This window comes from Odocoileus virginianus, chromosome 5 (assembly GCF_023699985.2).
Source record: "Odocoileus virginianus isolate 20LAN1187 ecotype Illinois chromosome 5, Ovbor_1.2, whole genome shotgun sequence".
NCBI classification, from domain to species: Eukaryota; Metazoa; Chordata; class Mammalia; order Artiodactyla; family Cervidae; genus Odocoileus; species Odocoileus virginianus.
In genome coordinates, this window is record NC_069678.1 from 16946222 (window position 1) to 17085278 (window position 139057).

General features: G+C 51.3%; 6 protein-coding genes, 1 long non-coding RNA gene and 1 other non-coding gene across 11 annotated transcripts in view; 2 read left to right on the forward strand and 6 right to left on the reverse strand.

Annotated features, from left to right (window-relative positions):
* The window catches only part of SLAMF8 (SLAM family member 8), a 9625-nt gene extending 8419 nt beyond the window's left edge, over positions 1 to 1206 (forward strand). For both annotated transcript variants that reach the window (XM_020904481.2, XM_070467594.1), the window contains one exon: positions 510 to 1206. In XM_020904481.2, coding sequence (XP_020760140.1) covers positions 510 to 574 — 65 coding nt within the window. In that variant the 3' untranslated portion in view covers positions 575 to 1206. The remainder of the gene's footprint in view (positions 1 to 509) is intronic.
* A 14932-nt stretch (positions 1207 to 16138) lies between these two features.
* LOC139035384 (U1 spliceosomal RNA) lies at positions 16139 to 16302 on the reverse strand. Its single transcript, XR_011488046.1, has one exon. It is a non-coding gene; the product is annotated as a U1 spliceosomal RNA (small nuclear RNA).
* Positions 16303 to 18040: 1738 nt separating this feature from the next.
* Positions 18041 to 25631, reverse strand: VSIG8 (V-set and immunoglobulin domain containing 8). The gene is made up of 7 exons (XM_070467595.1): positions 25450 to 25631; positions 21710 to 21885; positions 20972 to 21173; positions 20627 to 20848; positions 19777 to 19902; positions 19242 to 19449; positions 18041 to 18323 (listed from the first exon to the last, which is right to left on the reverse strand). Exons 1-7 carry the CDS (start codon positions 25496 to 25498, stop codon positions 18041 to 18043), a joined length of 1266 nt encoding a protein of 421 aa, XP_070323696.1. The 5' UTR covers positions 25499 to 25631.
* Positions 18264 to 22397, forward strand: LOC110144545 (uncharacterized). The gene is made up of 2 exons (XR_011487717.1): positions 18264 to 18347; positions 19860 to 22397. It is a non-coding gene; the product is annotated as an uncharacterized lncRNA (long non-coding RNA).
* An 11522-nt stretch (positions 25632 to 37153) lies between the features above and the next one.
* On the reverse strand, positions 37154 to 65004 carry CFAP45 (cilia and flagella associated protein 45). Of its 2 annotated transcripts, none has more exons than XM_070467596.1 (12): positions 64932 to 65004; positions 59158 to 59283; positions 56183 to 56319; positions 53820 to 53964; positions 53334 to 53504; positions 51986 to 52164; positions 49781 to 49910; positions 45358 to 45504; positions 42784 to 42897; positions 41988 to 42181; positions 37731 to 37955; positions 37154 to 37353 (listed from the first exon to the last, which is right to left on the reverse strand). In XM_070467596.1, the coding sequence occupies exons 1-12, from the start codon at positions 64932 to 64934 to the stop codon at positions 37275 to 37277; spliced, it is 1650 nt and encodes a 549-aa protein (XP_070323697.1). In that variant the 5' UTR covers positions 64935 to 65004; the 3' UTR covers positions 37154 to 37274. The 2 variants fall into 2 exon arrangements, with proteins under 2 accessions (XP_070323697.1, XP_020760148.2); XM_020904489.2 differs by having other exon boundaries at positions 64920 to 65004.
* Positions 65005 to 80845: 15841 nt separating this feature from the next.
* TAGLN2 (transgelin 2) lies at positions 80846 to 88577 on the reverse strand. The gene is made up of 5 exons (XM_020904487.2): positions 88469 to 88577; positions 82968 to 83178; positions 82360 to 82534; positions 81949 to 82051; positions 80846 to 81649 (listed from the first exon to the last, which is right to left on the reverse strand). Exons 2-5 carry the CDS (start codon positions 83145 to 83147, stop codon positions 81508 to 81510), a joined length of 600 nt encoding a protein of 199 aa, XP_020760146.1. The 5' UTR covers positions 83148 to 83178; positions 88469 to 88577; the 3' UTR covers positions 80846 to 81507.
* Positions 88578 to 90001: 1424 nt separating this feature from the next.
* On the reverse strand, positions 90002 to 109391 carry IGSF9 (immunoglobulin superfamily member 9). 2 transcript variants are annotated; one of them, XM_020904482.2, is made up of 21 exons: positions 109325 to 109391; positions 107132 to 107381; positions 106699 to 106887; positions 100726 to 100878; positions 99875 to 100029; positions 99529 to 99646; positions 97900 to 98041; positions 97647 to 97792; positions 97415 to 97557; positions 95390 to 95530; positions 94803 to 94919; positions 94428 to 94578; positions 94112 to 94235; positions 93691 to 93866; positions 93019 to 93269; positions 92716 to 92800; positions 92454 to 92630; positions 92211 to 92253; positions 91044 to 91904; positions 90663 to 90790; positions 90002 to 90475 (listed from the first exon to the last, which is right to left on the reverse strand). In XM_020904482.2, exons 2-21 carry the CDS (start codon positions 107187 to 107189, stop codon positions 90294 to 90296), a joined length of 3540 nt encoding a protein of 1179 aa, XP_020760141.2. In that variant the 5' UTR covers positions 107190 to 107381; positions 109325 to 109391; the 3' UTR covers positions 90002 to 90293. The 2 variants fall into 2 exon arrangements, with proteins under 2 accessions (XP_020760141.2, XP_020760144.2); XM_020904485.2 differs by lacking the exons at positions 106699 to 106887; positions 107132 to 107381; positions 109325 to 109391 and adding an exon at positions 104762 to 105025.
* A 5900-nt stretch (positions 109392 to 115291) lies between these two features.
* On the reverse strand, positions 115292 to 117617 carry SLAMF9 (SLAM family member 9). The gene is made up of 3 exons (XM_020904486.2): positions 117283 to 117617; positions 116038 to 116313; positions 115292 to 115683 (listed from the first exon to the last, which is right to left on the reverse strand). The coding sequence occupies exons 1-3, from the start codon at positions 117542 to 117544 to the stop codon at positions 115478 to 115480; spliced, it is 744 nt and encodes a 247-aa protein (XP_020760145.2). The 5' UTR covers positions 117545 to 117617; the 3' UTR covers positions 115292 to 115477.
* Positions 117618 to 139057: the final 21440 nt, after the last annotated feature.

A 139057-nucleotide genomic window follows, 5' to 3' on the forward strand; every position in this document is an offset into this window, starting at 1 on the left:
TCCCTTCCAGCCCCAGGCAATCACTAATCTCCTTTCTGTCTCTAGACTGTCTATTCAGGACAGTTCATGTAAATGGAATCATAAACTGTGTGGTCCCCTGTGACTGATCTCTTTCACTTAATCTGATGCTTTCGAGGCTCAGAAAAGAGCGGCTTTGTCCACCAAGAAGGGGCAGAGAGAACTCGACTGTCTGAGAAGTGGAAAGGCTGCATTCGGGGCGTCTGGAAGCCAGCCTGGCTCGGTCGTGTGGCTTCTGCCAGTCATTTAACTGGGTCTGTCCCAGCTGTAAGGTTCTCTGCCTTCTACAGCTACATGTGAGCCGCAGTTGCAGAGGAAGACTAGACGTTAGGAAGACCTTCCTGTCCTTGAAGCATCTCCTTTTCCAGGGTCTTAGAAAACCAGGAGAGATATCCCTTTGCCCGAGATGATCTTGGACCAGGACAGTTAGGATTCAAGGGCCTTGGGTACAAACACTGGAGGAGTTACCTTCTTTCTGATCTCCTTGCCAGGGAAGAAGAAAAAGGATGTCTGTGCTGATGAAGTGGATCAAGAGACAGAGAGCCCCCTCGTGTAGGGTCTGCGTGAGCAATGCCTGGATCGCGAGCCCTGCCTAGCCACATGATGGTCTGGAATGTAGCTGGTGCCTGGAAACCACCCTGGACCTTGGGCCTCCCGTGAGACTCCCAGGAGTGGCCTGGGCAGTTGGCACAACCTTCCGCACCCTCCCCCTTCTCTCTCTCCTGGTACATGTTCTGGCCCTACTCTGAGCAACATGAGCCTAGCAGGACATCTCTTCAAGAGCACCAGAAGTTCTCCAGGATCCATAGATTGATTATCCATAGCACTCACTACCCCTCCACTGTTCATAAAGTATTGTTATGGATTTGTTCCCTTTAAAATACATGTGGAAATCCTAAACCCCACCCCCAATATTTCAGAATATGACTGTGTTTAGAGATAGGGCCTTTAGAAAGATAATGAAGGTTAAAAGAGCTCACTGAGATGAGCCTAAGCTGATATGACTGGAGTCCTTACAAGAAGAGGGAGAGACGCCCGGGAAGCATGCACACACAGAAAACCATGGAAGGACAGAGAAGGAAGCCCTCTGAAAGCCAAGGAGAGAGGCCTCGGGAGAAACCAAGGTGCTAACACCTTGGTCTTGGACTTCCAATCTCCAAGAATGAGAAAATAAATTTCTGTAAGTCACCCGTTCTGTGGTATCTTGTTGTGGCAGCCCTAGAAGATTAATACAACTATTAACCAGCCAGCATCAAAGGATTACCTCCAGCCTGGGTCTCAGCCTCTAAAAGACATTAGAAAAATCACCCACTTCCAGTCCCAACCCCAGCCCCTGTTATCTGAGACCCTGATGGTTCCCCCGAGCCAGGGAATTATCATAAGAAAAGGTCTAGAACCTGATGGAGAGAAATAGGGATCAAGGGTTTCTCTTTTTGGCCTTGAAGGACTTGCAGGTCATCCAAATTCATGGTCCTCATAGGTAATTTACAGTTCTAGATGATCAAGGAATGGTTGACATCTCTTGCTTGGGATGGGTGACATTTTGCAGGTAACATAGTTTTAATTGACATCTTCACCCTCAAGGCTGACTGTCATGCCTCCTGCAGGAGCTGGGGTGGGGAGGACGGGTTGAGATTCTCTCCTCACTGTCTAGCACAGTGATCAGAAAAAGAGGGATTAAATTTGCCCCAGCCATGGGACTTCCCTGGTAGATTAGTGGTTAGGGCTCCATGCTTACACTGTAGGAGGCATGTGTTCAATCCCTGGTTGGGGAACTGGGATCTCGTAGGCTGTGCACAGTCAAAAAATAAAAAATTGCCCAGCCAACAGGAAGTTCCTGCACAACTTTAAGAAAAGCAGCTCAACTCAGAATGAGTGTCTCTGTTTGACACTAAGAGAGGGAGGATCCAGGAAAAGCTAAGCAGAAGGGAAACTATGGAGGGAAAGTGTTCTGAGGCATCCTCGTATCTGTCATGTTCATCTTCAGATGCAAGCGCAGACGATCCACCCAAGTTCAAGGGACTCACCACTCAATGGAAAGATGTTCAAGGTCACTTCGAAAGGAGTGCATGTGGAATGGAAGGTATTAGTGCTGCCATCTTTGCAAAACACAGCCTGCCACTGAGCAGTTCTATCCAGAAAAGCTCTGGAGTACTGTCACTGGAAAAAACAAAAAAAAAGAATTGAAGAGCTAAACTTACACTTCTTGTTCAGTCTCCAAGTCAGTTCTGACTCTTTGAGACCCCAGCTCACCAGGTTTCTCTGTCCCTCACCATCTCCTGGAGTTTGCCCAAGTTCATGTCCCATGAATTGGTAATACTATCCAACCATCTCATCCTCTGTCACCCTCTTCTCCTTCAGTCTTCCATCTTTCCCAGCATCAGGGTCTTTTCCAGTTCGCACCAGGTTGCCAAAGTATTAAAGCTTCAGCTTCAGCGTCAGTCCTTCCAAACAGTATTCAGGGTTGAGTTTTTTAAGATTGACTGGTTTGATCTCCTTGCTTGCCAAGGCATACTCAAGAGTCTTCTGCAGCAGCACAGTTTGAAAGCATCAGTTCTTCTGTGCTCAGCCTTCTTTATAGTCCAACTCTCACAACTGTACATGACACTTAGGAATTAGTAAATGATAAGATTCAGAGTTACTTCCTCCCAGGTGTAACAGGACTTTTTTATGGGACCTCACTCAAGTCTTGATAATAGAGGAAGGAAGCATTGAAGAAACAGGGGTAGATTTTGAAGTATTTTCCCAGGGATGCTTCAATCCCTCCTCTCAGGATGTCAGCTCTGTGCAAGGAGCTTCCCTCTTCTCCCCAGTTCCTGGGTAGTCACTTCACCTTGGACAAATGCTCAGCTCAACTGGACTCTAGAGTCACATGACCACTCCTCCACTCGACTGGTCCTGGAATTTCCCTGTCTGTTGGCTCTGCTCAGAGGTCCTCTGCTGCTCAACAGCTTCACCTAGACCTCATGCTTCTCCTGCATCCACTTCTCCTTCATCACCTTCCTCCAAGTCCACATGAACGGTGCATATGGCCACAGCAGCTAATACTGCTCCCACCAGCCCCCCAGGGGCATTCCCCTTGCCTGGTCACTGAGTCATGCAAAACTGGCTTTGGTCTCTACAACTGATGTGAAAGAGAAAGCCCAGGGTCTAGCAATGAACCACGGAGGCTGTATGGGGAAAACACACGCACACCACTCGCCTTCTCTCTTGCCAGATCAGAGCAGCTCTGGATGAGGTGGAGCTCACAGTTCTCCCTTCACACAGTAACCCTTGGTGACTTAACCTAGGTGGTGGTTTTGTAGAGTGGTACACCAGAGCCTTTGAACAAATCCATGCTGCTCTAATCAATGGAGGTTCCCATCCCCGGTGACTCACTTGCCCACCAGTGGACTAATTAACCAGCTACTGAAAACCTCAAAGCACTTCTGTGAGAAGAGTGTTTGTGTTGATCAGAGTTGGGGTTGATGTCACATAAGAACAAATATTGAGGACACAGCATGTGCTGGGTACACTTCAAGGCACTGGGGAATCAGTAGTGAATAAAGCAATGTCTTTCCTTCATGGAGTTTATATTCTAGATAATACAAGTAAGCACATTCACATGTGGACAGGCTTTGCTAAGAAATTAAGACAGTAGATGGCAGAGTAGATGACGAGAATGGTGTGCTGGGGAGAAGGGGACCTCAGAGAACAAATGGGCTGATGCATGAACAGAAGTCCAAATGTAGTGGGGTAAGCCACGAAGTGGCTGGGTAAGGAACATTCCAGAAAGCAGAAGATACAAAGGCCCTGAAGTGGGATCATGATTGGGGTTTACGAAGAGCAGAGCAGAGGCCAGGGCAGCTGGGTCAACAAAAGGGTGAGGCGAAGGGAAAGGGAGGGCCAGGGTGATGGTGCAGGGCCACAGCACTTGGGATTTTGTGGTCTTCAGAACATCCTGTCCCTGGGGTTAGGAAGCTGGAGGGCCCTCTTCTGTTTGAAGGTCAGAGTCCTCCCAGAATGATTTTGGCATCGTCATCTCTAGTAGGCTCATGGGCAAAGCAGAATCCTCTCCAAATCTGCATTTGTTTTTCCTTGTTCTCCTTGTATTTCCCGTGATCAAGAGCCTTTGCACCTGTCCTTCTGTGTAAATACAAGAACCACTAAGGAAAGGAGTCATGTGCCACAAAGTCAGAGAGAATGAGTGTGGGGAGCAGAATGGCAAAAGGGAAGGGCCAGAGACATATTCTCACCAGTGGAGATATGAGCACCCAATGCCTCATTTAAAGAGCAACAACCAAAAAAAAAAAAAAAATTGGGGAGAAGGAAGGAGAGAGGGGCAAGATAAAGGTAGAGAATTAAGAAGTACAAACTACTGTGTATAAAATAAATAAGCTACAAGGATATACCATACAGCATAGGAAAGTATAGTCATTATTTTAGAATAACTTTAAATGCAGTATAACCTATAAAATATTGAGTTGCAGTCTTATACACTTGAAATATATTATAAATCAAATATACTTCAATTTTAAAAATTGATCAATAAAACCAACCACTGCAAAAGTTAACACCATCTCTGGCAAATCTTTCTTCTGTGTTTATCAAGAAGTAGCGTGTGTTCAGTTCATCAGCACTTGGCTACTTACTGGTCTTTGGGGGAAGCACCATATCCGGTCAGATATGACTCCATGGGCCCCTGCATCTGTTCTGCAGGCAGCTTGAAGGAGGGCCTCTAAAACACATAATATAGCCCTGGATTCAGGAAGTTTTAGTGGGCTGTGCACTTGTCAGCGTGGGTCCCATTGGCCAGGAGGCTGAGCACATGGGTAAGGAGTGGAGATACCCCACTGCACCACTAACCCGGGTCTAGTTCTGGGAGCCACACCTGCAGGGCGACACTGGAAAACTCATGTCCACAGTAGAATAACCAGAATGGTGAAAGGTCTAGAAAACTCATCATATCAGACATGATTAAAGAAACTGGTCATGTTTAGCAAGAACAGAAAACTCAGAAGGCCAATATGTGAAGAGCTCTCACAGAAGCCTGGCTGTGTAAGTGAACACATGGAACATGTCTCTGCGAGGCAGATATTGACTCATATGGATAATAGGATCTTAAACCTGGAAGGAAACTTTGTGGTTACTCAGTTCAAGTTTTTCATTTCTCAGGTGGAAAACCAAGACCCAAAGAGACTGTTACTCTCTAGAGTCACATAACTAGTAGATGACAGAGTCAGAGTTAGCTTTAGGTTATCTAAATCAGCCGAGCCACTTACCTGCACCATACTCTGAGGGAAGAACTTAATAACAAATGGAGAAATCCAAACATGAAACGATCTGTTCCAATGAACATGCTGAAGCAGAAACCATCTCAGAGTAATATTATAGACCAGAGACTTTTCAGATGAGGTGGGAAGTTGCATTAGATTGGGAATGACAAATACGTGGTACACATATCCAGATTTCTGCCTTCCATGACTATGTCAAATCCAGAGAATTAATTATGACACGCTTTTCCCACTGAGTCTTTATGCAACACTCATGTAACTCTGATCAATCAATTGAAGCTGGAAGCCAAGATGCCATTCCTGCCCTAGACAAACCATAGGATCCTCCCAACAACATTAAGTTCCTCCCAGTCTTAAGAATAAATTCTAAGTTAATGAATGAATAAACAGTGGGGAAAATGTATGATGAAAGGATTCCACCAAGGTGTCAAAAACAAGCCATGCTTCCTATAAAGAATATTTACTCGAACTTGTCTGCTTCTGCCATTTTGCTAAGTATGTGCTCAGGAAATGCATCAGAACTGAAAAAGAGAGATAGGTCAGAAGTAGTAATGCCATAGGCAGGAAAGCACAAAACAACAGGATATCAGCCGAATACGTGAATGTAATACATGTAGCATTTAAAAAGTCACATTCTTCAAAATATTTAAGAATAATGGGATGCTATCTTCAGATGCAAGCAGCAGAAACCAACTCTGGTTCTAACTAAGGCAGGAAAAAGAATTTATTAGAAACTTGTGGGTAGCTCAGTGTCATAGTCAGTTTAAGCTGCTATAAAAGAATACGACAGTCTAGGTGGCTTATAAACACCAGAAACTGATTTATGTTTCTGGAGGCGGGGAAGGCCAAGATCAAGATACCAGCAGATTGAGTGTCTGGTGAGACCCAGACTGCCTGGGTCAGAGACAGCTGTCTTCTTGCTGTGTCCTCACATGGCAGAAGGGGTGAGGGCTCTCTCTGGGGTCTCCTTTTAGGGGCACTAATTCTATTCCTGAATGTCAACCCACTTCAGTATTTCTGCCTGGAAAATTCCATGGACAGAGAAGCCTGGTGGGCTACAGTCCATGGTGTCCCAAAGAGTTGAACATGACTGACCACACACGCACAGTTCTGTTCCTGAGGGTTCCATCCTCAGCACCTAATCACCTCCCAAAGTTCTCACCTCCAAATACCATCACACTAGGGATTAGGTTTCAGCCTATAAATTTGGGGGAATATAAACGTTTAGTCTATAGCACTCAGAGAACTAAAGAAAATCCTGGCCAACCTGGCCTTGGAAAGGATGAAGCCAGGAGGCCCTGGAGAGTGTAGGCCTCAGCACCACCTCCTTAGGAGCTATCATGGAATAAATCTGTCCTGTTTTCTGTTCCCGTGTTACTCGCTGAAGATTAAAACTCCCAACAAAAGAGTGAGCTGGCCTTGGTTCTTGGGCAAAGGGCCGTTCTTCCTATGCTTCCAAGTTCTGATATGAAGCCCCCAAAGTCCAAGATTTCTAGCCTTCCAGGCCATTTTGAAGGTATAGGTAGGTGTCAAAGGAAGAAGATAGGACATGTTTTATGTAACTATTTGTTAGCCTTATGTATCATTACAAAAGTTAACAGTGGGCCTGAATATGGGGATCCCTCTCATTGGACTTTTTTTTTTCTATTTATTTATTCACTTACTTATTTGCTGTGCCAGATCTTAGTTGCAGCATGCAGGCTCTAGTTCCCTGACCAGGGATTGAATCCAGGCCCCCTACATTGGAAGCTCACAGTCTAAGCCACTGGACCACAATCATTTTTTCCTGTTGTGATTCCCATCCAGTTCCTGAACTGAGACCCTCCGCCTGCCATCCCATGATGAAGAGCAAGCCCCAGCTCACACTGCAGCACAGAATCAAACTGTTCTGGAATCATGTGAAGGAACAACAGCCCCTAATTTCCTGCAGGACTGAGCCATGTGTCTCTAGCTCATCACTCAGCACCTCTCTTGTGGGCAGCTACCACGCAAGAGATGCTGGGAATACAGCTGTGAGTAGGACAGACAGAGAGTACTGCATCCAGGAAGCTTGCCATCTAATTGAGAGAGAGAGACATGAAACAAACACACACAAATATTTAATTAAAACTGTGCTGAGCTCTAGAGCAGAAAAGAACTGAACATTGTGAGCAAGAATAATGCAGGAGAAGAATAGAGCTGGTAAGGGGCAACCCCCAGGGCCCTGTCTGAGGAGGGACATTCCCTCTGAGACCAGCCTGGACAGTAGTTAGTGATGCAAAGTAGGGGGGTCCTCCACGCAGAGGATAAGAGAGCTGGAAACCCTTCTAGAAAGACCTTGGCATATACGAACGCTTGAAGGATGGAGAGTAATGAGCAAGGGGGACTCTGGGAGAAGACAGCAGAGATCAGAGCACGCAGGGTCTGGTAGGACATGGTACTATTTAAAATTTAATTCTTAAAGTAAAAGGAGGCCACTGAAGAGTTTTAAGAAGGGAAATGACATAATCAGACTTACATTAACCAGACTCACATTTTTAAAAATTCCCTCTGGGGGCCCTGTGAAGAACGGATTGCAGGGACGAGGGGAGTGGTTTGGGGGGAGGAGGGTGAATGCGGGAAGATGAAGTTAGTGCAGGGATCCTGGCAAGATGCGATGACAGCTTGGAATTGAGGTGCACAAGCGCAGGGGGTTGGGTAGAGAAGTGGATGGACTAGAGAAATATCTAGGAGCTAGAGCAGACAAAGTGTGTGAAAAGTGTTAATAGTTCAGTCGTGTCCAACTCTGTGTGACCCCATGGACTATAGCTCACTAGGCTCCTCTGTCCATGGGATCTCCCAGCCAAGAATACTGGAGTGGGTAGCCATTCCCTTCTCCAGGGGATCTTCCCGACCCAGGGATTAAACCTGGGTTGCCCACAGTGCAGGCAGATTCTTTTCTGTCTGAGCCACCACAAGATTTTGGGATATGTGAGGGGTACCTGGGGCGGGGGGGAAGGAATGTCTGACCTGAGGAACAAGGCAGGCAGAGGGGCCACTTACCCAAACCGGAAATATGGAAAGAAGGGCAAGTTTAGGGGGAAGTTAACTGTCCCTTGGGCATCCCTGGTGGCTGAGAGGGTAAAGCGCCTGCCTGCAATGCAAGAGACCTGGGTTCGATCCCTGGGTCGAGAAGATCCCCTGGAGAAGGAAATGGCAACCCACTCCAGTATTCTTGCCTGGAGAATCCCATGGGCGGAGGAGCCTGGTAGGCTACAGTCCATGGGGTCGCAAAGAGTCGGACACAACTGAGCGACTTCACTTTCACTTTCTTAGCTTAATTATCCCTTAATTATCAGGGAATAGGACTTTAAAAGGAACAAGACATTTGGAGGCTGAACAATGTATTGTGTGAAATCATGTGAAAATAAAATGCTCAAATGTAGGTAATTTCAAACAATGCAACCTTATAATTTAAATGTAAATTGATTTAAGGAAGAGAAGCCGTTGATCCCTCTTCCCTGGCTCCACTCCCTCTCAGGACAGCCGTTTCATGCCTGTAACTGGTAAATTTCTCCATTCAGATCCAGAATTACATTCTAGACCCCAACACAAACCTGAGGTTGTAGGGACGGTAGGACATCTCAGCAGACGGGGCCTCCCACAGGGCGCTGGGCACAAACTGCCCCGGCTGATCCTGTCCTGGTTTGCTTCTCTGCCACCTGGCCTGAGTCCTGCCTACTCACACCAGAAAGCCCTGAAACATTCGAGACTCGAGGCTGATAATGATGAAGGTGAGCTGGAGATGCCTCACTGGCTGTGAGGGGCCACCCTGGACCCCAACACTCTCTGAAGGCAGCCCACACTACAGCATTCAGAGTCCCACCTAGATTGTCCCAGGGGAGCCCCGATGAGGTCTCAGGAGGGCCTTTCCAAGCAGAGCCAGTGTCTGGTCAGAAAAGAGCAGCTCATCACTCACTCCACAGGAGTCATTGCCAGACACCATGTTTGTCCTGCAGAGATCAGTCTCACCAACCAGCTCAGGGCATCCTTTCGTGGGGGCGGTGGAGGGCGGGGCACAGGAAAGGGGACTTGGAGAGGAGCCCCCTCAGATCAGGCTGGCTGGGGAAAGGAGAGCTTCCCAGGACGGAGACCAGTGCCTGCCAGCAGGGGGCTCTCAGCCCCAGAGTTGGAACAGGGTCAACTCAGAGACCATTTTGGGTACCTAGTGCTCTGAACCCGGAATGATCCTTATCTTTCCGAAGGGCCAGTGGGTACCTAGGCAAAAGGAGACCAAGAGTCGGGGGCAGCGTGAGTCAGGGCCTTGGGGTCGGGATGCCCTTAGGCCGGGAGAGGAGGGTACTAGTGATCTGCTGTGCGCCATCCCTTGGAGCTGTGGCCATCTGGCCATCACTGGCCGCAGTAAAAATCCTTCCCCTGACACACAGTCTCCTCTGAGACTGTCGGAGCACCCAGTTTGAGGGACACATAAACATCTAACCACCAAGTTGCCTCTCTTTCTCGGGAGACCAACATGGCTTTAATGCTGCCATCAGAGCACAGCCTCGTTCCTGGAGAACTGGGTCCGCCAGGTCCTTTATGCTAAAGCTAAGAAGAAGGTCAGGGAAGTCTGGGAAGATGGAGAGGAAGCTGGAGTGTGGACAGATGAGGCTTCGTGGTCATTTTCAGCAGAAGACATAAGGCCCTCAGTTTGGAGCGCGGAGAAGGACAAACCCCTTACTGGGGAGCATAGCCGCTGACACACAGCCCCCCGCCCCTGCCCCCAGCCCCACCCTGGGAGTCCTTAAGATGGAGATGACTCAGCAATTGGCAGCCCCAGCCCACACCCTCCATTCCAGACAGGCCCAGGCTTTACCTGTCCCTGAATCCGACAAGCTCGTGCACTCTGATCATTTGTGCAGGTTCTTCCCGTACCTCCCAGACTAGAACAAATCCCTTTATCCACCTTGTTCTCCAATTGAAGTTTTGAAGTCCAGCCCTAGGCACTCCTTCTCTAAGAAACCTTCCTTCAACGGATCTCAGAGCATCACCCCTCCCAGCTTTGCATGAAAGTGAATCAATAATCATGTGCATCACTCTTCAATTTTTCCAAATGGATTCATGATCTCCCTAGGGAGGCTGGGAGATCCTGGAAGGGTTTAATGCCCTGGTCCTACCACAGTAAGCTGTAATGCAGTAAGTGGTTAATGCAGAAGCTGGGGACGTACAGGTGGACAAGTGACCATGCTTCAGACATGCCCTCAGCAAGGAAGCCAAAAGTGTCCAGTTGGAAGATTCTACATCACCCTGGTTTCTCCACTGAGAATAAGTGCAAGTGAAAAAGCGGGGAAGCAGGGGGATGCATGGAGTCACTATCACTGTAACCCAGGCAAGAGATGATGGTGGCTGGGAGCCGGCAGATACCAGTGGTGGACAAGAGGCTGGTCAGTGCCGGATCCACTCTGAAGGGAGACAGTTCCTAACAGATTGGATGTGTTGGGGGGACAGGTGAGGGTAAGAAAGGTTTTAAGGAAAGACATAGTGGCTGTCAACTGCAGTGGGCAAGATGCTGGGGGAAGTGGATCAGGGGCAGGGTTTGGGGCATGCTGAGTTTGAGATGTCTGTTACATATCTAAGTAGGTAGGGGAGTGTGCAGTGTGGGAGGGAGGCCTGGCCTGGGTGGATAAATTTGGCGTTTGTATGCATATCGATTTTATTTATATATTTGGGGTATACTATTTTTTATTTACATTGTTTTTCAAACAATGACCTTAAGTATATACTGGCCATACATTCAGATTTGATATAAAGATAAATGGACAGGCAGTTCTCAAGGTACAATGTATTCAACAATTAGAGACAATCTAGGGGGTGGTATAACTATAAATAACTCTACACACTCAGGTGCACAAGTATAGGGCCAAGCTATGCAATTGAAGGAAAGACCCCAGCCATTCAGGACTGAACAGAGGTCATTGGGCATACCCATTTTAGATGGATGGATAGATAGAAAGGTAGGGGCCAACTGGGAGATGATTCCCACCCTCCTTCCTCACTTTCTCTAACTGACTGATACATTCCTAGAAAGGCTAGTGGGTATTGAAAGGAAGGAATCTTATTTCCCCACAGGAACAATGCTATCATTGCAGATCAGGCTCCTGCCCAAGAATCTGTTGCTCAATTTTTTAATTGCAGGTATCTATTTCCACAAGTCCTTAATAAACTGAACGGGAAGCCTGCACACTATACAGGAAAGAGCTTCCTAAAGCCTTAATAAACTGAACGGGAAGCCTGCACACTATACAGGAAAGAGCTTCCCAAAGCCTGTTAGTCCAAGGAACAGGGGCACCTTGACCTGTTCGACAGAGCCATGCCTGATGTCCACTTGCCCTGGTTCAGGGAGGCCTGCAGCATCAGTGGGAGATTTCCCAGGTCCTGCCTGACTCTGCTTATTGGCTTCCAGGCCCTTTTAGGGAGGACAGTTTTCACATGCACTTTGGAGAAGGATCTGGGGGGGATATTTGTAGCTTTCTCCATCACGTGCCCCTGAAGTCATCGGGGGCACTGGCTATTGTCACCCCAAGTTGGGGGAGGAGCTGATTGTCTGATTGTCATCCATCACACTAAGTTCAAGGCAGGTCAGCTCATGGAGAGATTCTGAACTCTTGAAAGGAGTAGATGTTGAGAAAAGAGGTGACAAAACCCTGCCCTCAGTAGAAGCCTAGTCTGGCGGATATGAGAGGATGACAGGACATTCCCAGGACAGGCCAGAGATGGCAAAGTCAGCACCACTTCCCTTTATCTGGGAGACTGCAGTCATAGAACAGGACACAGTTAGGCCACCTTTCTGAAGAACTGATGCAGGATGAGAAAGAGGATGTGAGAAGAGGAGAGGGTTACAGGCAAGGAAAACAGCCTCTACCAAGGGACTGAGTCCAGGTGGGGGTTGGGACCTAGCCGGGGTTGGGAGCTGAATCCGAGCATTGCAAGGGGAGCCACTTGCAAGTTCAGGCAAGTCCCAGCAGGGAGGGCAGGCACCCCATGGCTGCAAGAGGCATCCAGGCAGAAGGTGGGCGGTGGGGAGGGGTGCCCTGACCAGGAGGTGTCTGTGGGGCCTAACAGGCAGCAGGTGGGGCCTGGAGTGCACTGAAGGGGCTCAGTTTCAAGATGGAGCTGCTTCTCCCAAAAATGTTGAAGAAAATCTCCGTGCCCTCTGCTGGGAGGGTCCCTCCTCAGCTTTGGGAAAGATGTGTGAATACTCTGCTGGAGGGGCCATCAGATCAGTCCTCCATGGGGAGCCACAGTCTGCACTAGGCCCAGGGAGGCAGTCGACACGGCCTGATTCCCAGGAGCCGCGAGCAGGCAGACATGAAAGGTCATAGGAAGCACACCCTGGTCCTGGGAGGTGGCCCTGATGATCCTGGCAGCTCATCCTCAGGCCTGGCTCGGGCCCTGCTGAGCTTGTGTTTCAGGTGCTTCCTGTTATTATTAGTATCACTATTACTCAGGAGGATTGCCGTAAATATTAAATATACGCACATGCATTCCAGGATTCAGAGGCAGGGCGTGGCTCTCCTGCTTTACTACTTGTCGGTCCCTGGGCTGCTCACCTAATCCCCTAGATGGTGAGCATCTCCAGATTCAATCCCAAGGCTTCATTCTCCTCCCTTATTCCCCGTCCACGTGGACCTCCCACTACCTCAGCCTCCAACCTCGACCTCTGTGTGGTTAAATTCCTGCCTCCAGGTCTGCCCTCCTCTGAAATTACATATTGAGGACTAGGGGCTTGGGATCAACCATTTGCAGAGCCCCTACTATGTTGTGACTCTTTGTGACCCCATGGACTATACAGTCCATGGAATTCTCCAGGCCAGAATACTGGAGTGGGTAGCCTTTCCCTTCTCCAGGGGATCTTCCCAACCCAGGGTTTGAACCCAGGTCTCCCTCATTGTGGGAGACTATGAGCTGAGCCACAAGGGAAGCCCAAGAATACTGGAGTAGGTAGCCTATCCCTTCTCCAGTGGATCTTCCTGACCCAGGAATCAAACCAGGATCTCCTGCACTGCAGGCAGATTTTTTACCAACTGAGCTATGAGGGAAGCCCTTACTATGTACCAGGCTCTGTTAAAACCATGTCACACAAAATAGCCTCTTACTATTCCATTTTACAGATGAAGAAACTGAGGCTTTAGGAACTTATTAATAATGAGGAACCCAGAGCTGACTCTAAAACTAGGGCTTTTTCTCATGTTGTTGTTTAGCTGCTTAGTTGTGTCCAACTCTTTGCAACCGCATAGACTACAGCACATCAGTTTTCACCAACTTCCGGGGTTTGCTCAAACTCATATCCATTGAGTCAGTGATGCCATTCAACCATTTTATCCTCTGTTGTCCTCTTCTCCTCCTGCCCTTGATCTTTCCCAACATCAAGGTTTTTTCCAATGAGTCAGCTCTTTGCATCAGGTGGCCAAGGTATTGGAGTTTCAACTTCAGCATCAGTCCTTCCAGTGAATATTTAGGGTAGATTTCCTTCAAACATTTGATCTCCCTGCTGTCCAAGGGACTCTCAAGAGTCTTCTCCAACACCACATATGTGGGCATGACTAAATCATAAATATTTACTACAAGTTTTCTTCCTCCTTCCTTTCTTTCTTTTCTCCCCAAGCTAGCCAATATGGGTCTACCATCACCTCAAACTCAGTTGCTATAAAAATAAGTTCAACAGTTTCACCTTCATCCTCCTCTGCTAAGCGTCCTGCCTTTGTCAAGGGCTTTGGTGTCCTCCCTAACAGTGTTCCATCCTGCTGTCCTTCTAAAATATACCTGGAATAAAATAAGTAAAATAAATCCAGGAAGCCTGCTGAGGCTGCAATGGCCACAGATGGGTGGCAGAAGGCTGTTTTGTCCGCTCCCTGCTGGCAGGCACAGTGATCCGGCCCATGTTCTTCTAGATCCTCCAAAACCACCACCATCTCCTCGCCTGCACCGTTCCAAGTCTCTCAACGCTCTTTCCCTTTCAGCGTGTTCTTCTAATATAACTGCAAGAAACTGGATGGAATCCATTTGGTTTCCACACAGCAGGAATAAATGAAATGAGTCCTGCAGGTGGACTGGATGGATGAAGAGCATGAATTCCAGAGCCTCACCTGAGGCTCCCTTGGGAAGCAGAGGGGGCAGGACTAAACCTCCAAAAGAATGCTGCCTAGGCTGTGATTGAGTAATTAGGTCTCCAAACTCCTTTGCTTCCAGGGAAGCAGGGGAAACAATTAATCCCTCCATAGAGTCACACAGTGTGACTGGGCCTCGAGTAATTGAGATGCAATGGGGCAGCAAGCATAGTTATTCTACCAAAAGCATAGAAGAAAAGTCCTGGGACTTCACACAGTTACGTTTTGGGGACTTAAGAGAGGATGACTAGAGAATGACTTCCTAAAACCTGAATCAGAGGATCAGAGAGGCAACTGAGTCAGGAAGGACTCAGAATGTCCCGTGAGTAGATTTCTCAGGGTTGGATGTTCTAGGAGAGCCAGTCACGGAAGATATGTGGATGCTAAGTTATGTTGTTGATGGTTACCAAGGACATATAAACTATGTGAATAATTTCTCATTGACTAGAGAAACTAGAATTCAGTTTTGGCAAGGCTGGGATGCCAAAAGGCAGAACTAGGAAGTGGGATGAGGACAACTGACTTGGTGCTGTGTGTGTCTCTGGAAAAAAAGAGAAAACTCGAGACTGCACTTAAGATTCCCTCTCTTGAAGCAACATTTGTGTACACAGCCTTCTGCCTGCTTGCAGACACGGTCTGCCTAAGTTTTGCGAGTCAGTTGTTAAATGCAACCACTATTAAAAATAAAAGTATAAAAATTTACAATTAAATGAATTCTACTGAGACACAGGAAATAAGCATTCAAAATTCATCCTTTCCCAATTAGTTTACTGCAGTTCATGACTGTCTTAATTCTTGAGGTTATTTACTTCTGCAGAGATGGTGTGATAGTGTACTTTTCTCCTGATTCCACTGCAAGGACATCACATCGACAGCCTGAAGTCAGCCATGGTGGGAAAATTTACATCAGGGCAATAGCAAATGATACACATTAGGGCCTTTTGGCCCCCTACATGCTCAACTTCGCTCCCAAAACCACTCATAAACATTTACCACCATAAATGTTCTCCAATACTGACAAGGTTTCAAGCAGGAGAAATGAAAAAACCCAAGGTGTCCCTGAAGCAAAACCTTCAGAGCAGAAACTCCCATCCTTTCTCACTCAGAGGTGATGAGTGCAGTGATCATTTATTTAGGGATTTAGGAACTTCCTGGGCTTCCCTGTTGAGTCACCCTGCCGAAAGTTGTTTCCAAAGTCTCTCTAAAATCTCTTACTGCTTCTTAATGAGCTTTTCTTGCCAGCACCTTGTTGTTCTCACCCTTCAAAGGGAGGCTAAGTCTGAGATGGCTCCCTGGTTCCTGGAATGGGGACGGTGATGTCATTCAACACAACCTGCACAGCTGGCTGCCTCGTACCCCACTTCCTTGTAGGGAGCTGAGCTGGAGGGTCTCAGACTGGGAGAGCCCTCCCCAAGTCACCCTATTCAATCCCAAGCCTTAGGGTGAACATGTGCCAGGCGCAGCATCCTACTGAAGTTCTCTTTATGAACAAATCATCCTATAGGTGCTGTTAAATGTCTCCAAATAAGCGAGGGAGGGATGATTCCTGCAGTTCTCTGCTCCCCTCACTCAGTCCCCTTACTCCCTCCCACTGCGTCCCATCCATCCTCAAGAATCCCCACCTCCCCCCAACCCCACCCTCCACCCCCCACCCCCACTCTAAGACATCTCTCCCTGGCTCCCTCTGTTCCACCATCATCTCTCCTTTCTTTTGTTTTTCTTCAGGAGAAAGTGTGAATGCAGTCGCCCCACTAGCACAAATTATGCAATCGAGTTTCCCACATTTGAGTAAATCACAGGGGCACAACATCCAGAGTGCAATGGATGAGCCTTGCCCTGGGAAAACCACCTTCGTGATCATGGTGTCTCCCCTGCCAGGTAAGTATCATCTCTCCTTTCTCTTCCCAAACTCTATCAAGGCAGAACCAGAGATGCCATCACCCTTTTGCAAGTACCCAAGCCAACAAGAAGGGCTTCCTAGTTAGATACAACCAAGCAAGGTTTCAGGGCTTCCTCTATCAACAAACTCTGAGGTCCATCCATTCCCCACACTTCACATGGCCACAGGGTAGAAACAGAAAAACTTCAGGAGCCCAGCTTCTCCTTAAGAGAAAAAGAGGCAAAAAAAAAAAAAAGAAAGAAAGAAAAGGAACTGCTATGCTCTCAAGAGGCAGGCGGCTGGACAGAAGCAGGTAGAGCAGAGTGACCTTGGAGTACTATGCTCCTCAGAAGAGCCTCCACCCCTAAACCAGGCACAGGTTCAGTTGTGTTCCTGCTGCAGTCATCCAGTATGGAATACAGCCACTTGGTCCATTAGGGGCAGCTGAATTGAGACTGTGATGCTTAGGGCTCACTAAGAGTAGCACTTGGCCCAAGGGATAAAAACGATGTGGGGACCCAATTTGAGTTCAACAGGAAAAAGATATCTCTGACAGGCAGAGGCCAAATGGACTGATTTGGGAGGTGCCACTGCAGGTATGCAAGAAGAGGTTGGAATATCTTTTGTCAGGAATGTAGAAGAAGGAATTCAAATGTCAGGGAAAGAGCACGATGTCTGAGAGTCAAACACACCTGGACCAAAACCTGTTATTACCTGCGATCTTGGTTAAGACACTGAATACCTCTGAGCCTCAGTTGCTTCATCTATATAATGGGATATTACACCTCACAGGACGAAATATCAGAAAGCACCCGGCATTCAGAGGGTGCCCAATAAATGTCAATCCCCTTTCCATTAAAAAGGGGGCTAGGTTAGATGAATTTCGTTTTTCTACCCCAGAGTAGGACTCTGAAACCTTTCCTAGTTGTTAAGAAGGATGGTATACATCTGGGAGAGATCAGGGAGTCAGGACTTGGTAGGTGAGAGGAGAAGGGAGAAAGATGCTGCGAGTGGTCAGGGAATACTCAGAGAGGTCATGCCTGACAGTTCCTTGTTTCCTCTTTTGATTTCTGGAATAAAAGAGAAAAGCGGGATTCTGGACTGAAAATTGAGCCTGAAGAGTCTCAGTTTCTCCATCTGCCTAGGGAAAGGTAGGAATAGACAGCCCCTTCCAGCTCTGGCTCCCGATCAAGGAGGGTAAGGGGGAAACGTTGAGGAGATGATGCTGGACAACGGGAAGCAACGACCGCTCCCCTACCCCTGAGCACGGCCCACCACCCTGACCCCATGCCCAAACCTCCGTGGAACCACAGCCACCTCAGTCTCGAATCTTACATTTTCTTTATTGTGCTAACACTGCCGCCTCGGAGCTCAGATCTCACACTCACAATTCAGTCCAGATCCCCACCCACCCAGCCCCCGGCGCTCTCTGCCTTGGCTGGGGACACCGGCCTCCGGCCTCGTGCGCTCTCGGGCACTTCCTCCTCTCTCCGTCTCCACGAGCCTGGGGCTCCGAGGATGAGGAGAGGCCCCGGATGGCCTTTCTCTGCCTTCTCCCGCCCTCTCCCACGTTTCGAGGAGGAGGCTCAGCCGCTCGACTCAGTTCCCGAGGGAAACGTCCTCAGCCCCCAGCCGCCGCGCGGCCCGGAGCAGCCGAGGTCGGCGCCGGCCCGAGCGCGTCCCCAGCTGCGAGCAGAGAGCCCCGCGCCCCTCTCCCAGCCGGGGCGCAGCCCAGCGCCGCGCGCTCACACCAGGAGGCCGTCCTTGCTCTGCAGCGGCCCCTCGGCGGCGCTGCTGGCGGGCTCGGCGCTCTTGACCTGGACGTAGACCGGGGACGGGCCCGCTTCGCAGGCGGCGGCCGCGGGGGCGGGGCGGGGCGCCAGGGCCACGCCCTCCGGGCCGCCGCAGGGCGGAGGCGCGTACTTGCGGCGCAGGGAGCGGCTGACGTTCTGCGTCGGGTACCCCAGGAGGTGGGTGACGCGGCTGCCGCGCCCGCTGGCCTTGCACCCGGGCGCCACGGCGTCCTCTCTGTGGAAAACAACAGGCGGGCGGGTGAGCGGGCTCCTCCGCGGCGCGGCGTGGGCACGGCCTGGACAGAGCCGGGGGCTCTTGGCAGTCTCTTCGTCTCCCGCGCCTCCCTCCGCCTCCCCTCGCCTCTCAGCCTCTGCCTCGACCTACTCTCCTCTCTGCCCCTTCCTGGACCCGCGGCTCCGCAGCGCTCCCGGAGCCACCGTCCCCATCCTCCTGCGGACGGGGCTGGTCCGCACGTGTCCGGACAGCCCACGGCAGGGCAGGCCGCCCCCTCTAGGCGCCCTCCTGTCCCCTTCTGAGGTTTTCGCAGAACCACCGGCTCTGATAGAAAGGGAACCTTGGAGATCCAGAAGGAGCTGCTTTCCCTGACCTTCTTTCCTTCCTTAACCCTGACCTTGCCTTCTCTCTCCTTCTCTTCTCGCCTCTCCTCTCTTAATCTTCTCCATCTTTCTCTCCATCCCCAGGGCATTGCAATCATTAGCACTACTAGGCTTGTTCTGTTTTTATTTCTCGTTTGTTCCTAATATAAGTTATTAGCACTATTCTAAATATTAATGAACTCTTCTTAAGTAAGCATGTCCAAGAATTCTCACCGGCGCGATACAAGGGAAAAGTGAAAAAATAAATACAGGCCCTGCCCTCCAGGAGCTTACAGTCTAGACAAGACAAGAGAGGCGCAAAGACGCGAGGGGGGTGGAGGGCGGGAGAGCAGAAGAGAAGACTGGCAGGGGGAGGGGAAAGAGAAAAGCCATGCGATGAGGGGCCGGTTGACATGCTTGTGGTCCCAGCACTCCGTGGCGATGGTAGGCAGGGTGGGGGTGGGGGTCCCAGCCGGCCGGTGGCAGGCAGGGGTGAGAGGGAGCAGGGCGCCGGTCCCCTGCCGCGCAGCAGCATGCAGCATGCATCAGGTTTTACCTGATCTCATTAGACAAGTCGCCGCAGGCCCCTCCGCCGACCCCGCCGCCGACCCCGCCGCCGTAGCCGAAGGGACCGCGGGAGCCGCCGCCGACCCCGGCGCCCCCGCAGCAGCAGCAGATGAGCCCCCAGATGCCCACCAAGAGGCAGCCCAGCGCGAGCAAAGAGCCCAGCACTGCGCCGATGATGATTCCTATGCGCCGGGTGTCTGGGGAGAAAAGTGGAGACTAGTCAGGCTTTCTGCAGCCTGGCAGGTGCTTGGCTAACCCGGAGTGGCAAGCACAGGGCTTCTGTGTGAAAAAGAATAGGGGACCCAGGAGGTCTTAGGGCCCTTGGACACACAGTGAGGAATATATGGGGAGAGGCAAGTTAACTCCTCGTATTTGCATGTTTCTCCCAGGGCTCTCGGGCTGACCTTGGCAGAGCTATATGCACTGATGAGACCCATAAGGCTGAGCCTGCTGAGACTCCAAAATAACAGCCCAGGTTCCTCCCGTCCAAACCTCCCGGCCAAGGGGCCGTTGCCTGCACCCACCTGAGACCTTCACCTCCACCACACACACGCTGTAGCCCACGTGGTTGGCCACTGTGCACTGATACAGCCCATCATCCTTGTAGGAGATGTCCTTCAACACTAGGTCACCGTTGTTCAGGCCTGAAACTGAAGGAGCATCAGAGGGCAATGGTGAGGCCAAGGGCCTGGTCTTTGAGAGCTTCATCCCAGCCTAGACCACTACAGGATGGCTCATGGGAGGAGGGTGTGTGTACACACCCAAGTCCACCCCGCTGTGTCCAGGTGAGTCACCTTCCCCTGCTGAAAGAGAGGCAAGGAAGGCCCCTTTCCCAGCAACAGGAAAGAGACCTTGATTTCACTCTATGACCTTAGGGAAGTATGCCCCCTCCCTGAGCCTCGGTCTCCTCATTTGTACAGTGAGGACCGGGTTAGACCAGAGGAATTCTAAGCTTCCTTCCAGCTCTTATCATCTTTGATTGTGAGTACCAATCAGTATCTCTCTGTGCCGGCAGCTTTACACACCTCATCCCATTTAATTCTCACATGCCCTTGGAGGATAGCCCTTATTTCCCTTTTCATGTACTGTAGAATGAAACCAAGGCACACAGAGGTCAAGCCACTTGCCTGAGCCTTGCTGCCAGTCATGGTCCAGCCAGAATGCAAACCCAGCTCTATCCGAAACCATGCTCTTTCCAAATTAGTCATACTGCTTTCGACTGACTCTCCCCTTTCGCCTTCTCTTCCTCCCTCTATAGCAGCTTCTGGAGCAGGCTCAGAGGAGGAGTCTCCCACAGTTGGTGCTGCTGAGGACCTAGGGAAGCCCCAGCAGGACCCAGCATCCCCATCTTCCCCTCTTACAAGGCCCCCTCACCTTGACTGATGGAGCTGTGGAAGGACTCCTGGTAGGAGAGCTCAGAGTGGAAGCTGTGTTGAGAATGGTAGGACCCGGCACGGTAGGGGTGAGTATGCCCGCTGATCTTGGCCCACTTGTAGGTGAGAGGTGGGCTGCCCCCATTGGCAAAGCACTTCAGCACCACATCATTGCCATGTGTAAAGTGGCCCTCAGACCAGCACAAGGGCACCGCAGGCCGTGCTACAGGGAAGAGGGTAGTTGTGAGCCAGGGCCCAGCCAAGAGGCAGAGCCAGGCTCAGGGTGGCCAAGCCACCGTTGATTCTGAAGTCTGGGGAAGGGGGTCCCAGAGGAGTCTGCTCATACCTTGGACAGTGATGATGACCCTTCTGGTGGCCATGGTGGTCTTCTTCACCCGGCACTCATAGGTGGCTGTGTCGGAGACTTGCAGGTTCGAAAGGGTGATCGAGGCGTCGTACTGGCTGGGGTCTGAGGCTGCAAAGCGGACCCTCTGCTGCAGGTGGGGGAGGTTGCCATGGTTGATCCTCTTGTCCTGGTAACTAAGGAACTGTGAAGAGAAGAAAACAGAGATGGTGAGACAGGCAGAGCCAAGGAAGGCCTTGTGGATTGGCTGTCTGGGCAGTTCACTGAACTTCCCTGAGACTCAGCTTTCCTGGATGAAAAACAGGAATGATAATGCCTGATCCACTGACTTTTAACAGAGTGTGTGAGATCATTTGAAATCAGGCACTCTCTGCCTAGTAGCTACCTCCCAGGGGCACGTGAGGATTAAATGGGATGAGATGAATAAAGCCACAGAGACACACAGAAGCTGGATGGTACTCAGTCAAAGACTGTCTGAGCTGGAAGTATAAGGTCAGGCCAGGACAGTGCCCCTCTTCCTTTTGGAGGGGTGGGAGGAGGTGGCCTGACTGACTGGCTTGATTGGAAATTACACAGCTCCTCCCCATTGCCCCATTCTCTGAGAAGCCTTGGGGAAAGTTCAAGGGCTTGGTTTTCTTATTTGCCCTGCAGTGTGCTAGCTGCCCAACAAGTAAATACTATGAAGTGTGGAGTAAGGGGAATCATGTACCCAGCACTTACCACATTCTCCCGATGTGAGGGGTCTGAGTTGACCTGCGTCCACTCGATGTCCAGCCCATTAGGACCATAGTCCTCAGGGTCCAGGATGTAGGGGCAGCCCAGCCTCACATTGTCACCTTCCGCCAGGTACAGGATCTCCTGGCCATCCCCGTTGATCCGTACAGCAGACAGCAGCGCTAGGACACAGGCAGGGCAGACGGGGTAAGGGGACCCAGCCCAGGGCTTGGGTGATCAGCTGCAGCCCCTTTCTCTCCACCATGCCTTGTCAGTGGCAGCCCGGGCCTCAGTGGGGGTTCCTCAGGGAGTAGGGCCTGCTCTCAGAGTGTGCATGATTTGATCTCTGCATATCCGTGCCGACTTGTGTTAGCATGTCTGTATTCTGTAACTGTGTAGAATTGCAACTATACTGTTTGTATATTGTATATATATAGTTGTTAAGAATACTTGTATATGGGACTTCTCTGCTGGTTCAGTGGTTAAGAATTCGCCCTCCAATGCAGGGGATATTAGTGCGATTTCTGGTCAAGGAACTGAGATCCTATACCCTGTGAGGCAGCGAAGCCCATGCACCACAGCTATTGAGCCAACATACTCTAGAGTCTATGCACCACAACTCAAAAAAGCCCGTGTTCTGCAGTGAAGACCCAGCACAGTCAAAAGTAACAAAATAAAATTTTAAAATAAATCATGAACGCTTGTATGTATGCATGATTATATATGCATGTGTGGATATGTCCACGTATGTACATTGTGTGTTTCTGAGTGTTTGTGGCTGCTTATGTGCACTGTAGGGAGATTTATGCACATGACTAGGTAGAGTGTCTGCTTCCATATTTACATGACAGTCCCTGTGGGTGTGAGCGCGTGTGTGCCGGTGTGTGGAGGCATGGAGCACGTCGAGTTGTTAAATTCTCTGATGGAAGCGACTGGCTGGTTAAAAGCCACTTCTGTCTGGACCAAGTGAAGTGGTCATGTCCAGAGGCAGGAGGATGGACACCATGACCTCTGGAGTCCCTTTCCGGCCCAAGGAGCAGAAGAATGGGTAGTCTCTGCGTGTCTATGTATGCCAGTTCATGTCTGTGGCTGTGTGCCTGTGTGACAGTGTGTGCGTGGCTGTGGAAGTGCTTTGAGTGATAGTGGGTGCCTATGTGCAGCTGTGGCCAGGAGCTTGGCTGCACCCGTGTGTGACCATGAATGGCGGTGCTGAGGCCTTGGCTGCAGTCATCTGTAGCACAGGACGGGTGAGCCTTGCGTGAAGGCATGTGGCATTGTAAGCTCTGCGTCCTGCCCCCTGCGTGATCGTGTGGCTCAGGTACCGCCGCCTTCACAGGCTCACTCCACTGGGGGCCCCTCCCACTCTACCAGCCCTAACCTCACTGAGTCAGCCCGGGGTGAGGAGCCAGGATCTGGAAGCTCAGGATTGATCTCTCCCTCCCTCCCCTGAAGCCCCAGGCAGTTGCTAGCCCCAACCGGTTGGACCTACAGAGGAACACGATGTTGGGGGGTGGGGGGAGCGGTGCCCAAAGGGCCCCAACCCTGGCTGAGCGGGCAGCACGCTGCCTCCATCTCCGGCCTCCCCCTCGCCCTCGGCCCCTTGCCAGCCTGGCTCACTCTGCAAGAATCAGCGAGTCCTTTGGCATCTCGGTTGCCCATCCTGCTCTTGCCCTTATCTGGCTCTCTCCCAGGACCACCTGCATGCTTAGAGAGCATCCCACACACACACGATTACACACTGTCACAGCCAGAGAGATCAACACATAGTCACACTTTTACACGCCTTCAAAATGCAGATAGCTTCCTATGGAGTCCCACCTTCCTATATGCACAGACACTGTCAGATCCACACAGACACATAGCCGTACAGACACACAACTATACACAAACACAGGTACATATTAATCCAGAAGATACACCCACTGCATACACTGGCAGTCCCCCATGTGCATTCATTCAAGACTAAGCTACAGAAGCTTAGTCTGGTTCTTAGAGAGCCAGCAAGTGCCCTTTCAACATCCGCAGCACCGCAGGCACCACTGAACCTGCCCCTCAGGATCCCAGCTGGGCCATCAGCCGTGCCCTGAACCCGCCCCCCACCCCTGCTCAAGCCTCCAGGGTAACCCAGAGCAGGCAGACTCGCTGCCCTGCCGGGGCTCTAACGGACTCGGTGATGCCTTCTCTAGCCCCAGGCCATGCTAACACCAGCCCACTCCCGAGATAAGGATCCTGACTCCACCTGCCAGGTCCTGGGCTGGCACAAGGCAAGCCAGAGATGAGCCAGAACTCAGTGGAGTGCAGCAGCTCCACCCTGGGGAAGGACTGTCAAAAGCAACTGACCAGAGAATACTCTCCACGCCCTGGGAGCCAGCCGGGCAGGAGGGTAAGTATTCTGGGCAGGGGGCTTGGGAGGGAGGGATGGGCTGAAAGAGAGTGTCTCCACCCTGCACTAGGCAGAGTTGTCTGCCTTTGTCCCAGGCCAGGGAGCCTCACCCTAGCCTTTTAGTCTCCCTAAATCTCCCTCAACCTCCTCCCAGCCTTTCTGCACCCTCTTGCTCTCCTGGGGAAGTCATTCCTGGTGTCTCACCTTCACTCCTCTTGCTGTGGTGCTAAGGAAGTACCTCCAAGGAACGTGAGCAGAGAGAGAAGCTGGGGGGAGGGAAGAAGACCAGAGTGAAGGAGTGAGAGTTGGGTGCAGAGACTCGGAGGAGGGGCAGGGAAATCACGACAGGCTTGCCAAGGAAGAGGGCAGATGCCTCAATAGCTGGGTCTACTCTCAGCTTACAAGTCCTTTGTGAATTTGTAAGCTGCTTCCAGAGCCATGAACCCTCCTTCTGCAGATGACGGAGGAGAAGGGAAGGGAGGGGAGAAACGGCAGCCCCCACAAAAGGCATACACATGACACAGAGAGATGTGCCAGGTCCCCACAGCACAGTTTCCACAGTAAGCTCTACCAGGCCAGCTCCCACCAGACAGAGAAGGTGTTGCAGGCGTGCTACCAGAAAGGCAGTCACTCACATGCTCCCCTCTCCCTGAGCTCCTCCCCTGTGCCCCTCAGCCTGCACCCTGACCCCTGAGAGCATCTCAGCCATGTCCACCGTTGCGCACACAGATGGGCTCCTGCTAGGACTTGCCCCATCCTGGGCAGGCAGCCTCGATGTCCAGTCCGGAGCCCTGCCCTCCAGGCGTGTCCCAGGGAGGGGGCTCTGGAAGTCACCTTCCCCGCCCTCCCCAGGCTCACACTGGAGGGGCTGGGTGCTACCCTGGCACTCTCACAGCGCAGGGGCCCAGTCCTGCTGGAAGCAGCCCATTCATTCACCAGCCTGAGGCTCTGCCCTCTCCAGGCCAGTGTGGTGGGAGAGAGGCCCTCCCACTGGGAATAGCACACAGACCAATGAAAAGGGGATCTTTCCAGGCTCCTCCTCAGCCCCCACCCCCAGTTCCCATAGTAACTCCCGGGGAGCCCTATGCTCCCATTTGCAGCAAGTACAAACGTGTGTGAGCCCCACAGTTTCACGGACACAACGAAGAGACATCCAAGAACACATGCCCCAAGCCTTCAAGTGCAAGGCTGTCCTGGGGAGAGGTCCCCTTGGCAACATCCGCACCCCAGCCCAGCAGGGCGAGGGTGGGCAGCACCCTGCCAGGGAATCCGAGCGCACCTTCCAGGCTCTGTGCGCCCCTCACTGCCTTTCTCCTGTGCATCCGGCGTCAGCTGGGCATCCCGCCCCTGCCCAGCCCCATACCTGGGCTCAGGCACACGAGCAGGAGGTGGAATGCTCCTCGGACTCCCATGTCTCTCAGTTCGGTGCTTCCTCCGCCTGGGCTGGGATCCCTGTGGCCGGTGGCTGCAGGCCGGCGGCTGTGGGTGTGTGGGGACAGGTGGAGGGAAGGGGAGCGGAGGGCCCAGACGCTGCCCGGGGGTGGCAGGAAGGTGCAGCAAGTGCCCTGCTGGGGAGCAGCCGGAGTTATTTCTACAGGAGGGAGGGGGCCTGGTCCCCGCCTTGGGGAGGAGTCCCAGGCGCCCTAATTAGCAGGGTGACAAAGAGTGGCCTACCCAGGCATCACCCAGCCCTTCCCCAAGCTCTTCCCTATCCTGAGAGAGGCGCAGGGTGGCCAGCGGGACTTGTAATTAGGCACCTGTTAAACTTCTACTTCCTCCTGGCCCCATCCTCGGGGTGACAACAGTCGCCCAATTTTACGGCGTCCACGGAGCACCCCTCACCACTCATTTGTTGCCTCTTCCCTCAGGGAAATGGAGACGAGGAAGGGGAAGCCAGGCTGGGGATGGAGGGGTGACCAGGAGCTGAAGGCTGGCGCTGACCCCAGGGCACTGTGTCCGACACGCAGGGTTCCAAATCCCACCCGCTCCTCATTCCCTGACCCTGCAGACCCCCTCCCACCCAGGTGATGACCTGTGGGAAAGGGAACCAGGGAAGGGGAGGCCCCAAATGAAAGGGACCCAGGACTTCAAAGGGTGTCAGGCCTCCGGAGCCGAGAGCAGGAGGGAAGGGGTCTGTGGGGAAGCAGGGTCTTGCCCTGGCTGCCCCCTCTGAAGCTGTGCCCTGCTCCCATACCTGAGGCAAGGTCACCCCAGGTGCAGGGAGCCCTGCAGAACCAGGTGTGTTACGGGGATCCAGCCCCCCACCTCCCACACACAACTAAAACCAGTTCAGTGAGGCCTAGAGGAGAGGGCCCAGGGGTGTAGAGGGCGTGGGGTGAGCGGCCGGGCGGGTGAGGGGTTGCTGGGGAAATGAGCGCCAGGAAGGCAGGGCAAGGGGCGTGCATTTGTGTCTGTACACCCCTCCCCAGAGTGTCTGTCGAGGAGTCGCAAGCCCCCTGTACACCCTTCTTTTAGAGATCAAACGGTGCCCTTGCTTCTGGGCACAGGGAGACCAGGGACCCTCGTGACATGGACGGTCATCAGGTTGACCAAGCCCCCCACCTTTCCAGACAGGTTGGAGCTGGGATGAGAAGTCCTGCTGGGCAGGGGGAGAAAATGGAGGGGCAGCCCGTGCTCGTTGGTCCTGGGGGCGGGGGGGGGTGCCAGAACAGGCCTTAGGCCTCCCCTAGACTCCAGGACTACCCCATACACAGCGGTAGGGGCCCAGCCATGAGTGGCTTTATTCAACAATTCAGCCCTCTCCAAAGCCTTAAGGGTCCTGCCCCATCGCTGACAGGGGCACAGGAAGGGAATGGGGAAGAGTCTTGGAGAGAGTCACGGGGCTCAGGACGCTGCCGGGGCCCACCCCTCTGGGAAAAACAAGACAGAACAACAAGGAAGCACAAGGAGTCCACGCTGGAATCTCTGCGTTCCAGCCCCACAGCTGCACTCCCAACAATGACAGGGTGCTCCGGGGCCCACGAGTTGTACACTGTAAATGTCCGTATTTCCTTATTCACTTTAAGGATTATGGGATTGGCCTGCACACTCTGGAGAGCACCGATCATTATTCCCACTTTACAGATGGGGAAACAGAGGTCTGGAAAAACACAAAGATTCAGTTTAGGTGATGCTGCTGGGGCCTAAGTGGAGAACAAGCAGGCATCCTGACTCTCCGTCCAGAGTGGACCAAGAAAAGGGCACAGTGACCCTGTGGGTTACTAGACCCACCCGTGGGCAAAGTCAGTGATAGGTGGAGGGGTGAACAGGTGGGGCCAGGAAGAGGGAGTCTGAAAAGAGAGGAGTAAGATTGTGGTTCCTTTAGACTGAAATGTAGGGCTGGAGTTTAACTACTGATTCTGAATTTTAGCTACTGTTAGAGTTGGAGAGAAGACTGGAGCTGAGATTAAGGTTGAGGTTAGGTGAAGTGATGAATGAGGTTGAGGTCAGATTTGAGGTTGGGATGAAAGTTAACATTGAGATTAAGGATAGAACTACAGTTAGAACTGAGGCTAGGCTTTATGGCTGGGATTCATGTTTTGATAAGGAACGGGGTTTTAGTTTCATTTACAGCTTTGCCTGGGAATACAATTGAAGGCAGGCTTGAGATTACTTTAGGATTGGATTTACAGCTGGGTTAGATTTGAGTTTGGGATTTGAGTTAGAATAGGCTGTGGTTAGAGTTAAAACTTGGGTTAAAGTTACATGGACAGAGGGTTCATGGGGATCAAAAATGAGGTTGTATTTATGATATAGAAAGACCTCAGCCTCCATTCATTAAGTCTAACTTTGGCTAGAATTTTCATTCCTTTCTTCTGGGAGAATACCAGTGGCACATGTTCATCGGGGTTTCAAAATTTTGGAAAGAGTTCTAAATACATGCACGTCCATCTGAAAGATATAAAGCAATTGAACCCCATAAGAAATACAACCTCTTAAATTCTGCTCCATGACCTAAGCTCACCATCTGGTCAAGCTCCCAGAAGGGCGTCTGGGGAGGGGATGCAGGAAGTTATAACAGTGAGTGGGGCTCTGACACCAAAGGGAACTGGACAATAGGGTCTGTCAGAGGCAATTTTACTTGGGTGAGGGTGTTCCTGGTTTTGAAGTCAAGGAGATGGGCACTGGGGGAGACCAAGGACCTAGATGCTCCTGGGAGAACAGCCACTTTTGAGGTGTCCATGCAGGGGCTCCTCAAAGTCTCAAAAGGCAGGACACATTGTTGTTCCCCTTTGACCCACTGAGGGCTAATTGCCACCTTCTTGCAATCTGGGGCCCATAAAAGAAGCTGTCCACCCTACAGGGGTTTTGGAGGGTGGTGTTGGAATGGTAGCACTGGGGTATCTGCTCAATTTTCAAAGCACAAGTCCAGCCCATAGCCCCTCCCTCTGGGACCAGCTCACAGCCCTCCTTTCTCTGTGACTTTCATCCTGGGGGAGGAGGTCCCCTCCCCCCATCCCCCTCCCCCAACTCTTCCCTCCCTTTTTCCCACCAGTCTCCACCCCAAACATCCCGTTGCCCCACCTACTTCCTTTTCATGTCCTATAAAGGTCTGGGCAGATCCAGGCAAGTATTGGGATTCCCTGTGTGCCCCCATAGAGAGAGAGAGAAAGAGAGAGAGATTAGGAGGAGTAGTGCTTGGTAAGGGGGCAGGGAACACAGATGCCATCCAGGTGGCCCATCCAGAAGTTAAGAGAGGGACAGGAGGCAGAAGATCCAGGCTACAATCTGGAACAGAGCACCCCGATTTCCAAAAAGGGCCCCTTGTTTTTCTTTGAGAAATCCGTAGCTCCCTGGGGGAGAATGGCCCCTCTATTGCGCGTGCACACACACACACCCCACCAGACTGGGTTGTACTTCTTTCTCTTCTAAGGCAGAAACAGAAACTCAAAGACAAAAACTTGGAAAGGCGTGAACAGGAGTCCAGAGGCAGAGAGAAGAGGCAGGACAAGGACCTAGAGAGGCCCAGAGGCTGCTTCTGAGAGGAGGGGCAGCCCAACCCCAGAACATCGTGGGGAGGGACAGGCGCTCCCCCTCATCTGCCTGGACCTATCCCCAACCCCTCCCCCCAGGCCTCCTAGGCTCAGCTTCAAGCTCCCCATCTCCCCTCCAGGGCCCAGGCTCACCCCTGTGACATCCAGGGAGCAAACAGCAGCCCTGGGAGTGCTGAGCAGAGAAAACCTCCAAGGACAGGGTCTGGTGGCAGGAGAGCCATGGGACAGACAGTCTCACGCTCAGTGGGGGCAGACAGAGGCGCCTGGTACGCAGTCACAGAGAAGCCCGGGAACCCCAGCGGTGACAGCCTTTCCGCCCAACTCTCAGTGAATGTTTGGTGTCGGAGATCCGCCAGGTGAGGTCCTGCTTGGATGAGAAGAATGGAGATGCCCAGAGGTGGTAGAGGTTCTGTGATGGGAGCATGTCGAGTTCAGACAGGGAAGAGTTAGTTTAGAAAAGGCTTCCTAGGTGGTTCAGTGGTAAAGATTCCACCTGCCAAAGCAGGAGACGCCAGAGATGCACGTTCAGTCACTGGGTCGGGAAGATCCCCTGGAGGAGAAATGGCAACCCCCTCCAGTACTCTTGCCTGGAGAATCCCGTGGACGGAGGAGCCTGGCGGGCTACAGTCCATGGGGTCACACAGAGTTGGACAGGACTGAGCGACCGAGCACAGAGAGAGGAGGATGAGGTCTACGCATGAAGTTCAGTTTCAGGAACAAAATTAGGGTTTAGACACTGAGGCCTCCGTCAAGGCTAGTGGGCAAGAGTTTCTGAGATGTGACACCCAGGGTCTCCTTACGCCTCAGCCCAGGCTTCCCAAGGCTCAGTGCTTCCTGCTCATCCACTTCAAAAGAAGAGGGACCCGGGGAGGGAGCCTGGATACACCCAGATTTCTGCCAGCAGGAGACATCCTGGAGCTGACCGAGAGTCAGAAGAGCAGGAAGCCCGGAAATTGTCCCCATTGCTGAAAGGACTGATCTAACCTACTTTATCAGCAGAGTATCTTAGCAAAGTGAGGCTGCTTAAAAGCTATAAACTGGATTGTTATCAAGGAAACAGTGGAGGAAAGAATTCACTTTGAAAGACTATGTGAATCCCTGATGACAAACCTGAAGAAGAATTAAGAGACCTCAAGGATAAAAGAGAACTCACCTCAATGAGATCAACCATTTCTTGCAGAACCTTCATCCATTCAACAAACCGGGTCTAGTGACTAGCCAGGTCTAGTGGCTAGGCCCTGGGGAAGCAACGGTTAACAAAATTCTGTTAACTGAGCGCTCAGTCTGGAGGGCGAGACAGACAAAGGAAGGGGCACCAGCTCCTCTATCACAGACTGATGACCTCCCATCATATGTGGCAAGACCCCCTGGCATGGTGGAAATGACCTTTTAACGCCTATCTGAAGGATAACTAAGGATGTGCTTGGTTGGTCTGAGAGTGGAAAGAGGTGGCCGGCAGAGTATTTCAGTCCTTGAAAAATAAACCAGACCCTGGCAGACACAGCAGAGAAGAGAGTGAAGTTGGAAAAGACAGCTGATGGTATTTTTGGAGTGAGAAGGCACGATCCTTGAGAACTGAACCTCTGGAGACCTTCTACCCTATCTGCCCAAGTGCCCCCTGGGGTCAGAGCCAGACCCCCAGGATAAACCAGGCAACGAAGACGGATCATCCTGGACCATGTATGTTTGCATGTGGGGAGAGAGAGACCTTGTGATGATTACCCCACATGTCCGATGGGACTTTGATCTTCAGTATCAGTATTTATACTTTGGTAAAGTATAATTTTACTTTGTAGAAGTCAAATTTGCCTTGGGTTCTACCACCTGGACTCCCCAGAGGGAGCTGGGTTCCCCTTGCCCACTGCTCTTGAGTGGTCTCCAGGCTTGTCTTGTTTTCCTGGAATCTGCCAGGGAAGCTGTGGGGAGCTTTAGGTAGCAGAGCAAAGCCGGGTGTGTGTCTGCTGCGAGGCCTTCCCCGCTAAGCCCTTCCGACCAGCCCTCACTTTTCCCTCCCTGTTTGTTTCCTGTTGCCTGGACACTGGGAAGGCAGGAGGTGGTGCCAGATGGGGTGGGGCTGAGGCAACAGAGCCTGGCCAGGGCTGCCTGGGATGGTGGGAGTGTGAACTGTCAGGAGAGCAGCATGCCGGGCCCAGGGGATAAAGGGAAGCTTTCCCAGTTTCCCCGCGTCCTCCCTCCAACACGCTTCTCTCTCCCCCTACCAAATCCTCAGAAGAACACTGTGTTTCTGAACTGCACACGCTTCCCCCCAGGGGGTCAGGCTGCACAGTAGCTGGGGTAGGAGATATCTGAAGGGGCGTCATGAAGAAAACGTGGACTTGTTTTATGTGGCCCCAAGAAGCAGAACTAGGGACCCCGGAGGATGGTCAGAAAGACATGTACTGACTCCATGTTAAGAACTTTCTGAGCATCAGGGTTGATCTAAGACAGTTTGGGTTTCACTTTATGAGGTAATGAATAGCCAAGCTCAGATGGTCCAACCATTTGATTAGTTTACAAAGAAGTTTCCAGGATAAAAGTCTTGGATGTCGTTTCCAGCCTGACCTTCTATGGTTTGGTTCTCACTCCCACTAGCCCCAGGGACAAAGCAGTCTTTCCCAGGATCTGTACAAAAAAACTCATGAGCTCTGGGCAGTTTCTCCAGCTCCCCACTCCCACTCAGCCCCTTGACTCTTCTTTCCAGGGACCCTATTCCTGCCACAGTGGAGGTGATGGCTACCCTGCTCCCAAGAGGACGTGGAGAATGTGGGAAGAAATGCAGGGCTGGGAGGTTGGGAGCTTGGGGAGTGAGCACAGAGGGAAGGTCTAAGCTATTTAAAGTCAGTCAAATCAAGAATCACTTCGTCTTTTCTGGGACTCTAGGTTTCTGTGATGTTGGAAATGAGTTTCTTCCAGGTAACCTTGGTGTGATTTGCCAGGATCTCTCTCAGAGGGAGGGAGAGGGAGAGAAAGGTGGGCAAGTCACCTTGGCAGCAGCCTAGAATGTGAGAGAGACCTCTGGTCTGGAGGGAGCCACCCCTCCCCCACAGTCCTCTCCCAGGCCCCTGGGTCCCCGGGAGCAGCGGTGGGGACGGATGGGTGAGAAAACAGTGAGGCGCTCCATGGACTCTCCGCCCAGACTTCTTGTCTGAGGCTCCAGCGTCTCCCCCCGACTGTCACCTCAACACCCGCCACCCTTCCTCACCCCGGAAGCCCTGACTGGCTTTGAAATATCCTGAGCCCCTTTCATCTGAGCTTACTCAAAGTACTTTTATTGAGACCAGTTAATGCCCAGAGGTGGCCGGAGTCACTGACGGGGATGCTGAGGCTTCCAGGGGGTACTGCAGGACATCGCAGGGCCCCGCTGAGTCAGGGATGGCCTGGCTCAGCCACCAGAGCTGGCTGCTAAGCCGTGCCCCCTCGGTGCTGCTTGGGCGGCAGGGGCAGAGGTTCTGAGACCGCCTCCCAGCGCCAGGGCAGCGTGACACAGGCAGTGGGCACATGGGTCAGCGAGCGCGTGGAGCCCAGCCGGGAGCCCCGGCACACGTGCCCAGCAGGCAGCCGCCCACAGGCCTGACTCAGTGCTCTACCGTGGCGTCCAGCCACTGGATTTTCCAGGCTGCACCAGCCCGGTCTGATGTTGCAAGAACCAGACACCCGAGGTTCAGAAGAAAGGGAGCTGGTACTCACAGTCAGTCAGGTACTCAAAGTCAATCAGGTACTCATACAACAAAGTTAACAGCTTGGGCACTTTTTTTTTTCCTTACAAGGTTCTAACATCTGTACATCAACAAAGATGATGCACCAATGAGCGCTTCTTACTCACCCCCAGATTTCCTCCACACTGAACCACAGCTTGGAATCTCACAGCTTCCCAGAGACCCCTAAGCTGATATAGCAGCTTGGAGCAGTGCACAGAGTTCATTTCTACCCCTGAGCCCTAGGAGGGAAAGTTGAAGCCACCCCCTAGGAGAAAACACTGCCCACCCAAAAGTCCAGCATCAAGTAACAAGTCTGCGGCTGGTTGTTCCTGAATGGGGCAGGTGGGAAGCCATGGGGGAGATCCATTATGCTTTCAAAACACTTTCAATTTTCTCTCTTGATCTCTGTGTCCCACCCCTGCCCCCTGCAAGCTGGGCTCACTACAGTCCCTTGCTGGCTCTTCCACCATATCAGGCAGCCTGAACCCTCCAGCCCGCATTTGACACCAGGGAACCTTTTCCTGTGATTATCCCCCTCTCCATTCCTCAGTGAGAAAGTGGGAGGGTTTATAAAAGGTGACCAAATGCAGCCAGCTGGCCTCAGATGACAGCTGCCTGCCTGGCTGTCAGGAATGTTCCACTTCTAGGGATTAGATTCCTGCTGATGACTCAGGCCAGTCCTGAAGCCACAGAAGCCTGTGTGGGGCTTCTCAGTTATCATGAGAGAAGAAATCAAACCTCTCTCACATCATGGGCCAACTCAGAGAATCCCTAGAGGAGACAACTCTGAGGGGAGAACTCTTAAGATTTTCCCCCAAACTTTCTTCACTTGATCAGAGGTGGCTATATTCTCCCATCTCCAAAGCCAAACCCCAGTCACGTAACTTCTAGCTGCCCACCCCAGGCCATGTCAAGACAGTCTCACTTTTAGGCTTTGGGACCTGTCAGGCTCCAATTTCAGGCTTTCCTGGTGGCTCAGACGGTAAAGTATCTGCCTGCAATGCAGGAGACCTGGGTTCGATCCCTGAGTTGGGAAGATCCCATGGAGAAGGGCATGGCAACCCACTCCAGTATTCTTGCCTGGAGAATCCCCATGGACAGAGGAGCCTGGTGGGCTACAGTTCATGGGGTCTCAAAGAGTCGGACACGACTGAGCGACTCAGCACAGCACAACACTGGCTCCATTTCACCTGCAAAGAGTTCTGAGGAAGTGTTGGTCTTGCTTTTAACCCACAAAATTGGACCATTTTTCTCTACCTGGCTCAGAAGTTAGCAATGGGCACGGAAGCCCCTTTCTTCTTGACCTTCACTCCGAGGGAGCTTGTTCCTCCCAGCCCTGAGCTGGATGATATAGGTAAGGAGCTGGGCGACATAGGTAAGGAGCTGGGCAAACTCCAGGCAGCCAAGGCCCTTTCTAACTGAGAAGAAGCTCCCCTGGGACAAGTAAGGACCCACTCCCTGGTCCCTGCAGGTATTATTAACTGTGCGGTAAAAGTGCTGCACTCAGTATGTCAGCAAATTCGGAAAATTCAACTGTGGCCACAGACTGGAAAAGGTCAGTTCTCATTCCAATCCCAAAGAAGGGTAACGCCAGAGAATGTTTAAACTATGATACAAATTGCATTCATTTCACATAGTGCATAGTGCATTGGAGCAAAGTTATGCTCAAAACCTTTCAAACCAGGCTTCAGCAGTACGTGAACTGAAAACTTTCAGATGTACAAGCTGGGTTTCAGAGAAGCAGAAGAGCCAAAGATCAAATTGCAACATTCACTGGATCATGGAGAAAGCAAGGGAATTCCGGAAAAACATCTGCTTCATTGACTGCTAAAGCCTTTGTGTGGATCACAACAAACTGTGGAAAATTCTTTTTTTTTTTTTTTATGATTACAAGCATTTTATTTTTTTTTTTCTTTCTATTTATTTATTTATTTATTTTTCCATTTATTTTTATTAGTTGGAGGCTAATTACTTTACATCATTGCAGTGGTCTTTGTCATACATTGAAATGAATTAGCCATGGATTTACATGTATTCCCCAACTGTGGAAAATTCTTAAAGAATTTTATCTGTCTCCTGAGAAACCTGTATTCGGGTCAAGAAGCAACAGTTATAACTGGACATGAAACAACTGGTTCAAAATTGGGAAAGAAGTAGGATAAGGCTGTATATTGCCACTCTGCTTATTTAACTTATATGCAGAGTACATCATGTGAAATGCCTGGCTGGAATCAAGATTGCCAGGAGAAATATTAACAACCTTAGATATGCAGATGACACCACTCTAATGGCAGAAAATGAAGAGGAACTAAAGAGCCTTTTGATGCAGGTGAAAGAGGAAGGTGAGAATGCTGGCTTGAAACTCAGCATAAAGAAAACTAAGATCATGGCATCCAGTCCCATCACGTCATGGCAAATAGAAGGAGAAAAGGTGGAAGCAGTGACAGATTTTTTTTCTTGGGCTCCAAAATCACTGCAGACAGTGACTGCAGCCATAAAATTAAAAGATGCTTGCTCCTTTGAAGGAAAGCTATGACAAACCTAGACCGCATATTAAAAAGCAGAAACATCACTTTGCCGACAAAGGTCCAGGTAGTCAAAGCTATGGGTTTCCCAGCGGTCATGTATGGATATTAGAGTTGGACCATAAAGGCTAAGTGCTGAAGAACTGATGCTTTCAAATTGTGGTGTTGGAGAAGACTCTTGAGAGTCCCTTGGATGACGAGGAAATCTGACTGCAGTCCAAAGAGCTGACTCATTAGAAAAGACCCTGATGCTGGTAAAGATTGGAGGAGGGGGGGGCCACAGAGGATGAGATGGTTGAATGGCATCACTGGCTCAGTTGACATGAATTTGAGTCAACTCTGGGAGATAGTGGAGGACAGAGGAGCCTGGAGTGCTGCAGTCCATGGGGTCACAGAGAGTTGGCGACTGAACGACAAGGAATCCTTAGAACCTAAGCAAGTTGGCCAGCCGTCTCAGTGGCATTACCATGCTGTCTCTCCCATCCCAGGCTGGGCACCGCATCTATACAAGACCCCTGCGGAGGAAGAGGTCAACTTCTTTAGGTACGAGGGGTGCACTTAGGGGAACTGAGCCAGGAAGGTGAGAAAGCCTCTTCCCCACACAGCTGGTGAGGCTGCCCGTCTGATTCAGGGAGGAAGGGGACAGCAGTCTCCCCTGGTGGGGATGGTGAGGAAGGAGCCTGGGGAAGAGGCAGAGGCAGCACGGGAAGCAGCTTGCCCTCTCTCCCTGGGTCCTCTGAATAAAGGACTCTTGCCCGAGGCTCTCGTAACCTGGTGTTGTAAACAGCCGGGATGCGCCTGGCAGCTGTCCTCGGCCTCCTCTCAGTGTAGGACCCGCCGAAGGAGACGCGACCGGGCTCTGGATTGGAGAAACGAAACTGAGGGGGAGGGAGGTTGCCATAGTGATGGGAGCTGGGTGGAGGCCCTTTCCCCGCAAAGGCATACAAAAATGGGGAACTGGCTCCATCTCTGGAAGCTAGTACATAGCCCCAGAATGGGAGCCTGATCATCAAGTCCTTCTAAATAGGCTGAGACTCTGCTAAAGATACAAGAAATCTGGTGGGAAGCAAGAGCAGATTGACTGACACAGATGAGATGCTTCTCTGTGATTGGAACCAGGTTCGCTGTGTTCACTGGAAATTGACTTCACTGGAAATGTACCTAGCATCTGGCAGGTCCTCAGAGATACTTGGACGAGTGAATGAATGAATGAAGAATATTTTGAGGGAGAGGGAGGCAAGCTAACACTGAGAAAGATGGCTTTGGGAAGCCCCACGTGTTGGAGCGAGGAGGACCAAAGGGAGCAGGCCACTTGGGTGAGGGGACAGCTGGTTCGGGTGAGGGGACCGGGCAGGCAGGGTGTGCCCTGATGGGAGATGGGGCCAGTGCCTGCGCGGCGACGCCGCCCGGAGTTGAAAGGGCTCTGGCAGAAGAGGGCTGGCACAGGGGGGTGAGCCCCAGGCCCAAACACCAGCCTCTCAGCTCGCACGGTCTGAGTCGCAGGCACGCACCTGTAGGAGCTCTGGCACCTCCACCCCGGCCCCTCCCTGAGACAGCACCTCGAGCTCCTCGCCACGAAATGCCTCTGCGCTGGGCATGGAGTGGGGACAGAGATAAGACTGAGCTGAAAGCGGACATGACGACAGCGTGCCAGAGGGTCACAAAAAAAGCCGGGAGACCCCAGGACAAAGGGACCACCTGGCTTAGGAGGGTTGACCACGAGGGAGCATCCTCTCATTTCTGTCTCCGACGATCATACTGCCCACAGCCCAGGGCCCCCGTAACCTATTTTGCTCCCCATTTAGTCCATAGCGGCCACATTCCCCACAGCAAGAAAGCTGGACTATTCCTTAGAGAAGAATAGATTTAATCTATAACTCAGAACTGTCTAGATTAGCAGCAGTTATGGACACCGAGAGCTGGGGAGGAACCTGCCCCCTTGAAGGCATCCTGAGGGGCAGAGGGGTTCCCTCAGTTCACAGACGTGTTGGCTGGGATGTTAGCTTTGCGCTCAGCTTCGATGCAGTACTTCTCAGGAAGGCCGCTGGCCCTGCAGAGAAAACAAAGGGTGGGCATAAGGGGTGGGAGTGGTGGGGAGGGGACCAAAGAGACAGCAGAAGCAGGCTGAAAGAACCTAGGGACCTGTATCCCTGAGCTTGGTCCCACCACCCATTCCCCAAACACATCCCTGTCAAGACTCCAGCATCCTGCTAAGGAGTTCCCCAGAGAGCCAACCAAGGAAGTCCCAGTTTCAGCACATTCTGCAGGCACCCCCTTCAGAGGCCAACAGCCCATGTGAGCCTGGAGTCAGGCAGGAGGCCCTCCCCACGCCCCCATCACCATCCGTTCGTTCCCTAACCCTGCACCATCCAGGCGGCCTCCCTGGGGAAGGGGAGAGCAGCTGGGGAGGAAGGGACCACAGCGCACCTCAGTTCCTCGAGCTTTTTCCTCTTGATGTCTTCAATGCGCTCACGCCGCTTCTGGGCCTCCTCCTTGAGGCGCCGGCCCTCATCGAAGGTGGCGATCCGGGCCTGCACCTGCTTCTGCTGGTTCTCCCGCACCTGGCGCCGGAGCTCGTTGGCGTGCTGTAAGCGCCCTGTAGCCTTCTTCTCCTCCTCCAGCCGCTCCTTTTCAATCTGCTCTCGCTGGGCCCTGAAGGAGGGACATGGGCTGTCGATGGGCTAGGCTGAGCTGACCCAACCCAGGGAAGGGTTTGGGGGAGTTCCTGGGTGGGCTCCTCTAGGATGCTTCAGAGACCAAGGAGGCCCTCCCTTTCTGTGGCTCAGAGATCAAGCCCAAAGGCTGTTCCCAGCCAGGCCCAGCTTCATGGGCGTGTGACTATATGTCACGAGCATGTTTAGAAGGGCCCCTTGCTTGACCGAAGGCTCTGCTATTTTCAATTTTGAACAAAGGGCTCTACATTCTCATTTTTCACCGGGCCCTGTAGATTTTGTAGCTGGCCCTACACCCAGGATTTCACCCACTGGAAACTATTTATGTATTCATTTATTTTTGGCTTTGCTGGGTCTTTATTGCTTCTCGGGCCTTTTCTTTCTTTTTTCCAGTTGCAGCAAGCAGGGGCTACTCTTCAGCTGCGGTCCACAGGCTTCTCACTTGGAGTGAGAAGCAGCGGCTTCTCTTACTGCCGAGCACAGGCTCTAGGGTGGGCAGGCTTCAGCAGCTGAGGCATCTGGGCTCAGCAGTCGCAGCTCCCAGGCTCTAGAGCACAGACTCAGTGGTTGTGGCACATGGGCTTACTTGCCCCGCGGCATGTGGGATCTTCCCAGGCCAGGAATCGAACCCGAATCTCCTGCATTGGCAGGTGACTCTTTACCGCTGAGCCTCCAGGGAAGCCCCACCGGGAGCTGTTGCCCTCCTCTGCTCTCTGGTAACAATGCCCGACTCCTCTCCAGCTTGTTCTGAGATAGCTTTCCCTCTCTCCCTTACTTCCCTGCCATTATCAGTAATAATGACATTAACAGAACCAACAAAGAGGATGCTTAGGAAGTTCAAAGGAGTCAAATCTGTGATGTTGGCTCTCCTTAATTGCTGGAAGAAGGAACTTTGCCTGTTATCTCTTCTCTTACTGCTCCAACTCTAAGTTTATTTCAGGAGCCTCTTCCACAAGAAAACTTAATTGAACCCTGACACCCGAGGGAAAATGGCTAATGTAGACCAGATATGTTCAGGAAAAAAAAAGAAAAGGTCAAATGAAATGCATTCACATCTCAGAGGAAATGCAATCATAGGCCATCGTGAGCTAACATCTTATTTCTTTCTCAGTGTAATCAAAAACAAAATGTAAAATCATCTGAGGCCAGGAGGTCTCAACTGGGGTCACTCATACCCTAACCAAGAGCACCACTTCATTAACTCACTTCCTCCAGCCATCCTCCAAGCTCCACCATGCACGGCGTGTCCTCTCAACTCCGAGCAGCTCTTTTTTTTTTTTTTTTAATTTATTTATTTGTCTGCACCAGATCTTAGTTGTGTTATACAAGATCTACACTGTGGCATGCAGGATCTAGTTCTGACCAGGAATCAAACCAGGGCCCCCTGCTTTGGGAGTGTGGAGTCTTAGCCACTGGACCACCAGGGAGGTCCCGCAGCAACTCTTTTACAGCATGTAGATACCCCTAAATTTCTATACCTTCTACAGAGCCTTCTCAGTTTATCAAAAGAAAACTGCTGACACATCGACGAAAGCAGAAGACTCTCCCCCTCACCTTGCCATTACGTTCCTATATAGATAACAGTTTTCTATCGTTTCACATGATGTGAAACAGGGTGGAAATGGGGGACCTGTATGTGTCACCAGACAGCCCCTGGGGTGGCATGCAATCGGAAGCCTGAACGGGAAGGGCCCAGTCATTCCACGGGATTGGGGCAAAGGTCCTGGAGCCTGGCTGCATTACCATTATCTGGGGACTTTCAAAACTACCGATGTCTGGGCCTCACCCCAGACCCGTTCAGTGAGAATCTCTGGCGGTGGTCCCTGGGCACCAGGACTTTTTTGAAAGCTGCCAGGTATTTCCAAGAACCACTGGGTAGGGTAGGTCAGCTATTTCTGCTTAGTCAACAGGCTGACAGTTAAAGGCATCCCTCTGTCCAGAAGCAGGAAGTCCAAATATAGGCCATAGAGGAGGCCATGCTTTTGAAGCAGGAAAAGCTCAATTGCTGGCCATGGCAGAGACGCTCCCAGCACTTGGAGACACCCACCATGGTGGTCACGTAGCCCTGGAGACTCTAGGTCCAGATGCTAACCTAGAGCAAAAGGTGAGATTGAACTTCTCCAAAGGGCTGGTCTAGCTTTAATAACTGACTAGTCCACGTGCTCCAGGCAAACAAGGCGAAGAAGGGACACATGGGTCAGTGGCAACAGCACGGCTTCAATTTCTTTCCATTAACATGTATTAGTGACTGCTAATCGGAGAAGGCAATGGCAACCCACTCCAGTGTTCTTGCCTGGAGAATCCCAGGGACAGGGGAGCCTGGTGGGCTGCCATCTATGGGGTCACACAGAGTCGGACACGACTGAAGCGACTTAGCAGCAGCAGCAGCAGTGACTGCTAGAGGCAACCCAGATGTCCAGGAGCACAGAGGCTAGGGAGAGCAGATATCTAAAAGGCGACCTGGAGTCCAGGGCAGAAGCTTTGGGGCCATTAAGGAAACCGCCTTCTTTATCAGGTACGTAGAGACCATGGCATGACCCTTGAGGGCAAGGAGAGCTCCAAAGCCAAAGGGCATCACAGCCAATGGAGGTAGGCTGAGGGTCCACACTCCCACACAAGTCCAAGAACTTGGCTCCGGCAAGGATGACAATTCCTATAGACTGTTCTGTCTCTGCCCAGGGATCCAGGGGCCTGGTCTTGCATGCAACTAACTGGGGCAGTGGCAAGAAGGATTGAGAGCATGCAGACCAAGAAAGCTGGGCTGCTCCACTCAATCTCTGCCTATCTGAGCATAATTTCTGCAATCTGTACCACTCTGCCCCAATTCAAATTTCATTTGTTTCCTTTATTTGTTTAATCTTTTTTGGTTTAAGTTTGGCTGCACTTCGCAGCATGCAGGATCTTAATTCCCCAACAAGGCAGTGAAGTGCTGAGTCCTAACCACTGGACCACCAGGGAATTCCCCAGTTTGTTTCCTTTTTTTTTTTTCCATTTATTTTTATTAGTTGGAGGCTAATTACTTTACATCATTACAGTAGTTTTTGTCATACATTGAAATGAATTAGCCATGGATTTACATGTATTCCCCATCCCGGTCCCCCCTCCCACCTCCCTCTCCACCCCTTTTTTTTTTTTTTTAATCTTATAGAGTCTGAACCAGAGTAAGAAGAGAGTCTTTCCCAGTTAGGCCAAAACAGTTAGAGCTAGGAGAACACCGCAGGGGCCTGATCTGGTGGTGGCAGATCTAACTAGTAGAAAGTAGAGCCTCTGAGACTGCTGGCTGCCTCGAGGGAGGAGGAGGGAGACAGAGACAGTGAGAGATGTGAACACTTAACTTCTACTTATGGCTGGAATTACCACTGAGCCAACAGAGAGAACAAAAATAAAAGGATAACAAGCTGGTAAGGCAGGAAAGATGGATGCATGTAGGTGAAGTCCATCCAGATATGAGTCTTTAACATCCTTCCTACATGAATGGGAAAGGATGGTGTTTTATTCATCTCTAATATCAAGACCACAGCATCCAGCACAGAGCCTTGAATTTACGTGCTTAATATATATTTATCAAATGAATGGCAAAGACCTCCTTTAAAGCCCTGCTCTGATGACTTGCAACCCAGAGCGTGTGAGTTCTCTCTCTCTCTGTCCTCAACCTCTCCTGCAGAAGTTTCAGTCCAAACTTGCTGAGGAACATGGAGACGGGGATGGCAGAAGGGACCAGAGTTATATCTTTATTCATGTTTTTAACGCTCCTGGGTAAATAATCCCAATAATCCCCAATTCCTTTAACACTTCCAGGTGCTATTAATATATTTCTATTCTCTAATAAAATTCTTGGCTCAGGTGTCTTTGAAATATTTCAATCACGCATCTAGGTAGAATGCCTCACACCAACGCAGTCAAGGTGGCGGTGCATCTGCCTATGAACATGCAAGAAAGCACCCGTCCACCCAGTAAGGACCATCCTGCCACAGTAGTCAGAAAGTAAGCCGAGGGCCCCAGCCCCTCCTACCGAAGAATCCTCTCGAACTCATCCCGGTCCCGTTGCACCTGAACAGCCAGAGTGTGCTCCTTGAAAGCCACCTGTTCAAGTCGACTTTTCCGCAGCTTGGCCTCCGTTTCCATCTTCTTCTGTGCGTTTTCCTTCTCCTTTCTGCGCCACTCTCTGTCAGCGACCTCCTGATTGCGCTTGGCCCGCAGGGCATCCTGAGAAAGGAGAGGGTGGGGGAGGCCAGTGAGGGTGCCAAAAACACCCTCAGGTCCCTTTAGGAAGATGCCTGCTCCAGACTCTGACCCAGCCTGCTTCGAGAAGCCTCCGGAATTTCTCTAGCAACAAGGTTATGCTACGAGAGGACAAACGGAAAGCTGTCATAGAATTTTCAGGTCAGAAGATACCCTGAAGGGTCATCTTATCCTTCTCCCCACGCCCCCACCAGCTTATCCCGGTTCTTCCCCTATACCTCAAACACCTCCAGGCGGTCCTGCGATTGCTTCTAATTTTAAAAACTGCTAATGATGGAGATGCCACAGTTTCCTCCTCCCGTGACACATTTCAATAGTTAGTTAGGGTTGAAAGTTCTTTATGTGGCAGCCAAAACTTTCTCTTGGATGTTAGGCAGGTAATGCACTCCTCAACGCTTGCTGCCACAGGTGTGGGATCGGGCCCACCCCTCCATCCTCAAACTACTGAAGTTGAGGTACCTTGCATCCTCTCTTCTATACCCTCACCCTGGAGGCCATTTGACAGGCTGTCAAAGGCATAGTTAAGCGGTGTGAGGGGCTGAGGGAAGCCAAGATCGAACAGGTACCTGCTCTGCCTGGTAATCCTGGGCTTTCTCCTGCATGGCCCTCAGGCGGGCGACCTCCTTCTCTTTCTCCCTCCGGATTCTCTCCTGCTCAGCCTCGAACTCTGCTTCTCGGGCCTGCCAGGAAGAAAAGACCTCAGAGAATGGCTCCCATCTGCCCCAGCCTTGCAGAAAGCCCCTGACTGTTCAGTATGCCCCCTACCCCTCCCTGACTCTGTTTTTTAAAATTTATTTATTTTTAATTGAAGGATAATTGCTTTTTAATTGAAGGATAATTGTGTGACTCCTTTTAATGTAGGGCAACATGACTAGCAATGCATAGCTATGAAACTAATCAGCATTTGTAAGATGCTTCACTGCTTACAAAATGTCTTCTCCTGTAATATCCCAGAGGGTCCTCACAATGTCTCATGAGATAGATAGTAGATATGAAGAAACTAACACTCATAGAATTCAAGGGTCCTGTCCAAGACTGCACAGCTTGTAAACCACCAGACAGATTCACATACAGGTGAGCCCAGACTTCATGCTCTGTCCTCTACTTCACAATTTCCAAGTTGCAAGGCCTCTGGGCCAAGTTTCTAGAAATAATAACTGTGGCTTCCTGCCTGTCTTATAAAGTACAGCAGGTGGAAGTTATCTCATTAGTCCTTGGGCAAATGGCCAGCCATATGATGTCCGGTCCCCCAGTGGTTGGCAGTTACCTAAGGAGTGAACCATCAAAATAGTTCCCTTTGCCACTTCTCTGAAAGAGCAGACATATCCCTAAAAGCTTTCCACATGCAGCTTCCCAACTACCATTCTGGAGTAGTCATAAGACGAATGGCTTCAGTTGGGTGGGAATGTGATCATCCCATAAAGAATGTTCCTTAGCCTTGTTCTACCTGTCCAGACTGCTGTGCACCGCAGTGAGTTATCTGCTGTGAAGTGTACAAGGCTGGATGTGTGTCAAGCTGGTCTCTTTGCTCAGCGTCGCCCTATATGGCAGGGACGGGAACTCTGGAGGCTTCCACCACCAATCTCTGCCTTCGGGGCAGCCTTTAGGGGCCGCCTCAGCTGTAAGAGGGGTGACCACTATGAGGTCAGGGAGGGGCTTGTGATATCCTTGGAGACATGGTGGGTTGTGGTCATGCCCAAGAGCCAATCCTTTTGCCAGTCTCCACCTCTCTCAGCTGCTTCTACTGATGTACCTTTCTGTGTATGAAGGTCATACCTTGTCCTCTCCTGGTCAGAAATCTAGGGCAGTTCCTCATCATCCCACACTTGCAGCTCTGCTCGAGGTCCAAGGCCTCCCCAGCAACTGCTCTCAGCTCTCCATCATCTCACCACCTCACTTCCCATCACAGCCACCAGAGACTCTCTGCTGCAGCCAACAGACCTGTTCACAACTCCTGCACGTGATTGGCTTATTATCACCACCATCGTCCACTCAGGAACAGTTGCTGACGTCCATATGAGGTACATGGTATTATTTAGGTACGTTCAGCCTAGTCGGATAACTGGACAGACACTCAGGCATTTAGGATCTTTTCCATCACTCAGTCAATAGGTTTGCAAGACGTGAGTGATTAGATGAGACGACACACATGAAGCACTTAGCACACAGCCCCGTGCACAGACTAAGCACTTGATAAATGGTAGTGGTATGATCGTTATTATGCAGAAATCCATGTTCCAAGTCTTGCCTTCTCACTGTTGCCTGCATATACCTGGCATTCAATGAAGAAGCCAGAACCAATAAACAAGCTTTGTTGAGCTTCATTTTCTGTGGTTTGCATTTGGAGTATTGAGGTATATCAAACATGCCTTTTCCAATTGTACCTACACCCTCCCCCAGTAAGACTTCCTTAGAGAAGTATGGTGTCATCACAGAACCTCAAAGCTAGGAGGGGAGACAGGACTACCACATGAGGAATTGAGTAACTTTCCTCCCTTCTCTTCTGACAGAAATCCATGTTCACTCCATCTAGACCATGTCTGAAAGCTTTTCTTTGCCCTCCATTCCGCATAGACCCCAATGATGCCATCGCCCCAGAAAGAATCCATGCGTTCACGAGCTGCACATCTCCCTGGAACTGTTCTCATGTATTGCTCTCTGCTCCACAGTGTATTTGTTCTAGTGGTGGAAGGCTCTGCTTTCCAAATCTAGCACCAAGTAAAGAATGCCCAAGATAGGAATTTTCACAAGAAATTTACGGGGCAGCTGACTCATAATTACCAGAGATATAATTATGCAGGTCATGAGGAATCCACAAAATCTTCACTTTCACCAATAGTTTTAATTTTCTTCCCTCCCCGAACCTGACCCTCATCCCAACTTCCAGTCAAAGGTGTTAACAAGGATAATAACACCCTAATTAGGGTGTCCTTTGCAGGCTATTCTCTGGTAATGAACAAGGAGACTGGCCAAGTAGAAAGGGAAAAAGAAGCCAGGCCCTTGAACTAAGGACGTGAATTTTCAGGCTGATGACAGGGCTGCCTTCTGTTGAGTTCACTCGGGACTCACGCCTGCCCCTCCCTGAGACAGACATTCCATTCCTGCTCAGAAGTCCCAGGCATCAGAAGGCGGGTCCCTACCATCTTCTTCTTGGTGAACTCCATCACCATCTGGTCGGCCAGCTTCTCCTGAGCCAGCAGCTCTGCTTTCTGCCTCTGGCTTTCATCATTGATGCGTTTGATCTCAGCCTGCATCTTCAGCTTTTGCTGATGCCTCTGTTCCAGGTCCTGCCACCAAAGGGAGAGAGCCTCAGAGAAGAAGAAGAGAGACAGAAAGATACTGGCCTACCAAGATGGAGAGACATGGATGGAGGCAGGGAGAGAGATGCATGCTCTGCAGTCTAGCTCTCATTACTGCCCTTGATTCAAACTATTCTTTCCAGGGTCATCAATGACCTCTTCTAGCCAAACAGCCCTTGGCAATCTTCATCCACCTTGACTTTGTGGCAGCCTTGACACTGTTGATCTCTGTTCAGTCTCAAGGAGCAAAGGCTCTTAAAATTCTACCCAGTGTCTCCCACACGTCAGGCAAAATCCCATCATTCGTTCATAATGTTTTCCTCCTGCCTTCAACTCCCTTCTCCTATTCTAACCCAAACTTTTGGTCTGTGTTCAATAGTGATAATTAAAACAATAAAGTATTACACTAATTGAGTACCTTTTTTTGGCCATGCCACATTATCCTAGTTTCCCGTCCAGGGGTGGAAACCTTGTCCCCTGTAGTGGAAGTGCAGAGTCTTAACCACTGAACCACCAGGGACATCTCAGGGAAGTCTATTCTTATGAACAGAAAGTACTTTATATAACTTTATATAACCTACCTCTAACACCTAAACGTACCCCTAAACCCTGAAAATTAGGTCTTGTTATCTTTCTCATGCAAATGGAAAAACTGAGGCCCAGAGTTTAAGTGGCTCGCCCAGGATCATAGAGCTGATAGACTCCAGAGTTCAGAATTTTGGAACCTGGTCTATCTTAATTAAAGTTCCAACTGTCTCTGGAACTCTGACTTGATTGCCCAAGTTTTCATTCTCTCTGCATTTCTGAACTTCCTTTGCACCTAGGATGGTGATATACCTCCTGAGATTTGATTATATGCTGCTCTGTGGGTCCCACCCACTTCCTGAGTGTTCATTCTGTCCCAGCCAGAGGACAGGGACTGTGTGTCACATGTCTTCTCTCTCCCAATACTGAGAGGAAAACAGCAAATACTCAATAATGAGGCAGGGAAGATGGGGGAAAGGTGAGAGGCAAGTGAGAAAGAGGAAAAAAAAAATCTCAGAAGCGCAATGAGTAATGGAGGTCAGAGTCCTCATCATCATGAGTGACGAGATCCCTTCTAAGAAACGAGCTGGAGCCTTTGAAAGCCCGGTGGTCGGACCACTTCTGAGCACCTCCCCAGGCCCTGATGCAGAGAGGCACTGGGATCTTGTGCTGGGTCCTCCCTATCCTCTCAAGCTTGGACTCCTTGCTTCAAATTCTCCTACCCATCAACTCACCCCACTTCCCACACTGCTCCCAGATGCCTCCACTTCTTCAAAGACTAACCCCCAGTAGTCTTCCAGTCCTGTCAGCCCAGCTTCTGCCCTAATGCCTCCCAGGCGACGCTGCCGGCCCTCCCCCAGCGGGGCTCACTGCCCTGTTCAGGGCCCTTCCTCCAGGGAGCCTCCTGGCCAGCAAAGCACAGTGCCGGCTGCCTCCCGCCAGGGCCATGCGGCGCCCGAGTCGTGACCGCCAGCATTCCCTCAGCCTCCAGCGCCAGCCTCCGGGCTCCTCCACAGTCCCTCTCCTGCTGCTCCAGCTCCACAGCCTTGCTTCCTCATCTCCCTTTCTTCCTTTCCTTCCTACCTTTTTTTCCCCATCAGCTTTAGGCCTGACATTGGTATTCAAAGTGAAAGTAAAAGTGTTCATCCTTCGTCTGACTCTTGCAATTCCATGGACTGTAGCCCACCAGACTCCTCTGTCTATGGGATTATCCAGGCAAGAATCCTGGAGTGGGTTTCCGTTCCCTTCTCCAGGGCATCTTCCCAACTCAGGGATCGAACCCATGTCTCTTAGGTCTACCTGCATTGGCAGGTGGGTTCTTTACCATTTAAAGCAGTATTTAAACCCACTGACCTTCAAAGCTAGAAAAGCTGCTGACTTCTAATCTATGACATACATATAATCATGTATTCATTTACTTACTTTTTTGCTTATTGACTTTTTTTGGTTTGTTTTTGTGGGTTCATTTTCAAGAAACCAGAGAACTTTCCCTGTTTCTCATCTTTGAGGCCATTGCAAAGCAGCCCCACAGAGACTCCCGCACTCTCTCCATCTTGCTAGCAAGGTGGGGAAAGCTGCCCCTGCACCACCATGGGGCTTCGCTGGTGGCTCAGCTGGTAAAGAACCCACCTGCAACACGGGAGACCTGGGTTTGACCCCGGGTTGGGAAGATCCCCTGGAGAAGGGAAAGGCTACCCACTCCAGTATTCTGGCCTGGAGAATTCCATGCACTGTTTGCAAAGAGTTAACGAAGTTCTAAATTGGTGAGGCAGGGGCTTCTAGCTCTGCCCCATAATACTTCCTGGAGACTCAGGGAGTGCCTAAAAGGACAGGAAAAAGACAATGACATAACGCCTGAGTAACCGTTGACCCAGTGACACCTGGAACTCTCTCAGTGAGCCCGTGCGTGTGCCCCCAGTGGCTTTAGCTGTGTCCGACTCTGTGCGACCCTACAGACTGTGGCCCGCCAGGTTCCTCTGTCCATGGGATTCTCCAAGGCAAGAATACTGGAGTGGGTTGCCATGCCCTCCTCCAAGGGATTTTCCCAACCCAGGGATCGAACCTGTGGCATCGCTTGCATCTTCTGCATCGCAGGTGGATTCTTTACCGCTGAGCCACCTGGAAAGCCCCCTCAATGAGCCCACCCACGTCCATTCCCCACAATGAATTTGGATTCTCCAGTATTCGGCATGTCTACCCCAGACCTGTCCTTTCTGGCCCTTTCCTGAACCAGGAGCTTGGCCAGGTCTTGTCTGTCTTGGCCTTGTTGGTCCCCTTCTCAAGCAGCTCACAAAGCTGCCTGCCCCCTCATCTTCCCTAGCCATCCAGTGATCTGCCTCCCACTTCTCACACTGTACCTTAGACTGCAGGTGCTCTGAGAAGCCTTCATAATTATAAGGTCCCCATGAGACCCATCCAGGCCCCCTATCACTCCTCACCATCAAATGCACTGAGAGATGACGACTCAGTCATCATAAACAGGGGGGAACAGGAGAACAATAAAAGAATACATGTTCCATGAGGTAAAGGCACCGTTAGGCAATAACCTGGCAAATCAGAACATGGGGCATTCTTCAAATCAGCTGGCCTGAGTACTTCAAATTATCAGTGTTATTAAAATTAATGAATGGATAAGGAAACTCTTCCAGATCAAAAGAGACTTAGGTGAATACAGTGTGTGAATCCTGATTGATTCAATCCCTGACTGAATCCTAGTTTGGAAGAGAGAAAACCATGGAAAACACATTTATGGAACAACTGGGTAAATTCGAACATAGATTAAATATTAAATGATATTGTAGAATCATCGGGCTCGAAATTTTGATGGGGGGATGTGATAATGGTACTGCTGACAAGTAAGCCAATGTCTTTGTTCTTCAGAGATACAAGTGGAAGCATTTAGGCAAAGTGTCAAGATACGGGAAACTTACTTTCAAATAGCTTAATAATAACAAAATATGTATATGCATCTAAAAGAGACAAGCAACTCCATGGAATTAACAATCGCTAAATATAGGTGAAGCACTGATGGGTGTGGTACAAGTTCTTTCAACTTGCCTACGTGTGCAAAATTTTTCAAAAGTAAAAAATTGAGGGGGAAAAGAACAAATGCTCCAAATGCTGGCCATTGTACCTCCTCTCTGAGTCAGGGGCTTTCATATACTGCAAAAGATCCAATAAGTCCCCAGTAGAAGGAGATTTCTTTAAGCCTACTTGGTTTGAGTAGGTATGTTATTCATTTCTTATGCAATGGAGATACCTACTAATTTTAGTTAGGCTAACAGGAAAAAAGGTTTGGCTTGTCCACGCAATTAATGACACTGGGATGCAACGTACCTTGGGTGAGGCAACAGCAGGGAGCCTGGAATTAAAAGACAGCTGCTGTTCATGTACAAAGTGTACAATATCCCAAGATAATTGAGGGAAGACAATAAAACATCCCTATGTTTATTTGTACAAAGCATGCAGCAATCTTCCTTGGTGTGTCCATTCACATAGATATGTCAATCCTGGACCCCAAGTCCCAGGAAGGCAGGGACAGTACCCAAATCACTGCTCATCCCCATGAGGCCTCAGCCAAACAAGTGTCTCACATGGCAATAAAAAGTTGATGGCAATGATGTTGTGAAATGAGCATGTGTCTGATGGAACATCAGCCCACACCCTCCAACCCCACAGTGTCAGAGGGCTTTGTTGCCATTGCTGGCAGAACTTGGCCTGATCTGTGCAGCCCTGTTACCCTTAGATCCTCCTCTTGGAGCTTTTCCATGTATTCCAGCAACTGCTCCTTCTCCTGCTCCCGCTGCTCAGCAAGCAGCGATCGCTCCTCCTGGTTCTTTTCCATCTGTTCCACAATGTTCCGTCTTCCTCTGGGAAGAAACAGTGCCACAATGTCTTAGAAACCAGGAGTCCAGGCCTCTGTTCTAACCTCCACCCAAATGACAGCCATGATGGGAGGCGTTGCAGGGACAACGTGATGAGTGCCCCCTAAATATCACTATGTTTCATGAGCAGGGTCAGTCCTTTCTCTTCCAAGCCCCTCATTCTGGGGCTCACCCTTCCTGAGATTCCCTCCCTTCATTTGTTTGTCCAAGAGTGTGCCCATATCATAAGACACCTTCTCCTTTCAGTACCTGAGATCTTCTGAAAGCCTACCAGCTCCCCAAACTTCCCAGAGTAATCAGAGGGAGCGACCTTCCCAAGCTGATTCTCCAGAGTCAAGGAGCCCATAGTGACTCCTTCCTCCGGAGCATCTGCTCTCACCCAATGTATCTTTTTGTCCCACTCCATCTTCCATGCCTAGTTAGTTACCCGCCCTTCTTAGATCCAATCTCATCTTTTAAGACCGTCGGCTGCTGGTGCACAGGCTGAGTCTGAGGAATTCTCTACACTCAGCAGCACCCTTGCTCAACAGCAGAAAGCAGAGAAACCAGATTCTAGGGTCAGTGCAGCCAGTGACTCCCTCTGTGTTACTGGGATGTCAACAGCCTGGGACGCATCGAGATCCCATGATATATGAGTAAAGGCTGGGAGAGTGGGAGAAGACACAGATTAGGACAAGTATCTATGGGAAGGAGTAAGACATTGACATTCAGATAGAACTGTTGAATGGCTTCATGACTCCAGGTGAAATACACTGGAGCAACGAGCAAAAAGAGTTCCATGGAAGCAGGTTTAGACTCAACATAAGGACCAGGTCAAATTATTAGAGCTGCCTAAAAAGGCAGGGATTTCCCCTTCATTGGAACTATTCATGCAAAAGACGAAGAGCCATTTAGCCATGAAATAAACTTTTCATGGGAGCCTACTGTAGTGTACCAGGTACCTGCTAGAAGTACAGAGATGAATGGCACAAGAGAACAGAATACAAATGGGGAGAAAGAACTGCCATTCAGTGTGGTACAAGGGCTTTTTTTTAACAAGGACTATTTATAGGGGTAATTCCTGTATTATACGGTTGGCATTCTAAATCTGGGACACTATGATTCTATAATTTACCTGCTTCGGGACTTGTCCTTTCCTGCAAAATGGAGGGGATTGAATTGATTCATTCTAACTTGTATTAGGCATTTACTACAGTCCAAACACTCTGGCAGGTCAGAAGCTACAGAAAGAAGACAGGGAGCCTGTCCTCAGTGAGCATACAGCCAGGTGAGGGCCAGGGAGCCGCAGCACAAGGAGGGGAGTGTCAGACCATAAACACGGGGCGGAGGGCCCAGAGAAGGGATGCTCGAAGCTTGCCCAGTGAGGTCAGGGAGGTTTCTCAGGGGAGGGGATAGCAAGGCCATGTTATGAAGGAAGACAGAGCATTTTCCAGGGTGGGAGAGGAAGAAAGGAAAGAGAGGGCATTCAAAGCCGAGGGACCAACAAAAAAATAATGAGATTACATGAAGACCTCACATGCTGGGGGACATGAAGGAAAGCCTCCTCGAATGGATGGCAAGAAATGATGCAAAATGAGGGTGAATCAGGGCCATATTGTGAAACACCTGTTGTGATCTTAGAAACAAGCTTCAAGATGTTCTATAGTTGTTTGGGATTGGACATGTACACACCTCGGTGTTTAAAATGGATAACCAACAAGGACCGACCGTATAGCACATAGAAGTCTGCTCAGTGATATGCGGCAGCCTGGATGCAAGGAGAGTTTAGGGGAGAATGAATACATGTATATGTATGGCTGAGTCCCTTCGTGGTTCCCCTGAAACTATCACAACATTGTTTGTTAATTGGCTATACTTCAATACACAATAAAAAAAAAGCTTTTTTTAAAAAAAAAAAAAAAGAAGTTCTGTGGCTTTCTGAATCATTCCATAAAAGTTTTGTGATAATAACAAAGGATGATAACGACCATTTCTCATGTGCTCCCTCTCTGCAAGGCTATATGGACCTAAAGACACATGGAAAAGACTTAGAGAGGGAAATGCCAAAACCACGTCTTTACCGGATTCTCTCCTCCCTCCTCTTTCTGTCTAGCTCCTCCTGCCTTTGAATAGATTTCTGCCGCTCCACCTCCATCATCTGATCCAACCGCTTCTCCTCTGCATCCAGTTCTTTTTGGATCAGCTGCTTCTCCAGAATTTGGGCATCCCGGATGGCATGGCACTTGGCATTGAGGATGATCTGGAGAGGGGAATCGAACTTGTGGTACTCGGTCTGGGAGTAAGGATGGGGGGCGGGGGTGGTGATGCACCACAGGGATGTGGAAGCTGGACTGCGGAGAAATGGGAGCAGAATCCTATTTAGTGTGCTCACAAGCCCAGAAAAGCAATAGCATCTTTCAGGGTATTAGGTCTAGTGTTTGGGGCAGAGGAGGGGTGGTCATGGATCACTCTTTGGGAATAAGATGAAAGTTATGGGTCTTCTCCTCCATAAAATTCACTTACATCTATGCACACAAAATTTCCATAAAACTTTACAACTTTAAGAGTACCCTTAGGGACCCCTGAACCTCAAATGAAGGCCCCTCCCATTCTACTCTTCAGGAAAATAAACATTCTTGCAGAGGCCAAGCCACTAGATTTTTAAGCTAGAAGAGCCCAACCTGACACACAAGGAGATGAAAAAATCACGAGCCATCAATAAGAGCTGTGGAGTAAAAGCTTTGGAAAATAAAAGGAAGCATTAAGGAGAGAAGATTTACCTGAGAAACAGAAACTCTAGACGAAGAGGTTGGGGAGTCAGCATGTTTCGTTTGGCCAGGAAGTGAACCACATGCAAATGAGTAACACAATAGAATTCAAATGAGCCTCTGGTCTTTATGCTCTGGGCTAAAGGAAGCACTTTGAACACAACAAAAATAACCCCGTTGTCCGCACCACCATTTGTGGCCAGAGTTGAACTAGCAGGATAAAGATACAAGTAATATGTATTTTTCAGTCCACAGTTCGCAAAGTATCTCCCATATATTAGCATATTTCATCCTCATAATGCTGCTTAGTCGTTTCACCACCCTCATTTCACAAACGAGGAAAGCTGGGCTCAGGGAGTGCAAGTGACTAGCTAAGGTCACACAGCTCTCCCCAACCCAGTCTACCCCACTCGCCGGCCAAGGCCAGCCCCTCACCTTTCAACCCTGCACCCCGTCTCTAGCCCACGCTTCCAGGTGTGTGAATAAGAGATAAGAGGAGGGAGGCACTCCCTGGTGGTCCAGTGCTTAGGGCTCTGTTCTTCCACTGCACAAGGCATGAATTCAGTCCCTGGTTGGAGAACTAAGATCCTGCATACTGAGTGGCAAGGTCAAAAAAAAAAAGAGAGAGAGAGAGATGAAGGAAGGAGAATGGAGAACCCACCTTTTTCATATCCTTCAGTTCTTCCTCCTGCTCCATCCGCAGCTGGTTGGCTCTCTGCAGAAGGTTCTGGGCCCTCTCCTTGGCGACCTCCTCCAGGTCGCTGAGCTTCCTGTTGTTCCTCCAAACCATTTCCTTCTGCTTCATGATCTTCTTGCGTGTGGTCACTGCGTCCTGCGGGAGCCACGCTGGAGTCAGCGGGGACTTACTCCAGGGCTCTGTGCCCTGGGCACAAGCCTGGCCACCATGGGTGACCTCAGATGATTTTCACATCACCCCATCACACTGCCATAGCCCAGAGGTTTCCCAGCCTGGCGTCCTCACCCCCTCCTGGCCCCACAGTTGCTCCCGCCAGATCTTTATTCTGGAACACATCTTCTGTAGCACATGGGTCCCCTAACTAAAGCTCCCAGTCTTGGGGGAGGCCGGCCTCTCCCCAGCCCTCCTCTTCAACGCCCACTCTGCAAAGATGGGGTCGGGGGTAGCTACCACAATGGCTTCCTTCTCCTTCTTGAAGGCCTGCTCCCTGGCCTCGAGTTCTTCTCTAGTCAGGACGTGGGATGCCCATTTGATCCGCTCAAACTCCTCAGGGCTCATGATGAGGGACTGCCCGGAAGGGTCCTTGGTGGGAATGCTGACACAAAGAATGAATAAAATCAGGCATGGGTGGGGTGGGGAGCTCTCAGCACTACTCTGCAGGCAGCTCGGCTCTCTACCTCACCCCCGTCACTGCCCAGCCTGCCTCAGAGAATGGGGCAGGAGAGACAGCGGAAGGGGTCCACTGGGGAGAAGCGGTCTCAGGCAAGGGCAGAGCAGCATCACCGGCTGAAACAGGGGCATTTTAAGTTCGTGCGTTACCTGCTCTGCACCCGCCCCATGTACACACGCACAGTCCCCCTCCTCCCCTCCGCTGCCTGTGTTGTGGGCAACGTCTATTTCCCTTGCTAGATCACAAGCTCCTTTGGGATTCAGGCTTTGTCTTAACCCCAGGGGCAGCCCAGTCTCTGGCCCGGCACTGGGCACAGAGTGAGGACTCAAAATAAAGCTGCCAAACTGAACTTTTAAAATAGATGATTCCTCAAGAATGACATAAAAAGGGCAAGGGGACGCCGGACGAGGATGAAGTAGAGGCCAGGGAGAAACAAAACATCCCTGTGCCTCCAGCCCAGAGGGAAGCTTTGAACCCTAAATGTTAATTAAAATCTCTGATCAACAATAGCCACAGACATGTCTAGAGACTTTTCTAGCTGCCCAACGCATTCAACAAACCAATAGGTAATTATAATGATTACAAACAGATGACATACATTAAGGATGGAGCAGGGGAGTGGGAATAAAGCTGCTTCTGGGTGAGGCGGTTTAACAGGCACATGGCAAAGAGACGCAGATGGTCTGAGGCAGGAAGTGAAACCTCATCCCATAAAACTGGTTGGGGGGGGGGTGTCCAGGAGGTGGACAAACGAGTAAGTGGACTTGAGGCTTAGCCAAGACCGTGTGTTTCCCTAGGTGCTGTGGCCCCAAGCAGCCTGGGATCTGGAATGACCAGGAATGATGTGAATCTGAGACAGCATCTCGCGCTGTTCTCTGAACCCTGTCAAGTTACCCGAGACTTTGTCTCCAGCGTGGGTTTTTAGGACTGGACCAGTCCAAGAAGGAGCCCTTGGGACTTCTCTGGTCATCCAGTGATTAAGAATTTGCTTTGGCTTAGTAACAACCTAGAGGGGTGGGATGGGGAGAGAGGTGGGAGGGATGTTCAAGTGGGAGGGGCCGTGTGTAAACCTATGGCTGATTCATCCTGATGTTTGGTAGAAACCAGTGCAATACTGTAAAGCAATTATCCTTCAATTACAAATTTAAAAAAAAAAAAGACTCTGCCTTGCAATGCAGGGGACGCTGGATCCTTCTCTGGCTGGGAACTACGATCCCACATTTGGCAGAGCAGCTAAGCCGGCACACGGCATCTACTGAGCCTGTACACGTTGGAGCCTGACATCCTTCAGGACTCAAGGAAGATCCCGTGTGCCCCTACTAACACCCGACACAGCTAAGTATACAAATAAATAAATAAAGAGAAGGAGCCCTTTCTTGGGCCACCAGCGTGTCTGCAGGGCCACTACCGCATCTGGCCCTTCAATGCCAGAGCGGACCAGACAGTGCTCTTGGACCAATGGACCAGCCGTGCCTCCCCAGATCATGACAGAGGATGCATTTTCTGGGAATTCAAGTGTTTAGTGAGTGGAGCCATCGTTGCAAGAACGGTTTAGAGCATGGAGCACCAGCAGAAGAGCTAAACCTCTGAGGGACAGGGCTGGCTCCCTTCATGTGACTGAGTGCGCATAACCCCACACGAGGGGGTCCAAGCAACGGGGCTGCTCCAGTCAGGAAGCTGTGCTGAGCTAATCCCAAAGGAACCCCAGAGCTGTGGGGAATTTCCTCTTCTGGCCTCAGAGCCTGGGAAGAAGCCATGGGACTAATTAGGCATCTGGTCAGTTTTTCCTTTGCTTTGGATTCTTGACGCGGCCAGAAGGAAGTGACTCATCTGAACATTTCCCCAACCAAGTGCACTATTCAGGGCTCAGAAGGGACCCCCTCCCCCAAGCACCTACCCTCTACCAGCCCCATAGGACCCACAGCAGCCAGAAGAAAGAGGCTGGGAATCGAGGGCAGTGGCAGGACTAGATACAAGGCGGGGAGAAGCAGGTCAAAATGGAGAAGAAATGGGAGCCAAGAAACAAAAGACAGGAAAAGAATAGGAAAGAGGTGGGGTCCACAGTGACAGGATGAGACCAGGTGGGCTCCCCATCTCCCCACACGGGTCCTCAGGAGAAGGGCTCCGTGCCCTGGGTACTCACATCAGCTCCCGGACCATGTCCCGGGTGATGAGCTGGATGGTCTCTGGCTTGTGGTCCAAGCCCAGGGCCGTGAGAGTTTTCCGAATGGCATGCTTATCTCGGAGCAGCACGATGGGGCTGTCACTCTGGGTCAGGGGCTGGGGGGGGTGGTCAGGAAGGATAGCTTAGAAGCTGGTCACCCCACTTCTGGCTGGTTAGTGGACGGTGGCCTCTCCACCCCATCCAGTGTCAGAGGAAGGCAGCTGGAGCCCAGACTGCAGGACCACCCGGAGAAGCCGGGGCACTGAGCAAGCAGCATGGTGGCCAGATGTGCTCTGTGCCGACCGGCTCTCCTGAGAGCAAGGCTTCTCTGCAACTCGTGCAGATACCCCCAGAGGGATGGGGGCCCAGGGAGAGGTTTGTGAGTGTGCGTCCATTCCTAACCTAAAACCATCAGGGAGGAAAATCTGGGGTCTCTTGGTTCTTCTCCCTCCATCATTTACAAAAGAAAAACTAATTAGCTCCCTTGGACCACATTGAGGGTCTTAAGCATACAGTTCCTTAGGGACACATTCAATCTATGATATTTGTTATTTTTAATCCTTTTTAATTATTCATATACTTTGATCCCCCCAAAAAAGCCCTATGGGGGAAGTTAGAAATATGGCCTGGTGGATCTGCCCTTAAATCTAATATAGTGAGGCAGTCAGTGAGTTAGAATTCAGCAAGGAAAACACAAATTAGATACATGAGATTTTTTAAACTTTCTGACCATGAAGGAGTTAGATAAGAAGGAAACGAAATCATCTGTTTCAGGGAATTGTTAACACAGGAGAGGATTTCATTTATCATGAACACAGTATCTGGGATCCTGAGTGGAGGCAGGGGCATGGCGTAGGTGGAGGTCCCTCCTGTCTGGAGACCGTCACTTTGCATACCCGTTCCCGGAGTTCTGCTGCCACCTGGCGCCCATCTCTGCTTCCAAGCGGCTCAGCTCAGTCAGGCCACAGGCCACTTCTGCCCCCTACTGCTGGCTGGGAGGCTTCCGAGACTCTGGTCCAACAATAAGCCCAAAAGACTGAGCCGGGAACAAGCGATGTGTCACCCGCCCCCTTTGGCAAGCCAGCAGAACTAAATCTGGAGAAGTCGGCCATTTCCAAACCTGTCTTCACTTTAGCTAGAAGAGTCCCCATGGACTCAAAACAAATAAACATGACTGTAAGCGAAATTGAATTACTTTGATTCTTTCCCTTGTCAATAGGAAACAGCTTCTAAAGGCAGAAAGATACCCATCTGGAACAATCTGGAAAGTCCTTTTTGATTCACAGTGAGAAGAGTGAAGGGTAAGGGTAGACATCAAAAAGACCCTGATGCTGCGAAAGACTGAGGGCAGGAGTAGGAGGCAACAGAGGATGAGATGGTTGATGGCATCACTGACTCAATAGACATGGGTTTGAGCAAACGCCCAGAGATAGTAAAGGACAAAGAAGCCTGGTGTGCTGCAGTCCATGGAGTCACAAAGAATTGGACATAACACAGCAACAAAGGGTGGACATCAACTCTTCTCTCCCTGGTCCACCTGCAGCCAGTGGTATTCACACCAGTACCTAAACCACTACTGGTGTCTTTCTTCTTTTTCCCTTTTCTCTACTTTTTTTTTTCCTTCCAGTTTTATTGGGACATAGTTGACCTACTGTTTCAGTTTAGTTAAGTTGCTCAGTTGTGTCTGACTCTTTGTGACCCCATGAACCACAGCATGCCAGGACTCGCTGTCCATCACCAGCTCCTGGAGTTTACCCAAGCTCATGTCCACTGAGTCGGTGATGCCATCCAACCATCTCATCCTCTGTTGTCCCCTTCTCCTCCTGCCTTCAATCTTTCCCAACATCGGGGTCTTTTCAAATGAGTCAGCTCTTCACATCAGGTGGCCAAAATACTGGAGTTTCAGCTTCAACATCAGTCCTTCCAATGAACACCCAGGACTGATCTCCTTTAGGATGGACTGGTTGGATCTCCTTGCAGTCCAAGGGACTCTCAAGAGTCTTCTCCAACACCACAGTTCAAAAGCATCAATTCTTCTGTGCTCAGCTTTCGTTATAGTCCAACTCTCACATCCATACATGACTACTGGAAAAACCATAGCCTTGACTAGACGACCCTACTGTTTAGGTTTAAGGTATAGCATATCTATTTGATTTGCCATCGTGAAGTGATAATCACAGTAAGTTTAGAGAAGAGCCATCATCTCATATCGATACAAAATTTAAAAAAACAGACAAAATTTTTCTGCGCTGAGAACTCTTAGGATTTACTCTCTTAACAACTCCAGGGTCCCTTTTCTTTCTCAGTCTCTCAGCGCTCTTCTCTCCACATCTCATTCTCTCTCTCTCCTCCCTTCCCACCTTCTGAATGTCATGTGTAACCAAGATCACTCCAAGTAACTCTCTGGCTCTCTTTCTCTAGTCATCAACCTCTTAGACTGGGTGATATTTGCAAATAAATACTTGCTTGCTTGTTTTCAAAGCAAAGTAACTGTTTTAGCTGAGCAGCTGGGAAAGAAGGATGATTTGGGTTCTACTCTGCACTATTCTTGGATGGAGGGGGGATTATGTCGAACAACAATTATGTTGTTCTACATCTGCAAGCCTGGGCCACTGGCACTCAAGCATTTCCATCACAGGGCGTTCACTGAGCAAATAGCAAACACCGAGTGTTCAGCACTTGAGCCTCCCTTCAGCATTATAACAGATCTTCAAAAGCTGCATAGATGTGAAGACCTCAAGGGTGGAGGAAACCAGGTGGCCTGTTTTCACGGGCCCCACACAGTGTCTGAGCTTGTCCACTGGAGCCTCAGACCCCCACTGCCTTCAGTCTGAGAGTTCGTTCCCTGGGAGAGGGGGTGACCTGTCCAGGGCTAGCTTTGTCCTAAGCAACACTAGCCAGTGAGGTCACCGCCTCCAGGGGCCAGCTCCCTGGCGGGACTGAGTGAGGCTTACCTTGATAGCTCCAAAAAGGCTCTCATCCACCTCGGAGCTCAGGGCTTTGGTCCGATAGCGGGACCTATTCCTTGACCTGTTGGAAGCAGTAGAGGCGGAGCTCAGCACGCCAGCTGTGCTTAATGGCTGCAGGGAGAGGCAGAAATTTGGGCTCATCAGTACCGACCACCATCTGCACCCCGGGCAAGGCAGACGCCTCACCACCCCGTGCTGAGGGAAGGTGGCGTCGGCGTATGGGAAAGCACCGGGGTAAATCCTGAAACACAGGAGATGCCCTAGAGGGGCAGTGGCTTCCCTGGACACCAGCCCAGCAAGAAGGAGGACTTCTGAGGTTTCTGGGCTGAAGAAGTCCAGCCACTGCATAGCAGGGAAGGAAGACAGAAGGACACAGGATGGCAGGAGGATGATTCAGCGTCAGCCCTGTTCTCATTCCCCCCAAGCACAGTCTCTTGTGAGGCCACAGGGGCTCTCCTCTCCAGAAATGCACAGTGTCCTCGTCACCTCCAGCCTCCTCATCTGAACACCAAGCCCCCTTCACAGCTGACCTCCTCCGTGTCCCCACATCTCAGAAGGTTACGTAGGGACCCGAGGACACTAATGCTGAAAAGTACCTAGCACACAGCCGGCACGGTTGATGCCTGATAAACTTCAGTGGATGAACGACTGCCGGCCACAATCAGGCAACCAGGCTCACCCTGAAGCTGTGTGCACCACGAGGCTGCTGCACTCCCAGGACTGCTTGAATGTGCAGATGTGTGCACGCATGCTCAGTCACTTCACTCATATTCGACTCTTGGCGACCCCATGGACTGTAGCCCACCAGGCTACAATCGATTTTCCTGGCAAGAATACTGGAGTGGGTTGCCATGCCCTCCTCCAGGGAAGCTTCCTGACCCAGTGATTGAACCCACGTCTCCCACACTGCAGGCAGATTCTTTACCGCTGAGCACTGGGGAAGCCCCTTCAACATCCACGAGTCAGTATTTAGCCATCCAGTATTCTTCTAGGTTTGAGCCTCGTCTCTCCCATCTAATGAGCTGAAGGAGACAGGGATCATCTATGAGTGTAGAGGCTGAAAACATCAGATAGCTGCCTTCCAAGCCTGGGCAAAGGACGTAGGTGAGCCATCAGATCCCCCAAGCCTGACGATGAATCGGGAACTAGTGATGTAAGAAGGGGAACGTGGAAACCCCTTCTGACTAAGGCAGCAGTGGCGGTCACACCCTATGTCTGGGGCAAGGCTGATAAGGGCACCAGGAGCAGCTGCCATGATGAAGGTGCCAGCCCTGGGGGTGGCATCAAGGGTCTCTGCCAGGCCAGTGCTGGGTTGTGATTTGGACCTCAGTGCTGGCTGCGGTTCCTGTGTTTTCATTTTCCAAGCCTAGCTGCCCAGCCTTGGCATGAGTTCTGTGCACTCTCCAAAATTCTCTCCATACATTCCCTTCTCTCTAAATCAGAGTTCTGGCTCTGTTTATAACCAAGAACCCTGACTAATACAACCTCCATTCCCCAAGGTCAGCCTAAAGAGAAGTCTGTCTCCAGGGGGCGGTTTCTGTGAGGACTGTGGGACAATGCCAGGCTTACCCTAAATCTCATTCTGGAGGAGCCCCCATCTCCTGCAGTTCTTGGAGCTGGAAGACCTCGGTGCAAAAGACTGGACACGTCAGGTCTACGAAGCCTGGGAATGAGCAGCCGTCAAGGGGACAGGGAGGACAGGGAAATGACCATGCATTCCAGGTCACGAAACACTGGACAGTGTGTTTTGAATGCTCTCTCTAATCTGCCATGACCACATAGAACTCCCTGCAGCACCTGTTCCACCTGTGTCAGCTTTTCGCACCAAATCGGGCAATTATTCTCCGCTGGCTCCATTCCATACAAGCAGGGCTGTGTGTGCCCTTCCGTCCCAGCCTGGCACAGCCAGCAAAAGGCTCACAGAGGGAGACTTGCTTTACAGCCTCTGTCAGCCCCAATACAGCAGAGCAGAAAAGCGTGAATTCATGAAAAGGTAAATACAGGAGCCCCAGCGATGCCTAATAACAGACTCTGAAGGATTATTATATGGAGAGTGGGGAGCAACAGCTCTCCTTCCCACCAGAAATAGAATAAGAAGAAATGAATACAAACCACAATAGGTGGGACTGAGGCAAAGCATTAGGAATAACCTGAAAGATGGAAAGCATCGGATCAAAAGAGATGGTGTCAGTTCTAAGGGGAAAGGTGCAGAGTCTGGCATGTAGTGGGACCTCGATATGCATTTGATGAAGAATGAATGAATGAAACCAAGCAAGACGACATCTTGGGATCTGCAGACCAGACTGAGATGGTAGCCTTTCCAGAATACACCACCACCCCACGTTTTCCACATCACGTATGTGGTCTGCACCAGGGAAAATAACGTATGTGAAAGGGCTTTGGAGCACAGATGGAAAGCATTATTGTTGTTTTGCATTTGTTTTCCTGTTTCTTTTCAAGGGCTCCTGCAGCCTTCCCCTTAGGCCCAGGTGTCCACCAGAATGTAGGATCCTCCAGGGCTGGGACTGTGTCACCTCCCTCCTGCGCCCTTGGCACCCAGGACAAGAGGAAGTCACACAAGAAATACTCGACTTCCTGAGCCTCGAAGTCAGAACAGAGGAAGGAAAACAGATGATGACCACAGAAAAGCAGCCGCTGGGCAGAGCAGAAGGAAGCATTGAGCTCTGGGGTTGGGTGGCTGAGAAACCTCACTGGGGAAATGCTGACTTTGAAGCCACAAGCCTTACACCAGGGTTAGAATAACCAGTTTTGCCAAAAGCAACAAGAAGGATTAGGGAGGTCACTGTGTAAAAGTACTAGAAAAAATGAAGAAACAAGCAGAAATGGAAAGTTAGATCCCTCTGGGTCCAGAGGCAGTAGCCAAGAGGTTCTTCCAGGAGGTGAGGGGCTGGTTTTATTTCTCGCATGACTTGACAAATTATAAATATGCCCAAGAAGCTGAGCTGTGCCTAGGGTGCTCATCTCCCGTGAGGGAAGGCATCTCTGGTAGGGAAGGAAAGACTTTGAGGAGACGAGGATGACTGGGGAAGATGAGGATTGGGACAGAAAAAGATACCAGCCCTACATTTATATTTTCCTTTTGGTGACCTAGCTGACTCCTTATCTCTTCAAATAGCATCCCATCCTAGGTCTGTAAGAATTCAGCCCCTTCTGGGGGCTCCGGGAGAGACTCTGATGCAGAAAGATTAACTGGCTAACCAGAATATGATCTTCACGTCATTATAGATACAGGATGATCTCCCTAATGTATCAAGTTTGAAAGAAAGCAGATTATAAGAAATATGCAAGTACTGCAGTAAAAACGCTCCTATGAAACCGAAATGTATCACTGAAAGAAAGTTCACAAAAATGTTTAACAGTAGTTTCAGGGGAGCATTAGCATCTTCAGGTATTTCTCATATTGAATAATGATCTGCATTGAAAAGGTAACTCTCTTTATGGCTGAGACAGGGGAAGGGGGCACTATTTTTACAAAACAAAGCAGTGGACCTGGTGCCCTGACTCTGAACACAGAGAGTGCAGCCCTTAAACAGCTACAGTGCCAGATGTCCTGAGATCTGGGGTGTTCAGCTCCATTCCAACAAGACAGAGCTGGAACGGGGCTGGAACAGAGCAGTGTGGAGTTTCCCTGATGTAACTGTAACACCTGTCAACTGAACAGAGACCAAGACTTGTCCTTTCCCGGGCGTGCTCTCCACCCAGGGATCAAGAGTTTCTTTCACACACAGGTTCACCACAGGCTTCACGCTCTTGACCTGATTCTACCTCCTTTTCCGTAGACTTTGGTTACGAAGAAGGTGGGGGTGCCCATGTACCAGGCACCTTGCCTTTCACTCAGGTCATCTCTCTCTTCAAATATGACCAGGTTGGCCAGCTGTGGGGTGCCATTTGAAGATGACATCCTACTCAACACCAAGGCCCTGTCCCTCTTTCTGGGGGATGTTATTTATTGTTTTTGTAAGGGTCCTAGAGGTGTGCCTAACTGTGACCCTGTCTCAAACCATCACCTCTCCCCACTCCTCCAATCTGAAAAGCTAGTAAGTAGCACCACACACACACACACATCCCTAGCCTGCCAAAGGTCAGAGATCACTAACTTGACCCACTACTTATCAAAGCTACCCATATGCCCTGTCCTGTCCAAGGGATTTCAGAAGGGTTCAGTCAACAAACCAAAGCCCCAGTCTGAGTGGCCCTTGGATGGGGAGTCCCTGATTTGGGTGAGCTGAAGCCCACAAGTCTAACCCAGGTGCAACTCACTCATTCATTTGACTCAGAGATAAGACATTTTTGAAAGAGGAGAAAAAGAGAACTAACACTTCCTGTGAGCCCTTAGATGCCAAGTGTGATGCTAGGACCTCACAGACACAGCACCAGGACCGTAAACCTATGTGCAAAAGAGACACTAGATCCCCGGGTGGAGATAAATATGGAGATCCAGGGATAAATATGCATCATAAAAAGCATAAGTAAAAGGAGACGCCCGCTGCAACATTGCAGAAAGTCCTCAGAAGTTGGGAACTGCTCTCCTCTGGAGATTTGTTTCTTTTATCATTAACAAAGCTCTTCTAGAAACTCCAACTTGGGAACCCTGAATTTGAACCACTTAGTCCCAGAAAAGCAGAGTGACCTCTGAGCATGAAGTGTGTCCACAAGTACACTGAAGGAGCTACCTTTGCCATAGTGTGTACACCCAGAAATTCTAAGGTTATTTCAGTAACCCAAGGCTCCAACACCTACCCTCTGCCCCATCTCACTTATCCCTCAGGGACCACACCATCCTCCCTGGATCCCAGACATTACTTTCTTACCTTCTCCCAGGCATGCTGTCCTTTCAAACCCTCCTGTCATCCTGTCCACCCCAGGGAACTGCAGGCCTGCTAGACCAGTCTCAATCCCTCCAACTGGGGTCTCCTGCATTGCAGGTGGATTCTTTACCTATCAGGGAAGCCCCAATCTCTTTCCAGGGACTTTCAAATCTGGTACCCTATTCATTCATTCACTTATTGGTTTGCAAATGTTTATTGAGTAACTGTGAGTGACCCAGAGCCCCAATAACAAAAGAAAACTGAGGTTCAGGGACATTAGGTGACTTACACATTGTGGCACTACTAATCAGACATGGTGCCCTGACTTTGAACACAGAGAGTGCAGCCCTTAAAAAACTGCAGTGCCAGATGTCCTGAGATCCTGGATGTTCAGCTCAAATCCAACAAGACAGAGCTGGAACGTGGCTGGAACAGGGTGGGCACAGGGCGGTGTGGAGTTTCCCTGACTTGACTGTGACACTTGTCAACTGAACGAAGACGAAGCCTTGTCCTTTGCCTGGGTGTACTCTCCACCCAGGGATCCAGTGTCCCTTTTGCACATAGGTTCATAGAGGCAGAACGTAACCTGTTATCTGGCCCCCTCACCAGTGGTTTTCCACGTCACATCCCACAATCCCCAGCCAGATGGGAGAGGGGATGAGGATTGCGACAGCACTTTTCCACCTCCTCGGCTCAGCCCCAGATTACATTTCCAATCGCGATCGACCCCAGTCCTTATTTCTCTTTTGGATCCCCCTCCGGACTTCCCTAGCCTCTTCTAGGATTGTCATCCTTGTTCCTGGACCTTCTGACCCCCACATCCAACTTCTCTCCCCATCTCAGATCCTCATTGTCCCCGCTCAGAACCCAACACAATTGAAAACACGTGAGGTCCCCATCCGAGGTTCTCCTGCATACCCGGGACCTCACCATCTCAGCCGCACGCCCTAACTCGGCGCCTCCACCGCGTCTGCCGCCCACAACACCGCTTCCGCGTAGGGTGTTGACGTATTACCATAGTAACCAAGAACGCGCGCTTCACCGCCGGGCCCCGCCCCCGGCCCGGCCGTGCCCCGCCTCTCCGCTCCAGTTTGGCGGAGGGTCGAGCGCAGTGGCTTCAGGAACACGAATCTCTCTCTGCCTGTGTCCATTCCCGCCGGCGCTGAAGCAGGGACCCGTATCTCTAAAAGCATGACCCTCTGGAGCGCCCCGCTCTTCACTTTGCTTTGGCTGAACTCTTAGGTCAAGATCTAAATTGTGAAGGGCCTAGCATGGGTCCGGGTCTATCTGCCGCCAGCCCCTCCAGGAGCCAGGCCCAGGTTCACGATTCTTCCCCTACTCCCCATTTAGGTTACCATGGTTACCGTTGCCCCAGTGTGAGGAGCTAAGCCAAACCCTGATGAGAATTTAGTCTGCAGAGAAGTAAGCAGGATCCCCCGAAACAACTTTCAAAACAGCAGAGTCTAGTTTGACCAAAGAAAGGACTTCCAGCAGTGAGGATATGTATGTATTTTAAGGAGCAGGTCCTTAAAATGTTGACTTCAGACCTCCAGCTCAGAATTACCTGGAAGAATGTATTCAAAATAAAATGTAGACTCTACCAGACTATCTGAAATCGAAATCTATGGACGTGGCTTTGGGAACCCGCCTTTTAACGCTTCCCTGTTTCCATGAACTGTTCTGGAAAGCTTTTTAGGAGTTTTACGATTTTCGCAGTTTGATTTGGCACCTCTGCCTCCCAATCTGCCTGCAATGCAGGAGACCCCTGTTCGTTCCTGGGTCGGGAAGATTCCCTGGAGACGGAACCGGCAACCCATTCCAGTATTCTTGCCTAGAGAATCCCATAGACAGAGGAGCCTGGTGGGTGCATAGGGTCGCAAGAGTCAGACAGGATTTAGTGACTAAACCCTACCCCCTCCCAACCTGCCGGGAGAGAATTGAGCTGGTCCCCCCAGCCATACCTGCTGCAAGCCTCAAAAAAATCCTTTCCACCTGACCAAGTACTGATAAACTGAACTCCTGGACCAAAAAGAAGTGGTGACTGCAGTCCGATGAGCCACTTCCCCACCCCTAGACATCTCTCCACAGCCCACCTTTCTGGAGTTCACTCCACCCTGACATTTGTGTTGCAGAGCCATTTGTATCACTGCCTCCTGTGATACACTCGGGGCTGAAGGGTCGGCTGTGGAGTTCGGGCTGCAAAGGGCTGTTACAAGCTTTAGGGGAGTGGGGGGGGGGGGGGAGGACCAGGTCTCCCCCAGCTGTTTTTAAAAGGACTCAACTCTGGCAAGCTTCACATTCCTTCCCCAGATTTCCCAACCTTAGCTCCTTTGGGATCCTCGGGACAAATTGAGGGAGTGGAGCGGCTGAAAGTGTCGGAGGTGAGATCAGAGGGAGGGGGAGGCAAGAGTAGCTATCCTCCCAGGGACAATGCTCCCCGCTCGAGGGGTGGTGGGGGAAGGGTTTGGGCTTTCCTATTGCTGGCACCCTTCTTCCCCAGCCTCTCCCCTGGAGCCCAGAGAGGAAGGAAGATGAAGTAACCAGTCCCCTGTGGATTGGGATACTTCCTCTACATTTTCCACCCAGTTCTCACAGCCGCATCTATATGGAGGTGGTTATTATCCCCATCACCAAAGAGGAGACTAAAGGCCAAGAGAGATAACTGTCCGAGCTCAAAAGTTAGTGCTCTTTTCTCAAGCCAGGCTGCCTCTCTGAGGAAAAGGTGTGAGGTTGGCTCAGGAAGAAGGGGGACGAAGGAATGCAGCGGAAAGCCTTTGTCCCTGGTGGCTCAGATGGTGAAGAATCTGCCTGCAATGCAGGAGATGCCGGTTGGATCCCTGGGTCAGGAAGATCCCCTGAAGGAGAAATGGCAACCCACTCCAGTATTCTTGCCTGCAGAATCCCATGGACAGAGGAGCCTGGTGGGCTACAGTCCCTGGGGTCACAAAGAGTCAGACATGACTGCAGCGACTTAGCATGAACGCAGTTTCAAAAGAAATTTGAGGGAACTCCCTGGTATTCCAGTGATTAGGACTCGGAGTTTCCACTGAAGGGGCATGGGTTCGATTCCTGGTCTGGGAACTAAGATCCCACATGCCACACAGCCCAGTCAAAAAAAAATTGGTTGAAAAATGGACACAGGAACTGAATCAATGTTTTTCCAGAGAAGACAAACAACAGCCAACAGGTACATGAAAAGGTGCTCAATGTCACTATCAGGAAAATGCAAATCAAAACCACAATTAGATATCACCTCACACATATTAGAATGGCTATTATCAAAAAGACAAGAGCTAGTAAAGCAATTATCCTTCAATAAAAAATAAATTAACTTTTTACAAAAAAGCCAAGAGACAATAAGCATTGCTGGGATGTGGAGAAAAGGGATTCTTGTTCACTGTTGGTGAGAATGGAAATTCCAGCCTCTCTGGAAAACAGTATCAGTTCAGTTCAGTCGCTCAGTCATGTCCAACTCTTTGCGACCCCATGAATCACAGCACGCCAGGCCTCCCTGTCCATCACCAACTCCCAGAGTTTACCCAAACTCATGCCCATCGAGTCAGTGATGCCATCCAGCCATCTCATCCTCTGTCGTCCCCTTCTCCTTCTGCCCCCAATCCCTCCCAGCAGCAGGGTCTTTTCCAACAAGTCAACTCTTCGAATGAGGTGGCCAAAGTATTGGAGTTTCAGCTTCAGCATCAATCCTTCCAATGAACACCCAGGACTGATCTCCTTCAGGATGGACTGGTTGGATCTCCTTGCAGTCCAGGGGACTCTCAAGAGTCTTCTCCAACACCACAGTTCAAAAGCATCAATTCTTCAGCACTCAGCTTTCTTTATAGTCCAACTCTCACATCCATACATGACTACTGGAAAAACCATAGCCTTGACTAGACGGACCTTTGTTGGCAAAGTAATGTCTCTGCTTTTTAATATGCTATCTAGTTTGGTCATAACTTTCCTTCCAAGGAGTAAGCGTCTTTTAATTTCATGACTGCAGTCACCATCCGCAGTGATTTTGGAGCCCAAAAAAATAAAGTTAGCCACTGTTTCTACTGTCTCCCCATCTATTTCCCATGAGGTGATGGGACCAGATGCCATGATCTTAGTTTTCTGAATGTTAAGCTTTAAGCCAACTTTTTCACTCTCCTCTTTCACTTTCGTCAAGAGGCTTTTCAGTTCCTCTTCACTCTCTGTCATAAGGGTGGTGTCATCTGCATATCTGAGGTTATTGATATTTTTCCCGGCAATCTTGATTCCAGCTTGCGCTTCTTCCAGCCCAGCATTTCTCATGATGTACTCTGCATATAAGTTAAATCAGCAGGGTGACAATATACAGCCTTGACATACTCCTTTTCCTATTTGGAACCAGTCTGTTCCATGTCCAGTTCTAACTGTTGCTTCCTGACCTGCATACAGGTTTCTCAAGAGGCAGGTCAGGTGGTCTGGTATTCCCATCTCTTTCAGAATTTTCCACAGTTTATTGTGATCCACACAGTTGAAGGCTTTGTCGTAGTCAATAAAGCAGAAATAGATGTTTTTCTGGAACTCTCTTGCTTTTTCGATGATCCAGCGGATGTTGGCAATTTGATCTCTGGTTCCTCTGCCTTTTCTAAAATCAGCTTGAACATCTGGAAGTTCTCAGTTCACGTATTGCTGAAGCCTGGCTTGGAGAATTTTGAGCATTACTTTACTAGCGTGTGAGATGAGTGCAATTGTGCAGTAGTTTGAGCATTCTTTGGGATTGCCTTTCTTAGGGATTGGAATGAAAACTGACCTTTTCCAGTCCTGTGGTCACTGCTGAGTTTTCCAAATTTGCTGGCATATTGAGTGCAACACTTTCACAACATCATCTTTCAGGATTTGAAATAGCTAAACTGGAATTCCATCACATCCGCTAGCATTGTTCGTAGTGATGCTTTCTAAGGCCCACTTGACTTCACATTCCAGAATGTCTGGCTCTAGATGAGTGATCACACCATTGTGATTATCTGGCTCATGAAGATCTTTTTTGTACAGTTCTTCTGTGTATTCTTGCCACCTCTTAATATCTTCTGCTTCTGTTAGGTCCATACCATTTCTGTCCTTTATCGAACCCATCTTTGCCTGAAATATTCCCTTGATATCTCTAATTTTCTTGAAGAGATCTCTAGTCTTTCCCATTCTGTTGTTTTCCTCTATTTCTTTGCACTGATTGCTGAGGAAGGCTTTCTTATCTCTCCTGGCTATTCTTTGGAACTCTGCATTCAAATGGGAATATCTTTCCTTTTCTCCTTTGCTTTTTGCTTCTCTTTTTTTCACAGCTATTTGTAAGGCCTCCTCAGACAACTATTTTGCCTTTTTGCATTTCTTTTCCATGGGGATGGTCTTGATCCCAGTCTCCTGGAAAACAGTATAGAGGTTCCTCAAAAAATTTAAAATATAACTACCATATGATCCAGCAATTCCACTTATGAGTATTTATCCAAAGGAAATGAAAACACTACTTAAAAGGATATATGAACCCCATGTTCACTACAGCAATAGCCAAGACATGGAAGCAACCTAAATATCCATCAATGTATAAAGAAAATATGGTGTGCGTATATATACAATGGAATATTATTCAATTATTTTTTTTTTTAAAGACTGAAATCTTGCTATTTGCAACAACATGGGTCATCGTTGAGGGCATCATGCTAAGTGAAATAAGTCAAATAGAGAAAAACAAACACAGTATGGTATCACTTATATGTGGAATCTAAAAAATAGAGGACTCATAGGTACCGAGAACAGACTGGTGACATCAGAGGCAGAACAGGGAGTAAAAAAATACAGACTTCCAGTTATAAGTCCTGGGACTTCCCGGGCTGTCCAGTAGTCAAGACTCCACATTTCCACTGCACGGGGCATGGGTTCCATCCCTGATTGGGGAACTAAGATCCATTTGCCATGCAGCATGGCCAAAAAAATAATAAAAGTCCTGGAGATATAATGTACAGCATGGTGTCTATCATTAGTAATATTGTATTGTATATTTGAAAGTTAAAGATCTTAAAAGCTCTCATCCTAGAAAAAAAATTATAACTATACGTGGTGATGAATTGTTGTGGTGATAATTTCATGATAAATATAAATATGGAATCTAACTAACACAATGTTATATAATTATATTTCAATAAAAAAAATTAATGGATTTATGAAACAAAAGTACTAAAAATGAACCATGAAATCAGTAGAAATTATTTTGAAATTGAGAAGCAAATTGAAACAAAAATTTTCAGATTATCAAAAAAGGCAATCCAATAAATGTTAGTCACTCAGTTGTCCAACTCTTCGTGACCCCATGGACTGTAATCCACCAGACTCCTCTGTCCATGGGATTCTCCAGGCAAGAATACTGGAGTGGGTAGCCATTCCCTTCTCCAGGGAATCTTTCCAACCCAGGCATCAAACCTGGGTCTCCTCCATTGCAGGCAGATTCTTCACCTTCTGAGTCACCTGGGAAGCCCCAATTCAATAAGAGGAATAGAAAAATTTTGAACAGAATAAACAAGTGCTTGGATTGTTTAATAATCCAGCTAACCAGGGGGAAAAATCATGTGAATGTATTGGTGAAATATTAAATTTCTTGTTGGTTTGACATAAAAGATTGACACTGATGGAGACTGCATAAGATTCCCATTCGTACACTAAAATGAGGACTTATGACAGTCTGGTCAATGAGTGCCATCAACTCAAAGAATATTTAAGATTACGTACTGAACAATCTCCTCAAATCCTACAACTCATATAAGAAATTTCACAGATTTCTCAAATTTGACAGCAATCAAAAAACTGATACAACAAGAAACTGAAATGAATGAAACATTCTGTCAATAATAAAAGGGCTGATCAAAATCATGCCAGAGGAAAAACTGGTAGGTCTTGACTGAGCTACCAGGGAAGTCCATTCTCTGTAAAAAGTAATATTCATATTATAAAATTATTGACATGTGGAGGGACAAAAAATAAGCAGCCACAAAAAGGTAAAGGCGAAAACTCTTTTACACTTGTTTCAGGCAGCGAATTTGTTGACTTAACAAAAGTGTACAACGTGAGAATTGTAAGTTTTACTGGGGGCAAAATGAGTACTGCCGCCCAGGAGACAGCACCTCAGAGAGCTCCTAGAGCCTGCTCCAAAGAGGAAGAGGGGAAGGTCATGTGTATGTGACCTTGGGAAAGGAGAAACACATGCAATCAAGCCCATTTATTTTTCAGAAAGGTTCTGCTAGTCACAGGAAACAGTCAACACTGAGAAGGATTTTAGTGTTTTTCTAGATATGAGGAGATAGAAGAACTGGACTCATAAAATCAACTTCTGAGAATATCTATCTAAAGACCTGTCCTGCCAGTTTTCCAGGAGCACAGAGTGCCTCGTTTCTGCTCTCCGCCCTGAACTCCTTCCGGGGGTGTTGAGGGTCAGCAGCTGCCGCAGCACGTGATTTAATCCTTGCAGAAATGGATGACAAGCACCCATGGCAAGAGTCAGTTTGTGGTTGAGAAATTCATACGAATCTTATGTCATTCTTCCAGATGTCATGATGCTTACAGTATTTGCCAGATTTTTTTAAAAATATATAATTTGCTGTGACTATTCTAATTGTTTACTCCTCTAATTAATTTTGTATCATTTTTCTTAAAAGGGTCTTCCAAGACTTCAGGCCTCACAAAACTCAGCAGTCCCACCCCTGATAAGTGGAAGGCAACCTTTCCCTTCTCAGCAAAACTTGGCTCAAGTGCCCAACCATGTCCGATGGGACTGGGGCAGGTGCCCTTGCGCTCCCCTCCCAACCTCAGCTGCTCTGCCAGCCCCTCCCTCACTGCCCTCTTCCACATTCTCCCCTGTTCCCTTCCTTTTCTTCCTCTCTTCTCTACTTGCTGTGCATCTTTGGGATTTTCCTCCTTCTACTCCGACCCCCAAGCTCTCTATTCACTCTCCTCCTCTGCTCTGCCCATGGCCAGCAAGCCGAGGGGTGAGAACAATGGGGAACTGCTGGCTGCAATCGCCTGAGGAAGAGGGCAGGTCCGGATTCTCTGCTCAACCCTAGCCCCACCTCTGGCTGCCTGACCCTTCCTACCAGTCGCCACTCCCAGTGAAGTCTCAGAGTAAACCCTGGATTGTTGGCCAGGAGCCCAGAGCTGAGAGATTTGCTGGGTGCCTCGGGGCTGGGAGCAAAGCCCAAGACCTGGGCTGGCTCCCATAGCTCCTCCTCACCCCACAGGGCCTTGGGGTGCTGGATTAGGCAGGCCCCATCCGGCTAGTCTCCTGAGATGCTCCCTTGTCGGCTGAGGCAAGAGGGATGAGAATTTTGACTCTGTGATGAATCAGCACATTTAAATGGGAGGAGCCTGGGAGACGGGACCCAGGGGAGCCATTTGGTTAAAATGAAAAGTCTGGCCTCTCAGTGGAACATGTCTCCTGCCTAAAAGCCTGAGAAAGGAGACTCTGATTCTTTCTTTGTCTCTGAAATGCATTTAGGCACCTGTACTTCTGAGCACAGGGATCAGAGTTGCCGGCTCTAGACATGAGATAGTGGGGAGCAGGGTCACACATGTACAATGGGCCAAAAAGATGGGGCTTCTGCCTTCCTATAGAAGCTTTTGTGCTCAGTGCATGGAGTCATGGGTTAGTGATGCTCCGCTACACTCCTGTGCTCTCTGAACTCCTTTGCTATATGCACACATTCTGGCATTTCTCCAGGACCCCACTTGCCTCCTCCGGACCGGCCTCCTGTGGCAGCTTCTTCTCCATTCTTAGGGGTAACACCTGCCTGTGAAGGGAATTCTAGGACACCCACCCAGGTCTCACCAAAGCAAGACTGTTTCCTAGGCTGTTCAGAGCCCCCAGTTCTATCTAGGGCAGCCTAGAGGGAGCTCTCCCCCATGACTTATGTTCCTGAGGCAGCACAGTGAAGAAGGATAGCAGTGACTAAGTTTTGGGAACCAGACCGGCAGAGTTTGACTCCCAGCACGGCCGCTGATAGCTGAGAGGCCTTAGGTGACCTGCCCAACCACCTGAGTCTTGTTTCCTCATCTATGAGATGGATAATAGCCCAGAAGAGAGGGGCTGTGAAGGGCAAACCAGGTTCAAAAATCAGTTTGCATCCTGCCCGGTGGCTTTCTTCCCTTTCTCACAAAGCAGGAGGCTATCGGGGGAGGAGGGAATGTCTTTTGTCCTCAGTGTCGTAAAAACACGACCAGGAATCAGACTGTAAATCCTCTAAGCTGCAAGGAAGCCTGAGAGACTGTTTCACAACCCCTTTCTTCCTGGAATATTTGAACTCTCAAAATTGCCTCAAGTCTTTCTAAAACAAAGTATGGCTTAAAACATAAATAAATACTTAAATGCATGAATTATTTTCCACCAGGAATTTACTGCCTTCCTGCTTTCTTCAAAACTCTCTTTCTCTTTCCCATTCTTAAAAACTGCAGAGCCCTCCTGCCACAGCCTGAGAGACCAGGCGAGGGACAGGGACAGGGGAGAGAGTTTGACAAGAAGAAATCTGGGGCCAAGGAGAAAGACTGTGAGCACCGAGGCAGGAGTGTGGTGGAGTGAGACTGGGGGAAGAAGATGGTTAGGGGGAGAACGGAAGTGAGAACTGCTGGGTGATGCCTGTGGCTGTTTGGAGTTCTTGGGTCTAGAAGAGGGGAGGGAAAGATGAGAGGGTACAGGCCAGTTAGGGCAATATCACCCTCTGACATTGGTGCCCTCCCCGCCCTGGGCGGAACAGTGCCAGAGAGAGCCTCATGCTGGTCATCCCTCCCACTTCCCTTAACCTCCCTACCTGGCCACATTCCCCCTGGGCAGACAACTCTCAGGCCAAGAAGAAAGTCATCAATAAATCTGCAGGCTTCCCAACTTCAAAAATCTCATCTCCACCCTCCTGCCTGCTCCCACGTTCTGGGGTCAGCATTGCCCTGGTGCCCTGGGTATGCCTCCACACGCCTAGCACCAGCTTCCCCCTCCTACGTGACCAGCACGGGCCCGGACTGGGTGGCGGACGCTGAGATAAGGCCAAGGAGGGGAAAACCGCCAAAGCCAGGAAGTTACACAGCCTGGTTCCCCTGGCAACCCAGCCACAGTCGCCAAACAGTACAGGGCGGGGGGCGGGGTGGAGGCAACTCCAGTTCAAGGCACAGCCAGGGCTGGCTCAGACCTCAGTTTTCTTGTTGGAGAAACTTCTCTCTCTGAATCACCTAGGACAGTGCTGCTGCCTAAGAATTACAGGGAGAGCCAGGTTAAACTGTAAATTCAGAGCACCACCCCCACTACCTTCAATGCAGAGTCCTGGCCTAACAGGACTAACTAGAATTTGCATTTCCAACCAGTACCCAGGGGATTTCAGTTCTTAGAGGGTGGCAGGGTTGGGGAAGATCCTGGGTGGGCCCTGAGGCATTCCAACCATTCTGTGTGTCTGCTGGACTCTCCAGTCAGTCCCATCCCCAGGGATGCTTGACCTGGGTATTTTCAACAACTGGCGAGTGACCAGGAGTCCGAAGACCTGGATTCTGGTACAAGCAGAACCAGTTCAAAACCATGAACTTGGGATGAGCTCCTTCTGGGTCTGGTACTACTGTTTTGAGAACCAGGAGTCATCTAAAGACACTTGAGGTGTGATTTTTATTCTCAAAATCCCTGGGACCCTGGACCATCATCACTTACAGCCTCTAGGTTTCAGTTTCTCTCTTCTCCCCAAAGGGTATAAAAATATCCAAGCCTTCCCAAGTGGTGACAAGGCTCCCTGTCCCTGGAATTCATAGATATGGAAGTGCCTGGAAAGCACAACTCTCAGATATTGTCCTGGTGGTTGTGGTAGTTTTTCTTGCTGGAGGGAAATGCTAGGCTGTCAGTGGGCTCCAAAAAAATCAAGGAGCCTTGAGGACAGAAACCCCAAGTTACAGGATCAGGGGCTGGGCCTTGAGGTCTTTCCATTAGTTCCTTTTTTATAGCTGCCAGTTCTGCCAGTTCTTCATTTGCCTTCGAGAGGTGGCTGCTAGAGAGTTGAACTTTCTGCACTCTTCCTAAGCCTGACCTCTCCCTTCCTCACTGTGGCCCCAGCTGCCACCCACAGAAAAACCACAGTTCATGCCGCCTGCAAGTGAAATCCCTCCCCAGTGTCAGCCACCAAGCCAAGAAGCACCATCATGGGGGGAGCAGTTAGCTTGGACTTCTTCTGCCACAAGTGTAAGTCCCAGTTCAGCCACCTGCTGGGTTCTGCAAGTTACTTTTATTCTGCAAGTTACAGATTCCCCATCTGTAAAATGGGAGAGAATAATATTCCATGTGTGTTAGTCACTCTGTTGTGTCTGACTCTTTGTGACCCCATGGACTCTAGCCCGTCAGGCTCTCCTGTTCATGGAATTCTCCAGGCAAGAAAACTGGAGAGGGTAGCCATTCCCTTTACCAGGCGATCTTTCCAACCCAGGGATTGAATCCAGGTCTCCTGCATTGCAGGCAGATCCTTTACCATCTGAGCCACCAGGACAGCCCATAGTATTTCGTGACCCAGATCCAGACACCATTTGCTTAGTGGCTGAAGCCAGAAGCCTGTCTTTCTGGCTCCCTCTTCCCCTTCACTCTGCACGGAGTACTAAGCAATGTGGAAATCCAGTCTCTTCTTTCCATCTTCACTGGTCTTTCTTATCCAGCTGCTCTCTCTTCCGTCTGGACTGCTGCAGTAACCTCCTGGAGTCAACCTGCCTCACTGACTAGATAATTCTAGACAATTCTCTACCCTTCCTAGGTCATCCTCTACCCTGCAGCCTAGGGAATTTGGCTAAATTAAAACCCAACTCTCATCTCTTCATCCTCCTGCTTAAAATCCTTCAGTGTCTCCCCCTTGCCCTTAATGAAAGGTCCAAAATTATTCATTGACATTGAAGCCCCTCTGATATTGTGTGTTTCTCAGCACCCATCCTTCCCACCTCTAAACACGCCCATTCTACCGTCTGGCCCTGCACATTTCCATCTCCAGCTCATGCCCATGCTGCAGCCTGGCTGAGATCACCACCCACCTCATCACTGCTGGCCTCTCCCTTATGCTTCTAGTTGTCCTTAAATCCTCAGTTCACACCTCACCTTCCAGAAATCTTCACTGATGTCCCTCCCCGTGAGGCTGTGCTAAGTCTCCTCCTCTGACTTCTCACCTAGACTCCCCTTAGCCCACCACAAATCCCATTATATTACCACCAGCTCTGCTCTTCTAGCTCCTCCCAGGAGGGCACAGACTACACCTGCCTTGTTGACTGCATATCCTCCACCATCCATAGATGCCTTGCCCTGAATAGGTGCTCAATAAATATTTTTTGAAATAGTGAAAGGACAAATATAATATACAGCTTAAATCCTTAGCACAGCGACTAGCAGAAAAACAGTAGTGAATCAGAGTCATCATCACTACTGTGATGGTTCAGCCCCACACCGAGCTCTCATGGAAACAGAGCTCCAAACTCAGGCCTGCCAACAGTGGGGTGAAATGGTGTGGCAGCCCCAGGGCCTGGGGCAACATTTGTATGACCCTGCTGCACACCCACCCTCCACCAGTGATGTTGATCTGTGCCGGTCCAATCCCTGGTTCTCACCCTGACTCAGACCTCTTTGCCCACCCCCATTCCAGGCAGGAAAAGAACAGCACCTTCACCCTCCACTGAAACTTTACTTCTCACCACAGAGCTACTGACAGCTCCCTTTTCTGGAGAAGCAACTGCCCCCCCCCCCCCCAAACCCCAAGCAGCAGCCCCGCTCCTCTGGACAGATCAGGGAGAGGGTCCCTGAGACACACAGCCTCAGCTCACTGCGGTGTCACCACCAGCCTCCACTCCAGAAATGATCCAGGACCGTGGGAGGCTGGCCAGTGATCCTCCCTTTGGCATTTTTCCAAAGGCACTCATCACTGGCTTTCTGAATTACCTTGGCTCATCTCCATGTTTTATCTCCCCTACAGGACTGCACTTTCTGAGCAAAGAGATCATGTGTTAATAATCTTCATATCTCCTATGCCTGGCATAGGTTAGAACCCCAAGCACTGTTGAAGGAATGAATACATGAATGAAAAAAATGGCTTATATATGAGTGTTTCCAGACAGAATTGCCCATTTTCCACGTTAAGAAGATCCGATTTGTGGAGAAGGAAATGGCAACCCACTCCAGTATTCTTGTCTGGAAAAGTCCATGGACAGAGGAGCCTGGCAGGCTGCAGTCCATGGGGTTACATGACTGAGCACGCGTGCAGAGGGTGGAGGGAGATGGGTTGGTAGCAACAAACTGGTAGAACTAAAAAAAAAAAAAAGAAAATGATGAGATTTGTACTATTATTGAAGGCATTCCTCCTGACCCTTAAAAGAATCCAGAGGCTAAAACACCTGAGTCAAGAGGATCATTTTTCCTTGTTTAAACTAAATTTCTCTCTGTGCAACTTCAGTGCATTTGCTTTTAATCTACCTCCCCAGCCACTGGGACTAAAACTCATTTCTTTGCAAAGAGCCGATTACTAATTTACCTTTAGCCTTCTCTTCAACAAATTTAATCCCAGGCCCTTTATTGCTCCCTCCCTGGGGCCCTACTGTCCAGCCCTTCCCCTGTTTCTCCGATCCTTGGGCCTTTTGCCAAGCTCTGGGAGGCCGCCCTGGGCTGCACAGGCAAGAACGGACCTACTGTTGGACCTACTGCTGTCGGCGGAGCCGTGCACAAGGGCTCAGACGCTTACACTGTGCCTGCACACACCTCTCCGCACCTCCAGTCCCCAGGCCTTGGTAAGCACCTGCTCACTGGCAGCCTCCACACATGGTCACCCCGTGAGCCCTTGTGCTGTGAATTCTCACACACCTGGATGCACACTCAGTACACAGGAACAGACCGTGCAGAACTAAGTTATTTCCACACAGGTCAGCCACACTGTCTCTCTTCCTCCCCCTTCTCCATCCCCTGCTCCTTCCCCTACTCCCTGCCTCCCTGCTCCAGCTCTCCTTCCCGTCAGCCACCACAGGCCAAGCCTACTTTCCTTTTACCTACACAGTGGTTTTCCACTTCAAGGCTGAACACAAGGAGTAAATGAACCAAAGTTGACTCTTCCCCCTTCCCCCTGCCCTCCTCCCATTTTTTTCCTGCCAAGTCCTCCGTGCACCTTCCATTTGCCCAGAGCACACAAACCACTCTCCATCCCCTTCCCAACCACCACTCCTCTGGTTGTAGGGAGGACTTCTCAGGTTTTACCTTTTAGAAATGAACAATGAGGAAGCATCAGAAATTGAGAGACAGGCTGGTTCCATTTCAGATCCAGTGACAGGCTGGGTTGGTTGCTGGGACGCTGGGCTGGCTGGGCACCATGCCATGGGATTCAGGAGCATGAGGGCCTTGTGATATTCACTCATTCATTCCTTTATTCATTCAACAAATATTTATCCAGCACCTACAACATGCCTGGCACCACTCTGTATCAACAAAACCAACACAAACCTGCTCTTACAGACTATGCATTCTGTGGGTGGAGCCAGAAAATAAAATAAGTAAAATTTATTGGATATCAGGTGGTGATAGGAGAAAGCAGGGAAGGATGATGGGGTGCAGGTTGAGGGTGGAGTGTGTAGTTTTAAATAGGGTGGCCAGGGAAGGCAGTACTTGGAAGGTGACATTTGAACAAAGACGAATGAGAGAAGGGATCCCCGGTAACATCTGGGAGGGGAGATTGTTCGGGGCAGCAGAACAGACCCTCAGGCACACGGTGTTGGGGACACCAGTGTGGAGAGCCATGGGGAATGAACTGCTAGGAGATGGCAGGGAAAGGGGGTGCCATTCAGAGAAGTTCTTCCTTCCGATCCCAGGACTGGGACCCTTTCTGGCCTCCAGGGCCTGATGGAGAAGCAGGAAATATGAGGGGCCGGATTAGGGATGAAACTGTGACCTCAAATAGAACAAAATGCTGGAATGAAGCCATCAGAAAACCAAACAAAGTGTTGAGTTGTCAGTGGAGGTCATTTCCAGAAGGAAGGAGCTGAACCTAGAGTGAGATGGATTAAGGGGAGACATGGAAGGGCCTCACACAGCTTATTGGCGGTAGTGGTTGCAGCCAGGAGGAAGGCTGAGCACCTCTCAAAATTCAGTCCCAGCTGGAGCAGCAAGGCTCAGCGAGTACCCAACCAGGATGATCTGGATTCAAAACTCTGCTGGTTGTTTAGTCCCTAAGTTGTGTCTGACTCTTTTGCAACCCCATGAACTATAGCCTGCCAGCTCCTCTGTCTGTGGGATTTTCCAGGCATGAATACTGGGGTGGGTTGCATTCCCTTCTCCAGGGGATCTTCCCAACCCAGGGATCGAACCCGTATCTCTTGAATCTCCTGCATTGGCAGATGGATTCTTTTACTGAGCCACGAGGGAAGCCCTCAAAACCCCAGTCCCTACACTAACTCCTTATGTGGTCTTGGTCCTGAGATCCAGTGTGTTCACCTGGGAACAAAATGAAGGAATAATAGAGTAATATCCACTTCATGGACTATCACGGGAATCTGCTGGGAGAACACAGATGTTCTCAGTCTTGGCTCTGTGGTGTGCTGGTCCCAGAAAGTCATGAGGCTGGTGGCCAATAATTTGTAGCTATTAATAGTTAAATCAGAGAAGAGTGCAAACGGTTTTTCAGTTTAAATATCAGTGAATCCAATGTCTCGGCAATGACATCATTCTTCCTTACTGGCATTCCACAAAGCCTTCCTGAATGGGAGATAACTGGGAGATAATGGGTTGGAGAGAGAGCTAACTCCCTGGGAATTTGCACAGAGGCGGCGGCCTATCTTATCTGTGCCACAACCCAAGGGAGTGCGGCAGGCAAGCAAATACTAGCTCACCCGTAGCTGGATAAGGCAGAGTCCCGGAGCTAATGGCTAATGCACAGCAGTGGCCTGGGGCCTGGCACACAGTAGGTGCTTCTTGGCAGAGGGAGCCGCAGTGGGGTGGGAGGAAGGAGAATGGAAGGTCTCTGGTTATCTACCACTGCACATTCTGTCACCCTCAGCACAATGCTGTAGCTTTCTCCCGCCTCAGGAAACAAAGATAAATGGTAGTAAAAGTGGAGAGAGGGACAATGGAGGCCAGGCTGACTGATGGGGGTGGGAGCTGAAGTGGGGAGGGCTGGCCCAGGGACTCAAGGGAGATGTCAGATCTGATGGGAAGGCCGTGGGGTTGGAAACTACAGGTGGAACATTCTTGCCCAGGTCAGGGGTAGGAGTCAGGACAACTCGACCCCAAAATTTGACAATTGTGGTCCAAGGCCACCCATCCAGAAGATGCTGCTAGGCTCTCGAGAACATGCAGCTCGCAAGTGTCTGATCAACAAGGCTTTCTCCCTCCAGTCACCACCAACTCCGTCCAGCTCACTCATGCCCCTGTTCACCAGACCCTCACCACTGCAACCCTACCCCCCAAGCTGGTCTGGCCAGCTACAACAGAGCTGGCATCAAGCCTGTGGGAGGGAACTCCAACCCAGACACTTGTCAGGACCCAGGACTGGGGGGACGGTCGGCCCCACCTTCCTGCGGGGACTGACAGCCGTTCTGCTTGTGGGAAGGGCCCAGCTAGGTCAGGGCCCCCCTCCCTCTGGACACTGCCCACATATCCTGTATCATGACTCCTAACCTGAAGGCAGCAGAGAGGGCCTGTCCCCTCTCAACCCCTCACCTAAACAAGTGAGAAAAAGAACAGGAAGGAAGTCAAAGATGGGGGGACACTTGTGACCTTCCATCTCAAAAACCTCTTCCCTGGAGGCAGTGCCTATACTTCCCCCACATCCCTCCCTTCCCCACAGTCGGTTCAGCAGCCCCAGACACAGCCAGAATCCATCCAAAAAAAAAAAAGAGATTCTTTATTTAAATCAGCAAACTCAGATTCTTCAAGCCCCAGCCCACGGTGAGCAGCCTTCCCTCCCAGGCCCCCTCACCCCCACCCCTTAGCCACAGAAAGGAATGGAAAATGAGAAACCTGGGGGCCCCTGCCAGGGCAGGCTGCCTCCCAAGTGTGGTGAGTGCAGTCCAGCTGGGGCTGGGGTGGCGGCGGCCACAGGCCCCTCCCTATAAATTAAGTCCCTGCAGCCACAGCTGTGGGCAAGGCATACTTGTTGGGGGAGAAGGCCGTCAGGCAGCATCCTTGATTCCCAGCTAAGGAATGGATTAGGGCCCAGGGCTCAGAGGGAAGAGGCCAGAGGAAAGAGAAGAGGTATGGTGCAGAGAGGGGGTGAGGTCCCCCCCCAGTCTTGGTCCCAGGGGAAAAGAGGCCAGTTGGTCCAGTTTTGTGGGTTTGGAGAAGGGAATGTATTAGTAAGCATAAGGGGGAGGCCACAGTCGGGCACCCCCGGAGGAGACAGGTCAGGCCCCCACCCTGGCAGAAGGGAGCGTGAAAGCTCCCAGGGGCTCTCAGGGAATGTCAATGCTAAAAAAAAAAAAAAAAAACCACATATATATTAAGCATTCACGGAGGGCAGGGGCAGGGCTGCAGAGCCAATCAGAGGATCTGGCGTGGCATCCCATAGCCGGTCATGCCTGCCTGAGAAGCCCCGCGGTTAGTTCCCATCTGTAAGCCAATCACATTCTTGCCCTCCTGCAGCTGGTTGTCCGAGAAGTACCGAGGGTTCTCCTTGGATTTCCTGGGTGGGAAGTGAACGCTGGTTAGGAGGGGGGTGGAGGCTGCCCCAGTAAGTGTCCTCCCAGGGCAGAGCACAGGCTTTCTTTGGCTTAAGCGCTGGTGCCCGCTCTGCCTCAGAGAGCACTGAGCTCTCTGAAGCCACCCCCTCATCTCTCAAAAGGGACTGTCCCTTGCCATCCCAGGAAAGCTGGGAGGATAGAGACAAGGGATGTGGAAGTGCTTTGTAACGGGCGTTTCCCAGGGACAGGAGTGAGCATGATCGCCACGCTGGCCCAAGCCGGGGCTGCCCAACATACTCACTTGGGAAACCAGTTAGGATCCCCGGAGAAGAGACCATCGTTCCGGGCTACCGCCAGCCCGCCCAGATTCATCAGCGTTCGCTGCACACAGGCCATGTTCTTTCCTGGGAAGGAGGAGGGGCTATATTAGCCTCCACGGGGCCAGGGTCCTGAATGCCAGGCTTCCACCTCTATCACTAAGTCAGCAGGCCCAGCCCCCAAGTTCTCTGACTCTTGATCTCCCTATTCTTCTCCATTCCAACCTCCCACATGGTCAACTCCTCTATAAAAACACAAAGAAATGAGCATGCACACACATCCACACTCCCCTCTGTCCTCGGGGTGCCAGAAACCTGCCCCTTCTCCCTGGAGATGGCTCAGGCCAACCTCTGCTCTTCTGGACAACAGTGCCCTGACCCTGGCCTTGGCCCACCTTCCCAGAGGTCCACGGTCTGGAAGATGTCAGTGGTGTTGATGCCGTAGCGCTCGGCTGCTTGCAGGAACTGGGAAATCTGCTCCATCTGCTTGAAGGCCATGGTGGAGGCCTGGATCTTCTTCACTGGGGCCTGCCCCTCAGGGTACAGCCCATTAATGAGCTCACACAGCACCTGGGGGAGGACAGCAGGCGTGCAGAGGTGAGGCCGTGCCCACCACAGGTCACAGTGCACCACCCTCAGCTCCAGAGAACGACAGAGGTGCCTCTCCTACCTCAGGACAGTTCTGACTCCACCTGGAGAAAGCCTCAGGCTCCTTTCTGTCCAGCCCCTGCCTCTGAGCCCAGAAAGTGAACCATGCTCTTCAAGGATCACTGACTAGAACACACCTCCCCCAGCTCTTCCCCTGGAGCTCCTCCTCCTTCCTGCTACCTAAGGCTTCCACTTCCCTTGGTGGGAGGGAGGAAAACAGGAGGGCCTCTGCATGATGGAGATGCCTGGGCTCCGGAAAGGTGGGGACACGGTTGCACTCCTTTCTTCAGCTGAGACCATTCCCGCTCCCCCAGGCCCAGCCCACTCTCACTCTCCCGGAGCGCCCTGCTCTCACCGTGCCATCCTTGAGCCAGTTCTGGAAGTTCTCGCGCCCGGGCTGGGGCCGGCCCACATCCTTGCGGCACTGGGTGGTGATCCACTGGATGAGGATTTGCTCCAGGTCCGCATCGTATTGTTTCTCGATCTTCTGCTGTACTTCCCGGCTCAGGCCGTAGGCAGGTCCCCTGTTGGCCATTCTCAAGGGTGGCGGCAGTGGCTGTGGGGGGCTGGGGAGAGGACACAACCAGACCTGCGGTCAGCACTCTGCAGCCTGCGGAGTGGGGGACTCTGTCCCAGGGACACACACCATATCCCTCAGGTGGGTCCCAGAGGGGAGAACAGCTGCCAAATGAGAGCGTCTCACCTTGGCCCCTGTGGGTTCTCCCACCCTTATGACCGGACCTGTATACTACATTGAGGCTTCCCGTTAGATTTCATTTGAATGGTTCCACTTCTACAATGAAGTATAAAACCCACTGGAATAGAACATAGGGTAAATGAGGCCAGGATTGGCGGTTCGGCCCCTCATTAGGGGTGGTCAGCTTTAGCAAAGGCAAACTGGTCATTCTAACCCCAGCTGTGCCTTTTCCAGTCTGGGAAGGAGAATGATTCGGAAAGAATATGAAGTGGCTTGGGAAGCCCTGCCAGGAATTAGAGGACTAGACAGATCTACCCTCAATTAGCCACTGGGTTTTCACTGAGCTTCCCAGGTGGCATTAACGGTAAAGAATACACCTGCCAATGCAGGAGATGCAAGAGACGTGGGTTCGATCCCTGGGTTGGGAAGATCCCCTGGAGAAGGAAATGGCAACCCACTCCAGTATTCTTGCCTGGAAAATCCCATGGACAGAGGAGCCTGGCAGGCTACAGCCCATGGAGTCGCAAAAAGTCAGACACAACTGAGCAACTAACACTTTCATTGAGCACTGGCTATTTGCACTGGGGCTTGCAGAAGAGACAGAAATCCTGGATTCTAAAGTTGCACATAATGCCATCAGAGAGACAGACGCAGCTCATACGCAAGTACAAGAGCTGTACAGGATGAATATTAAACTACACAGATCATGTTGCTAAGTCATCCAACAACATGGACTGTAGCCCACCAGGTTCCTCTGTCCATGGGATTCCCCAGGCAAGAATATCAGAGTGGGTTGCCATGTCCTCCTCCAGGGGATCTTCCTCACCCAGGGATCGAACCCACATCTCCTGCACTGCAGGTGGATTCTTTACTGCTGAGCCAGCAGGGAAGCCTGTTTGCCGCAGGAATTAAGGGAGGAGTATGGACAGAAGCAGCCTGGAGGGCTTCCTGGAGACGTAGGTCTGAGTAGGCTCTTAACAGATTTCACTAGGCAATGGGACTTTCCCTGAGAAATCAGGTATTACTTGATTCTACTTTCCTTTCTAAAAGGAGTGGGAGGCAGAATGGCTCCCGCAAAGGTGCCTATGTCCTAATTCCCAGAACCTGCACATGTTACCTTATACTGCAAAAGGGATTTTGCAGGTGTGACTGAATTAAGGATCTTGAGATAGGGAAAGTACCCTGGGTCATCCAGCGGGGCCCAATGTACTCACAGCAAGGGTCCTTATAAGTGAAAGAGGAAGGCAGTTGAGTCAAAGTGGGAGAATGAGAAGGAAGTCAATGATGGAGTTTCACAGGGCCATGAACCAAGCAATACAAGTGGCCTCAAGAAGCTAGGAAAAGCAAGACGTGGAGTCTCCCCTAGGCACCCCTAGAAAGAATGCAGCCCTGCTGACACCTTGATTTTAGCCAGAGAGACCTAGCACCACAAGATACTAAATGTATGTTGCTTTAAGTCACAAAATTAGTGATAATTTGTTATAGCAAGAATAAGGCCTAATTCAGGAGCCTTGGATGGTATTAGTTTGAGGACCTCAGTTAGGAGGAATGGGGAGGGGGGGCTGGTTTCCTGACCACTGGCCTGAGTTGACAGCACCGAACCTCGTAGTAGGCAGTCTGTCCCCACCCACCACCTCGCTGCCTAAGTCAGAGCCCTGTCCTGGAATGCCACATGTCAAGGGGGGCCAGGACCAGAAGTGGGATGGGACTCAGTTTCCTGCCCCTGTCTCCTCCCCATGGTCTTCTTTCTGCTCTGAAATAGAGCTGGCTGCCTGTACAGAACAGAGGATGCCCCAGACCAGGCACCTAAGTTGGAGTGGAGGGAAGGGAGACACTCGCCCTACCCAGCCTGGCCCCAGGCCAGGTCAGACTTGAGGGATGAAGTCAGGCACACAGCAGGTTGAGCTATCCTACCGCCTCCTCCCTGGCCCTCTGGGCAGGTCACACGGACAGCAGCTGCCTCAAACCCCCTCACACCTCTCGGTCCCTGCGGGGGCCAGCTCAGGCCTCCCCTCCCCACACTCCCAACAGGGCTGCCCTTCTGCCTCCAACTTATGGGGGATGCATGGTTTCCAGCAGAGATCCTCCCCATAAATCAGCTATTTTTAAACCTCATTAAGAGCAACCCACCCCCACTTCACCCAGCCTGAAAGCCCAGCCAGATAAATGTCAGTCTGGGCCTTGACCCACACACCATCCACACACACACTTGGCTGGGGGAGGGCAGGCTGGCTGAGTGGCTGAGGTCTGCGGAGAGCGCAGACAAGATTCCCTGCCCCCAGCTCAGCCCCAACTGCTCAGCCACCACTGTCTCTGCCAGCCTGTGACCCCTGCCGCATAGGAAGGCTTGGAAGGAAGGAGAGGGGGCAGAGGCTGCTGCCACCAGGAAATCCCTTTGTCCCAGCCCCTTGTCCAGACCTCACTTCTGGGAGCAGCTTCACTGTGGTCACCTGGGCCTCAGGGCTGGGTCTCCATGGAGCCAACTGGCCTGAGGCCCAGCGATCACCATAGCCAGGAAAGGACAGGAGAATGATTAACCCGGACACCAGGGTTACGAAGGGAGAGCAGGGCCAAAGCCTGTCCCCTCTGCTATTACGTGTGGAGGGGTAGGACAGACTCAGCCCCCCAGGCCCACCTCTGGGTGGGTGTTGAGAGCCCTCCTAAACGCTGGAGCCTGGACACAGCTGGCAAGGTCACGGGCTCCAGCTGCAGTATCTCAGCTCCACTCGGGGCCTCTGCCCCCGACCCTGCGGTGCCAGAGCTGTGAGGCCGCCTGCCCACAGCTGTGCTCCCCGCCCCCACGAGCAGACAGCCTCCGAGGAGCCGCGGGGCTGGGACTGCAGTGGCCCACCCGGGTGACACCCGGGCTCGCCCTTAAAGGAGGGAAGGTGGCCAGTTGCCTGCTGGAGTGGGGAGAAGCTGTGTGGGAAAGGCCCAGAGCTGGGGGTCCAAAGGGAAGACGACAGCTGCACAGCTTGGGGGGTGGGCTGGCAGTGAGTAAGGTGAACTCCAGAGGCACTCCCGACAGCAGTGGGAACAGCCCCCACCCCCACCCACGAGGTCACAACAGCTGGGAGAAGGGAGGGGCTCAGAAGGCACTCCAGCCCTCAGCCGCACCCAGACCCTGGCTGGACCAGGGAGGCTTACCTCACCCCACCGAGGACGCGGGGGTGGGGCGGGGCGGGAGGATTCCAGGGCTCCGGGCTGGGGTGTTGAATTGTGAAGACAAAGGGACTCTCCATTCATTGTGCAGAGAGGACACAGGGGGACTTCCCAACCCAGAACTGGCATTTAGACTATCCTGAAAAAGCGAAGTGGGATCCCTTGCCTCTAAAGTGAAGTGCCGCAGGCAGCAGGGGCGCTGGGAGACCTACGACTGAAGGGCCACCTTGGGGCAGCCCCCTTGCTCTCAGAAAAGTCAGGGAGCAGAAGAGAAAGCTGAAGCTCCACAAACAGGAAGCCACAAGGCTTGCAGGGGAGGAGGGGTGTGGGGGGGCCGTTGCCATGGCTTCTGTGTACCAAACACAGGCATGGGGCAGGGTGGGGGCACCGGGCAGAAACATCCACTCAGCGCAGAAGTGGTCAGGAGGCGCTCAGCCGGGTCAGAGGCAGGGCAGGGGGAGCAGAAGTGGGACCCTTGGGAAGGGTCACTTCACAGGTACAGACACGTGCAAGGCTTCCTCACGGAAGCAACTGTGGAGGGAATGGAAGCATGTGGAGAAGGGAAGTTACGAGTGTTGGGGTAGACATGTAGATTCAAGGAAATAGTTCAGAAGAAGTATCCTGGCAACAGAAGGCCCATTCTGAACTAGAGAGCTCCATATCTGAAAATCCTGGGGGGAGAAGGGATGGGGTGGGGCGGCGGGGAGGATTAGAGGCCAGTCCCCAGCGGGGCCGGGGTGTGGGGGAAGAACTGCACTCGGACGGACTTATTTGTTGATTCTGGAAGGGCAGGGCCCTGCTGGCCTCATACTACCTTGGCCTCCTCTGCAGTTTGAAATCTTCCCTGTGGACTAGGAAGGAGAAATTGGAAGTGGGCTTACAGACCAGGAGCTGTCCCTCTGTCTGGTGCTCTGGAGTCAGAAAACTAGGTGGACCACGGGTCTCCTACCCCGGATCCCCACACTAGTCCATTCTCACTTCTACCCTGCTTCTTTCTGCTCGCAGATACCAAGCTTCCCCAGAACATCACCCGTAGGGGCTCCAGGAGACTCAAGGAGGCCAGCAGAGCGCGCGGGCCAGGGGGGTGGGGGAGGTCTGCGGCAGTCGATTTCCGGTCCTGCTGGTCCGCCCCCCACAGTCGCCCCCACTCGCCACACCCTAGGCCGTTACTGGGATGAATCACCCCCCGCCCGCCGCTGGGGTGACGCAGCGGTCTGGGCAGCCCGCCTGCCCGCCCGCGGCCACCACCGACTTTCCCAGCAGCAGGGGGCAAGAGGTGGGGGCGTCGGCTCCCGTAGAGGCTGGAGGCCTGGAAAGCAGCCGTCCTCCCCCAACACCGCCTCCTACAGGCAGCGCACCCCGAGGCGCTGTCTGGGCTGCCACCTTCCAGATGCTTGAGGTCGAGGGACCCTCCTGGAGAGGACTGGAACTTCAAGTCCCCGCCCAAATCCGAGAAGGCCAGGCCGCTGCGGGACCCGAGCACGGCGCCCCCTCGCCCCAACTCGCGACAGCCAGTCCCCAGAAAAACGAGCTTCAGGAACGAAGAGGGCAGGCAGCACCCACACGTGCTCCTGGAACCAGGAAATGAAGGGTCGCCTGGGAAGCCCCGGTGGCGCGGAGCTGGCCAAGGGTGGGCGCCGGGACCCTGTACCCTGCATCGCTCTGGACCAGCCGTATAATTCGTGACCCCCTCCTTTTCTCGCCCCAGCGAGACTCGGGACTGGAGCCGGCTGACGGAGCGCATTCCCAGAGTCTCCGATCCCAACGAACGCCCCGTCTATGCACTAGCAACACCGCCTGACCTCATCGCTCAACAATGCAGGGTCAGAGCCTGGGGACGGACCTGACAGCCCAGGGCGGGGCAGGGCAGTCACCGGACCCTTGCCTGCCAGCCCTCGATCCGCAAGCCCACTGGAGCAAGCCGCAGGCTCGGGATTGTTGCTTTCTAGAGATCGCGCACATCCCCACGCCCTCAAGGACCCTTCCCACCAGCTTACGGTTCACGTGGGTCGGAGAGTTGCGCTCTCGAGGCGGGGGCCGCAGCGCGAGTGGAGCGCCCGGGCGGGGCCGGGGGTTTTCAGCCTGCTCCCGCCTCGGACGGGGCGGACCAGGGGCGGGGCAAGGGCCGGGAGGGTTTAAAGGCGCCGCAGTGCAGCTGCGGAGGGCAGTGCTTAAGAGAGGGGCGGTGGACCAGAGCCTGAGTTAAAGGGCCTGGAGTCTGTGGCCTCAACCCTTGAGAACCTCCACCCCTACCCCAGAGCCCTTAAACGTGTGCCCCAGTGGGAAACTGTCTGCCTAGGTTAGCGCACGACTGGGGGCGTTTTTATGTGGGAGGAATCCTTTTGGCTTAAATAGGGTGGCTAGGTAAATGGAGGCACAGGAAAACACTCCCCCGACACAAGTGACTAGGGTGTGGCAGGACTGGAATTAGCAGGCCAGGACAGCTCCCGCACGTGGTCTTGCTCCCCACCTTCTTCAAGCCTGGGCAGAAACTAACAGTGAGGTCATTCCTCGCCCAGGGCCCAAGGGGCATGATCCGCTTTGGGACCCAGGGTTCAGACTTGACTTCTTTCTCCTTCATTTTCTCCCCTATGACCTGGCACCTCTGCTCAATCCTGGAGGGATCAGAAGAGCCTTCAGTGGAGGAGACTAGCAGTTCTTCTGTCTCTGAGGATGGAGGAGAGCATCCTTTGGGGGTTGAAAGAATGCCCCCACCTGTTTTCAGGCTTCTGTTGAGCAGTCCCTCTGGGGTGGAGTCGCTGCTTATACCCATCAGTGGAGTTCCTCATATATGATAGAAGCCCCCATTGAAACTTGTTTTCAAGCGCATCAACAACCAGTGCCTTCTCTTTTCCATTCTCTCTTGCCCAGCCCTCCCTACCCCTGTATTCTGGTGATTCCCTGGGATGCCAAGTGTTTTCACTCCTCCACCCAGTCTGTTCCTCTGCCTGAGATGCTCTCCCTCTGATGACTGACTACTCACTGCTCTACCAATCACCAACTTTGTGGCTTTGGGGCAGACTACTAAAGCACTGAACACCTCAGTCACCTAGTCTATAAAATAGAGCTAATAATGCTACCTACCGCAGAGTGGTAGAAAATTCAACGGTACATGTACAAAATTTAGGGCAGTGCCTGGCTATTGTTCTCACTTCCTGTGACATGCCTGTCCCAGCACAAGCTGTAAGCATTCACTGTTTGCAGACTCCTTCCTTCATGCTTCCTTAATAACCAACAGACAGCTTTATCGCAGAACTTATCACAGCACACTGTAACTATTTCTTTATTTCCCTGCTTCACTGACTAGAAAGAATTCCCCCAAGAGCAAAGATGTCTTGTGAACTTTGTCCTTTCTCAGCTCCTAGCTCAATGGCTGGTCTTCAGCAGCTGACCTCAGTAGGCACTTAATAAATGCTTTTGGCATGGATCTTGAAGGTATCTCCATTCTTTCACAGAGTCCCCTCACTTTTTAGGGTTTAGGGATTTTTTTTCCTACTTCCCTCTCAGATTCAAAGCAGGTAACACACAGAGAGATTTTTCACTTTATTTACCTGTAAAAAAAAGCCTCACCACACAGCCACACACCCACACCCACACCCACACCCACACCCACACACCCACACACACACAGGTAGACCTAAGATCACCATGGCAGTCCCCAGACTCGAGGGCCGCAGTCCATACATCCCGTCAGCAAGCCCACTGTCAGGGTCTATGACAGCACCAAAGGGGCAGAGGCAGCATCCCCGGCTGGAGAAAGATCTTGCTGGGGGCTCCCCCTGCAGGGTCCGTGTGCCCTCGCCCTGTCTCACATTAGGGCATTCACAGCAGAGTGGCCTGTTCAGGGTGGAAGACGGGCTGTCGATAGGCTGGTAGCCGGGACCTAGCGGCATCTCGGCGCCGGCGGAAGGCCAGGAATTCCTCCCGAAGGGCGGCACAGCGGGCCTCAGGGCCAGGAGCCTGGGCAGTGCTCAGGAGGCAGCCCTCCTCTGGAGTCTTCACACCTGCAAAACGAAGGACAAAGGAAGATGTCTTAAGGTCCCCTGGGTGAACTCTTGGGGTTCACCAGTACCACGAAGCTCTCTAGGGCCCGCCAGCGCAGAGGAGCCAAGGCGGTCAGAGGAGAGGGCCTGGCTGGGGGAGTAGGACAGTGAGGCCAGGGGTGCCTGCCTTTCTGGAAGGCTCTCACACCTAGCTCTGGCTCAGCTTCAAGTCGGGATCGAGGGCCAGCCAAGCCCAAGTGCAGAGTCTCCAGCAACTCCATGTCCCCTGGGAATTCTGAGTCCCACTCATAGTTCTCATCCACTGATGTGTTCCTCCTGTGAAATGAGACAAATGTGCGGTGTGGGTGGAGGAACAGAGGGTAGCCGGAAAAGCCTGAACCGGTGACCCCAAGCTGAGGGTGGGCCATGGCTTTCCTCTGAAGATCTCTGGACCTCAGCAAAAGCTTCCAAAAGGAGACAGGCTCTCCTGGTCCCAAGGTGGGAATGGAACTGGGAAGGCAGAGGGCATGGGAGAGGGGTGGGGAGAATCTGTACAAGGCAGGCAGGGCTCGGCCGGGACTGCCCTCACCTCTTGCTGACAGTCACCACATGCTCCCTTCGGGGCCACCTCTCAGGGCCACTGGCCCAGCTGCTGGTGTCTCCAGGAGCGGGGCTGAGGTAGCTGCCTCCTGCAGAGGGGGCGGTGGAGGGGGGCCGGAGGAAGGAGGCGCTGCCCCGCCCACTGCTCTGGCTTGTGAGGCTGCCCCGAGGGGCAGCAGGGAGGAGGCTTGGCAGCAGCCGCTCCCTCAGTGTCCAGTCAACCAGGGCTGTGTACGGGGGCTCTGGGGCGGCCCCGACCCCGACCATGGCCCCAGGAAGCGCTGCCCTGGGGGACTCAGAGCGGCAGTCCAGGGACTGGAGGTTAGATGAGATGGGGCAGGGCCGGGTATCCATGTAATCTGGGGGTGGAGCAGGCCGGGGTTCCTCCAAGGGGAGCCAGTCCCCATCTACATTCATCTCCCTGAAGAAGGGCAGGCTCAGGTACTGGAGCAGGGGTCCTGGACCTGGCAGAGGACTGGGTGGGGCTGGTCGAGGGGGCCCCACAGGGCTGATGTCTGCAATGCAGAGGGGCTGGGGCATCCCACTGGGGCTGCTGCTGCTGCAATCATAGGACCTGGCCTGACGCCGAGCTGGGGTCCGAGGCTCGGACTGCTCAGAGCCTGACTTTTCTCGGGAGGTCCCCACCTGGGGTCCCATCACAAAGCGCCCATCTGGTCCCCGGCAAATGGGCTCCAGGGGTAAGGGCCCCCGGCTAGGTGGAGGATCCGGAGGGGGGCTGGGGGGTCCAACGGGCTCCCCCCAGAGCAGACTCTGGCGCAGGCTGGGGACTGGGGAACCCTGGAGCTTCAGCTTCGCCACGCTGTCAGGACTGCCCGAGCCCGGAGCAGAGCTGGGGAAGGACAGGAGATCAGGGTCTGTGGTAGGGGGCCAGTCCCCCTCCCAGGAGCCAGCGTCAGGCCTTGAGAGGTTTGATGCAGAACAGAGCAGGGCTAGGGAGAGCAAGGGAGAGAAGGACCCACATGGTGGAGGGGTGGAGGGAAGGCACAGGCGACGGGGGCCGCCCTGGCTGGGGCCTCTGCACTTCCATCCTCACCTCCCTCGCACTCTGTTCCACCCCTCCCGCCCCTCCCCGCGGTGCAGACGAGGAAGGTGCTCACAGAAGGCAGCAGAGAGCCAGGGGAGCGGAGGCACTTACTGGGGAGCTGACTTTCCGGCGGGAGAGAAGATAAGAGGTGGATCTGTAAGAGTAAGAGGCCAAGAGGTGACAGAAAAACCAAGCCCCACCAGGGCCTAGGGCGCAGACCTCACTCAACACCAGATGCCAACCCCGTCTGCCCGGGGAAAGTGGGGAGCAGGGGAACACACCTGGCCCTTGCAGGGGGTTGGAATTTCTCCTAGGAGGAGGTGCTTAAAGAGGGCGGGGCCCCAAGTGACCTACCTTGACGGAGGCGTTTGCGGCGGCGACGGGCAGCTCGGCGCCGGTTCATGAAGCAGGCGGCCAGGATGCTCACGAGCACGGCCACGCCCAGGAAGCAGACCCCGCCCACCACGCCGGCCAGCACGGGCTGGGGCAGCAGGCCTGGCAGCTGCGTGCGCGAGGGGTAAACCTCCAGCCCTGGGCAAGCGGACACGAGGGAGGGTCGGTGTCTGGATCCGGGCCCCCCAGTCCCCAGGGCTCTGCCCTGCTCCCCGGTTCTCACCAGAAGTGGAGACGTTGGCTGTGTTGCTGGGATCACTGACATAGCTACCAGAGAAGGCCACGAGGCGGAATTCGTAGAGAACGTCCTGGGGATCGGGGTCCAAGAAGGGGGTCCAGGCTCAGCACTGCCCGCCCCAAGCCCATTTGGAAAGACTTTGCAGTTGAAAGGTACGGGTGAAGTAGAAAGCCAAGCGGAGTTGAGGATGGTCAAATCAGGGTGAGCCCAGGTTTGGGGAGTGCAGCAGGGGACTGAAAGGCCACTGGCAGGACACCCCCCGCGCCCGTGCCCACCCGCCACACCTACCTTGATAAGTCCTGGCACCACCAGCTGCATTTCAGTGCCTGCCACGGCCCGATCCAACACCTCCCAGCCCTGGGAGCCCTGCCGTCCCTCCAGGATGTAGCCATCCAGCGTCTTAGGGACCAGTTCCGGGGGATCCCAGTGCAGGAGTACCCCCCGCGGCGTCCTCACTGCCACCAGCCCTCGTGGAGGGGACAGGGGAGGCAACATCTCTGTCGGGGGAGGACTGGGGGCAGCTGGTGTGGTAGGAAGCCCTGAAGGGGACACAGAGGCATGTAAAGATTGCATTCCCAGTGCCCCTCCCCTGCTCCTCCACATCCCCTGGAAATGCAAGTGTTCCCCACGGACTGCAGCTCACCAGGCTCCTCTGTCCCTGGAATTCTCCAGGCAAGAATACTGGAGCGGGTTGCCATTCCCTTCTCCAGGGTATCCTCCCAACCCAGGGATCAAACCCTGGTCTTCCACATTGCAGGTGGATTCTTTACCATCTGAGCCACCAGGGAAGTCCTTCCACAAACCCCTGGTGCCCAGCTATTCTCCCAGAGCCCCTAAAGTCAAGTCTGGGTCATCTTCCACAAACCCTTCTGGCCACTCCCACCCAGCCCGCCGGCATCTGGGCTTGCCCCACAGCCCTTCCCCATCCTTGTCTGCGGCTCTGGATAAGAGCTCGCTCACCTTCAGGAGCAGACAAGACAATCTCGCTGAAGGGCCCGCTCCCCAGCTTGTTCTGAGCGAGGACACTGAACTGGTACTGTGTGTGGGGCTGCAGGCCAGGCACGAGGAGGAAGGCCGCGCCCACGGGCACTGCCAGGGACACCCAGTCGTGGTGGGCTCGGTCAGGACGCTTTGCCCTGGACGAAAGGGGGGGCATTTCATGCACTCAGAGAGGAGGAAGGTTGGAGTCCAGAGAGCTGACCTCTCCTGTCCCCTCAACCACCCCAGGTCTCAGGACCTGTGCCTTGAGCCCCTGAGATTCTCTGAAAATCGGACAGCTGAGTCAGGGCAGGGCTGGCACAGAGAGGTGGGAGAAAGTGTCAGGGGGGCGAGAGGGGATCCGGGTGAGGGGGAAGAGGCACGGCAGGGGCAGGTCACTCACAGTGGGGTGTACCAGACACTGAATCTCTGCAGATAGCCGCCGTCAAAGCCAGGCTCCCAGGAGACGTTGGCACCCTTGGGCAAAGGTGCCACGGACACATTGGTGACAACGTGGGGACTGGTGCCTGGGTGGGGGGAGTGGAGGGATGATGGTCAGGGTCCCCAGGGAGGGCGAATTCAGGGGATGCAAGCCTTCCGCTCATCACCCATCATCCCAGGGGCTCCCCGCCTAAGATCCCCATCTGGGGCCCCCAAAACGATTCTTTCCCCTGCGTTCTCCCACATGGCTGCCTCAAGCCTGCTCCGCAACCACTCACCCAGCACGTAGACATTCGTGGAGGCGGCCACTCGGGCCACAGCATTGCTGGCCGTGCACTCCCAGCGTCCGTGGGCCTCCTTGGTCAATGGTCGCAGGATGAGGCTACTGTTGCTGTCCACCTGGGCCTGGCCCTGCAGCCCCCGGCCCACCTACAGAAGCACTGGTCAGCCCTGAGGATACACGCAGCCACCCCTCACCAAGGGCGCCACTCAGCTCTCGGGGCAGCTCAGCTTTCCTCCCCACCCAGCCCTCTCTTCCTCACCTCCTCCCCACCGCCCCTCTCCCCCCAAACATCCAGGGGCACAGAGAGGCAAGAGCGTGGCAAGTGTGAAAACAGGTGTGAATACAGGTGGAGTGGGGTCAGGAGCCTTACCTTGGCCCAAGAGATAGTAGGCGAAGGGTCTCCCCGGGCAGAGCAGGGGATAAGGAGTTCTCGCCCTACTTCTTGGAAATATTCTTCTTTGGGACGTTCTAGAAAGGCTGGGGGAGCCTGCAACCCAGATCTGGCATTGGGTGGGGCCCTCTCGCACTGCCATCTAAGGATCATCCCTCCCCTTCTCTGGGGCCCCCATCTGTCTCCATCTCTCAGTGTCTCTCTGGCTCGTCTCTGTTCCCAGCAAGGGGGCTGGAGGGACATTGTGGGAGAGACCAGGGCTGATGGGCAGAGGCCTCTCTGAAGATGTACAAACCTCTAGAGAATACCCTCACCCTCCCCTTTGCTTCCTACTCTCTTCACTCCAGAGAGGGAGGCAGCCTGTTAAAGGGCTGGGGCAGGCAGGGTACCTTCCTCCGCTGTGGCATCTGACGGCTGCCGCCACCATGGCAAACGGACGTGGAAGCCCCGCTCCCCACGTGTCTGTCCCACCCACCTCCAGTGGCCTGGTGTCAGTACCAGCCTTGCATCTTCAGTCACCTGACCTGCTGCCGCTACCCCCACCCAAACCCCACCCCAAGCCGCACCTTGAGCAGAACACGGGTGACTGGGGAGGGCCCTGCAGTGCCAAGACTGTTGTAGGGGGTGCAGGAGTACTCTCCCAGTGCATCCTCGTTCCCCAGGGCGATGATCAGGGAGCCTTCTGGGCCCTGGGACCAGCCGGGGAACTGGAAGCAAGAGGAGATGACAGCCAGAAAGAGAAGCTCAGCTGAGGCCAGACCAGAGATGGAGAGAAGCAGTGGATGGGAGAGACCCATGTCTACACAGAGGCTGCCACAACCTACCCCTAGGCTGGGCCTCTCTCTGAATTCAGCCCTTCCATTCTCTTTCCTGCAGAGGGGCCACTACCAGTGGGTGTGAAGGCAGCCTATATGATAGTGTCAAGGCTGTGAGCAGTGGAGTTTGTCAGAGGAATGGAGTCTGGCTCCATTGCTCCAGGGGAGCCACTCGCAGGGAATCGGTGTGAATGGCACCCTGTGGGGTTGAGCCATGTGAGGTTCTCTGCCTGCTGTCTTCCTAGCCCTCCACGATCACATTCCCTATCTTAAACCCCCCCTCAGCTCTTCTTCCTGGCTTCCCTAGTTCTGTACAGTTAAAGGCGAACAGCTGACGCCTTACTCTGTCTCACGCCCCACCTCTGTCCTGGGAAGGCCTTTTGTTCCATCCATCTTCACTTCTTCCTCTAACTCAGACCTCGTAACCTCTCCCCCACACTCTCATTTCAGCAGCCTCTGCACCACCAATGTCCACTCTCCTCCCCTTCATTTCTCTGACAAACTCAATTGCTCACAGCCCTGACGCTATCATATAAGCTTTCCTGGTGGCTCAGCGGTAAAAAATCTGCAGGTTTGATCCCTGGGTGGGGAAGATCCCCTGGAGGAGGGCATAGCAACCCACTCCAGAATTCTTGCCTGGAGGATCCCATGCACAGAGGAGCCTGGTGGGCTACAGTCCATAGAGTTGGACATGATTGAAGCAACAGAGCACGCTCGCATGGACATGCTGATGCTATCACACCATTGCTCAAGCAATTTCACTGGTTCCAAATGCCTTTTGACTTTTTTTTAACCTTTGGAAAAATTTATGGAGTACTACTACAGTTGCAGAAGCCCTGGGGTGACTAGGATTAAAAGATGCAATACTAACCCACAAGGAATTTATTGTCTCTGCAGACAAACAAAAAATCTCAATCACCTTGGAATGAGGTAATATTAACTTGGCATCCATATTCCTCCTTTTGGTCCCAACCTGTCTTTCCAGATTCTCTGCATCACTCATGTCCCCACAGGAATTGTGGCTCCCACCCAGCTGGATGACTCATTATGCCATAAACGCACTATACAGTTTCCTGCCTCTAGGCCCTGGTTTCTGCAAGGAATGTCTCTCTGCCCTTCAAGGCCATCATTAGCATCCCAGAAGCTGTTGCTGATCTGTCCTCAACCAGCCCTAAAAGGAAGGTGCTCACTGCCTCCAGCCTCGCTAGCCTTCCAGCAGAGTGTCCGTGTGGCCGTGCTACCCACTCGAGGCATGGATGTCTCTTTGCTCCGGTTCCCTACCAGTCACCCCTCACAGCACCTGATAACAATGGATGTTGTTAGTACTTTCCCAAGTTGTCCCACCCTCCCCTTCTTCCCCCGTGTCTCAGGACTGCATCTCTGTTCTCGCCCCACAAACAGGTTCATCTGTACCATTTCTCTAGGTTCCATACATATGTGTGGATATACAATACTTGTTTTTCTCTCAAACAGATGGCTAGTAGGAACCTGCACTAAAGCACAGGGAACTCAGCTCGGTGCTCTATGATGACCTAGAAGGGTGGGATGGGGGGGGTGGGGTTCGAGGGAAGCTCCAGTGGGAGGGGATATATGTATACATAGAGCTGATTCACTTTGTTGTACAGCAGAAACCAACACATTACAATGTGATTATACTCCAATTAAAAAAAAAGAGGTGTATGTTCTCCAGTCACTGAATGGATCAAATGCTACCCCGGCTGTCCTGACTAGAATAACCCCAAGCTAAGCCCTCTCTCCCCTGCCCCAGGCCTGTACCTTGTCCAGCTGCAGGGCCTGCCCATCCTTGGTCCAGCTGACAAAGAGCAGTGGGGGGTTGGCACGAACGGGGCATCGGATCACCCCCCGCATGCCCACGGGCAAGGGCGTCTCAGGAGGCATGGCAGTCACCTGTGCTGGGTCTGGGGGAAGCAGTGGCAAGTTGTAGGGGAGGAGCTGGGCCTGGCCCAAGGAGTGAAGCAGTCTGTCCAGGGAGCTGGGTGGAGCTTACAGAGCACAGTGAGGTAGGCAGAGGCCGAGGGCGAGCGCGGGAGGCCGTTGCTGGGCACACAGGTGTAGCGGCCGGCATCATCAGGCTGGGCGGCCTGCAGCCGCAAGCTGCCGTCCACCAGGATCCGCACTCGGGGCTGCAGGCGGCTGCAGTATGGCACGGGGGCGGAGGGGTCCAGGCCTTGCTCAGCCAAGGGGCTCCTCAGACCGCCCACCAGTTCCCCACCCCCACCCCACCACACCCTGAGCCCCACCTAATGTGGAAGACATTGGTGCTGTCCTGGAACCAGCTGTAGGTGAGGTTAGCAGGGTATGCCTCAGCCTGGCAGGCCAGGGAAACATCCTGGGAGGCATTGACTGTGCTGTTCTTGGGAGGCACCACGATGACGGGGGGTCCTGGGAAGGGGGAAGCACAGGGGAAGGAGGGGCCTCAGCCCAGTTTCCCAGGAACCCTGAGGTCACTTCCGCCCTTCTCCCCAGTCTGCCCTCCAGAATACAGGGCTGGTTGCTACAGGGCCTCAGGAATGGAAACAGGCCCTAACCCTTTTATTTAATACAAGTTCCTCCTCTGCAGCAGCTAGCTTGCTTTCCTACCAGGGACAGCCACATTCACCCAGTTTCCACGTATGTGTGTGTGTGTGTGTGTGTGTTCAGGGGGCGGCAGAATCAGTTTTAATCCTCTGCCCACCCTTTACACCATCACCTTTTCCATCCCCCATCCATCTACACCATCTACATCACCTCTGTGTCTCCTACCCTAATCCAGGTACCCAATACCTTAACCCAGAAGGTGCAGCAATCCCTGACCCCATTCACGGCCATTCATGCAAAAATGTCTCCACCCGCCCACAGAACACCTGGCCACAGAACACTTCTGCTCAAGAATCCACAGCAGCTCCCGGCTCCCAGCACATTCAGCTCAAACTTCCTGACCCAGCCCTGTGGGCCCTTGTGACCCCGCCTGGCCAACCATCTTTTCACACATCAAGCCTTCCATACTCTCTCAGGTCAGCATGGGGACTCACTGGCCCATGCCAGGCAGCCTTGAATGCTCTTCCCCGAGAGCCTGACTCGGCCACAGAGACCCCGCCAAGCCATCTCGTGACTCCACTGCTGTATCCCTTGTCCAGGCTCCCACTGCACGCGTGGTCAGGCATAAGCGGTAATGACACAAGCTGGACTGCAGAACACCTACAGGCACGCCAGGTGTGACTGACCTGACCTGCACCATCTCATTTAATCCTCGTAGGAGCCTCTTCTGCTAGAAATTATTGTCTCCACTTCATAGATGAAGACATGGAGGCTCAGAGGAAGACAGATTGTAAGGCGACTTGCCCCCGATCAGTGGGAAGGCAGATTCACATCAGGCCTTCCCAACACCAGACTTCACCCTGCACCACTGCTCAGCACTGCCTCCCCGACAGCACCCAGGAGAGCAGGGCTTCGCCTCTGCATCTCATTCCCCAGGTCGATAGGGGGCTCTATGAAGGCAGAGTCTACTTTTCAGCTTTCCTTCTGAAGGGAAGGGCTTGACCACAAATTACTGTGCTCGCCTGAACCTAAGTCTTGTCACAATCCTGACAGTCAGACAGGAACTTCTCTGTATAGATGAGGAAGCTAGGGGTCAAGGGGGTTCCATAGCTCATAGTCTGACACCAGCACCCATGCCCTTCCCACTGTACCACATTGCTAGGCACTAAATAACTCCACTCACTGATCCTTTTACAGGCAAGATGCTGGTTTTAGAGGCACGGGGAGCTCCCTCCCTCTCCAGGGACCCTGCCTCGGGGCCAAGTCTGCCCCCCAAGCTGTGTGCACCCCCAGCCACAGGCCAGTCCCCTCACGCGTGCGTCCAGTCTCCCGACCCTCCCCCAAGACAGCACCTAGCACCAGCAGCTGGGTGGCGTGGGTGGTGCTGCCCTCAGTGCTGGAGGCTTGGCAGGTGTAGACCCCGGCGCTGCTTCGCTCCACCCTCCGGATCCGCAGCGTTCCGTTCAGCACCTAGAGAAGGAGTCAGTGAGGGGGGACCCAGGCATCTCGCCCACAGCGGGCCGCAGACCCCCCTGCACTTCCGAGGCCAGCCAGCAGAGGGAGGCAGCAGGCCAGGCTCGGAGGAGCCCGGGCCAAGCCCCTCCTCTGGCGGGTCTCCCAGCCTGGCCTCCCCGCCTCTGTCCTGCAGCCTGTTCCCAGGCCACCACCTGCCCCACACTGTCCAGCCGCAGAACTCACCTGCACTTGACTCTGGCCCTGGCCGAGGTCCTGTCCTCGGAGCTTCCAAGTCACCCGAGGTTGGGGATTGCCTTGGGCCACACACCGCAGGGTGACCGGCTCCAGTTCCCGCACTTCGAGCACCTGGGGAGGCGTCTCCAGGAACTGAGGAGGTGCTGTGAGGAGAGAGGCATCAGGGGAAGAGTTGCATCCCGAACAGTTGCATCCCAGGACCAGAGAGGCAGAGCAGGGCTGCAGCCCGCGGCTCATCAGCCTGACCACCTTCAGGGGAATCGCCAGCCCTCGGCCACGCTGCCTGCGGCACCCAGGGCCCAGTGAGGACGCACCGGCCCATCCCGGCACCAGCCTGCAGAGCTGGCAAGGGAGCGGCGCGCAGGATGGGTGTTCAGAGCTGGGAGATGGCTCGGTGCCCTCCAGAGTCGGGAGGCCTGGGTTCTAGGCTCTGCCACTCATCAGTGGCACACCCAGTTTCCTCATCTACGAAATGGGAATAATTATGACCTCCTTCCTTCTTAGGGTTGAGACAAAATACATGAGGTACTGGGTTAAAAGGGGTTTTGATAAAACAAAGTATTGTATATATGTGAGCACTGTTTCACTCGGGGCTCAATAACCCCTTATCCCCTATCCATTATGCTCCCCTAGGCAGGGAAGCAGGAGCAGGGAAGAGAGAGGAAGTTTCCAGCGGAGCCACGGAGGCTGACCGGTTTTAGATGTGAAGAATGGAAAAGGCGGGAGTGGGGCGGGCAGGGTAGGATGTAAACAAGGGGTGTCAACAGAGTGGGGCTGACTGTCCTGCCCTCCCCCTCCCCCTGGCCTCCCCCCTTCACCACCGGCCCCCAGCTTCCTACAGTTGACGGTGAGATGCACCCAGGAGCCGTTGGCAGAGTCGTCCCCAGGGCTGTGCTGGTCTAGGAAGAGCACGCGGCACTCGTACCAGCCCTGGTCTTCAACCCGGAGCCCCTCGATCTGGAGAGATGCCCCCTTCTGAAGCCGGACACGCCCTGGGGAAACAGCCCTGGATCAAGGATGCTGAAGGGACTGCATAGGAGCCCCAAGCCCCTGATCACACTGGTCATTCTCAGGCACGAAGAACAGGCTCAGCCTCTCCCAGTCACCCTGCTAGAATGGGGTCCAGAGAGGCACAGATGGGGTTGGGGTCACAGAGGGCAGATCCCTCCCTTCAGCCCCTAGGGTCATTCCGGCCTTTAAGCAGCTGGGACCCAGCTTAAACAAAGAGAAACCAGAGCGGCAGCAGGTGGACAAGGCACCGCACTGAATGACACCCAGCTTCCTGGGCTTTTGGGGAAGGGGCTTAGAGAATCAGCACTTAGTTTCCTCTGGATTCATATAGAATCTACCCATCCTTCAGCTCTTTTTGTAAGGGACTTCTGGGAGTCCTCCAGCCAGAGGACTCTGTCCCCGGAAACTACAGCAGTGTTTGGGGCCCGAGCAGGGATCCAGACCTCGCCTACCAAAGCCCCTAATCCGCCAGGGTTATTATCAGCAGCCTAAGCGCCTTAGGGCGGCCAGAGTCCAGCCCAGCCAGGCAGCAAGGTCAGCAGCCTCTTCACCCCATCCCCTCACGCTCCAGGGCATCCAGGCTGTGGCCGACAGACTTCATAGGGCTCCACAATGCACCCAGCCCCAGGGCAAGCAGACAGCTCCCTCCCACCCTCAGCATCCTCTCCTGGCAGAGTCCTGCACCACCGACAGCTTCGTGGGTCCCTGGCAGTGCAGCCCCGTGAGCAAGGCACACACTGGAGCCAGAGAGACCTAGCATCCAGCTCTGCTATGTACCCTCTTGGCTACACCACTTAAACCTCTCTCTCAACATCTGCTTCTTCATCTATAAAATGAGAGAGAAAAAAAAATCCAAGTGGGGCAGATGGAAGGCAGGCAGCACGATGCTTAAATAAAATGGTTGAACAATGAATGAGCTCAAGATTTGAAATTGGCTCCATCCTTCACCTGACGACACGCCGTCTACCCCTTCTCCCCTGTGTCAGCGAATAGCGCCATCACCATGTCCAGAAACCTGGTGTCATCTCCTTTACTCTCACATCAGCTTGTTCAGTAAACCTTTCAGATTCTACCTCCTAAATACTATTTCCCTCTCTATCACCTTCACTTTAGTTTAGTCCCATATGCAGAGTACATCATGAGAAACGCTGGGCAGGAGGAAGCACAAGCTGGAATCAAGGTTGCCGGGAAAAATATCAATAACTTCAGATATGCAGATGACACCACCCTCATGGCAGAAAGTGAAGAACTAAAGAGCCTCTTGATGAAAGTGAAAGAGGAGAGTGAAAAAGTTGGCTTAAAGCTCAACATTCAGAAGACTAAGATCATGGCATCCTGTCCGATCACTTCATGGCAAATAGATGGGCAAACAGTGGCTGACTATATTTTGCGGGGCTCCAAAATCACTGCAGATGGTGATTGCAGCCATGAAATTAAAAGACGCTTGCTCCTTGGAAGGAAAGTTATGACCAACCTAGACAGCATATTAAGAAGCAAAGGCATTACTTTGTCAACAAAGGTCCATCTATTCAAGGCTATGGTTTTTCCAGTAGTCATGTACGGATGTGAGAGTTGGACTATAAAGAAAGCTGAGCGCAGAATTGATGCTTTTGAACTGTGGTGTTGAAGAAGACTCTTGAGAGTCCCTTGGACTGCAAGGAGATCCAACCAGTCCATCCTAAAAGAGATCAGTCCTGGGTATTCATTGGAAGGACTGATGCTGAAGCTGAAACTCCAATATTTTGGCCATGTGATGCGAACAGCTGACTCATTTGAAAAGACCCTGATGTTGGGAAAGATTGAAGGCAGGAGGAGAAGGGGACAACAGAGGATGAGATGGTTGGATGGCATCACGAACTCAATGGACATGAGTTTGGGTAAACTCCAGGAGTTGGTGATGGACAGGGAGGCCTGCTGTGCTGTGGTTCATGGGGTCGCAAAGAGTCAGACACAACTGAGTGACTGAACTGAACTGAACTGATTGCATCTCTCACCTGGGTTATGCCAACAACCCACAAAGAGGTCCCACTGCCTCATGTTCATCAGTGGCCCACCCCACCTTGACTTTTGATAAGGACAAATAACATTTTCTAAATATTCTGGGTTTTACAAAACAGATGAAACCAGACTGTGCCTTTACTTAGCCCTTCCTAGTACCAGACCATCTGAAGCTGTTGGTGCACTCACCCCCTCCAACTGCTTCCTTTCTACTTCTAGGGTCATCTTTCTGAAATAGAATCAAAACCTGGGGGGCCCTGAAGCCACCAGGGAACAAGAGAAGTATCAGGCTGAGGCTGGCTCCGGGATCTTAGGCAAGGGCCCTTTTTCTTCCAAGAACAAGGTGCAGGGGTGGGGATTCTCCAGAAAGGGTGGAGCTGCTTAAAGGGCTGGGTGCTTAAATCCCCACCTAGATAAGCCTGAGTCTCTCAGGTAAACAATGAACATGATCCCACCCTTCCTCCCACCAGTGGAATTCCTCAGGAACCCTAACCTGCCAGGCCATGGAACCCCGAAGACCCCACTGCGCTCTCTTTTAAGTCCCATGTGATGGTAACTTTTCATTATAGTGATCTTCAAGTGCCACAAAGAAGGAAGAAGATGGAAGGAAAATCGAGTTTGGGACATCAGGCAATGTCACCATACTTAATCCTCTCAAGAATTCCATTAAAGGAACTGATGTTAAGCTTCTTTCCAAAATCACATGGCTATTCCACGATACAGGCAGGCCTACTTTCTCATGATGCAGTATACTCTCCACTGCACACTGGTCTGAGGACCCAGTGATGGTCAGGGCACTCATCCCTGAGCTTAGCCAGTATATTCTCACTCAGGGTGTGTTGGTAACCAGGGGGTAACAGCTCCAAATGTGCGTTGATCAGACTACCCAATAAAGCACACCGTATGTCCTAACTTCTCTGTGAGGTATGGATGGCTAGACTGGAAGTGTCACAGAAGAACAGGAAGCTGGCCAGGAACAGGTGTTCCTGTGCCCTCCCGAGTCCTGGGTCCCCCTTCTGGAGGCCCACCCTCTACCTACAGTAGAGCCAAGGTGAGTGTCTTCAGACCTCTCCACCCGCAGGGGTGTGTAGACGAAGGAAGAGACACAGTCCCCACTCTTACAAGCTCTCCAAAGGCAGAGAAACCACACTCATGTACAAGTGCAGGTTCACACACACAGAAGTCCAAGAAACAAAGAAGCAAGAGGCGTACAGAAGGTTTCCAGGAAGAGGCGACTCTGCAGAGAGCGAGAGTTACATCGTTAGTCGCTCAGTCCTGTCCGACTCTTTGCGACCCTATGGACTGCAGCCCACCAGGCTCCTCTGTCCATGGGATTCTCCAGGTAAGAACACTGAATGGGTAGCCATGCCCTACTCCAGGGGATCTTCCCGACCCAGGGATCAAACCTGAGTCTCCTGCACTGCAGGTGGATTCCTTACCATCTCAGCCACCGGGGAAGCCCAGGGGATGCAAGGATAAAAGGTGGTGAGGGGAGAGGACTCGAGGGAGCGGGGCTCTTCTAAATGGAGGATGAGAAAACGGATTTCTTTTTTGGCTGCTCATCAAGTGAGATCTTAGTTCCCTGACCAGGGATCTAACCTGTGCTCCCTGCACTGGAAGCATGGAGTCTCAACCACTGGACCACTAGGGAAGTCCTTGAGATAACTGATTTTTATCAAACAACTCAGGACAGAGAGAAAACTCATGTCCCTTCTGCCACGGTGGGATATCTTGAAACTCTCAAGAAATATAGCAGGAAAGTCAAAGACCAAAAGCTGGTCCCATGAATTGGAAGAGCTAATCTAAGATCCCCGCCCCCCCAGGAAAGCTGGTATAGAGGAAGTGGACCCTCTTTTCTCTTCACACCTAGGGTTTCACACCATGCAGGCGCCGTCCGGAGTTCTTTACACACAGCAGCTAATTTCATTCTAGGATTTAGTCCTGGAGTGTTTTATACTGCTTTTACCACTTTGGCACTAGTCCATAAATCCAGTCTCCTCAGCTAGATGGATTCCAAAGTCATCAAAGATAGGAAGCCTTCCCTTTGGCATAATCCCTGAAGGCTCCAAACAGTCTCTCTCGTGGCTCCTCCCACATTCTAGGCCACAGGCCTCACACAGTCCCAGGCCATCTCCCCTTCGTTTGCCCAGAGGGTTTATGACAGGACAGCATTGTCCTTAGCAACCTCCACCTCCCGTTGCCTAGCAACTGCAGTTCGGAGTCCCCTGCACAAAGGCTGAGAGGCCCATTCCACACTGGGAGGCAGTAAAAGGGTTAATGGGTACAGGGGCCTCTCCCCGGGGCCCTGACTCCCCAGACTAGCTCTGCCTGACCAGAAGCTTCAGACCCAGGGGAGGGGTGGGCATGAAGGGCAGGGGTAGGAAGAAAGCCCCAAGGTTACTGCTCACAGCCCGTGCAGCTCAGAGCACCACCACAGAGACAAAAAGAAAACCCACAGGAGAGTTGCTACCTTCCCGACAAGGGGGTGGAGGGACAGCAGGAAGGAGAGTTGCACATCAACACCCCCAACTCCCCCACTCCCACCCCCGCCCAGAGGAAGCCCAGGAAAAGCCGCCCCCTACCCTGCCCTCAGTGGGGCAGCTGTCTGCATCCACGAGCCTCAGCCCAGCCGCTCCCCAGCCCAGCGGGCAGAGGCCGGGAGCATGGAGTGGGGGGCGGGGGCGGGTGGCCGGCCATTGTCTCTCCACTGGTCCTAAGTGAGGCCCGCTTTCATCAGTTCTCCCAAGCGGTTCCCCCCAGGCTTGTGCAGACACAGACGCTCCCACCAGGCTGTTTGCCAACAACTGCCCCCAGTTTGAAAATAAACTCTTCCCTCTGCACCACCTGCCCGAGCCTCCTCCCCTCTCTGCTCAGCCTGCCCCGTGGTGACAGCTCAGCCAATCCTGCGGCTTCTCCCAGGATTCAAATGAAAGAGGGAAGAGGGAGGGGGTCCCCCTGCCCCATCGACGGCCGCCCAGGTGGCCTTTCCTGGGCTTCCCCTGTGAGGAGGCAGCCAGACTCGCCGGCCCAGGTTCTCGCACACTCTGCCCTCAGAGACCCGCACTAAACCACGTAGATTAAGGCTCCCCGGAGATTAGGAGGAAGCTGAGCCTTTTCAGGGAGCAGCTGGGGTGCAGGAGAAGGCCCCCAGGGAGGCCTATACACTATTTTAAGTCCATGTCGGAGCCAGCGGAAGCAGGGACCCAGCCCAGCCCCATCTGTTTGCTGATCTTTCGGGGAGCCTGGTTCCCTCCAGCCCCGCTGTGCATGAGCTCTGCTGGGCTCAGAATCAGACGCAATGGAGAAGCAGACAGATCGGAGACCCCCCGACCCTGCTGTCCCATCAGTCCACTCCCTGGAAACCTAGAACCCCCAAACCAGCATTTAAGAAAATATGAGAGGAGAAGGGCAAGGGAGTGAGAAGATAGCAGAGCCAGGGGCCAGGAGAGGGCCAAGTAGGGGCAGACCAGGAGGATCAGGAGGAGCCACGTGGCTGTGATGAGCTCTAGAAAGAGGGATTAGGGAGTGAGGATAGACACTTGGAACAGGGCTGCAGGATCTCCTTTGGAACAGGCCATGTGGAGTTCTAAACAGACCATGTGTGTGTGTGAATGAATGAGTCCTTCAGTGAATGAACATTGCTTGGGAGCAGAGCCATGCTTGTTATGGAGCATTCAGGCAGGGAAACTGGAGATGAGGTTGGGGCAGGGACAGAGCTGTTAAGAAGAGGCCTTGTTCCCACTCTACCCAGCCCACCTTTGTTGGAGACACCCCCCGACCTCTCAGCGGAGGACAAGTCTTACCCACGTAATCAGGGTCGATGCGGGGAGAGTAGAGGCCAAACTGGATGAAGATGGGAAGCAGGAATCCAAAGCGCAGCCACTCGATGACATGCAGAGGGGGCCGGCCAGCCGGGGGCAGCAGGTCACAGCCCAGCACCGCGCTCTCCCCGGCCCGGCCCACCACCGACACCACCTCAGGCTTCCCTCGACCTGCAGGGCAGGCAGACGGGGGCATGAGGACACAACAGAGACCCAGAATCAGGACTGGGAGGGGAGACACTCTCTCTATCTCGATGGGCTCCCCGGGCCTCAGTGAAGGGGTTGAGGGAATCCTTGATGTGGGCAGAACCCGAGCTTATCCTCCCCTCCTCTGACCTGCTCACAGAGAACCCCGGGGGGACCCCCCTACCCCGAGGCCAACAGGGGGTTCTGGAGCCCAGGGAGTCCGGCTCACCGTCAGCCCCCTGGCTGATGATCAGGCTGAGGATGGCCAGACCGAGGCACCAAACCATAGCCCAGCTGCCTGCTTGCCCGGCCCCTCCTCTCCACAGGGGCCCAGATGGAGGGGCCCGGGGACGTGCAGAGCCCAGCAAGCCCCTCAGTCCTTCTGATCAGGTCACAGGGATCAGCGCTCACTCTTCTGGACAGTTAGGGCTTGGCTCACGTCACACCTGAGGAAGCTGTTCTCTGGAGCACCAACAGATCTAGATGCAAAATGCAACGCAACATGCAAAGCGGGCCAATGTTGGAAAGCAGAAGAAGCGCTCCCCCTTCGCAGAGTTAGAGAAAAGCCGCAGGTGAGCAAAGGTAGAGAAAGGGAAGAGGAGTGCAGATGAGTGGAGGAAGGGTGAGGGAGTGCTGGGGTGGGGAGACCAGACAGATAAGGACCTGTGGGAAGCAGAGGACTGGAACGATCTTAGGAAAAGCAGAGGAATTCTGGGGATGCCCTGTTTACTCAGGCTCTTGGAAATGTGCGCCACGAGGGAACTGGGGTTCCTCTGTACTTGGAAAAGGACTTGTCAGTTAAGTATGGGAGACACAGAGCCCCCACGGCCCAGCCACCTCTCTGTCCTCTTTCCTTAGCCCTGATGCTAATAACAAGGCAGTAGAGAGCAAGGTAGAACCAGTACTGTGGCCTCCACCCAACGGTAACATATAAGGACAGTGAGGATCTCAGAGAACCCTGCTCAGGTGCACACAGTCAGTCAAAGGCAAAGTTGGGTTGAAAACCCCCAGAAAGTGCCCACACAGATCCTTGCCTCATTTCTGCAGCCTCTGTGAACCCTGCGAGCTGGGAATCCCGTACCTCTTTCTCCACTCAACCTTCCCAACGCTGCTTTAGCCATGAATGCATCAGACACTTGGGAGAGGAGCTCCCTCTCCCTCTGCTGGTATGGGGGGCCCAGGCAGCATTCTCCAGGTCTGGGCAGGTCCCGGGGCTTGTGGGCTGGCGCCTGGTGCCACTTCCTCTTCGTGATGCTGCCAAGGCAGCCCTCCGTCTTGCCAGACACCATGACCCAAGTTCCTCCCATTTTCTCTCCCTCCGGCATCCTCAGGGTCCAAGGTTTGCCAGGCTTTCCCTTCCCCAACCCCAGAGGCATGGCCCATATGAAGCTAAAAAAGCCCAAGAGTCCCTAGGGTGTACAAAGTGAGCCTTGGAGCCTGGAGGGGAGGAGGTCCTGACAACCCCAGGGCCTGAACACCTAGGGAGGTCACAGTGGGGTGGTGCTGCCTTGGACCTGGCGGACCCAAGTGGACTCTGCTCTATGGGCCTCCACCCCGCTCCTGGCCTCACAGGTCAAGACCGGCTATAAAACCTCCCCCATGTCCCCCAACCTGATCCCTGCCTGTACTGAGTGGCCCTGTACCTCTAACTCCTGATAACTCACCAGCAAGCATCCCCCTAGCTTCCCACTGCCCCCGGTTCTCCCAAATGTCACAGACATATCTTTTTCTAAATGCATAAGAACTCCCAGTTCCCTCCTGGCTCAGTGTTCTGAAAACCCTAGCAAACCCAGGTTTGCCCAGAATTCCTCTGTTTTTCCTAAGAGCTTTCCAACTCTTCTGCCGCCACTACGTCTTCACCCGATCTCCCCACCCAGCACTGTCTCATTCTCCCATCCCAGTGATCCCCACTTCTTACAACCTTCCCCACCCTCCCCCCTCCACAATCCCCATTCTTCGCACCTGATCTCCAATTGCACCAGGTCCTCGGTGCTTCAAGGAACTCCCGGTCTCCCCCGGAATCGTCAACCACCCACTTCTCCCATCCTCTCCACCCTGGAATTTCCCTCCCTGAAATTCTCCTGCCTCGGCCCACAATACACTTCTGATACCCCGCCCTCAATTATCTTCTCCCTTGCCGTCTCCGGACCCCTGGAACTCCTCCTTGCGTTTGGAACCCACCAAGAACGAACGCCCTCACCCCACCTCCACAAACACATACACTACTTCCGAACTCCCCCAGTTCCGCGGAGTCTCCATCCACCCACCAAGAATTCCACTTCACTCCCCAGAACTACCCTAGTTCTGCTCCCCAAAGAATTCCACAATTCCCCCGCTTTCTCCTGTTGCCGATAACTCCCGCACTGTTCATCCCCTCGCGGGCACCCCCATTCCATTGCCCCCAGAACACCCCCGCCCTCACCTGCTCCGCACCGCTCGGCCTCACTCTTCCAGCTACACAATAGGGGGCGGACCCGCCTCCCCGCCTCGGATGCCCCGAGCGCCTCCCGTCGCCCTGGAGACCGCCAATCCCCCTCCCGCGGCGGCCAATTGGAGCTAGCAGAAGGCGAGGCGAGGCGGTCGCGACCCCCGAGCGGCCTGGGAGTTGTAGTTTCGGAAGAGCAGGGCTCGGTGGCACGTGGGCCCGGGTCGCCCCCTGGTGGAGCTCGATACAACGAAGCGTGGAAAGACAGATCGGTCGGCCGCTTCCCGCTGCAAGCTTGAAAGGGTAAGCGGGTCAAGGCCCGGGCTCCAGGGGTCGCAGGAGCTGACCCGTAGCTGGTTCTTTGCACACTCTGCTTCCTGTTGTAAGCCACCTTTAGATGTTCTCCCTTCGCCTAACGGGCTTAACCGCGATGCGGCAGCTAGGGTTGAAACCCGAGCCTGGGGGGCAGAAGCACCAGGCAGTGAGCAGGACTCCCCGCCCTCCTCCCAAGGAATCCACCCCGCCCCTCTGATCTCCACCCCCATCCCCATCGTCACCTCCACCTCCACGTATTCTTCTCTGGCCGGACTGGAAATACCTGTCTGCACTGGCGAGCTCCCAAATCTTGCCCGGGCGCCTCCCACTGTGCGCGGAGGGGAAGGCAGCGCTCCCAGCCTGAGGTTGCCAAGTCAGCTCCCAGCACCAACCACCCAGAGAAACGGGTCCAGAGGGAAAGAGAGGAGGAATGAAATCAGTGATCACTTCCTGAGCCCCTGCAGGGAGCCAGATCCTGGACTACATGCTTCAGGACTGCTATGCAACCTGTACGGAAACTCTGTGAAGTAGGTAAAACCCCGTGTGACTAATAAGAAAACTGAGGTTACAGGGTGCAGTAACCTGCCCAAGAGCACAGAGCAGAGCTGGAGTGAAACCCAGCCTAGGTTCCATCAAACCCACCCACCTTGGGGACTTCAAACTCAGGCAGAAACACATCTTGCATGTCAGCCCTGCAGCCTTCTCTGCTTCCTCAACTTGATGTAGTCTTGGGGATGCAGGGTCATGACTCCTTCCCTACCAGAAATCTGAAATTTAAAGATGCTTGCTCCTTGGAAGAAAAGCTATGACCAACCTAGACAGCATGAAAGCCGAGACATCACTTTGCCAACAAAGGTCTGGATAGTCCGAGTTATGGTTTTACCAGTAGTCATCTACGGATGTAAGAGTTGGACCGTAAAGAAGGTTGAGCGCCAAAGAATTGACGCTTTCTAACTGCTGTATTGGAGAAGACTCTTGAGAGTCCCTTGGACTGCAAAGAGATCAAACCAGTCAATCGTAAAGGAAATCAGTCCTGACTATTCACTGGAAGGACTGATGCGGAAGCTGATATGAAGAGCTGATTCACTGGAGAAGACCCTGATGCTGGGAAAGATTGAAGGCAGGAGGAGAGGCGGGTAACGGAGGACGAGATGGTTGGATGGAGTCACTGTCCCAATGGACATGAGTTTGAGCAAACTCTGAGAAATGGTGAAAGACAGAGAAGCCTGGTGTGCTGCAGTCCATGGGGTTGCAAAGAGTCGGACAACGACTGAGCAACTAAACAACAAAAGCCTGTCCTGGTGCTTCCCCTGGAAGCCTTCCCTAAAAGCAGCATGCTAATCTCACCCCAGTCTGAACTCCTGCCTCTCACAGAGTGCACCAGGCATTTGATTCCCAGTCATATCCTCGGCACCAAGAAGACCCAATAGGATGGGTCTGACCACAGCTCACACCAGTATCCCTTCCACATCCTCCCTTTCTGACTACATTCTGGGCCAAGAAGCTTACCACCCCTTGTAGTAATTCATTCCATCTTCAGGGACTTGACTGCTGGAAAGTTCTACAGGTGTAAAAATCTAGGTGCTTTTCGCCACCTGAGATGAAAATGTGGGAAGGGAGTGAAGGAGGGGAGCAGGCAAGAGCAATGGAGTAAGGGGCAGCTTCAAATGTTACAGTGTAGCAGACTGACATAACAGTGCTGAGACGCTAATGAAAACATGTTAGTGAATGCAACAGGAAAGCAAGGCCAGTAGAATGCCTAGGAAAGATGGTGGAAGAGTGTGACGTTTATTATATCTTGGGCCCTCACCAACTAATACAAAAGATCTCCTTCCCCTGTGTTAGAATGGGCTCCATCTCTGGTTCAAAGGTTTCAATTCCACTGTCTCCAGTATTTTCTTGAGGATAAGTTAATTTTGTTTGGACATTAAAATAACTTTTTGTAAAATTGGGATTTGAAATGGTTTTCAATTTTTTTAAGTTTAAGATAGTCTTTTCTCTTTTGGGGGGGAATGCTAATTTTGTGTTTTATATTTTATTATTATCACCATTTTGCTCTGATTCAGATGCATCTTGTCAGCTTTCTGGTAAGAAAAGGAACCTGACCCTACCTTGCTCCCTCACCATGCCGGAAGTGAAAGTTGGTTAAAAAAAAAAGTCCTATCCATAATTATTACTCCCTGCGAAAATTTGTTCAATCTGCTAGGATTCTACCTAGCATCACTCTACCAAAGCGTAAACCAGCCCACATATTTTCAACTTGTTGACAGGAAGACTAGACGATGTTGTCAATTCCAGCGACTTTGCTGACGGTATGCTATGAACACTGGTCCTGTCACCCGATCAGAAAAGAGTTTCCATTCATCATTGATTGTTTCCTGGCTTTTGGCTTGCCTGTTTTCTAACCCAGTGAGACCGGAGCTCCATGAGGGTGTGGAGCTGATATTGTTTCATCCCTAAATCCCCGCCCCCCCACCTCAGCCCTTAGCCTATCAGAGGAGACCTGCCTGCCTCTCCAGACTACCCATTCATCACAGGGCGGCAGTGTGTGGCCTCGTAGTCCCTTGAATTCATGGTGCTTGTTCACTTATCAATGGCTTTCTTCTTATCTTCTGTCTGGCTACAAAGTCCTTTTTCTCCCTGCCCTGGGAACTCACTAGTAGTCACAGGTCAAAATTCTATTCCCCTTCCCTCCAGGACACCATTGCTGACAACTCCCACCACACCCTCACCTTCAGCCGTAGTCCTTGTCACACCTCACTGTAATTACATCTAACACACCCCAGGAAGAGTTCCAAGGGCAGAGAGTATCTTTTCCACCTCTCCAGTGCAGGCCCAGTGCCTCATACTTTGGTGCTTAAATATTATCCTCAGTTTGCTTTTCACCTGCTTCAACAGAGCAAACTTTGCAAAAAGCAAAGTGTTACCAGGTGATTATTATCCTGGTTTTCTGTAGAGGAAGAGGCCCGAGTCTTTCTGAGCTTGTACTCCACCTTCTTGAAGTCTGAACTTTCTACATCCAGGTGCTCTGGGCTGGTTGGGGACCTCAGGCTTTCTCCGTTGGAACTGGATGTGAGAGGTGCTCCCCTGTATTTTAGGGAAGGCCATCAGCTGACTGTACAGGGACCATTCATTCCCTTATTGGTCTCCTGTGCCAGACTCTGAAATCCACAAAAGACCTGCCCCCGTGTATGCAAGATGGCCATTGGCCTTTTCCACTCAGTTTCCAGAAAGGTATTAAAGAAATTAGAGGAGTTGGGGGCTGCAGGTTTGGTCCGAGATCTTCATGGCTTTTTGGAGGTGGAACTGCTCAGCGGAAAGCAAGGCACAGAGAAGCAGCCTCAGGCCAGGGACTGCCTTCCAGCAGGACGTGGACTCAGGCCCTCAGGGAATAGAGTGGATCTGTTGCTAGTCTTAGGAACTCTTTGGGGGCGTGGACTTAGAACTAAATTCTCCTTTTTTCTTTTTCTTTTCCCAACTTCACCACCTCCTCCCCCAGCCCTACAGGGCTCCATCTCCTGCCCAGTAATGGAGACAGCACACTCCCGCTTACCTCCTGGCTCTGCTTCCTTTCCACCCCTGCAAGCCCTGGCTCTTGGTTTCCTCTATGCCCCTTGCTGGAGGCTGCCTCTTGGGGTGCCCCAGTGCCTGGTCCATGTGCACTGTTGAGGCATGTAGGATCTCCTTCCCCGACCAGGGATGGAACCCAGGCCCCCTGCTTTGGGAGCATGGAGTCTTAGCCACCTGCCCATCCGGGAAGTCCCCTGTGTCCTGTTTTCCCTAAAGCCATCCTTGGTCCCTATGGTCCCCCTGAGTCCCTCTGCCCCTCCACAGTATCAGTATCCTTTTTCTCGGGACACACTTTGGAGGTCAGTATCCTTCTCCTCACTAAGAGGGGAAAGCGAAATGTAGAGAGGTGTCTGGCATGGCTTCTGCCCCACAGTCCTGTTTTACCCCTCAGTCCCTCCTCTAAAATTCCCTGGGGTTCCTAGCCCATCCCGCCCCTGTCGGAGGCAAGGCGTTCCCTTAGCCTTGGAGTGCCATTCAGCTGTACCTATGACTGCTCTCTTCAAAGAGCATGTTTCTAGTCGAAAGGGACAGTGCCTCCGTGGACATCTGCTGGACCACGTGTCCCAAGCCAGAGGCCAGTGGCAGAGCACAGCCCAGATCGCCTGTGATCCCACCCAGGGCTCTCCCTACAGTGTCAGGGGACGGTCAACTTTAAGGGATCCAATATGTTGTTTTCTTCGTTTGTGTGCCGTTTCTCAGGGGCTCTCTGTTCCTTATCAGCTCCTGGAAAACAGGAACGAGCCGAGCTGCATGCAGTTCTCAGGACTGAGATCAGGAGAAAGAGCACCTGCTTGAATTCCCTTCAGTGACTCCCTTTAGTGACGTTTTAGGACTATCCGTTTTCCTGTAACTGGTGGAATTTCATTCTTTTTAATGGCTGAGTAATCATTTTATTGAAGATATATAAGCATGCATTTCTGCAAATAAAGGACCCTTGTTTCACTCGAGACTTGGGTCCCCTGCATCCTTCTTCTCGTCGACTCCAATCCCCAGGTCCCGGTCTACGAAGACCGTGACACTGCAGTATCCCACACCACCCTCCTCCAGGTCACTCACTCCCTCAACACGTCCTGTGGCGTGAGCGGCTTTCAGTTCCCTCTCCATTTCACCCCCGACTCCGCATCCTGCCATGGCAGCTACATTAAGTAGCATTCACAAGATCTGATCTGGGGAGGATGACCAAGACTTAAGCATAGGGTGAGGAATTCATACAGATCACTGGGCTTGGGAAAGAGCAATAACCTAAAATTAAAGGTCTTTGCCAGGAGAGCAGGGGGCGGGGAGGGTAATATATGTGTAGGGGGCAGGCATTAACCCAGGACAACAGTCCAGAGAGAAGGTATGACACATGGAAATCTATGGATAAGGAATAGACAGGACACTAATACCAATTACAAACAGAGGTCAGGAGTCTTGACCTCTGCTGTTTTTTAAAAATATTTATTTTTATTTTATTGAATTATCTGGTTGTACCAGATCTTAGTTGCCGCACATGAGATCTTTGATCTTCATTGAAGGATGCCAGATCTTTAGTTGAGGCTTGCAAACCCTTAGTTGCAGCATGTGGGATCTAAGTTCCCTGACCAGGGATCAACCCTGGGCCCCCTGCACTGGGAGCATGGAGTCTTAGCCGGTGGATCACCAGGGAAGTATCCAGACCTACGCTATTAATCCAACTGAGTTGCCATCTCTATGGGGGCAGGCACCGGAGGCCCAGAGCAACTGGCATCAGGGAGATAATGGAAAGGTCACCAGGCTCAACTGAGACCCAGAATAGGACTGCACTGGGTGCTTCATAGCTCCCCGTGCAGGACAGCCACCAGACTGACGTCGGCTGGGTGAGTCACTCAGTGACCTCATCGGCCAGGGTGGAAGGAGGGTATGAAAGCAGAATTGGCTTCTTCTGAGAGAGGGTAATACCACTCTCATGCAGAGTTCTTGGTGCCTGAAATCTCCCATTCAGGAGTCACAGCTTCATTTAGATTAGAAGGACTCTCTCCCTGTTCTTACTGAAGTGTAAATGTTATGTGTGTTGGGGGGGAATGGGTTAGGCGCGAATAATAACATACCAACACCGCATTGTGAGGAGGTCTTTTAGACTCACTTTCTTTTCCAAAGGCAGTTGTGGGAAGCATGCGGCATGGAGCACGCCCTTGAGATGCCCACCCCTTGATCCCCTGGGAAGAGGTGCACCTGGGGAGGAGAGGAAGGTTCCCCTGGGGCTGAGAAGAAGCAATGCTCAGGACAGGGGTCCCCCAGGGGCCCTCAGTTCAGGCTGGGGCCAGGCTGCCCCTTCTTTCTCAATCTCATTCTGTTTCTCTTGAGTTTCTTCATTCTCGGCACTTTGCCTCTTGTCTGGACTCGGATGAACCAGAAGCCCACGGCCAGTGTTCCAAAAAGCAAGGGGATGAGCAGGCCCTTGGCCAGAAGACAGAAGGAAGTGGAAGCCTTCTCCAAAGAGTCGCCAGGATCTGGGGCAGGGAAGGCAAAGAGAGAGAGGCTCACCAGAGGGAAGGTCTGGATTTGGGGAAGACACCCACCCCAAACTCCCCAGAGGAGGTCTCAGATTCACTGTCAGTTGATGTCCCTTGGCAAGTATCTCAGGAAATGTATATTCTATTCACAGAATCTCAGAGGTTGTGATCTGGGGAGTAATCTCAACCTAGAAGGGACTAGAAGGGACCTTTGGAAGCTGGGAGCACGAGGAAAAGGGAGGCCCCTCCCCAATCCAGGGGTGAAGTCTCTACGGGAGGGGTTAGGCTCTAAGGGTGTGGTAACCCTGGGACCCTGCAGCGGCTCAGGGCCTGTCTCTGGGACTCCGGTACCTGCACAGAAGGACCCAGGTTGGATGGGACGGGAAGTGATGTTGCTGACAGGGTTGCTGGCCCTGCAGGTGTAAGAGGCAACCTTGTCCCCAGGCCTCCAGAACGCTCTGAGGATGGAGCCTTCATGGGCTGTATCAGCGCCGCCTTCCCAGGATATCCAGATGTAGGTCACGTCCAAGCCCGCATTCTCCACAGAGCATATCAGGGACATATTACAGGCGCCTTCTTCCCCAGGGATCTCAAAGTTCACTGTCATGTGAGGCTGTGACAGACGTCCTAGATGAGGGAGAAACACAAAGACCCTCTAAGTAATCAGGGGCCAGGTCTGTTTTCCTAAATTCTTTGACACTGGGGTACTGATACTGCCCATTGAGACCAGCTTCACCTAAATGAGGAAGGAGCCAAACTAACAAGACCCAGCCGCCATCCAACCCATGGTTCCCAAGGCAGCTGCCAAGATGAAGGAGCTGTTGTTGGCATCTTCTACCTCCCCCAAAGCCTTACCTTCTCTCTCTTACCTTTGCACCCCACCTTCCTTCAAACTCTGTCCTGCCTCTTTGATCCTAGAAAATATTATCACTCTCCTGAGGGCACTTATAGTTTAATCAGTGTATGCACGATTCAAGGTAGAATATCAGTCAATGTCGTAAGCATTAAGAGGAAATTTGGGTTCAAGTAGAGAGGAGACCCTGATTACTAGCCCTCAAATCAAAGAGGAGGATAAAAGGCTCAGGAATGGAGGTGGCAGGACTTCCCTGGTTGTCCAGTGGTTAAGAATCCACCTTCCAATGCCGGGGACTTGAGTTTGATCGCTGATTGGAGAACTAAGATCCCGGATGATGCGTGGCAGCTAAGCCAGGGCACCAGGGCACTACTGAGCCCGCCTTCTAGGGCCCCTGTTCTGTGACAAGAGAAGCCCCTGCTCAGTGCCATGAAGACCCAGTACAGCCTAAAAAAAAATATATGGAGGTGGCATTCATGCCCAGGATGCAAAATCTCATAGGAACAGAAAGGCTTCCTAAGATGTCTATAGGCAAAGCCCCTGACCCCTCTCACAACACATCCACCTGGAGTAGCAAACTCCAGGTCACTTTGCTTGCAGCTGAGTACTGAGGTCAGACACGCTGGAGACAGACTGCTTTCCAGTCCCAGGCCCTCAAGCCATAACCCCCAGTCCTAAGCCCCTTTGTGTAGGAATCTCAGGAGAGTCAGAAAAAGCAGCGCTATGGTTCCTAGTAAACTCACGATAGATGCGTAGATTGTACTGCTGCATGGTGGAGACCTGGGACGTCCTCAGGTTGACTTGAGCTTGGTAAGATCCTGAGTCCTCCCAGCTCAGATTTTGGATGTGGAGGGAGTAGGTGGGCTCCAGGAAGTTTACTCGGCCCTCATAGCGAGAGTCAGTCACCGTGATGGTAGCCGGACGTCCCTCTTTCTCTGGCACCACAATGGCAAGACTTACGTGGGAGGACCAGATGATGTTCTCAACCTCCTCATTAAATGGCATTTCCAGGGGGAGGCTGATGGACTCATGAAGGATCCCAACCACTTCCTCAGGACTCACACCATCTCCAGAGTACCCTTCAGCTACAGATAAAGAAAGAAAAGATTAGAACTTCCCTGGTGGTCCAGCAGTTAAGGATCTGCCCTGCAGTGCAGGGGATGCAGGTTTGATCCCTGGTCTGGGAACTGAGATCTTACATGCTGGGGAACAACTAAGCCTGAGTACCACAACTACTGAGCCCATACGCCACCACTAGAGATAATTTGTGCACCTCAGCAAAAGATCTGCATGACTTGCAGAAAAGATCCCATGTCCTGCAGCTAAGACCCCATACAGCCGAGTAAGTAAATAAATAAACAAAACTTCAAAAAGATGGAAACAACCCAGGTGGTGTCTCTGGGCTACTGAGACTGGCAGTGGGGCTGTGGTCTCAATCTCAGCTGAATAGTTTCTGTGGCCCACACTCTGTCTCACCCTCTAGCTGCCTCTTCGCTGCACCTGCCTCTGAGCACCTACCAGAGTTTCTGTCTGCGCCTCACCCTCCAAATTTTCTCTTCTCCATTTGCTGTCCTTGGGGTTGCTCCCCTTCCATATCCACAGGTTTCCTCATCTCTTTTTTCCTGCACTGAAGTCACACCCTAGTCCTCTTTACTCCATAAGAGCTGAAGGACTCAGGCCCGAAGGCAGTGACTTGCTCGCCCAAGGCCCGGCAGAGCAGGCGCCCAGAGAGGAGATGAGATCCTCCTGTCCTGGGGCTGCCAGTCCGTCTCACCTTCCTGGGACAGCAAGAGGAGGAGCAGCCACGGCAATGCTCCCATGCCAGCAGCCTGGGTCCTGGGGGGTGTGACCTGGCAGCCCTGACGTTGGTAAGGAAGACAGGCCGACAGGATGCTGCTGGAGCCAGGCCGCCAGTCCTGGGGAGAAGGAAATGATTCTCACCCAGCTCGCGGCCCTCTTACTTCCTCCATCTCACTAAGCCCCTCCCTGTCCATTCTGGGAAGACACTTCTCTTGAGCCTGATTCGCAAGACGGTTTACCCACTGTCTCATGTCTCCAGTCCATAGTACTCAGTTGAAATCCCACTCTCTAAATGAACCCTTCCTAGATCCCTGCCCCCTGTATTCCCAGGCTTCCCAGACATACCAGCTTCCCCAAGCTCTTCAAGCGCTTTCTATCCAACCCTGTCATCTGGCTCTCAGGATACTCTGAGATCTCCCTCAGCAGTTCCTGCGTTGCTGTGATCATTTGATCTTATAAACATCTTTTTCTCTCCAGGCAGACTCCATATTTTGGAACATCTCTCTATGTCCTACTGATGCTGATTCCCATGCTAGACACATTTAGCACCCAACTGATACTTTTGGCATGTAGGAACGAATGAAGTCTTTCTATTTCAAGTTAGCTAGGTTTCCATTTGAGAGACTATTCATAGGAAGAGAAATTTTGACTCCTTGCCCCAACCCCCAGTTCCATGGGCTTGCAAAGGGTCAAACACGACTGAGTGACTAACACTCAGTTTAGACCAGAAAGCCCATCTACATTGTCAATATTATCAAAAAATATTAAATCATTCTGTGAGAATATGAAATGAACTAAAGCTCTAGGAAATCTGATGATCACAGCTATCCAGGACACAATGGGTAGCCTTTGAAGGTAATTTCTGTCCCTCGTATTCAAACTGAGATTGGACAGTCTTGGATTGTTGGATGTTCTACAACATGTCTGACATCCATGGGTGCCCAGATGGGATAATCTTTAAGTTTCTTCTAATACTCAATTCTATGAGTCTTGCTGTAATCAGGAGCAAGAGTGATGCCCTCAAGATGAAGGGCACAATAGAGGCAGATATGTGCCAACACCCCATACCTTAGATTATCAGATTTGACACTCAGTTAGGTGTTTATTGAGTAGCTTCTATGGCCCAGGCACAGTCCTAAGTGCTGGGTGATTAGCAGCGACCAAGAATTTTAGATCATGTCTTTATGGATACTGCTATCCATAAACTGCCAACAACTGACCACAGCCAAGTAACCACAAGTTTGATGAGTCTTACCAAAGGGTAACTGGGGGAACCTGTGACAAAGCGATTTACCAAAGCTGAAGTCAGGAGGGTTGGGGAAAAGCTTTCCAGGAGAAATGATATTTAAGCTAAGACCTCAAGGATGAGTAAGATCTGCTAAGGAAAGACAAGAATGAAGTAGACAGTTCTTAAAGTTCAATTTATATAATGATCAAATCTTGGGAGTTGGGGTTTTTTGAAAAGGTAGATCAGGTCTCAGTCTGAGTATGAAAACTTTTTTAACATAATCTCATTTAAAAATAGTATTAAAGCAAAGAAGAAAAAAATTCAGTTGGAAAGATGAGCGTATGAGTTAGGTTCTCTGAGAAGCAGATGATGGAGTTAGGAGTGAAAGAGGTTTAATTTGTGTGGGCGAGGGAGGGTGAGGGAAACATAAAAGACAAAAGTGGAAGGAAGCAGAAATGAGCAAGGAGGGCCTTGGACCATGATGCTGAGCAGAGAGCCCTGGAGTGGGGCTCCCGCACCCTCACTGTGCACAGCCTTTGGCTGGGGCTGCCCAGGAAGCGCATGGGTCTCTCGTGGGTCCCACAGGGGCTGCAGCTGGAGGCTGCCAGCTAACTGCACCCCTCGAAGCTGAAGACGAGTTCTCTCTTCAAAGGAGATTCAGGGGCACCTTCATGGCCACTGCAGTGAATATGCTGATCAGACAAAAGGTAACTATGGGCAGACTGATTAAACCTGTCTCCATAAATGGTACATTATACTTATTGAGCAGACAGAAATAATTTCCATCACTTCCTCCCACCCCCAGCCCACCCTCACTAAGCTCTCCAAGTTCAGTGTGGAGAAAGCCCTTCTCCAAATATGATTTTCAAGTGCTCCGGAGGTCTGATTTTTCATTCTGGCTCATGGATTGTGACCCAAATGCAGCTCCATTTCCATCTCTCACCCCTCTTCAATCTTATTCAGTGGGGTGGTCTTCCCCAAATGAGAACCTCGGCTTTGGTTTTCTGCTCTCAGTTCAGAAATGAGAACTTCTTTCCCATGTAATACACAAAATTCCAAACTTACATAGAATTGAGCAGTCTCCCCTTGCCCTGGCTTATGTCTGTTTCAGGCTGAAAGCTTACACAGGAGAGTGGGAGAAGCCTGCTCTGCTCAGCTTCCCCCTCCCTCTGCTCTCCTCAACTTGCCCCCCCCCTCCCCAGTTCATGTTCCCCATCTCCAGGAGGGTGGGCAGAGAGGGGAGGTGGTGGAATCGTTCTCATCTGGCTGAGTGTCTTTGTGCTCTGTGGGTCTGGCAGATGATTAAGAAGGACTCCATTGAGGAGCAGTTTTGTGGGTTTTTACACGTTTCTGCTGGTTCCTTCTATTTTTGACCCAGGAAGGATGCGTCTCTATTCTGAGTCATCCTTTGAAAGTCTTTCCTTAGTCCCTGGACATCTGGCTGTACATCTCAGCTCCACCCGCTGCCCCTTCAACTGTCCCCATTGTATGGCATTGGGGCCAACCAAGCAGCAGGCTGTGTCTCATCAGTGGTCCTCAGTTGCCCACCAAAACATTCCTAGCCCTGACAGATTCTGAGATCTTTAGCACAGCACCCCCTCCTGGCTGCCTCATGGGAGTCCCATCTCACTCCACAGCTGGTTTAATTCTTCACCTGCAGGCATGCACGTCAAAGTTCTCAGTGTTCTTTCCCTGAAGACCCCTCCTCTGGCTGGTGGTCAGACATAACATCGTCTGTCCTTTGGGGGATAAGGTGGGGTGTGTGCATGCTCACTCATTCAGTCGTGTCTGACTCTTTGCAAGCCACGGACTGTAAGTCACCAGGTTCCTCCGTCCATGGGATTATCCCAGCAAGAATACTGGAGTGAATTGCCATTTCCTCCTCCAGAGGATCTTTCCCACCCAGGGATCAAACCCACATCTCCTGCAGCTCCTACGCCGGCAGGCAGATTCTTTACTACTGAGCCGTCTGAGAAGCCCATGAGATGCGGAATGACAATGAAAAGTTATTTCTAAAGAAATCTGTTTCTGGCACTCCCTGACGGTCCAGTAGTGAGGACTCTGCACTTCCAACGTAGAGGGCAGAGGTTCCATCCCTGGTTGGGGATCTAAGATCCCACCAGCCATGTGGTGCAGCCAGTAATAATAATAATAATAGAAAAAAAGGAAACCTCTTTCTGAGCTCCCTCTCTCCATGGATGAAGGAGTTTCTGAGAACAGTGACCCAGGTTCTCCTTCATCCTGGTTGTAAATTTCAGGGGGAGGTCCCCCCATGTTGCCTTTCATGTCTCCTTTCCTGTCCCAGGGACACCTCAGTGAACCACGGCAGGGAGAGTTCCAGCTAACACCGAGGACCCCCTTACCACGGTCTTTGACCCAGCTGATCTCTGCAGCGCAGTGGTGGACAGTTCCAGGACTGTGCCCTCCACCCTGAAGTTTGCGCCTTTGCTTTTCTGTTTCAGGGTTTTCTCTGCAGCAGGGGAATTGCATTAGCCCAGGTGCAATGCGGCTAAAAAGTACAGGGGCATGCACAGACCCCAGAGGTAACCCCTGGAGTCAGTGGAACACTGAGTTGACAGATAAATGCCCCAGCCTCCCTGCCCTTCCACTGGATAATCCTGAGGCTTGTTCTTTCAGGGTTTTTCAGCCCACAGCAATAACCAACCATGAACACAACTTTTATGGGCTTTTCTCCCTTCCCTATCTCATGCTCCTCATTCTTTCATATTGGCTTCCTGGATGGTCTCCCAGAAAGACTACCTCCACCCAAGTTCTTGCCAAAGGTCCCATTTTGGTTGAACCTAGGTTGTTATACTATTACATACGATAAAGTAGTTGAGCCAGTCAAACTTAGATGCCCTGTCTCCTCTGCCTGGGTCTTTAGAGGAAATAAGTTAATGAGAAATAAGCCTCCTATCCCAGTTCTCTTGATGTAACAGCCTTGGGAAAGCATGGACTGGTAAAAAGCTGGTCCTGCTCTGATGAAAGGATGGGGGGATAATAAAGGGTCAAACCTTTGATCAGGCTTTCTCTTAGCTTCTCATCAGATCTGGAAAGACTAGGACCCACACAGTAGAGCCATTAGCAGATAAATTCCTCTCACAGCAAAGCACATTGAGACCTAGGTGTATCTTCCGTTCCATCAAGGGAGCTGCCTGTGTGCTTGATACAATATTTACCTTTTAAACTTCGTTGCTGTGGCTGTTCAGTCACTAAGTCATGTCTGAGTCTTTGCAATCCCATGAACTGCAGCACGCCAGGCTCTCCTGTCCTTCACTGTCTCCCCGAGTTTTCTCAGACTCATGTCCATTGAGTCAGCGATGGTTTTAAATGTCAGGGTTAAAAGAGTGATTATTCATTTGAAGGTGGCTGGAGAGAACCACGATAGTCCGAAAACTGTTGAAGGGCAGCCAGAGGAGCCGTTGTGACCCAGAGGAGAAAGGAGTGTCCCTTGTCCGGGGCCAGCCTGGGCAGGATCCCTGGGGTGGGAGAGAGCGGGGCAGAGCACCCTGACCAGGTGGGGGCAAGGGTGAGGGGGCGAAGGGCAGAGGGGGTGCCTCCGTGAGGCAGCTCACTTAGAGCTTCAGAGACCTGCTCAAGAGCTTAGAAATCATACTCTCTCAAGAAGCTCACTTTGACAGGGAGGAGAAATAAAGGCTAGAGGGGAAGGGAAAAGAGGGTAGAGGGAAAACTTGATTGCTAGCGTTGACTTACAGGGTTGTGTTACTTTTTGCTGTACACCGAAGTGATTCAGTTGTACCTACACATGCATTCTTTTTCATATTCTTTTCCACTATGGTTTACCACAGGGTATTGAATGTTTCCTGTGCTATACAGTAGGACCTTGCTGTTTATGCTATTGACTTTTTTTTTAATGGGAGACATATGAACATATTTAAATGCTGAGAAGAGAAGAAAGTGGGGAGTGGAGTTACAGAAAAGAAAGGAGATGGTCACTAGCTGGGCTGCCCCACCGCCCCCAGAATATGACAGGGAACCCAGAGGAAAGAACCAGCCTTAGACTGCAGAATGGTCCTTCTTTATACTAAGAAAAGATGATCAGAGACGCAGGTAGGTTTGTCTACGGCAAGAAGTGAAGGGGAGTCCTGTCTGGCGGTTTCAGTTTTCTCTGTAAAGTGAAGGTGTCAACTGAAAAAGATACACAGCTTGAGAGCTGAGAGTTAAGTTTTCCTTGGGGCAAAATGAGGGCTGAGGACTTCCCAGGTGGCACCAGTAGTAAAGAGCGTGCCTGCCAATGCAGGAGACATGAGAAGCAGGTTCAATCCCTGGGTCGGAAAGATCCCCTGGAGGAGGGCACAACCCCCTCCAGTATCCTTGCCTGGAGAATCCCATGGACAGAGGAGCCTAGTGGCTCACAGTCCATAGGGTGGAAAAGAGTCCCACAACTGAAACAACTTAGCATGCACACATGAGGGCTGTAGCCCAGGAAACAGCACCTCAGAGAGGTCTGAGAAGCTCTCCAAAGAGGTAGTGGGGGAAGGTCAATATACAAGATTTTGGTGAAGGGAGAGTTCAACGCAATCAAGCACTCATTTTACAAAACGTTTTCTGCTAGTCAGGAGGAGCTGATGTCATCATGAAGGGATTTAGTGATTTTCTACCTATGAGGAGATGCAAGGATTGGGATCATGAAATCAGTTCCTGAAAATATCTATCTAAAGGCCTGTTCCACCAGTTTCCCTGGAGCACAGAGTGCCTCATTCCCCACGTGAACTCCCTTCAGGGAGAGTCAAAGTTCAGCAGCTGCAACAGCTCAGGATCCAGAGGTAAATGCCCTTGGCAAGCGCCAGTTTGTGGTTGACAGAGGCAAAGTTACCTGCTGATGCTGAAGGTTGAAGTGTATGTGTCAAGGGCAGGACAAAGTTTGAAACAGATGCAGTGACTCTGTGTCCAGGTTTCCTGGGACAGCCCAAGTTTAAGTCTGCAGTCCTGGGCTAATTATTAATTATCTCCCTTTTCACTCTTAGAAAGAATCCTGGTTTGTAGGGTAAATTATGTGATTACTCTAAAACAGGAGCAAAACCTTTAAAAAAGAATCATAGTGAAATAGCTAAACTTTAAGAGCTCAAGGCCACCCTTAGCCATTCTGGTCACCAAGTTTCCCTACAGATCTGGGGGAAGGTAGTGGGGTGGGCAGGGGGAAATGACAACACATCTGGAACCAAGCTGCTTGTGTTGGAAACTGCATCTGCAGAATGGAATCCACACAACATCTCCTTTGTGGGGCAGTTGTGAAAATGAGGTGAGATGATGCCTGGAAAGCCCTTAGCACAGACTGGCACACAGCAAGAGCTCAAAGAATGCGTGTTGTGGTTGTAACTAAAGGTTAAGTGTTGAGAAGGTGGACTTGGGAATCGTGAAGAACTGCAGCCCCTTTGTACTGGGCCAGGGTCGTGTCTATTGAAGAGAATAATACAGAGGAAGTTTCTAACATAAGACATGTGACTAGGTTGGTTTGAGATTTCCCCAGCAGCACAAATCAGCCTCTGGTCTGAGGATACAGAGGGCATTGCTGCTGGCAGTTTCAGCCCAGTTCAGCATTTTCCATGCCACCTGCCTGCTCATTCTGTACAGAGAGACACAGCATGCTGGACTGAGTCCCTTGAACATCCAAGTTCCCTGAATGGTTCCTACGTACACACACCCTTCCCTCAACTTGCCTTTTCAATACCACCTGTCCTCCTTTCTTAAATCCGACTCCCTGCCATATGTGCTGCTTCCCCTCATGCTTATCATTCTCAATGTGTAAGTTTTGTATCTTCTGCATCAGAATCATGCAGAGGGTTGTTTATAATGCAGATACCTTGGGCCCCCACTCCAGATCCAGGGATTCAGGATTGGGTCGGGAGGCAGTGATGGCTGCACATCCACCTGCTCTTCCAGGTCCTCAGGGGATTCCACTGTGTGCCACAGTCTGAGAATGCCCCACGCTGCCTGCTCTTCTGTTTCACTGGAGCAGAGAGGAAGGTCCCTAGCCAGAGCTGCCTTTGTCTCCCATCACAAAAGGTTTCTTTGCCCCTGAGTAGAGCCATGAAACGCTGCCCTCTGGAGCTGGGCTGCCTAGAACATGAGACAACTCTGGGGGCTTGGGACCTGTCCTCCCGGAAGTCTCCCTGGGAATTGAGAAGTGCTGAGTCCAGGACTGAATAGGGAAGCAGGCCCAGGCCAGAGCTTCAACCCAAGACCTCCACCCACATTTACTCCTTGACATGTGGGCGTGCTGATGCAGAACTTGCCTGAAAATAGGAAAGAAAAAAGTTCACAATCTACTAATCTTGTCCAACCTCTTGTTTAAAAAACAAAACAGAACGAGTGGTGGAGGAACTTCTGCGAGGCCACGTGGTTGAGGCTGAAACCCAGGTCTCCTGGAGCTTTGGGAGCAGGACTTTACCTGACAAAACTAATTTTGGATGTAACTGAACTCTGTCTGTGGATGTCCCAACACAGAAAACCCTCAGCGAATGTTAGTATTGCTGGTGTCATTATTAATTTGTATTTGTATTCATTTGTTATTGTTAACTTGTATTGGAGACTGGAGGCGCTCAAAGACAGCCCGAGGGGAACAGAGGAGGGTGGCCTGAGGGATGCCAGCTGGACGCCCAGGCAGCTCTGCACAGAATGAGTGATACTTTTCTTAGCAAGTTCAGCACTGATCGGGCTCCGGCTCTGCAGACCGCAGGCTCCAAACTCTAGTTCATCAATGTCTCAGGGATGCTCAGAATCTGGGAGGCTGCCTCATCTTATCGGAACAGTCATCAACTGATAAATAAAACCAGCCACTCATCCTACAAATATTCAGGAAGTTCCAACAAAGTACCAGGCACTAGATGTGGACCACAGCAGTGAGAAGGAAATGTGGAGTTTACATCCTAGTTCCGAGTGGGTTGCAGGGAGGTAGGCAGTGCACAACACACAAATACACAACAAAGTCAAGTGATAAAGTTCTGCAAGGGAAAGCAAAACAGGATGAAGCGACACAGAGGAGTCCCCGGGGTGGGGGAAGGCAAGAAATACACTTCATTGAAGGTATTCTGATCAAATAGATCAGTTTCAGTTGCACTACCCTGCCATTTCCTCCCTGGACAAGGTCAGTCTGCAGAGCTGTGAGCAGGAGGCAGCCCCGGGGAGCAAGGTGTTCGAAGACAAGAGATGAGGGATCTCCCTGCTGCTCCTAGTGCAGGGGGCCCAGGTTTGATCCCTGAGCCAGGGAACTAGATCTCACACGCCACAATGAAAGATCCTGTGTGCCACAACTAAGATCCAGTACAGCCAAATTAATTAATCAATTAATTTTTTTTTTAAAGAACACAACAAAAAGAAAAGAATATAGGAGATGAGCCATGATGCAAGAATTTGGTGACAAATGTCCATCACTCATGTGAAGGACTAAGGTTAGTTAGTGGAAGCTGGATGAAGGCCATCCAGGCCCTCTGTAATTCTGTAAGTCTAAAAGGAAACCTCAAAATAAAAAGTTTTTTAAGACCTAAAAATAAAATGTCTGGGGACAGCCTGTTGCATCCATCTCTGTAGTGAGCTCCTCCTCCACTGCTGTCCAGCTGATATTTTCTAAACAAAACCCAGGTGGCCCTGTCAGGGTTTACTTTCATGACTCTCCTTGCAGTGGGTCACGAGGAGAGTCCTCCACACCGCAAATCGTCCTCCACACCACATTTTTCTTGGAAAAATGCATCTCATTTTTCCAAGAAGGTAAACACTTTCATTTGATCATTTGTTTCTTTGGAATAATTTGCACATCTCATCTCTGATTCACTAAGTGGGGACTTGGTGGCAACACTTTTGAAACTCAGAAAGCAGTCTCATTTTCTCCTTTTCTACGGCTACCAACACCACCTCCCACTCCATGCACATTAGATGCTTTTACTTTTTCAATGTTTATGTATTTATTTTTGGCTGTGCAGGGTCTTCCTGTGCTGTGGCTTGGGCTGTCTCTAGTTGTGGCCAGTGGGCGCTGCTCATTGTGGCGGCTTCTCTTGTTGCAGAGCACGGGCTCTCGGGCACTTGAGCTTCAGTAGTTGTGGCACACGGGCTTCGTTACCCATTGGCATGTGGAATCTTCCCTGACCTGGGATCAAACCCGTGTCCCCTGCATTGACAGGCAGATTCTTAACCATTAGACCACCAGGCAAGCCCAAGATGATTTTCCTGATGAAGGCTGCAGGTCTTCCTCTATCAGATAGAAAATACTTTCAACAGGAAAACCTCCCTTTCCCTATCAAATTCCCTCAAAGAGTTTATCTCTTATAACTGTTTCTTGACACCCCACAGTCAAATCTGCTGTCAGGATTCAATCTTTCTTCCCAGGGGAAAGAGGGGCTGTCTGAAGTCTTGACCTCACAGCACTGAAGGTGGCTTGAATTTCAGTTACAGGATTGTGCCACAGCATCTCTGGGATCTGAGAGTTTCCTGTCTCTCAGGGGAAAGCAGCCTGGTGACAGAACACCAAGAATGGAGACATTTTCTCCCAATCTGTGGAAATGGCTAAGGAGTTGGGGAAGGCCTCAGGGATCCCCTCAATCTGCAAGAAGAGGAAATAGTGACAGAGAAGGGGAGCTAGAGAATTAGGAGTCGGCACTACTAGTCGCCACTCTGCAGTTGGGGAAGAAGCAGTGGGAGGAGAATTGGCCTGGATTGACACTTCTGACACTGGGGGAGCCAGACTGTGACTCCCAGGGCAGCGACCAGGAGAACTGTCCCTAACTCTTTGCTTTTCTAAATCTCATCTGATGAGGTGTTCCCTAACAGCTGTGCAATCCAGCCCTTCCTTTAGAACAGTGGTTTGTGAACTTTAGAAATAGCCACACAACCCCTTCCTCAGAGGAAATATTCCGAGAAACCCAATACATGAAACAGGTACACTACTCTGGTGGAAGTTGGAGGATGGAGCCTCTCTCTGTCTAAACCCCAAGGCAACTCCTTGGAGCCCTGAGGGTTCTATGGAGTTCCTCTGCTCAGGGGTGGCAGGTGGGCAAAGAAATGGGACAGAGTGAGCAGGTGGAATAGCCATTCCCTTCTCCATGGTATCTTCCTGACCCAGGGATTGAACCCCAGTCTCCTGCATCGCAGGCAGATTCTTTACCATCTGAGCCAGCAGGGAAACCCTCAGAACTTCTAACACATCTCAAATAGAATGGTTGGAATTTCACCTACTTACTTACCTATTGGATTTATGAAAAGATATTCTGTGGGGGAAAAAAAGACTTTCCTTTTTTTTTTTTTTTAAAAAAAAAGTGTCTTCTACTCAAAATCCTTTAAAGTAGTGTTTATCACCCAACTTGGAGCCTTGAAAACACAAAAGGATACCATATGCTCCTATAAATCAGCATGATTTGCTTCAACAGAGGTCCTCAAAGTTGGGCTAAAGGGATTTTGCCCCCACTGAGAACTACTAACCCCACTTGAGTGGGATGATCAGAAAACTGAATCCCAAGCCACATTATGTATGGACCCACTGCAGTGCCAGTAGCCTGTGTGGACATTTGTTATAAAGGAGGAATATTCGATGGGGCTATGGCAAATGGGGCTTGTTGTTTAGTTGCTCAGCTGTGTCTGACTCTTTTGCAACGCGATGGACTGTAACCATCCAGGCTCCTTTGTCCATGAGATTTCCCAGGCCAAGCATACTGGAGTAGATTGCCCTTTCCTTCTCTAGGGGATCTTCCCCACCCAGGGATCAAACCCAAGTCTGCATTGCAGGCAGATTCTTTACCACTGACCCACTGGGGAAGCCCTGGCACATGGGGCTGTCTGTTGCTAAAGATACTGTTCACTGTTAGCACACAGTGTCATCTTGAGAAAAATGTCTCCCAGTGTCGGGAATGGCAGGGCCCAGGGCTGTTTCCCTGAATGGTCATGTAACCGTAGAGCTGACCTCACTGCCCGCTTGGAGTTGCTCCTGGGAGAGTAGAGAACCGCTTGGGTGGCCATTCATGGCCAGGATAGAACATGAAGCACGCAATTTGGATACCATCTTTGTGGCTGGCACCAGTTTATCTTCCTACCCTGCTTTCTTCTAATCTCATTTTCTTAACTGATTAATGTCTCATCTTGCCATGTTGAATGCATTTTGTAAAACTTGTGTGAGAGTTTAGTCAAGAATACAGTTAGAGAGAACACAAGACCAAGACCATCCTCCCTTCTCACACCAATTGCAAAGTTCAGAGGTTCCCCCAAACCACTCTCAATTTCAATGATTTGCTAAAGGGACTCACAGAACACACTGAGAGATTTTATACTCATAGGTTAAAATCAGCATAGCGAGGACATGCAGGGGCCCAGGAAAAGTACCAAACATGTTCTGTTCCCGTGGAATCCTAGGACAGTGTGATGCTCTTGGCATCAGCATGTGACATTACTCACAGAGAAGCTTACCCAGACCTTGGTGCCTTCTTTGTGGTGGCTTGATGACATACGGCCCTCAAGGCTGACTTTTAGTTTCTAGTCCTTGCAAAAGTTAGGGGAGAGAAATGATACTGAATGGCCCAAAGCCGTCATCATAGATCACACTGGTGGCCACAGTCTGATGGCCAAGGTCCCCATGCACACAAAGACATGCTTATCAGACCTGATATTCTAAAGGTCCAAAGATTGCTTCCCAGTAGCCAATAACAAAAGCCAGACATCTCTTTGGGAAAGTTAATTCTTCATGACAGTGTGTTAAATTCATTTTTCCAGTAAGGAAAGAAGGAATGAATCAACCAATCAAATTGAATCAGTCCAAACATGACCAGACTCCTGAGTACAGTCCCCTACAGACAGTAACGTCACAGGAATCAAGGTGAGGGTCCCCAGCAGGGACTGGAGCCCACAGCCTGAGCCCTTCCATGGGCTGGTCATGCTCCTCATGGTACCCAGGACTTCAAGAGGGAGCCAGGGTTGCTGCTCTACCCTGAGTGAGGGGAGGAGAGACAGTGCCCTCTGAGGCCAGGGAAGGCAAGGGAATGCTGATGAGATGAAGATGGGTTCAGACTGGTGCCATCTTCTCCAGGCAGAGCAGGCTAAGATGAGCACATATGTAGTAAGAGGTAGGGGTTCTGGCACCTTTGCAGAACTGTTTGGGAAGGATACCAAATCAAGGTCATAGTTGGCATCGAGAGTCCAGGGTCTCAAAGCCGCTCTCACCAGCCTTCAGGCAGCACCTGGGCAAAGCAGCTGCCATCTCTCCCCTTCTACTCTGGGGAGTCCCAGGAAGAGGAGACCTGTGCTTCCTGAAATACATCCAGGCCATATGGCCGCAAGGTCCCCTTTGCAGGGAGACACGCAGACAGTGTGACTGTCCACCCCAGCAGCAAGGGGAGAAGGCAGTGCAGCCAGTCCTGGAGAGAAATGGGGGCCAGGCTGAGGTTGTGGGGCTTCCCGGGGGTCTCTAGAGCCCATCTGCACCTGGGACTCCAGCTCCTGCCTCTCCTGTCACATCCCTGTGTGTGCGTCAGTTGAACTCTCCACCCTCTGCTCTCTCTCTAACGTACAAGGTCTTGGTCAGCTCAGGCTCCCATAACAAAATGCCGCAGACTGGGAGGCTTAAAGATCAGAACTGTAATTTCTTACAGTTCTACGGGCCAGAAGTCCAAGATCAGGATGCCAGCAAGGTAGGTTTCACGCTGAGGCCTCTTGACTTGTCGCTGGCTGCCATCTCGGTGTATCTTCACATTTTCTTTCTGCAAGTCTAGGGAGAAAGAGGGAGGAGGGGAGGGAGGCGGCAAGGGAGGGGAAGAGGAGGAGGATGGAAAAGGGTCGGGGGAGGAGGCTTCCTGGTGTCTCTTCTTAGAAAGTCACTAATCACATCATGAGGGCCCCACCCCCGTGATCTCCTCCAATCCTAATTACCTTCCAAAAGCCACATCTCCAGATATCACTGTATCAGGGGTTAAGCCTTCAACCTATGGATTTGAGGGTTACACAAACATCCAGTCTATAACACACACCCTATGGCCTATCCACAGGAAACAAGTTGTCTATGTCTCACACCTAAATCCAAATGGCTCAGATTTGGTGAGATCCCAGGAAAATGGTTCTCTAGAGAGTCCACAACATCTGTGACTGTAAAAAGAGGGCCCATCTTACTGCTTATTTTCATGTGACCTGAGGTTCTTCTACACATCTCCCTCCTCCTCTAGGCCCAGCATGGGGCATGGGGAGAGGAACACAGAAGAGTGAAATCTGATGCCAGTCAGCTTGCCGGGGCTCAGAGACCAGCTGGGGGACAAGACCTACCATCCACGAGAGTGTCTCAGACTTGCTTGTCTCTCTGGAGACACTGTTCCCGGCCTCGCAGGAGTAGTTCCCAGCATCCTGCTCTGACATCACCCGGAAGAGGCAGGAGGCAGGTCCCCCGTGGGGAGCCACGTGGTTCCACAGGACGACCCCATTGGGGTGGAATGAGTACAGGATTGGAGGGGAGCCCCTCTGGGCCTCACAGAGGAGCTCCACCTCTTCCCCCGCAACTAGGCTGGTGGGTCTCAGGGTGAGCAGAGGACGGGACAGGAGCTGCGGAACACACAGCTGGGAAGGGCAGCTGGGCCAGCCAGCCTCCTCCCTTAGGGGCTCCCCCCCACAACACTCCCAGGGGCCCCACTGCCCACTGCCCAGGCTTCTAAGAAGTATCTCCCCTCCCGCACTTATGCCACACCCTGATCTCCAGCTGAGGACACTGTTTCTGGACCCCACCACCCTCAAGGGCCACCTCATACCAGTAAAGCCTGGAGTCTCCCTCTTGGCTGCTAGGAGGCAGAGTTATGTTAAGGAGGTAGAATCTAGAAAACTAACTATATATAGACACACATACACACGTGTGTGTATGTAACACAGCAAAAGAGTGAAAAACAACTAAATGGTTTATTAATGGGAACCCCAGTTAAACAGTTATGGCCCAGCCATACAGTGAAATATAATGTAGCAATGAGAAAGAGGTAGGTCCATAAATACCAAATGGAATGAGCCCCAATAGAAAGTCTTAGTGAAAGAAAACTAAAAACAACCTGTGGACCCTTGTGTACAATGTATCTCTGCTTGTATAGATATAGACATAAAAAGATACACATGTACATAGTCACACATCTATAAGTTTGTGTATGCATATAAGATCTTTAGAATACAAGGGGTAGACTGGGTAACTCGTGGACTAGGGTTGGGAAAAAACAGTTTTCACAATGTGCTTCTTTGTTCTTTATAAACATTTTCTAATGCTTTTATCACATTCACATTTTTTAATGATTTATTTTATTTATTTATAGCTGCGAGGCATATGGGATGTTAGTTCCCAAACCAGGGATTGAACCAGAACCCCCTGCAGTGGAAGTGCAGAGTCTTAACCACTGGACTGCCTGGGAAGTCCCAACCTGTTTTAACAAAAGGCTAAAAAAACCAAAAGATTCTAACCTTTATTTCCTCTTTTCCATCCGCCCATAAATCCCTCCCACCTGCATTGCCTGAGCAGAGATCACTTCCTGCAGCTGAAGAGCTGAGTCACCAGGTGCACACGGAGGATCCCAGGAAAGAGGCAAGGAACAGACTGTGAAATCGAGAATCGGGGCAACCGCAGCTTAGGCAGAGCAGGATGAACAGACTGACTGCGGATGATAAGCTTGCGTTCTTGCTGGTGGCAGAAGACAGGAGAGTCACAACGCAGAGGTGGGCCTGTGTCCCTGGAGTTACAGGCCGAGGTCCCAGGTGAAGCGGGGAGACACGCAAGCTCAGCAGACGCAGTCTTCACTCAGAGACACGTGGAAGGGTTTGTTGCCAGAATTTGGTTCTGGCATCTTTCTCTCTTCAGTTATGGGGAACATCCATTGTGTCCTGTCCGCTGAGCTCCCAGCAGAATCACTCACAGCTCCAGCTGGCAGGACTGGGACTTCAGTTGGAGAGGCCTGGGGTGAATGGGGTAGAGTGGCTGAGAGGGAAAAGCTGGATGTGCCTAGGCACAAATGTTTGTCACTGGGCTCTCAGAGCAGGGGGGTGTTCAAGGCCATTCGCAGGAGGGAAGAGATCCCGAGACCTCCCTGCCTTGACACACGGCACACAAGCAGCAGCTCAGCACTGTAGAGCGAGGCTTACCCACTGATCTAGAGTCGGTGGCCGGAGCAACCTCAATCAGATGGCTTTCCCCTCAGACATTTCCACCCAGGGTTATCAGAAGGGGATGCGAACACCGCCATACATACAAAAACAACAGGGACGGGAAGCTAAGGATGCACCAGACTTTCCATCACAGGGCTCTGCAGCGGAGAAAAGAGATGGGCTTAGACTTGACAATAAGGACTTCCTGACGAAAGAGATTCAGCATGGGAATGGTGGGTCGTGAAGGATGAGTGAGCCCCTTACTCCCTCTTCCTACACAGATTTGGAAAGTGCCAGCTTCCACCACTGCGCCGTCCCTAACTGGTTATGCTTCCCTGGTGGTGGACCACAGCCCACAGGGTCACAAAGAGAGGCACGCGACTAAGCATCTGCGCATGCGTGCAGCTACGTTTCCTGAGATGCTTCGTAGGAACATTTCTGCATAGCACCTGGTCGTCCTGGCTTTAGGGTCTCCATGGAGCAAGGGTGTGGTGAACCTGTCCCCACTCCCCATCTTCCCTGCTTCAGAAGGAATAAGGCAAGGAAGTCTGACGGGACTTGACAACCAGTCTGTCCTCTAAGAAGTGGCAAGCAGGATAAGACTTGAGGTAGCGGTGGACACTTTAGAAAGGAGAAGTGATTTTGGGGTCAGTTATGAGAGTAAATGTGAATCTTCATACAGGACACCAGATCTGATGAGGTGGATCTCAGCAGGAAGAAAGGACTTCTCACCTCTTAGGAGCCTGGCTCCAACTTGAAGGAGATTAATGGATGTTCGCAGTCACCTAGGTGACAGATGCTAGGGTGGCAGCCACACAGCCCGGGAACTAAGAAGGGAGGTAGCTAGAAATGCCTAAATTATATCTTACCAGACAGATTCCTGGTAATTTTTAAATTTCCCTTTTACTTACCCTGAAAAGAAAGTGAAAGTGTTAGTTGCCAGTCGCATCTGACTCTTTGCCATCCCATGGACTGTAGCCCACCAGGTTCCTCTGTCTATGGGATTTTTTGCAGGCAAGAATACTGGAGTGGGTAGCCATCCCCTTTTCCAGGGGGTCTTCCCAATCCAGGGATCGAACCCAGGTCTCCTGCATTGCAGGTGGATTCTTCACTGTCTAAGCTATCAGGGAAGCCCTTTACTTACCCTAGTTTCTAGTAAATACTTGTCTAAAGGTTTCAGCCCAGCTCAGCCATGTGTTGAAGAGGAAGCAGAGCTCTCCAAAACTCAGTTTGGTGGACACTAGGAGTGGTAGCCAAAAAGAGGCCCCAAGAGAAGGTGAACCTCAAAAGCAGAAAGAACCTCAGGCCCGTGGCCCAGTTGCCCCCCGCCCATCCTCTGCACCGTAAGATTCTTTTGCAGGCCCAGCTTCGACAATTATGAAGATGTAGGCCAAGCAGTGACTGGCTCTCTGCTCTTGTAGGAAAGGGAGTTTCTCTTACTCCAATCCATCTTTTTTCCAAGCTGATCCCAGAAAAGACTTCATTTGACTATGTGATAATACAGATTGCTTTTGGTTTTAAGGAATACAGGATTCATTTATGCTTATTTATCATAAGGCCAGTACCTGAGCCTTGAATGTCATTAAATACATCTCATCAATGCTGTCAGTATTGTTTCCTTTTATTAACTTCTGTTTGGTCTTGTTTGGTTTTCTGAGTTTGTGGCTGTTACTTGGTGTGACTGTTGAGTAGAAATCCTTGCAAAATCAATGTGGCAGGAGGAAGCTGTCATATTGGTTACAAATCAGGAGAAGTGGAAGGCTACCTAGGTGGTAAAGTTTGAGTTGTTTTAGAGAAGCCCCTCTCTCAGACCCCACCCCCAACATGAAAGTCCACTGATTCCTTTTTCGATTGTCACTACTTTCCTCCAAGTTCTTCTTTAATATGCAAATACTGCTAGGAAAATAAGAGGAAACCACACATAGCTCTGCTTAAAAACTGTTCTAATATGTTTGTAAATGTTCAGGGGGAAAATGTAAATCTCCTTGGGTAAGCAGGCTTAGATGAAGCTATGAGCTCATTTTGGTAAATGTGCAAGCTTAGGCATTTAAAGCAAAGAGATTTACATCAATCTAAACTTCCAAGGCCAGGAGTTAAGCATCAAAGTATGGTAGCCAAAAAATAAATTATTAACTAGAAGAGACTGTCATGGGACTCTTTATCACGAATGACCTAGAGAAAATAACATAAGGCAATGTTTTTTCTACTTCAGTTTAACTCAACAAAGATCTACTTCATTCTACTATATGTAGGACACTACAGTGGATGAAACTAGGAACACAAGATCACAAACAACAGTCCTCTTTCCCAGACAGTCTACCATGCAGGACAAAATACAAACAGAGACACAAAGCAAAGTGTCAGAGTACTGGGAGAGTTCAGCGAGGGGAGAGAGCCTGTCCAGTTGCAGGGCTCAACTGGTATCAAGAAGGGATTTAGAGGTAGTTATCAGGAAAATAAATTGTATGTGAAAGAACTGTCATAAAGAAGGTGCACAGATAGGAAATCACAGGAATATTTCAGTCCATATCAGATGGTCAGGTCTGGATGGATCATAGAGTAACAATGGGAAGTTAGTGGAAAATGAAGAAGGGAGAAAAGATTAGAAACCTCTGAACAAGACCAAGGCAAAGGAAGTTTAGGGCCAATTTACAGTAAGTCTTCTGTTCTGTCCCATGTCTGCAGCTGAGAGCTCGTCCCTAACCACCCACTGGTACGATAATTCCTAGCACACTTCCAGGACAGGCTTCTGGGGCATCTCTCCACAATGAGCTGAGTCTTTGGTTCTACCCTTAGAAAGACTCACCTCGCATAGCTCAGTGTTTGCCCTTTGGCCACTCTTCCCAGCCTCTTCCCATTTACCTATCCCAAACCTTTCCACAAACCTTGATGCCTCTCATCCTCTTGTCCTTTCAGTCATGACTACCTTTGTCCTCTCTTTAAAGTGACTCGTGATAGAATGGTACCCAATCCCATGGCCCATGTGCCGGGTCCTCCTTTGATAGCCAACAGAGTCTCCTGAGGATTAGGTGCTAATTGGAGATCTCAGCCCTATTTAACATGCATACTTCTCACTCTCCAACTCTTATGTCCTTCTCCATCACTGTCTGTGTCCATGTCTCCTGGACCCATCTGATTCCCCTTTCCCTTGTCAGATGGCAGAAGCAGGAATCACAGGAAGGAGCCGCAATACGTACACCAAAGGACTAAGGCCTCTTAACGTGTGAGAGAGTCGCAAAGGTGACAAACCCCGTGTTACGTGCAGAATTGTGCCCACCCTCCCCACTCCTCCATTCATAATTGAAGTCTTAGCCCCTAATATCTCAGAGTGTGACTGTATTTGGAGGTAGGATTTTTCAAGAGGTAATTAAGGTAAAATGAGGCTCTTAGGGTGGGCTCTAATCCAATATAACTGGTGTCCTTATAAGACAAAAAGGTTAGGACCCCAAGGCTGCTTGTGCACAAAAGGATGACCCTATAAAAAAGCAACAAAAGTCTAGCCATCTGCAAGCCAAGGAGAGAGGGCTCAGAGGAAACCAACTGTGCCAGAACCTTGATTTTAGATTTCCAGCCTCCAGAATTGTGAGAAGATAAATTTCTGTTGTTTAAGCCACCTAGTCTGTGGCATTTTGTTACAGAAGCCCTACCAAACCAATAGACCCTCCCAAGACCATGTTGGAGTGGATGAACTGGAAAGATTTTTTACATTATCAGTGCCTACAAAATCCATAACATTCTTCAGACAAAATCACTTCTGAGGACTTCCCTGCTGGTCCAGTGCTTAAGAATTTGCTTTTCAATGCAGGGGACACAGGTCTGATCCCTGGTCAGGGAACTAAGGTTCTACATGCGGCAGAGCAACTAAGTCCATGTGTCACAGCTACTGAGCTCTCAAGCTCTAAAGCCCTTTCACTGTAAAAAGAGAAACCCATGGGGTACTCTTTCTGCCCCCTTCTGATGCCTATGCCAGAAGCTTTCTCTATCTCCTTTATACTTTAATAAAACTTTATTTAAAAAAAAAAAAAAAAGAGAGAGAAACACTTGCCCTGCAGTGAAGACCCACCACAGCCAAAAAGAAAGAAAGAAGTTAGTTCCGTCCTGGTACACCAGCAAAATTTGCCATGCCCTGAAACTTGCTATCCTGATACCCTGGGCACAACTGACTGGACCAAGGATCAAGGTCTGCTTAGACCCATGTGTCTATGGGAGAGCTTCTATCGTAGAGTACTAGGTTTCCCAGTTAGATACTCTCCAGGAGGTTTTTTTCCTTTTAATTGAAGATAATTGCAATATTGTGTTGGTTTCTGACATACATCAGCAGGGATCAGCCATAGATACACATATGTCCCCTCCCTCTTGAACTTCCCTCCAAACTCCCACCCCATCCCACCCCTCTAGGTTGTAAACAGGAAACAGTAAAAGAGCAGGGAAGGCAGAGGTAATAGAAATAGGAATGGGAGAAGAAAAGACAGAAGAGGGAGAAACCGAGTAAGGGGAACAGCTATAGCTAGAGCAGAAGTTGGCTTCTGAGAGGATAATCAGAGCTGCTATTGAGTTTTCCCACTGTCCTGTGAGGCCTGACTGTGAGGCTGCTGAGACAGTTTCCTTGCATCCTTTAAGTGAATTCCTGTCATTCAGCTTATTTAACTTATATGCAGAGAACATCATGCGACACGCCAGGCTGGATGGAGCACAAGCTGGAATCAAGATTGCCGGGAGAAATATCAATAACCTCAGATATGCAGATGACACCACCCTCAAGGTAGAAAGTGAAGAGGAACTAAAGAGCCTCTTGATGAAAATGAAAGAGGAGAGTGAAAAAGTTGACTTAAAACTCAACATTCAGAAAACTAAGATCATGACATCTCTGGTCTCATCACTTCATGCAAATAGATGGGGAAAGAGTGACAGACTTTTTTTGGGGGGGGGCCCCAAAATCACTGCAGATGGTGATCGCAGCCATGAAATTAAAGGATGCTTGCTCCCTGGAAGAAAAGCTATGACCAACCTAGACAGCTTATTAAAGAGCAGAGACATTACTTTGACAACAAAGGTCTGTCTAGTCAAAGCTATGGTTTTTCCAGTAGTCATGTATGGATGTGAGAGTTGGACTATAAAGAAAGCTGAGCACCAAAGAATTGATGCTTTTGAACTATGGTATTGGAGAAGACTTTTGAGAATCTCTTGGACTGCAAGGAAATCCAATCAGTCAGTCCCAAGGGAAATCAGTCCTGAATATTCATTGGAAGGACTGATGCTGAAGCTGAAACTCCAATACTTTGGCCACCTGATGTGAAGAACTGACTCATTGGAAAAGACTCTGATGCTGGGAAAGATTGAAGGCAGAAGGAGAAGGGGACGACAGAGCATGAGATGCTTGGATGGCATCGCCGACT

Excerpts from the sequence above, each read along its gene's own strand:
- IGSF9 (XM_020904482.2), bottom strand. The coding sequence starts at position 107,189 with ATGGTTTGGTGCCTCGGTCTGGCCATCCTCAGCCTGATCATCAGCCAG. Across the intron at positions 99,647-99,874 it reads AGGGCCAGAGTCAAGTGCAG|GTGCTGAACGGAACGCTGCG; the intron begins GTGAGTTCTGCG and ends CTCCTTCTCTAG. Across the intron at positions 91,905-92,210 it reads GCCGGAAAGTCAGCTCCCCA|CTCTGCTCCGGGCTCGGGCA; the intron begins GTAAGTGCCTCC and ends GTCCTTCCCCAG.
- SLAMF9 (XM_020904486.2), bottom strand. The coding sequence starts at position 117,544 with ATGCCATTTAATGAGGAGGTTGAGAACATCATCTGGTCCTCCCACGTA. Across the intron at positions 116,314-117,282 it reads GTACAATCTACGCATCTATC|GACGTCTGTCACAGCCTCAC; the intron begins GTGAGTTTACTA and ends TCCCTCATCTAG. Across the intron at positions 115,684-116,037 it reads ACCTGGGTCCTTCTGTGCAG|ATCCTGGCGACTCTTTGGAG; the intron begins GTACCGGAGTCC and ends TCCCTGCCCCAG.
- VSIG8 (XM_070467595.1), bottom strand. The coding sequence starts at position 25,498 with ATGGGAGTCCGAGGAGCATTCCACCTCCTGCTCGTGTGCCTGAGCCCA. Across the intron at positions 20,849-20,971 it reads GGTCATCATCACTGTCCAAG|CACGGCCTGCGGTGCCCTTG; the intron begins GTATGAGCAGAC and ends TCTTCCCTGTAG. Across the intron at positions 18,324-19,241 it reads GACTTGTCTAATGAGATCAG|AGAGGACGCCGTGGCGCCCG; the intron begins GTAAAACCTGAT and ends TGTTTTCCACAG.
- CFAP45 (XM_020904489.2), bottom strand. Across the intron at positions 53,965-56,182 it reads GACATGGTCCGGGAGCTGAT|CATTCCCACCAAGGACCCTT; the intron begins GTGAGTACCCAG and ends TCTTTGTGTCAG. Across the intron at positions 37,354-37,730 it reads AAAAAGCTCGAGGAACTGAG|GGCCAGCGGCCTTCCTGAGA; the intron begins GTGCGCTGTGGT and ends TTTTCTCTGCAG.
- TAGLN2 (XM_020904487.2), bottom strand. The coding sequence starts at position 83,147 with ATGGCCAACAGGGGACCTGCCTACGGCCTGAGCCGGGAAGTACAGCAG. Across the intron at positions 82,535-82,967 it reads ACTGGCTCAAGGATGGCACG|GTGCTGTGTGAGCTCATTAA; the intron begins GTGAGAGCAGGG and ends GTCCTCCCCCAG. Across the intron at positions 82,052-82,359 it reads GACCGTGGACCTCTGGGAAG|GAAAGAACATGGCCTGTGTG; the intron begins GTGGGCCAAGGC and ends CCTCCTTCCCAG.